Source organism: Lacerta agilis, chromosome 17 (assembly GCF_009819535.1).
Source record: "Lacerta agilis isolate rLacAgi1 chromosome 17, rLacAgi1.pri, whole genome shotgun sequence".
NCBI lineage: Eukaryota > Metazoa > Chordata > Lepidosauria > Squamata > Lacertidae > Lacerta > Lacerta agilis.
Genome location: NC_046328.1, coordinates 18,468,410 through 18,609,095, shown reverse-complemented (window position 1 = coordinate 18,609,095; position 140,686 = coordinate 18,468,410). Strand labels below are relative to the sequence as shown.

Genomic DNA, 140,686 nt, shown 5'->3' with positions numbered 1-140,686 from the left:
GAAGGTTGAATGCCACTTCCAATCTCTTCCAATCTTGCAATAGCGAGATTTCAGGAGGTTCCAGCTGCTTACCCAGGGTTGTGTTTCCATTGGGAGTCAACACATGGCCAAGACTGTGGTATCTTAAAGAAATATGGTTTACTTTACACATATTTACACCTGGGTGTAGATGGAGCGAGTGCAGGGTTTGCAGCATTCACATCTCAAGAGGAGCTTGTTCCCCACAGCTGTGCAGAATCAGATTCCAAGACATCTCCATGCCTCTGTCCCGGTCTCTCTTCAGGCAGCCCACCAAGATGGTTCTGACTCTCAGTCCCTGCATGGAGATGGAGTTCTACCGATTTCCTCCTTCTTGTTCCCAGAACACCTTGCTCCAAGCTTCTGTGTAGAAGGGCACTTTTTTTCTCTGTGAGCATAGCCTGCTCCTGCCTGTTTTCAGTCCTAACCCTTTTCCTGCCCATGCTAACAATGGCAACTCTGTTTTCCACAGACCCAAGGATCCTTCTCTGATGTGTAGATTACTGGCCATTGTCTCATAATGGCTCACATTCAACCAGCTGGAAGAGACTAGATTGCATAGGCTAAACCCAGGAATTTCCATCATTCAGGAGAACTGCACCCTGTATTTTCCCTTCAATATCCCAAATATTATCTAAATTCTGCCATTTTACTAATTTCTTGCATTCACTAATTCTAGATCTGCAATATAATAATTTGAGTCATCCTTCAACTTGCCCTGTCAGAAGTCTGGCCACAGCATCGTAGCCCAGTTGCAGTTTCTGAATTCTGTTCCAGAGCAACCCCATGGAAAGCGCCAATAATTCAGCCTACAGTAATTCAAACACTCCAGCCACTGCTCTCAAAGTGAAAGATTTCCCCACATTGATTTTCTATGTCTGTAGACTCTGAAGCAGCCACAGACAGTTTGTTCTGCTCAGAACTCAATTTGTCTTTCACAGAGCCTATGAGATTGTTCCCAGTCACTCTGCTTTCTCTTCACCAAGAGGAAATGAGCATCCACAATATTACGCCTTCTGCTGGTAGAGCCCGTTATAATCCTCCTGGCCTGATTAGCAAAAGCCACTGTGCTGTTAGCATTAATCTCTAATGCCTCTTTCCAGAGCATGGCACACAAAGGGATTATATGGAGCAGGATTTAATCCACTCCAAACAAAGCCATGCCCCAAAACTGTTGGAGCTCAGAGGACTGGGTGGGAGAAAGGGCATACCCACCTCCCCACATATGTCAGTGTTGCTTTTGCACCTTCCTTGCACATAAGTGACACACACAGAGAGACACAGACACATGGCTTCTGTCTCGTTCCACTCAAGTGCATTGGCTTGCAAACCCAGAACAATGTGCTCACCCCTGCCCCAGACATGTCAGCACATCCCCCACCCCATGTCCCACTTCACATGCTCCCTCTGTCGGATATTAATGCTTTGTTTACTTCAAGGTCACCCATTAATCTCCAGTTCAGAAACAACTCTGTCATCGTCCTCTGAATTAAATTATTGAATGCCATTTCCAGAAGCAGGCTGGGAGCTTGCTTTGAACTCCTTCATGTCATCATCCAGCCATTGACTGTGGTATGCACAGAAGCAGATCAAAGTAGTGCACTGATCCAAATCTATGAATGAAAGCCATTTAATTGAGGGCAAATATGAATGCTTTGGAAGCTTTCCATGAAACTGTCTCTTGCTACATCAGTCATCCTAAATTATTTTGAGCTGTATACCCTGCAACCCACTGGCCGGCCAGGACATTAGAAGAAGTGAGGCAGGTGGAAAAATGCTGGGAAATGGCAGCAAGATGTTGGAGCACACAATAGTGTAAGCCACACAGCCTGTCTGGCATCCCGCAAATGATGTTGCTGCCACAGAACTAACAGCTACTGCACCTTTCCAGGGGGAAGTATGTCAACAATAGTTAGTGTAATTCCCTTCTCCCTCCTGTAGAGGGTTAAGACACAAGCACTCAGGTGACACCACTCCCCTCTTCATCAACAACACCTGCTAAGCATCCAGGCAGGAATCAGCAAACTTTTTCAGCAGGGGGCCGGTTCACTATATTTTGGGCAGAACTATACTTTGGGCGACACTATATTTTGGGCAGAAAAAAATAAACGAATTCCTATGCCCCACAAATAACCCAGAGATGCATTTTAAATAAAAGCACACATTCTACTCATGTAAAAACACCAGGCAGACCCCACAAATAACCCAGAGATGCATTTTAAATAAAAGGACACATTCTACTCATGTAAAAATATGTTGATTCCTGGACCGTCCACGGGCTGGATTGAGAAGGTGATTGGGCCGGATCTGGCCCCTGGGCCTTAGTTTGCCTACCCATGATCCAAGGCAAAGGACTGCAAGCTTCAACTGCTGCCAAGTGCTCACTGCTCTCAGTAGTGACTGGTGCTCATTGAGACTGGTAGGGTGAAATGCAAGGAGCCCAAATAGTGGGCAGAACCAGAGACAACAGACACAGCCAACTAATTCTAGTTTCATCCCTATTCCATCTTCTGCCCTGCGGAGATGTAAAAGGGCAACAATGAGGTTAGGGAAGAGGAAATTGACAGCCAAGGCCACCCACCAAGCTCATTGTAAGTAGGGCGTGGGTTAGTTGTGGGTAGGTGGAGCTAGTGTGAATGGGCACTGCCCCACCAAATGGACCAGCCTCCACTGGTTGCTGTCTGTCTACACCTCCTTTTGTTTTCCCTAAGTTGCTTTCCCCCAGGGACAAGATCTACCCCATATTCATTTATATAACAACAACAACAACAACAACAACAACAACAACAACAACAACAATTTTATTATTTATACCCTGCCCATGTGGCCCAGCCATTCTGGGCGGCTTCCAACAAAATATTAAAATACAATATTTCATCAAATATTAAAAGCTTCCCGAAACAGGGCTGCCTTCAGATGTCTTCTAAAAGTCAGATAGTTGTTTATTTCTTTGACATCTGATGGGAGGGCATTCCACAGGGTGGGTGCCACTACTGAGAAGGCCCTCTGCCTGGTTCCCTGTAACTTCGCTTCTCACAGTGAGGGAAGCGCCAGAAGGCCCTCAGCACTGGACCGGGCTGAACGATGGGGGTGGAGACGCTCCTTCAGGTATACTGGGCCGAGGCCGTTTAGGGCATTCCATGCATACCACACGGCCAAGATGTTCCCAGTTGCTTCTCCATTGGGTTGTTAATCTACATGATCCAGTACTAGCCTGACAGCCACATGCAAGTGGTAGGTGGGGGGCCAGAGTCAAAAGTGGGTGCAGCAACAAATGTAAATGTCACCTTGGTACAGTAGGCTAGTTTCTACTCAAACAGCCCTCTCTAATCTCCATCAAGCAAGGAAGAGACATTATCAGAGTTCAAGGACACACCCCAGTCAGGTAAAAACACTGGGGAGGGGGCAGTTCTGAGGGCAAACTAGACAAAGATGATAAAGGGTCTGGAAAACAAACCTTTTGACAGGTCTCCAAACTAAAGCCCACGGGCCGGATACGGCCCGAGGGACTCATTTATCCGGCCCCCAGTAACCCCCGCCATCCTCTGCCACTGCCCACTGTTACCAGCACAGCTGCCCACTTCTGGGTCAAAGGAGCACTGGAAATAGCTTGTGTGCATGCACAAGCGTTATTTTCAGTGCACATCTGGGTCGGAGGAGGACGAGGAGGAGGAGGAGGAGGAGGAGGAGAAGAAGAAGAAGAAGAAGAAGAAGAAGAAGAAGAAGAGGAGTAGTAGTAGTAGTTTGGATTTGATATCCTGCTTTATCACTACCTGAAGGAGTCTCAAAGCGGCTAACATTCTCCTTTTCCTTCCTCCCCCACAACAAACACTCTGTGAGGTGAGTGGGGCTGAGAGACTTCAGAGAAGTGTGACTAGCCCAAGGTCACCCAGCAGCTGCATGTGGAGGAGCGGAGACACGAACCCGGTTCCCCAGATTACGAGTCTACTGCTCTTAACCACTGCACCACACTGGAGGCCCATGCACATGTGCACAAGCTATTTCTGATGCTCCTCTGACCTGGAAGTGCGCCGGAAATAGCGTGTGCGCACGTGTATGGGTGCGCGCTCCCCCGCCCTCCGGCCCGCCGCACTATTGGCGCTGGAGAAACCAGCCCGAGGCGCGGTAAGTTTGCTGACCCCTGCCTTATGAGGACCAGCTGAGGGAACTGGGTATGTTAGCTTGGCAAAGAAGAGACCGAGAGGAGATATGACAGCAATGTTCTAATATCTAAAAGGCTGTCGCATGGAAGATGGAGCAAGCTTGTTTTCTCCTGCTCTGGAGGCTAGGACCCGAACCAAGGGATTCAAGATACAAGAAAGGAGATTCTGACTAAACATCTGGAATACTTTTCTGAAGTAAGAGCTGTTTGACAGTGCAACAAACTCTCTAAGGAGGTGGTGGACTCTCCTTCCTTTGAGGTTTTAAAGAGAGGTTGGATGGCAATCTGTCATGTATGATCTAGTTAATATTCATGCATTATGGGGGTTAGAATAGATGCCCCTTGGGGTCCCTTCCAACTCTACAATATTATGATTCTATGATCCTGGTATACTGTAACATCAGATTGCTTTGCCCAGGATTTATAATACGAAAGGTTATTGTGAGATACTCTCATACTACTGGGCTTATTGATATGCAGCCATAGATGCTGCATATCAGTGAACTATATGAACTAATTCAAAGTAGTGTTCCCTTTATTATGTAGCAGGACGTGGGGGGAAGGGGAGTCTTGACTTTGTGAATTGCTCCTGCATGACATTGCAGAGCACTGGTTTTATAAGATGCTTCTCTATCTGTGGAAAACAGCAGATCTTCATCATATCCGTTCAAATTGGACCACATCATCACAAAAGTTACTTTTCAATGCCATCAATTGTTTCATGATAATTTCAACCTTACTGGCTATATATGCTTCATTTAAACAATGGTGTTGCTATGGTGACTAGAGTTCGAATACAAAGCTTTTAAAAAATGGGCCAAGTGCTTCTCCTCCCTCAGGAACCCAAAGCTGGTACCTGCAAAAGATCCAGGCAACATGCAATCAGGGCCTACTTACAACACACGCAGTGATAAGCATTTTATTGGCATTAGCAATATGACAGCATTAATGTACAAGGTGTTGAACAGAATATCAAAGCAAAAAATAGAAAAATACAGGACCCTTTCTAACAATCAGGGTAATTAATATGGTGTCCTTCAGATGTTAAGACTCCACCTCTCATCATCCATGACTATTGGACACTACGTTGGCTATCCCTGATCTAAATTTAAACAGGGACAGAAGTACTGTAGTGTTCTATTCCAGGTAAGGGATCCCAGAGCTTCAAGCCCAAAGACGGAGTTTCCATAGGATTTCAGGTCCATGCATGAAGTCAAATATGACCCTGGACAGCTCCAACAAAAGTGCACACTGAAGACTCACACACAAGCTTCACAGCCTTGCATGTTGCTTTAGTAAGTAAGTAAGTAAGTGGGATGCGGGTGGTGCTGTGGTCTAAACCAATGAGCCTAGGGCTTGCTGATCGGAAGGTCGGCAGTTTGATTCCCCGCGATGGGGTGAGCTCCCGTTGCTCGGTCCCTGCTCCTGCCAACCTAGCAGTTCGAAAGCACATCAAAGTGCAAGTAGATAAATAGGTACCACTCCGGCGGGAAGGTAAACGGCGTATCCGTGCACTGCTCTGGTTCGCCAGAAAGCGGCTTAGTCATGCTAGCCACATGACCCAGAAGCTGTACACCGGCTTCCTCGGCCAGTAAAGCGAGATGAGCGCCACAACCCCAGAGTTGTCCACGACTGGACCTAACGGTCAGGGGTCCCTTTACCTTTAAGTAAGTAAGTAAGTAAGTAAGTAAGTAAGTAAGTTTTATTTATACCCCACCCTCCCCAGCCAAGACCGGGCTCAGGGTGGCTAATATCAAATACTGTATATTCTGGTGTATAAGACTACTTTTTAATCCAGGAAAATCTTCTCAAAAGTCGGGGGTCGTCTTATATGCTGGGTGGAGAATCTGCAGTCGAGTATATCTCAAACTCTATATTTTAACTGGAAAAGTTGGGGGTCGTCTTATATACCCAGTCATCTTATACGCCGGAAAATACAGTACATTAAAACACAATCAAACAGTTGATTAAAATACAGCTTAAAAATTAGAATCAGGATAAAATTAAATGACTGCCCACAAATTACAACCATAGGGGTCGAGAACCTCAAGTATTCATCAGGACCAGCTATCCATGTTGGTCCCACATGAGCCAATAAAACGGCCAAAGAGGTAACTTACAGGGTCCCACAGAGGGAGGTCAAACTGGGCCCGGACCAAAGGCCAGCCAGGTGGAACAGCTCCGTCTTGCAGGCCCTGTGGAAGGATGTCAAGTCCCGCAGACATGTCAACTCTAGACTTTAGCAGAAGTCTAGAGTTTCCTGCAACTTTAACAGACTCGCAGCTCGGGCTGGGTAGTTCCATTCGGACTAGGGAAAGCCTTCTGTATTTATAGGGGCCTTGCTCCATTGAGCAAACTTTGGATCCAATAAGAGTGGGGGTACTTTGGCTGTATTGCACATTCTGCGCTAAGTCCTCAAACTAAATGCAGCCCCCCCCCCAATATCTCTGCCTCACCCTCCGGACTCTCTCCAAGCCACACTGGCCCTTTTTCACATCCTCCTTGGGTGTTTTTGTTTGGCTGGAATGTGTCCTTGAACCCTGATGATGACTCTTGCTTGCCCAAATGGAAGATAGAGGCAAGTGTGTGAATGTGCATAGAAATTTGTTAAGTGAACACAGGTAAAATGCACATTAATTGTGTGGCCCACTTTTCTATCTGACCCCACCCTACACTGGAATGTGGCTTTCACAATGTTGCCAGAAGGAAGTGGAAATCGTGGGCTGTGAAAGGTTCCCCACTCTTGCTCTTTTGGAGCCCTTTACTAAAGCAAGTGATATATGTAGAAAGGAAGAGGAAGCTAGTGTACAGAACTGAAGAGGGGTGTCAAGACTATCCAAGCTCAAGAGGTGAATTTTTGGCAATTGGAGGTTTGGACAGCAGTGAGAAAAGAAGACAGAACAAGTTTAAATCATTTGGCCTACCTCCTCTAACTGGGCACCACAGTTCAAGAAGGATACTGACAAGCTGGAACGTGTCCAGAGGAGGGCAACCAAAATGGTCAAAGGCCTGGAAACGATGCCTTATGAGGAACGGCTTAGGGAGCTGGGTATGTTTAGCCTGGAGAAGAGAAGGTTAAGGGGTGATATGATAGCCATGTTCAAATATATAAAAGGATGTCATATAGAGGAGGGAGATAGGTTGTTTTCTGCTGCTCCAGAGAAGCGGACACGGGGCAATGGATTCAATCTACAGTACAAGAAAGAAGATTCCACCTAAACATTAGGAAGAACTTCCTGACAGTAAGAGCTGTTTGACAGTGGAATTTGCTGCCAAGGAGTGTGGTGGAGTCTCCTTCTTTGGAGGTCTTTAAGCGGAGGCTTGACAGCCATCTGTCAGGAATGCTTTGATGGTGTTTCCTGCTTGGAAGGGGGTTGGACTGGAAGGCCCTTGTGGTCTCTTCCAACTCTATGATTCTATGAAGTAAAGAATCTTACTAGTTGGGTGGCAAGTGACCAGAAAGATGTTGTGTTGATCTTCTGAAGTGACCCAGTCAGCTTTCACTGTTATAAAAGGAGCTAGTACAACCACCTGTTCATTTGCCTATTAAAAAAATAGAAAGGAAGCTGGTAATTAAAGCATCCCCATCATAGCAGGAAAAGTAGCCCAGACTGGAACCTTTCTAAGAGGATTTTCAAGGGGCAATTCATCACTAATCCCCTGCCTGTGCTAATCAGAAAGCAATAAAATAGGTAAAATGTACCTAGGGGAGACTTTTTAATTAATATTCCTGAGAATCTTTGCTTGCCTGTGAGTAAACTCAGAAGGATTTTGATCAGAGCAGTGCGCATTGCTGGATAGTACAGTGTGAAGCTTGTGATAAAATTTCAGTTTAATTCCTCTCCAAGAGCAGTACTAAAGGGCTCTGGTGCAGAAGCAACTCTTATCAATAAGGACTAGGCTAGCTAGACTGTTCTCTTTCTCGTGCTGGAGCCATATATTTTTCATTGGAAAGCATTCATATATGCATATGCGGACTAAAGGGGTACTATTTAGGAAAACCTTTATCACTTGCTGTAATGTGTTTTGTTAGCCATGGTGCAGCAAAAATCCTCAAAGCACACCAAAAGAATTTGAGGTATTTTGTCAGCAGCGGGAGTCAGGAGCAGGTCAGCAATAAATCACACAGTGCCAGTGAAGTTACAGGCAACTCCCCACTTATATGCGGTCACGCACATATGTGCTGTGCCAGGAAATAATTAAATAAATTTATTTAAACTGCAAAAAGGCACGAGAAGGGCAAAAACGGCCGCCAAAGAGCAGGAAAACTGTAAAACGGTGCAACAAATAATAATAGTGGAACAATGGCTAGCGATTCCAGAAGCCTCTGCAACTGCAGTCCCACGAACCTTTGCACCAAGAGTTTGAGTTTGAGAAAGGAGCTTTGGAGGGAGTTGTGGTGGTGGAGTCTGGTGGATTTTGGGCTGAGTTTTTGGAGGATTTTTTTTTTTGAGACAACACCTAAACACAAGGCACCATCACCTTCCTTGGGTGCTGAGAAACCCAAGAAGCAGTGAGTGGTGCCCACGCTGGAGGATAAATTGGAAGTGCTAGACTGTTTATAATAGGGGTCAGCAACCTTTTTCAGCTGTGGGCCGGTCCACTGTCCCTCAGACCATGTGGTGGGCCGCACTATATTTTTTTTTGGGGGGGGGGGATGAACGAATTCCTATGCCCCACAAATAACCCAGAGTAGCATTTTAAATAAAAGCACACATTCTACTCATGTAAAAACACACTGATTCCTGGACCATCCGTGGGCCGGATTGAGAAGGTGTTTGGGCCGCATCCGGCCCACGGGCCTTAGGTTGCCTACCCCTGGTTTATAAGATGACATGACCGTGAGAGCTGTGGCATGGAAGTATGGCAGGAATGAATCGTGCATATGTGCCATTAAGATGCGGGAGAAGGAAATCTGGGCAGCAGCAGTGAGTAAGCCTGCAACTGTGAAGGTCACTAACCAGGTGTGGTACAAGACCCTGCTGAAGACAGAGAAAGCACTGAACCTGTGGCTGAAGGACATGAACCGCAGGCGTATCCCCATCAACAGTAGCACCTTGCGACAGAAAGCTCTTAGCCTGTATGCATACTTCAAGCCTGCTACTGAAGAGGGGGAGCAGTGTGCAAAGAATTTAAAAGCCAGTTCCAGTTGGCTGAATTGCTTCAAGGGTTGCTTCAGTCTGAAGAACATCCACACCAGTGGTGAAGCTGCAACCATGGATAAGGAGGCTGCCCAAGCATACCTTGACCAGCTGAAGAGGCTGGTTCTTCTGCAAGACACCATCAGCACCATTAGCAGCAAGTGATTCTAACCCACAGCCAAGCACTTTGGGGTACCGATCTAGCTCTGAATCATAGCCAGCCACTTCGGGGTACCAGTTCACCCTGCTTGCAGGGGCGTAACAAGGTAAATTGGTACTCGGGGGCAAACAATTTTTTGTCACCCCCCCCCCCCCAGCATGGGATACATCAGATACATAAGATTGGTATAAATCAAACAATAATTAAATTACCTCCTAAAAACATCTCAAAATCTAATTAAAGTCTAATTAGATGGCTTTCCACAGGGTTAGGGTTGGGAACAGTAAGTGTTCTCTGAACTGAAATTTCAGCCTTCATGACATAGGAAAACAGCCAAGTGAACAGCTATTTTGGTGGAGGAGGGTCAAGATATTAACCAATATGCATGAAATTTCATATATAGTTATATAATCCCTAGTATAGTAAGATAAGACCTTCGGAGCAGGCATTTTAAAAAAATGCAATTTTTTTTAAAATGTTTTTTTCAAAAAAAAAATGTGTTCCTTGATAATTTGTCACCCCCTCCATTTTGGAACCCGGGGCGGCCCGCCCCCCTTGCTACGCCCCTGCCCGCTTGTCATTGTTTACATTGTCCTCCAGCAATGAGGAAGACTGAGAGCCACCATTCCAACCATTCATGCCAGTCTGATAAGTGTTGCTGGGTTTTTAAAAGCATTTTTCAAGGGTTTACAGAGGTTTACAGGCTTTTTAGATGGGGTTCCCCACTATGCCCAATTTCACCCCTGCTTAAGTGGGGAGATACCTGTAACTCTTTATTCAAGGAAACAAGGTTGACTCAGGAGGCCAGGCCTAGAGATCACAGCAATTCGTCCTGGTAGACCTTTCCCCCATGAAGCAATTGTGGGGAATGAAGGTCTCTGCGTTCCCACAGTTGCCTAAGTCTCCTCCTCCCCTGGGTCCTTCCCAAGCAACCTGAGACTTCACTGTGCCTGTCTATGCTCCACCCTTTTCATACCTCTTTTGGTTCTATGATAATAGGGAAGATGGGAGCTGGTCACAGCAGGAGGAGGAAACTCCCTGGCTTCTCTAGCAGCCTGCCTCATCTCTGCCTCTTGGCCCCCCCCTCTCCAGCCTCCGCTTCTGATTCTGATTGTAGTCTGCTCTCTCTGCCATACCCTCTTTCTTCTCACTATACCCTGTGACCTCTACAGCTTCTGACATCTTCTCCACCCTCTTTTTCCTCTGACCACTCATTGCTGTCCCACCACTAATCTCCTGGCTCTGAGCTTTCTTCCCTTGGGGGTTCCCCACCTGGTGCCTCCCACCACTCCTGTGCAAGGCATCCATCCAGTCTATGACAAATGTATATTTTATAATTCCTCTTTTATAATTAAGATCAATTAATGGTGTTATTAAGCAGTCACAGGTAGAATGGTTGGCTGTTAACTGGACAGAAGCTGCATTCAGACCATACATTTACAGGTGAAACTCGAAAAATTAGAGTATTGTGGAAAAGTCCATTTATGTAAGCAATTATTTTCATTAGCTACTGGAGTTTAATATATGAGATAGACTCATGACATGTAACGCAAGATATGTCAATCCTTTGTTTGTTATAATTGTGATGATTATGGCGTACAGCTGATGAAAACCCCAAAGTTGAAATTGTTAATTTGGGGTTGACACCAGCTGTATGCCATAATCATCACAATTATAACAAATAAAGGCTTGACATATCTCACTTTGCATGTCATGAGTCTATCTCATATATTAGTTTCACCTTTTAAGTTGAATTACTGAAAGAAACGAGCCTTTCCACAATATTCTAATTTTTCGAGTTTCACCTGTAAATTATATCACTCTCACCACTGCCAAAAAAAGGTTGGGAAATGTAGTTTAGCCCTTACCTTGCAGAGCTATAATTTCCAGCATCCTCAACAAACCACAGTTACCATTATTCTTTTTTGGGGGGAGGGTGCAGAATCTTTTCCAAATGTATGAAACATATGCTACCAGAGGCCAGTCCTGCTGCCCTCCATCCCCTGGAAAATGGTAGAATTCAGTGTCACACACCTGTCGTCTCTTCATCAGCTTGATCTATTCCACCAACTGGGGGGAGAAAAATCCTGGCAGTCTACAGGGTGTTATATAGACATATATATACAGTTTGTTGCCAAGATTTCACCATCACATGTGTTTTGAGGACTGGCAACAAGCTTCTGAAACAGATTGACATTTTGGGCTCATTAATCTTGGGAACTGAACAGGTTTGGTGGAGGAGTAGTAGGTAAAGTTCAGCCCCCCCTTCTTCTAGATGAATTTTTAAAAAAAGTTTTGGAAGGTAAGAAGTTCTCTATACAAGTCGCTTTCCTCACCCACTACATTAGACTGTATATTTCCAGATATTTTAGGAAGTGCACAGGCCCTGGTTTGTCACTGATATGTTCTATATCAATTATCTATTTCAACACCCATTTTGTGTGGGTGAATTTTAGATTCAAAGACTTTGTTAGCAAGAGAGATTCTGCACTGACACCCTTGCTAAGTTCACTTCTGTAATAGCTGAATAACAAGATGACTGTTTCTCCTATTGAAAAATAAAAAAGAAACCAAATGCCCTAAAAAAAGACTTCTTGATCTTGAACTCGGTAGCTAATATCTCTAAAAAGTACATTTAAATTTTATCTAGAGCAGTGTTTTCCTGCTTTCCACTCATCTGTGGAAAAACCTTTCAAATGGCTGCAACAGAACCCATGCACACTGCAACAGATCCTGTTAACACAGATTTCCTTAACCTATGTCACCCTCTGGGTGTTCTGGACTACAACTCCCATCAGCCTACAAGAGACATGGGTATTCAAGAGTCACAATCACAGTTGCAGTATTGAGTGAAAATCACAGCCCCCAGGCCACCAACAGGGGCAGCTCCATATTTGAGGGATCCTTGGGCAACATGCTCTGTTAGGTTTAACCTGACTGGGATGGCATTACACCAATCTGCACCGAGTAGCTGAATAAAGCCACCATTTTAAATATTCTTCAGTGCCCCAGAATGTTTGGTCAGGGGCATTGTGGGAAATGAAAATGGAGGTCGGTGTCCAGAATGGAAGGCAAGGAGGCCACCAGTAAGTGAGGCTAGAGCAGGGGTCAGCAAACTTTTTCAGCAGGGGGCCGGTCCACTGTCCCAAAGGCGGACTATATTTTTTTTGGGGGGGGGGGCAACGAACAAATTCCTATGCCCCACAAATAACCCAGAGATGCATTTTAAATAAAAGGACACATTCTACTCATGTAAAAACACACTGATTCCTGGACCGTCTGTGGGCCGGATTGAGAAGGCGATTGGGCCAGATCCAGCCCCCGGGCCTTAGTTTGCCTACCCATGGGCTACTAGACGCTAGAGTCTCCTCCATACATGGAGATGGCTAGGGGTGGGTGCTGCTTATTGGAACTGATGGGTTGGAAGGCAGAGGTGTCAACAGTAGGCAGAGTCGGAACCAATGATAGGCAGGACCAGAGACAATGACAGGTGGAGCCAACTACAGTGGTACCTCAGGTTACATATGCTTCAGGTTACATACTCTGCTAACCCAGAAATAACGCTTCAGGTTAAGAACTTTGCTTCAGGATAAGAACAGAAATCATGCTCTGGCGGTGCAGCGGCAGTGGGAGGCCCCATTAGCTAAAGTGGTGCTTCAGGTTAAGAACAGTTTCAGGTTAAGAACGGACCTCCGGAACAAATTAAGTTCTTAACCCGAGGTACCACTGTATTTCTAGTTTTGTCCCATTCTCCTCCCTGTCTAGGCAATGCTGCTAGATCTAACTGCTTGGAGTACCGGGCCAGAGAAAATATAAAGAGGAGCCTGGGGCAGGAATCAGTAGGAGACCCCGCCAGAGCCCTGTCAGCTGCTTAAGGATGCTGATATCAACTGTGGCTACCATGATGGTGAGGAAGCAGACCAATGGACTGTGGAACGGCAACATTAAAGTCTGGGACTACAAAAGCACTCACATTTAAAATGGCTGCTATGCCAGAGTTGCAAGTGATTACTATAAATAGCTGACACTTCAACAAATAGAAATGACTTTAAGATTGGAATAAACAGCTAACAAAATATTGGCTAGGCTAGGCTAATGGCTGAGGAGGAATGAGTTGGCAGGGAAAGGCAATATCAGAAAAGTGGAACAATGGCCAGGATAAATTTCTCCTCTGTAAGTCCGACTTAAATGGGCAGGACGTTCTATAAAGTGCAAGAAAGAAGGTGTGTGCCTGAGGGTCATGGATCAGGGCAAGCCTTCCAAATCTACCTCTGTCCTTCAGTACCGCTGTGTTGTAGTACCAGCTGGCCTCTGCATTCTGTCAGCTGATTCCTAAAAGCTAATCCCTTCCCATTGGGCCTTATAAAAGCCTAGCTTCAAAAGCTATCTCCTCAGTCTGAGCAACGTGCCTTGGATGTGAGGATGGTGGCTTAGTTAGCGGGGAGCAGAACCCCAATTTGTATTGATTGCCCCCCTTGGCTACGCCCATGTATATTTGTGTGTGTTTATACTGTAAACTGCCCTGTGATCCTTGGATGAGAACAGCAGTATATAAATCAATGAAACAAACAAATATAATCCTATGATGACCTAGCAAAATAATAATTAAAAAAAATTCCTTCCAGTAGCACCTTAGAGACCAACTTAGTTTGTTCTTGGTATGAGCTTTCGTGTGCATGCACACTTCTTCAGATATACTGAAACAGAAGTCACCAGACCCTTATACCAGTATATAGTGAGAGAGTGGGGAGAGGTATTACTCAGAAGGGTGGTGGGAATATACCCCTCCTCACTCTCTCACTATATATAAGGGTCTGGTGACTTCAGTTTCAGTATATCTGAAGAAGTGTGCATGCACACGAAAGCTCATACCAAGAACAAACTCATTTGGTCTCTAAGGTGCTACTGGAAAGAATTTTCTATTTTGTTTAAACTTGGTTGGTTTCTAAGGTGCTACTGGAAGGAATTTTTTTTATTTTTTATTTTGTTTTGACTATGGCAGACCAACACAGCTACCTACCTGTAACTGGACCTATGATGAGCTGTCATTGATTAAAAAAAATAATGCCAGGGTTTTGACCTCTTTTTATGAGGTGTTTTTGTTTTTGCTGCCCCTTATGCTATTGCTATGTTTAGATTATGGTGTGTGTGTGTGTATTTTTTTAAGTATATTTATAAAACAGCACAAACATCAGTGGGGAGAACTGGTTACAAAAGACTTAACTAGCTATTTATTACTGAAGAAACAACAACAATAATCTAAAGGATTTCAGAGCCAAGTCTGACAAAGGCAGCAGCACATAATTATTAATTTAGAGGAGAAATAAAATAACATGTAGGAGGCTCTGCCAAGCTTTACTGGAACAGAAAATACGCTCAGCCACTTAGGAAGGGGACATCTTAACTGTGTGCAGAACCGAAATGCTATGATTCAGAATAACAGCTATGGGCAATCATATCTATAGCCTTTCTGCGATTTTGTCTGGAAAAGAATTAACTGCACCATATACCTGTCACAGTTGATCTTGCCTACTCTAAAAACAAAGCACCTCCGTAAGTCATTTGTGTTCTTTTCATGCTTCTCATCATACAGGCACTCTTGTTTTAGCACAGCTAGCTCTGAACAATACAGTGTATGGACTCAGCCCACTGCAATCATTGCCAATTTTGCTTCACGTGCTGCATTTTTGCTTAGAAGTTGTCAGCCACTCCCTATACAGGAAAATTAAAGATTTGGGTGTCTTTCTTGATTTATATACCTTAAAAACTAAGTAGACTTTATGTGTGTGTTCTTTGAAATTGGCTTTATAACATATCATTAAGGCTGCAAGCGTTACTTGGTAGGTTAATACAGAAAACCAAAAGCTATAGCTGATTAAGTGGTGGGGCAGATCTGAACAGGAGCAACTGCAAGTTTAGGGATCTAGGTTTTGTGTGTGCTTTTAACCAATTTTTTTCCCAGGTTACTTTTCAGGCTAATCCCATAAGAAAATGTAAACATGTAATACGAGGATAAATAACATTATTAAAATACAATAATATATAATATTGTTCAGAATTTTTTAATGTACAGCTTCACTAAATTACTCTGAGTTCTAGTATAATGAGAGAAAAAACCTTCAGCCTCTCAGCTTTCTCCACACCATGCATTATTTACTTTGTCTCCCCTTCCTTGCATGAGTTACTACACTAAGCTGTGAATCAGGGTTCAAATCTGCACTGTGATGGGAAAGGCAGAACCAGTAACATGGACCATAGACTCATGGTTGCAAATTAAATGGATGAATGGTTTGTTGACATAGAACACTCAAGATTAGAGGGGGGGGAAATTGTAGGTCCAAAATATCACACAAGAACATAAGGTAAGATCTTGTTCTAGAGCCAATATTCGAGATTTTGAGGAATAAAGGTTTTAATAATTTAGTTTAAAGACCAGTTAACAAGTTGAGACTATCTTAAACCTATAGGTTTGGGAGCATCTGAATCTGCATAGGATTGGGCTATAAGGTTCTCTGTCCTGTCCTTCAACAGCAAGTGTGTAAAAAAAAGAAAAGAAAAATCTAATCCATTTTTTAGTCCTTTCCTTTCAATTAGTAATCTTTTTTTGTAAAAAAATAAAAATAAAAATAATAGCAAACTTGGCTGAATTCCTGAAACTGACAGGATATAATCAAAGGAACTTCAGTTGCAATGAATACTTTGCTTTTGACATACTTTGCTTTTGCCCTGTACTCTGGCTGGGACCCAAAGGACTGTGTCTGAGGGGTTCAGACATGACCACTGGGTTTGTTTAAAAAAAAAAAAAAACAACCACTATTTCCTTTCTTTGAAGAGTATAGATCCTTATGCTATTTCAGGATGAAGGCTCCTCATCTTTGCTTTCAAAGTCTTTAATGTTCTTGCCTTCCATTGTTCTCACTCTGCTGTAATATCCTGATGCAGCAGGGGTAGGGGTCAAATGTGAAGAAGAAGAAGAAGAAGAGTTTGGATTTGATATCCCACTTTATCACTACCCAAAGGAGTCTCAAAGCAGCTAACATTCTCCTTTTCCTTCCTCCCCCACAACAAACACTCTGTGAGGTGAGTGGGGCTGAGAGACTTCAAAGAAGTGTGACTAGTCCAAGGTCACCCAGCAGCTGCAAGTGGAGGAGCGGAGACGCGAACCCGGTTCACCAGATTACAAGTCTACTGCTCTTAACCACTACACCACACTGGCCCTCCAGTTCTGTCTGACCCTTGGGGCTCTTACCAGACTACACCCCTCCCCAGCTACTCCGCTTCTCACCAGGCCACACTTCTCAGTGGCCCTCCTTCGCAGCACCCTTTAAATTTTTTGCCCAGCTGGAAAGTGTCTTCGGACCCTTGCTCATCTAGATGGAAGATAGAAAGTTGTGCAGAAACCATCCTATTGATGTTGTTTGTTGTATATTACTGAAACAATTATTTTCTTACTGGACCTAAAGTAATATGAAAATTAAATAAAAACATTTATTTTTTAAAAAAACCATCAAAATGTAGAGTTGGAAGGGATCCCAAGGGTCATCTAGTTCAGCCCCCTAACTACTGCACAAAGGTCGTGTACATTCATTGCTCTGCGGGAGCAGCAGCGCCAGCCCGGACGGACTGAGCATGCGTGGCATTTCCATGCATGCGCAGTCTGTCTTACGTGCGTTGTGACACCGACGCCCCCAGGGGGTGCCTCTGCGCGGCGTTTGCCGCCCTGGGTGGCGAAGAGGCTTCCTACGCCCCTGGTGGTGGCTGCTGCTCATTGGGACCTGGAACAGCAGAATACAGGGATCCTGACAGTAGGAGGAACTGCAAGTAGGAGGAGCTGAAACCAATGACAGGCAGAGCCAACTAATTTTACTTTTGACCCATCCTCCCTGCTGAATTGTACAAGGGCAAAACTGAGACTACGGAGAAGGAAGCTAATGGGCAATGCTGCCTGTCACCCGCTGGACTGGTTGTAAGTTAGAAGGCAGACAGATGGGAACTGGCTGAGGGCAGACTGAGATTGGTTTGGGCAGTGTCTGCATTTGCCCTAATAAACCAGCCTCCGCTGCAGGCAAATGTATAGATGATTGCAGCATTAATTTGGGTTTTCTTGACACTATCTTATAAATTCCTTTGCTAGAATCTTGCTGATTATGTTTGTCAAGCTCTGTTGAAGTGAGAAATGAAATAGCCCCTCTCCTCTTCTATTCACTTTTAATAAAATTTATTGATGATCTTCCTTGATCTCTTTGCAGGCTGTTTAGAAGACACAGCTTATTGACAGAATGGAAATGATCATCTGGGGCTCTTCTTTAGGCACCAGAACAGTTGAAAGTTGAAGTACTGCTGTCCTGAGATACTGTTTCTGCTGCTGAATCAGAAGGGTTGGATTTTTGAGGGATATTCGCAGGGGTTAGCGCATGCTGGAATCCGGCGGCATATTTCTGAAGGTCACAACTCAGCCAGTTCACCACATTGCCTTTCTCACAGCGGCCTTGCTTGAAAAAGCAGACAGCTCCTTCAGTGTTGGCTGAATTTTTGTTTTCATCTTTTATTATAACTATCTCCTTCTCCTCCAGATCAAATCCACCAATAGGTTCCATGTCACTGGACTCGCTAGTAGATGGCTTGGAATTCTGACCTCTCTCTTTTGCGTTCAGGCTGGAGACGTCCACAAAGCAGACCAGTTTCCGCTCCTTGTCACTTTTCAGTTTGTCACTGCTGAAGAGGTTAACTTTACACAGGCTTGCCCGACAGTGCAACCAGTCAATGTCTGGAGCCATCATGGTTGGAATAAGCGACTCAAACTCGGAATGTTCTTTCTGCTGAACCCTTGCCATGTTCCTGTGAGACTCAAGATGTGTGTCTCCTCTTTCACTTTTCCATACCCTTCTACTGACAGATGGCACCTTCACAGATGTGGACACACAGTTGCTCTGGCAGCAGTGACATCACAAAGCATCAGCCACAAACCAGTGATGTGTCAGCAGTGTTTTAAAAAAGAGACTGTATTATGGTTGTGTAATACTTCCAATGTCAGAGGCGGCATGCCTCTGAATACCAGTTGCTGAGAATCACAAATGGGGAGGTATCTGAAGAAGTGTGCATGCCCACGAAAGCTCATACCAAGAACAAACTTAGTTGGTCTCTAAGGTGCTACTGGAAGGAATTTTTTTATTTTTTTATTTTGTTTTGGGGAGAGTGCTGTTATGCTCAGGCCTTGATTGCAGGATTCTCAAGGGCATTTGCTTGGCTTTTGTGAGAACAAGATGTTGGACTATAATGGACCTTTGGTCTGATCCAGCAGGGCTCTTCTTATGTTCTTATAACAGAAGGTCTCTTGTTTGGCTTCTTCTTTTTTAAGTTGTAAGCAAGAATCCAATAAAGTAAACCATAATTATCAGAGCCGATAAAAAAAAAATGCTTGTAGTTTTTCATAAATAGACATAACTCAATAGTAACACTTACGGTGGTACCTTGGTTTACAAACTTAATCCATTCCGGAAGTCCGTTCTTAAACCAAGGCGTGCTTTCCCATACAAAGTAATAGAAAATGGATTAATCCGTTCCAGATGATGAAAAACAACCCCTAAAACAGCAATTTAACATGAATTTTACTAACTAAAGAGACCATTGATCCATAAAATGAAGGCAATAATCAACGTACTGTACTATAAAATAAATAAGACAGTATTGTAGATGATAAAAATAAAAATTATTTTTTTTGCTAACATGCACTGATGATAGTCATTATTTGGATGGGGGCTTTTATCCATTTCTGCAGTCACACAATCAACCAGGAGCTGAACTGGGCTCCACACAGTCACAAAAACAAGTCATAAAAACAAAGTCACAAGCCACAGCCACAGTCACAAGTCAGTCCCATAAAACGAAGAACAAGTCACAGTCAAAAAAATGAAAATGCCACACAAACAAAAATGTAAAAAATAGCAAAAAAGCTCAAAATATCCACTGGTGGAGGAAGAGGAGTGCGGGGGGGGGGGAGTGCACTGCCCCCACCCGCACTGAGCACCACGCCCCCAGGATGTGTGCCATGCCCTTGTGGGCAGCATGCCACACCCTGGGACGTGCGCCAACCCCAACCCCGCCTGCTCTCTGCCCCCCGGTGCTGGAGCATGAAGCTCCGCTACTACAAATATCACCTCTGTGTTGTGTGGGTGCTCGGGAATCAACAGCCGACGGACTCAACAAGAAGCCTCTGATTTGCAGCGGGGGACTCAGTTTAGAAATGGAACGCACCCAACAGGAATAGGAATATGTTCAGCTTCCAACGCAAAGTTCACAAACCGAGACACCTACTTCCGTGTTTGCAGTGTTCTTATTCCAAGTTGTTCATAAACTAAGCTGTTCTTAAACCAAGGTACCGCTGTACTTGCTCTCTCAAGAGGTAGGTAATTTGGGAGCTGCTCCTAAAAGATCAGCCTGCCATTTCTCATACCTGAAACAAGAAGGCAACATACATGGAAATGTTATGTCTTGTATCGAACATCATCAGGTATGGATGGTGTGAGTTCTGAAAGTTAAAAGGCACATGTTTGAGGTTGTCAGAGTAGGTCCTCTGTGCATTTGCATGCTTAGCAGAGAACAGCAGTTGTGATTGTCTTGAGGACACCAGATAAATGCTACCATAGGTTGCTATCAGGGTGCCAACTTGAATATTTTTTTGGGGGGTAAGCCCCACCCCATATAATCAATCACTGATGTGGTGCATGCACTCCATTTGAATGGCAATGCATATTAACTTGGAGGGAGGGGGGGAACGAATTCCTATGCCTCACAAATAACCCAGAGATGCATTTTAAATAAAAGGACATATTATACTCATGTAAAAACACACTGATTCCCAGACCATCTGTGGACCGGATTGAGAAGGCGATTGGGCTGCATCCGGCCCACGGGCCTTAAGTTGCCTTCCCCTGTTTTAAACCATTGCAAACTTGAATCAAATCCCCTGAAACCCTATAACACCTGCAAACCCCCCCCCCAACCGTGCCTGCAGCAGCCCTAGAACAAATAGGTTGATGACTCTATGGAGGAACAGCTGGATGTGCTTCGATAATTGGTGCTGGTCACATTGTGCGCCTCCCTTGTGGTCTGCAGTTTCCACAGGGGAGGTTGTGCTGAGTACAGAAGACGAGCCTCCTTGGCTCAGACCAATGACCCAATTATTTATTTATTGACAATAATTTTTATTAATTTTCAATTAGAATAATCCAATGGTAGCCTCGTTATAACAATGCCAAATTACAATACAATTACTAATCCCCATCATTCAGATGCCAAATTATATAATTTAGGTGGCCTGCATGCTAGAATTTACGGATACTTTACTTTGTTTCTGTGTCCTGATATCCTATTCCTCTCAGTTACATTCCATTCAAAATAACCATCCCTTATATAACAAATGAAATATTAAAGACATCCATTCCTCTTGACACATTAAATGATTTATAAATTTATAGGTGAAGCTATATCCTTATTCCTCCTGTGTGTGACAATTATTCTGCCCGTGGTGTTCCTTCCTGTCATTGTAAAATGATATGTCTATCTTTTCCCAGCCGATGCTTCCATCATGCCTTGGGCGGAGCTAATACCCCATCGTTGTTTCAAAAGTTCTCCATTGCTCTGTCGTTTTACAACTTTTACCAAAAAGCTCCCAAATATCTGTTTTCACATTGTTTTACAACTTCAGCAGCAGCTGCAAAGACCACACTGTTCCAGCACAAGTCCTGTTTCCTGTTGTTTTTTAGTCAATTTCCCAGGAATCTGGGAATTGTAGCTTACCCCTCACAGAGATACAATTCCCAGCACATATAACAAACTATAGTTCCCAGGATTCTTGGGGGGGGGGAGCCATGAGTTTTAAATGTATGATGCAGCCATGGTTTCCACATAGCAAGGCTGTGTGGTATGCATGCAGCACCAAAAGGGGAGAGAGCTGGAGCTTTCACTGTCTGTGACAAAATCCATCCCCTTCTCCTCCTTACCTGTGTAGGTAGCTCTGCCCTTGCATTGCCAGTTGTAGGTGTTGGTTGGGGGTCTCCTGCTGGGTGTTTAAGGCCTGAGACAAAGTGCCTGCAAGCCAAGGATGCCCTCAATATAATAATAATAATAATAATAATAATAATATCAATAATAATATCAATACATTCTGGGACTTCAGTTGCCAATGTTGTAAGCCAGAAAATTGCTTATCTCCCGAGTTTACGCCAATAAAACTCAGAAACGTGAGGAGTTAGGAGTCCAACGTTGTTTATTGCAAAGCAATAGGTTACAGTCGGATCGTTCTGCAAAACTGCAACCCTGCCCGGTGATCCAGGCAGTGGTATTTATAAAATTTCAAACAAAGCATTTCAATTCCCACCAATCATATACATCATTACCTCCTTTCATGTTTAATACACATGCTCAATAAGCACTGGCAATTTCTGCTGATTAAGTTCTGATTCCCACCGTGTTCTGTTACATTGTGTTAGTTGTCTGTGTTGGGAACCTGTGTTACTGTAGCCATTTGCACCATGTAGCAACTTACGTTCTAGCTTTGAGCTGTATCTTTGTGATTCACATATTAGCTGTATTGTGGTGGTGTTGGTGTGGCGCAACAACTTGCAAAACCAACAGTTTCATAAAGTAACAGGCTACCATAACTTCTGTATTAGAAGCACACTCAAGCATTTACAGGGGTACACATTATCACATTTATTGTGGCCCTTTGGGCCACTGCCACACCATCATCGCTGAACCCAGTGGAGGCTGGTCCATGAGGGCACTGCCTCACCATCCTCAGTCTGCTGTCTCTCAACCCTGCTTCCATATTTACAACTTAGTTGTGGGGACTTTGTCTGTCATTCGCTCTGGTGTCAGTGACTGTTGGGCCTCCCTGCCTTTTACTCTGCTAGTCCCAATGGACACCAGCCCCCGCGGCTGGTACATTCACGACTGAGGGCCATGTTCCTTCGAAGGCAACATTCCAGGGGCCACAAGCCAGAGGTACGTGTGACCAGAGGCAAAAGCCGGAGGGGCAACAGTTGTGACTCTTAATTTTGCTACACGATGCAAACAATATGAGGGGACTTCCTAGCTGTTATCTGTGTGGTGGAGCATTTGTCACATAAAGACAAAGCCAGGACAGGAGCGGGGAATTGTGTTTGTGACCCTCCCTGAAATAGTTGTGTCTTATTACGCAAGCACTGCAGCCTTTTGTATTACATGCAGGGTGTGGAAAGACGAGCTCTGACAGAATGAGAGGAAAAAGCCGTTAGGACCCTTTTTGAGTTGGCCACGCCCCATCTCGCTCCATGGCCACGCCTCTCCCTGCTGTTTTGAAAGGGGAGCGTTGGAGACAGAAGGGCGCGCTCCCGTCTCCTCGTGACGTCACCCGGCGAGCGGATTGGCGGCGGGTGTTGGGGTCACGTGGCTTAGGGAAGCAGGTGACGCCCCTTCTCCGCTTCGTCCATTCAAACGCGGATGGCGGGAAAGGCGGAGGAGGCGCTTATCTGAGGCGACAGCGGCTGCGGCGGGTGTGGCTCGTTGCGTTTGGGGGAAAAGGGTGCCGAAGCTTCAGGGGGCTCCCTTCCTGACATGCCGTTGGGTAATGATGATTTATTAAATGTCCTGCCCTTCTTTCCAAAGGGGGGTGGTGGATGCAAGTGCTTTATACATTATAGTATAAATATATGTGTATATATTTATATATGTGTGTGTGTGTGAGGGAGAGAGTGGGGGGGTAGGAGGATTTCAAAATGTGGCTCAAGCCTGCCTTGGAAGTCGCGTACACGTCTAGGTTGCGGGTAACCGGCGAAAGGCACACTGCACATGCTCAGGGACGCGCGTAACCTGGAGAGTCTGGAAGTTGAGCCTGGGACCTTCTGTGTGGCACGCAGATGCTCCAACTTTTGAGCTCCAGCTAAAGGCATAGGGAGCTGATCCATCCAGCTTAGTATTGTTTAACAGTGACAGTGAGCCCTACCTCAAGTTGCCAAGGATTGAACTGTAGTTCTCTTTTAAAAAAGAAAAAGGAAAAAAGCCAGGGGGCGTTTCAAGCACTAGTAGGAGAAACGGGGGATTGAACATGAGACCTCTGCATGCAAAGCAGATGAACTGCAACCAGGAACATAGGGAGCTGTTTTATACTGAGTTGGATCCACCTTAGCTCAGTGTGCTGACTGGTTGCAGTTCTCTCAGGGTTTCAGACAAGAGTTTTCTCCCAGCCTTAGCTGCAGATGCCAAGGATTGAACCTGGGGCCTTCTGCATGCAAAGCAGATGTTCTACCACCAAATGGTGACCTTTTGCCCAACAGATGTTGTTGCTCCACATCTTATTCAGGGCTCAACTCTGCGCACGAGTGGCCAAATAAATATTATTTATTATTACATTTCAATCCCACTTTTCTTCCAGTGAGCTCAGTGTGTTGTATGTGGTTCTCTCTCTCCCCATTTTGCTGTCTTAACAACCCTGTTAAACTAGGCAGTGACTAACCCAAGATTACCCAGTGAGACCCATGACTGAATGGGGATTTGAACCCCAGACTTTCAGGGTAGGGAATTCAAGGGTAGGTAAACTGTAGTCTTCTAAATCCTCCTGTCAACCCTCACACATTGGCCATGCTAGCTGGGGCCGATCAAAGTTGAGTCCATTAACATCTGAAGGGCCACAGCTTCCCCATCCTGTTCTAAAGGTATAATTGAATTTCATAGAATTGTGAGATTTGAAGGAAGCCCAAAACTTCTTATAACTTCTTAAAATTAATAATTTTAATACAGATTGAAAACAAACTACAGCATCCATCCTGGGAGGTGTCTGTTGGTGGTGAATTTTGAACATGTTGAAGTTTAAGTATGGTGTGCGTAATCCTGCGGAGATAGGCATGATGGAGCCCATTGCCAGCCGTGTCTCTAGACTTAACCTGCTTTTACAGGTAAATGTTTCTTTTCCCCCAGATTGTGTAAACTATACTGGTTTCACATCAGCACCTGCAATTCATAAATATTAAACTTTCTGTTGTGTTGAAGGAGTAACATTTATTGTGGCCAAACATTTGTGGCTGTCTTCAAAGTTCTGTACCTCTTATGCAGTAAGGAGGGGCCAACAACAGCTGCACCCTCTGGGACCCCACTGACTGGTATCATCAGCCACCAGCTGATCACAAAAGTGGGGTGTAATTGGGCAATATCTGATGCATTGGAGCTTGGTCCTTTTGGTCAGTGGGGCACAGGTAAACATCTTGAGGTTCTATTTATTGTTAAACAGTTTGCAAATGTTGTTAAATAAATAAAAATAAATGGTACCTCCTGGAATCCTGTACATTCTACAGTTTGTGTACGTTATTTGTATTAGAACTTCTCCCCTTTATCTTTATTTTTTTAGTATCTCTTAAAAGTCTACTGTTAAAGAGTACAGGAGGCAGAGACAGCAGTGGTGACACTTTTCCTTCTTCATTTCACAGGGTGGTCTTATTAATGATTGCCTTTCAATACATCTATTGCCATTTCTAACTAGTGTGGCAGTAGACTGTGGTCATTAAAGCAGTGCTGTGTAGTGGTTAGAATGTTGGAATAGGAGCCGGGAGACGAAGGTTCAAATAGTCACTGGGTGACATTGGGCCAGTCACTGCCTCTCAGCCTGACCTACCTCCACAGGTTTGTGAGGATAAACTTGAGGGTGCAGGAACCATATATGTTACCCATGGCTCTTTAGGGAAAAGGTGGGAAATATAACTAACTAGCATACACACACACACACACACACACACACACACACACAAGCTTCAACTATTCACCCTAAAAGTAGAAAAAGAAATTGAGCAGTTCTATATATACACATAGTGACCTGTTGAACATATGGTTCTAATTTTGCTAGCAACTATGAATTGTCTACCAATGTTCTTCCATTCTTGTCTCTCACTGGTATTTGTCTTCGTTACCAGGGGAAGCTGCCCTCTGTGGCACAGCAGCAGATGTCTCCATTTTCCAGGGAAGGCATTTTGGACTCCCTAATGGTGCTTTTCGAAGAATGCAGCAACCCTGTCTTAATGAAAATCAAGCATGTGGGCAATTTCATTAAAAAGTGTATGTCTTGTTGGCTTTCTTACAACTTTTTTTAAATGCAAAAGTAAATTTATTCTGTGAAGGACCTGTTCAGCGTATACATTAGGAACATAGGAAGCTGCCTTATTCTGAGCCAGACCATCAGTACATATTGCCCACACTGATTGGCAGCAGTTCTCCAGGGTTTCACATAGGAGTTTCTGCCAGTCTTACTTAGAGATGCTAGAGAATGAACCTGGGGCTTTCTGCCTGCAAAGCAGATACTTTATCACTGAGCTGCAGCCCCACTGCAACCAAGGAAATCCATGTAGTAACGGCAGGATATTGTATTGGGCTTGTATGCGCATCCTTCCTTTTTACCCAGTGTAGAAAATAATATTCCCAAATGGAAGAGTCCGGTGAATTGAAGAGTTGGGCAGGTGCTACCTGGCAGCTGGACTTGCGCATAGTTTTGGCATGATATATGTGTTGACTGTTGTGTACAAAGGGGCATCACAATCAAGTGATATATGAACAGTGTTAGAAACAGATATGAAAACTTAGAATGAAATGGCACCTTAAGCCTAGGTTATGGGTGCAACAATGGAATGTCTATGCGCAGTTTTTTATAACAAGAATGCAAAGCTGAAAATGCAGCTAAAATGCTATGTTCATTTTTCACATGATCTAGTCCTTCCCCTGCCCACCCCTCTAATATTCTTAAGAGGGTCTCTTTTCCAGTCTTCAGAGAGTGGCTGGAATTGGGGAGGCAGAAAAGGGTCCTCCTTTCCTTCCACTCTGCAGTTGTAATCTAAAATCTTAGGCGCAGTACTGTGCCCAGAGCTCAGAAAAGTGCTTGTAATAATGAAATTTCCTGTCGCAAAATGTGCCTAGAACAATGGGAGTTTTGAACACTGTATATGAATGTTATGAAATAAAATTAATAAAAAGAGACATGAACAGTTTTGGTCCCCTAGATCTGGACTGAGGAGAGGACATGGGAACGATTTTATTGATGGGATGGCCATGGCTGTTTAAGTTAAATTCTGCATTGCACTTCACTGTTTGCTTCTCCCCAACGTAAAGCGTCTGTCTAATCTTGCGCAGATTCGGACTCTGTAGCAGCATTCCGAGAACTTCAGCCTAGTGTGAAGGACTTTGAAGTCAGAAGTCTGGTGGGATGTGGTCACTTTGCAGAAGTGCAGGTAGTGAGAGAGAAGGCAACTGGCGATGTGTACGCCATGAAGGTGATGAGCAAGGAGACGCTGCTGGCACAGGATCATGTAAGTTGCTGTTTTGATTTTATAATCTTCAAATTGCTCATAACCTTTTCATAGCGAGAAAGCTTGTTAACAGGGTATGCAATCAGGTGTTCCAGTTGAGATCCAGATATAAATATACAGTTGCCCCAGAGCAAGATCAAATAACTTAAGATGTACCTGTGCCCATAGAGGTTGTAGAGTACGGGCTTCTCTGGCATCTGTGTGAAGTACAAAACTCTAAGGTACTTGGCTGCTGTGGGGCTTGCAACACCCCAACTTACATTTGCCACCACCTGTGAGTGAGAGGAACTCAGTGAGAGGAACTCAGAAGAGTAGCAGCTTAAATTTCTGCCAGGGAGGGGACAACTTCCCGCTCATAATGGAGTGAGATAGCTCCCCTTGGTCAAAGCATATAGCATGAAAATAATGGTCTGACAAGCAGCAGAAGATCTGAGTTGTCAAAAATTGTATGGTCAAATCCCAGGTTCCAAATTTAGTGGCTTCATTGAGATTAGAATGGAGGGGAAACAGGTAGCATAAGTCCCGCCCCGCTTGTTTCCTCTTTAAGTAACGTAAGCTAAGTAGTATTAAAGAGAATAAAAAATAAAAAAATCCTTCCAGTAGCACCTTAGAGACCAACTAAGTTTGTTCTTGGTATGAGCTTTCGTGTGCATGCCCACTTCTTCAGATACTGAAGTGTGCATACACACGAAAGCTCATACCAAGAACAAACTTAGTTGGTCTCTAAGGTGCTACTGGAAGGATGAATTTTTTATTTTTTATTTTGTTTTGACTATGGCAGACCAACACGGCTACCTACCTGTAACTAGTCTTAAAGAGGAAGCTCAAACTTTCAGGAACTACACATGATCCTCCTGAAAACAGGATACATGACACAGAAGCTGACAGCATTTCCATGGGGAATAATAACCCCCCTCTTTTTAACTGTAGAATTGCAGGAGGGGGTTGTCAAGGAGGGAGATGGATCCTCTGATGAGGTTTGGCTGTGTGGCCTTGGGCACACCTCTAGAGACAGAGTTTTGGCACCTGACGCATGGGACACCTGATGCCCAACATTTACAGAGAAAGATAGGCCACCCGTACCTTTCAACAGCTCAGGAATATTAAAGGTGAGAGCTGAGAGAGCTTTCTCATCTACTCCTAATATGCCGAGAGATGAGTGCGTTCTGGAATAGACCGTATGGAGGCTGCTGGAAACACAACAGGTAGGTTGTTATGTAATGGAGAAGCTTGGTCATTTGGCCAGGTACATCAGATTTTTAAAAAAGAGATAGGCAGTTGAATTCTTTAAGCTCTGTGCTAAGGAAATAATTCCCAGAAAAGTCATTCTGAATTCAAATCTTGCAGATTAGTATGATCTGTGCAAATGATGTGTTGTGAATCATATAGTATTTTATCAAAGAGCACAAGAGGTGCTCTTTGGGAGGGAGAGACATTGTGTGAAAGAGTGAGTAACAGGTTGTGTGGGGAGGGAAAATGTAACTGGAGACCATGAATGCTGGAACTTTAAACATGCAAATTTTCAAAATATATAGCTTTCTCCATGAAGGCTAGGAACTTGGTTTTTAAAATCCAAAGGCGGACAGTTTCAGAAAAGGAAAGCTAGATCCATAGTAGATGGAAGACTTTAGATGTGAGTGACTGTTGCTGCTGAATCTTCAAAATGCAAATCTGCACTCACTTTATTGTTCCTCCAAGGAGTTGATGATTTATTAATATTTACTCCTCACAGGTATTATTCTTTGAGGAAGAAAGGAATATATTATCCCAGAGTACCAGCCCTTGGATTCCACAGTTGCATTATGCATTTCAAGACAAAAAGAATCTTTATTTGGTGAGTTTTGTATTTGCAGCATCACTTCAAGTGCGCTGACAGCTTTTACTTCCACACGCCAGGCAAGTTGCTCGCTGCTGGAGACCACTGGATAGAGTTTGATTTTACCGCACTCACTTCAAAGCAATTACAGGAGGAAACTAGTCATTAAATCTTCCTGTTAGGAAAGGTGGGAGCCTTTCTGCAGAACAGTGAATACTTCAATCCGAGAATGAAGAATACTTGACAGTTAATTAACTTTTTTTCAATTATAAAAATGTATTTAAATGTTAACATTTTAAGAAAAAGGGGGAAAGCATGATTGATAAAGAATTTGATACCTTCGGGCCTGCATGGGTAATACTTCTCACCTTCCACTGTACACAGTGAGGTGGAGAGTGAATTTTATTCTCTTCTGTGCATACAGAAGCCACTATTGAATTATGCTGAAAAACTTGTGGGGTGCTCTGCTTCAAGCCACACTCTACAGTAAACCATGCTATGACTCAAGCATGTGCTTTTAGCATTGTGGCTGGACTTCTCTTCCCATTGAAACGAAGCAAGCTCAACATTGCTATGTTTTTGGACATCTGACTGCAAACTTTTCTTCTAATGCTTCTCAAATGAATCTATTTTATTTCTGCAGTTTTTAATTCTTCTTGGTTTATAAGTTTTAATACTGTTTTTATTGTCTATATCTTACAGTTTGTTTTATACTTCACTTTTTAATGCTGGTATATTGCTTAATCCAGGCATGGCCAGACTTGGCCCTCCAGCTGTTTTAGGACTACAACTCCCGCCATCCCTAGCTAACAGGACCAGTGGTCAGGGATGATGGGAATTGTAGTCCCAAAACAGCCAGAGGGCCAAGTTTGGCCATGCCTGGAATCGTACTGTGTTTTTTTGTTTCTATATTTTGATTGGCTGGTGAAGTTTGTTTTTGCGGGAGATGTAAGCCAGTGGAGGAAGTGTGTGCATGTGTGCACATTTTTAGATAAAAAAGTGTTACCTGCTATGCATGAAGGAGGCAAAGGGAGCAGGGCAGTGTATAATCTTGAGCCCTGTTCCATATCTTGTTGCATGTGTTTGTATTTGTATTTCTTGCATTGATACCCTGCCTTTGTCTTTAGGGAGCTCAATGTGATGTCCTTGGTTCTTCCCCATTTCCTTTAATCCCCACAACAACCCTGTGAGGTAGGTTAGGCTGAGATGCAGTGACTGGCCCAAGGCCACCCAGTTAGTTTCATGGCCCAGTGAGGTTTGAACCCTGGTCTCTCCTAGTTCCTAGTCCACCACTATGCCACACTGGTGAATGTTGGGAGAAGAGACTGAGCAAGCCATCAGTGTATGTGGTACTTCACAAAGGTTTGACAGGACCTTCCCTAAGAAGGTTAAAATTTAAAATAGACACAGGGAAAGAACAGAGGAGATTGTGCAGGGGAACAGAGGCATGGGGGTGTTCTACCCCAGCCTTCTCCAACCAAGTGCCCTCCAGCACCTTTGGATGACAATTCCTATCAGCCATAGCCAGCATGGCATTGCCCTCAAGCCTGTCTTTGGAACCACATCCTGAAAAACGTATGTGTACCTCAGACATAAATGAATGGGCCAAGACTGCAATCCTAAATTGGCCTGCATGGAGTTAGAACCAGCCTTCTCCAACCTGGTGCCCTCCAGCTCTTTTGGACTACAAAGCCCATCAGCTATAGTTAACACAGCCATTTCCCAAGGAACAGCCATTTGTGTAGTTGAGCCACGTTAAAAAGAAATACTTTTTGACGCATCTAGGGTCCCATACTCCAACTGGATTGTAAGAAAGATTAGAGCTCCTGAATTTCTTTTGTTGTAGCAAAGCTGAATATATTGAGAACACAGAAAATGTTCTTCAAATTCGTGTTTGTTTGCTGATGCTGTGTGTGCCTTTCATAGTAGAAGAGCTTCACAAAGCTTTGCTTTCTTTTTGTCTGTTTGCTTTGAAATTGCATGAAGGTTATGGAATATGAGCCTGGAGGAGATCTTCTGTCCTTCCTAAACAGATATGAGGATCAACTTGATGAAAGCACTATTCAGTTTTATCTAGCGGAGTTAGTTCTGGCCATCCATAGCGTCCATCAAATGGGCTATGTCCACCGGTAAGTGTTGCTGTGCCTCACACCAGTAGGGTTAATTCAGCACTGGGAATAGTGGATGGTTTTGGAAATCTGTGAAGGGAACAGTTTTCTTCTTCTAACTGTATTTGGAGACATCATCCTTAAGATACTACTAAGATCGCTGCAGTCAAACATCTGTTTTTAGGCAGTGGGTTTCTAGAATTTGAACAGCACCCCCTGTTGCAATATCGTCGTCAGCTTTTGAAAATCTCCCAAGTTCACTGAAGAATTCTCAGTAGCTTTATTGCCTAAGAAGAAGAAGAGTTTGGATTTGATATCCCGCTTTCTCACTACCCTGTTGTTGTTGTTGTTGTTGTTGTTGTTCAGTCGTTCAGTCGTGTCCGACTCTTCGTGACCCCATGGACCAGAGTACGCCAGGCACGCCTATCCTTCACTGCCTCTCGCAGTTTGGCCAAACTCATGTTAGTAGCTTCAAGAACACTGTCCAACCATCTCATCCTCTGTCGTCCCCTTCTCCTTGTGCCCTCCATCTTTCCCAACATCAGGGTCTTTTCTAGGGATTCTTCTCTTCTCATGAGGTGGCCAAAGTACTGGAGCCTCAACTTCAGGATCTTCTCACTACCCTAAGGATTCTCAAAGCGGCTAACAATCTCCTTTCCCTTCCTCCCCCACAACAAACACTCTGTGAGGTGAGTGGGGCTGAGAGACTTCCGAGAAGTGTGACTAGCCCAAGGTCACCCAGCAGCTACATGTGGAGGAGCGGAGATGTGAACCCGGTTCCCCAGATTACGAGTCTACTGCTCTTAACCACTACACCATGCTGGCTCTCTAAGATGTGGTGAGGGACAGGGCAGTACACCAAAGCTAAAGAAAGGACTGTGAGCAGTGCAGGTGCCTCCATGAGGAACCTCAGTTTGGACCTTCCAACTTCAGTTGGAATATAGTTCCAAGTGACTTGCTTGAGTATTTGCTTTCTAAATACTCTCTCTGTGAGATGCATGTGGTATTGCAAAGTGTTAGTCTGATTAGTTTGAGAACTAGTGTTTGACTACATCCCCCTTGGATTATTTTTTGCCACTCTAATGGTTTCTGTAATACAATATGTGTTAGGGAAGCATTTATGGTCTTGTGAAAAGCTTTTATTGATTGCTTTGGGGTTTCTATTTACAGAGATATTAAGCCAGAGAATATTCTTATTGACCGAACAGGACACATCAAGCTGGTGGACTTTGGGTCTGCCGCCAAACTGACGGTGGATAAAAAGGTAATAAAGATCTAGAATGGATGGGAAAAGTAAACATCTTAGCTTTTTTATTTTTGGCTGTGGGTGCCTATTGTAGTTGTCACCAATTTATTACAGATTATTAGTAATGAGGCATGAGTGTACTGTTTCTTTAAAAGAAATGTAAGCAATGCTAGCACAGGTGAAAGTATTTAATTCGCGAAATTGCTTATGTCTAGCCTTACTGTGTCGTATTATGTCTAGCCTTACTTAAGAGTTCCTGCCAACCTAGCAGTTTGAAAGCACGTCAGAGTGCAAGTAGATAAATAGGTACCCCTCCGGCGGGAAGGTAAACGGCATTTCTGTGCGCTGCTCTGGTTCGCCAGAACCGACTTAGTCATGCTGGCCACATGACCCGGAAGCTATCTGCGGACGAACGCCGGCTCCCTCGGCCTATAGAGCGAGATGAGCGCCGCAACCCCAGAGTCGTCTGCGACTGCACCTAACGGTCAGGGGTACCTTTACCTTTTAGCCTTACTATTCTTTGAGTGTGTGCATAGTTCCTCTGTATCTGGCTCTTTCGGCATCGCAGAATCACAGCAGGGAGCTGTGTGATTGGTTGGTAGGGAAAACACTAGCAACCTTTTTAAGAATAACAACTTTTGGGAGGGGCACAAAAAAACCTTGGGCAGCTCACAGGGCATGGGTCAGCCATCCCTTCTATATGGATAACTGTGTGGCAGACACCAAAAGTAATTATTAATAATGCCCCAGTGCAGATTGTATCTGAATGCATATTCAGGAAACTGCAGGCTCTTGAAATTCCTTACCTATGAGTTTTGAGAGTTTTACATATTCATTATTACTATGGATATCTGCTTAAGTTGAAGTGTTTTTCTCAAATTGCTGTACTTCTGAAGAGAGAGCTGTGCCTTTCAGTTAAAAAAACCTGAAGTAGTGGATAGCACTGAAAGACAGAGCGTACCCTGGTTCTTGAGTTTAATGATGTTCCTGCTAATTTGGGAAGAAACTGAAATGGGTAATTAAGTAGCTGAGGTCTTGTGGATGGTGAGTAATGGTCTTTTTGATTACAGTTAGAACTGTTTGTCTCTTGTGATGCTAACAAGTGCTTCTTGATTAAACTAATGCAACGGATATGATTCGATATAGAAATGAATATTGGCTAATTACTCATCTTGTTACATTTGCCAGTCCTGGCGTTGGATATATAATATTATTACATTCTTTTGTTAATTTTTCTTTTAAAAGCCAGTTGGAAATGTGTGCTGCTTAAACTAACAGCATTTATTAATGCATATTTAATCTAAAAGAACAGTGGTCTTCAGTCTGTGTTCCCAGAAATGTCAAATAAGCTTCTTTTAAAGGAAATAATCTTCCCCCTGCCATCTAGGAGAGTGTTGGGTGTGTTCGTACATGCAGTTTGTTTCGGGGGCAGCTTGTGGGCCAGTTAAACGACCCACGTGGGCTGCTTGTGGCCCATGGGCCTTAGGTTGCCAACTCCTGCTCTTGAGAGTCCCATGGACTGCAAGAAGATCAAACCTATCCATTCTTAAGGAAATCAGCACTGAGAAGGAAATCAGCACTGGAAGGACAGATCCTGAAGCTGAGGCTCTAATACTTTGGCCACCTCATGAGAAGAGAAAACTCCCTGGAAAAGACCCTGAAGTTGGGAATGATTGAGGGCACAAGGAGAAGGACGACAGAGGACGAGATGGTTCGACAGTGTTCTCGAAGCTACCAACACTAGTCTGACCAAACTGTGGGAGGCAGTGGAAGAGTGCCTGGTGTGCTCTGGTCCATAGGGTCACAAAGAGTCGGACACGACTAAACGACTAAACAACAACAACACTGGCCTTTAAAACCCTAAACAGTTTGGCCCAAAGGCATCTAAAGAACTGTTGTCCTTTAGGAAAACCATAAAGTGTGTGCTTTTGTTATAGTTTTTAATTGTTTTGTCAGTCTTGCCATTTTCTTCTTGCATATTACAGTGGTACCTCTGGTTACGAACGGGATCTGTTTCGGAGCCCCGTTCGCAACCTGAAAGGTTTGCAACTTGAAGCGCCGCGCCTGCGCATGTGCGCGACGTGCTTCTGCGCATGCGTGTGACGTCACTACGCTTCTGAGCATGCGTGAATTGCCGAACCCAGAAATAACCCGTTCTGGTACTTCCGGGTTTGGCGCGTTCGTATCCCATGATGAACGCAACCTGAAGCATTCGTAACATGAGGTACAACTGTATTTATTTGTTGTAGTCTTCCTTGGGAAAGGTAGGCTAGAGAGCCATTCAATAATAAATAAAGAATAGTGGATGTGCTCCTATTCTTAGCTTCAGGCATATTGGAGTAGGAGCCTCGTAGTGCTGTTCCGACTCTTAGGATTGGGAAAGGCATTAAAAAATAGCTCACTCTCCCCAGCCTCCATCTGCTACACTATATAGTGCTAGAGGGTTGCCACCTCCAAACCAGGGCTGCTTTTGGAGGAAGGGTGTGATATGCAATATTTTTTTTTTTTAAAAAAAGTATTTTGTAGCTATACAGCAAGTAGTAGGGGACACAGTTCAGGAGATAGGAGAAGCGTCCTCCGCCACCCCTGCTTCTAGAAGCTTGTTCATATCAATTGGCTTCAGTTTCTGTAGGCTCCCAGGCAGTTTATGTGAGTGCTAAAATGTATTTTTCACTTAATTCATAAGCCTGTGTGCCTACTTGGAGGGATGCCTTGAATCCGCTATTACGTATAAGCCACTGCTTATTTCGGGTGGGATAAGCATATAGCAACCTAAGCTTATTGAAGGGAATGGTAGCATGGCAGTTTTCACACACTGGAAAGGAGACATGCAGCTAAATTTGAATGAGTGAGATGATCTGCCATTTCTTCTGCTGTTAGCTAAAGGCATTGAGTTGGTTAAAGGCATTTAGTTGGTTAAAGGCAGTTTTGAGTGGACGAAGTTCTTGTTTCCTATTACAAACTGCTTCTGATACATTGGGCGCTGTGTGTAGTGACAAAGGAAATTATGGTTAGCATTAACCATGACTAAAGTTGGTGCTGACAAAAGCATTAACTGTGGATAATTCATGCGAGTCATTTTTGCTGTTGAGGCAAATGCCTGGGAGGAAGGAATGTGTGATATCACAATCTTTTCAAAATCTGTTATCCATGGTAAAAAGATTTGGCTTTGTTATGACTCAAAAGACTTGAAATACGGACTCCTCCCATGTAACACACATTTCCATTTTCCTCCTTGGTTCATCATGCTAATGTTGTATTAAGCATGCAATCCATTATTTTCTTGTTTAGGGATGTACACAGAAAATGTTATCTTAAATTCCTTTCATAAGTAACGTGATGAGTGCTTGGTTTCCAGAGTAAATTAACAATAGAATAAGCTGTAACTGCACCCATTGTGTTCTACTTTCCAGGTGGATGCCAAACTGCCAGTTGGCACCCCAGATTATATGGCTCCAGAGATGCTAACAGTTCTGAATGGCAATGGCAAGGGTTCATATGGATCAGAATGTGACTGGTGGTCTCTAGGGGTGGTTGCTTATGAAATGATGTATGGAAAATCACCATTTACGGAAGGAACCTCAAGCAAAACCTTCAATAACATAATGAACTTTCAGGTACGAACAACGTTCTCAGTACATGTGAAGGTGGAATTTGCCAGAGCAAAAGAGCTCCAAGCATTTGTCTATATTGTCCTGCGTCCTGCATATGTGTGTATTGCTTAGCTTTTGCTAGTTATTTCCTGCTGTACTAGTGCTTTGGGCGTTATTGACAGATGTATTATTAGCTACAGGAACTTTGTGAAATTAGTGCTGATTAGCCAATACTAAAACTTCGTTCAATCATACATTTAATTCTGCCTAGAACTGTGTGCATTTTGAATGATTAAAAGCAAGATATTCTGTGCCATTGACCCAAATTCTGTGGCAACTAAAGTGAGTTTTCTATGATGTGTATTTATGCATTTCTCATCATTTATCTTGCATTATTTAGTCTGCTTCTGTTAGTCTTGGGAAGGGGCAGTAAAGCCCCATCCAGAGTCACTGGCAAAGTCTGCATCATTGGGCATTGTCAACATGCTTTCAAACATTGCTTTGCATGGCTCAGGAACAGGGAACCTGCAGCCCTCCAGATGTTGGACTACATTTCCCATCACCCTTGACCACTGACTATTACATCTATGACTGTTGGGACTTCAGCAACATCTGGAGACCCACAGATTCCCCATCCTTGGCATAAGGGCTAGAAGCTTGCATTACTAAAAAGTGAAATCTGATTTTCTGTATGCTGCACCTAATAAGAATAGCTAATATAGCAACAACAGCATCACCATCAGCTAATAAGAATATTTTTTGGCTTTCCTGTGCTTTTGTAAAGTTGCTTCATGTGCATATCCCTTTCATTAACTACTTTTTTGGATGTTTTGAAGGATACTGAAACCCTTTGGCTGGGGTCCAAAGAACTGTGCTGCTCATCCCATGTACCTGAAAGGACTATGGGCTGTCGTCTCTCCAAACAGCTGCCTCCTTATATTGTTTTCAGGTGTGGAGGAAGTTTCAAAAGCAGTTTGCAATATAGCTTAATGAGATGTTGTGTTAAAATAAATCCAAATCCAAACGGCCCACTTCGGGGTATGCAAGCTTTTTGGCTTGGCTAAAGTAGTTCTTTGGATCCCAGCTCCCAGCTTTTGATTTCTTTACTACTAAGATTTATTTTTGCTTCAACTTCAGAGGTTCCTGAAGTTCCCTGAGGATGTGAAAGTCAGCAAAGAATTCCTTGATCTGGTGCAGAGCTTACTGTGTGGGCAGAAAGAGAGACTAGATTATGAAAGCCTCTGCTGTCATCCATTTTTTTCTACAGTTGACTGGAGTGGCATCCGTAACTGTGAGTAATATATTCCTGATGAAATTTAGGCCCTTGATTGGTGGCTAATTCCCAGGGCACGCTCCAAAGGAACATTATACAGCAACTTTCTAGGATGTTCCTTTCATTCACTTCCATGTGGTGTAGTGGTTAAGAGCGGTAGACTTGTAATCTGGGGAACCGGGTTCGCATCCCCACTCCTCCACATGCAGCTGCTGGGTGACCTTGGGCTAGTCACACTTCTCTGAAGTCTCTCAGCCCCACTCACCTCACAGAGTGTTTGTTGTGGGGGAGGAAGGGAAAGGAGAATGTTAGCCGCTTTGAGACTCCTTTGGGTAGTGATAAAGCGGGTTATCAAATCCAAACTCTTCTTCTCTTCTGTGTGCTTGAAATGTGCTATATGTATTTGAGATTCTCGGTAAGGATGCGAGTAGTGGGTGAAATTTTGTCAAGTGGTGCATTGAGAAGGCTGCTTGGACCTCCCTAAATGCTATTAAGACAAAATAAAGACACACAAGACTCAATTCTTTAAACTTGGCTAGCAAATAAAGTCAGGTTGTTGGCTTACAAATACTTCCATGAATGCATCTGCCAACACATGTACCCTATCGCTGTTAATAAATATCAAGACCTGAAGTTCTGGTCTGGATTCTGTTGCTGACCTGAGGTTCACCTGATGAGTAAAAGGTGCAGGACTTTTTTTTATCTGTGACATCATGAAATGCCTTCCCCCAAGGAAACATGCATGAATATCCCCCCCCCCCTTTTTGCTGCTTTCTCAAAATACGGCTCTTCATAGAGACTTATGAAGATGACTGCTGGAATCACCTCCTGTTTCTTTTACTAGATTTTCTTTCCCTCTTTTAAATCCTGCTGACTTTCTGTTTTTTTCCTGTTAGGTGTTTGGTTGAGGGTGTTTAATGCTGTTTTTTTCTGCTTTGTGCATGATTTTATGGTTTAAGCTGCTTTATGTCACTTCCCTAAGAAAAGTGGGAGAGTCATTTGTTGCTTAAAATGACCTCCCCCCAGCTTTCATGAATCCTATTTTCCTGTTCACCTGGAGAAGATTATTATTAATCACAGGTGACTAATGAATAGTTCTTTACAAGCCAGAATGGAGATGCTTTATTTTTGAGAGTATAGAGGCTAGGGGTGCCCAACTGGTGCCCTGCGTGCAATGAGCACCCAAGCTGATTTCTTCCCGTCAACAATAGACATTGCAATGGGACAGAGTTTGTGAGCATGTGTTTAAAGCACTGTTGGGGGACCTGTGGTTCTCTGGCTGTTGTTGGACTCCAATTCCATCAATTCCAGTCAGCATGGCCACTGATCAGGGATGATGTGAGTTGTACAGTGGCAACATTTGGAGGGCAACAGGTTCCCTAACACAGGTGCAAAGGGAAAGTGCTTTGGGACCATGAATGGAAGAGCCATATTCTCTTAATTCCCCTCTATACACTGCCAGCTTCTTTGTATAACATAGACACTCCATCCGTTACAGTTCATGAAGGGACTAGCCTCAAGTTGCTGGGTCCACAAATGCTTGTGGGCCCCTTCTGTTTGAAATGGATGGCAATTGGGCTAGGGTTGGCTGTCAAGTATCTTGAATACCAATGCCATATTTTTAGTCTTGTGGATAAAAATTCAGAAAACATTTCAGTGCTAAATAGTCACTGCATTATTTTTTGATGATGTCACAGTTTGACTTGTTCGTCACTGTCCTAAAGTTCTTTTGCCCCCCCCCCTTTGCTTTTTGTTGCACTTTTATTCTGAGACTTCCTTGGTGTTTTTTTTTAATTCTGTCAGTGCTGTTGCATTTGAAGTGTTAGCCACGTCAAATTTTTGAGGAACGTCGGGGTAAAAATCTTAAAACAGATAAATAAGCAAGAGAATCAAAGACCTTGAAAGGGATGTCTTGTATTCTCATTTTTCAAATAATTCATTTGTAAACCACTTAATGTTTTAAGACCCTTTGAAAGTGTCTCGGGTGAATCCATCTACTGAAGGGAAATGGGAAGGAGCATTCATTTCTCAAGGAGAGAATCTAATTAACCTAAGTGCAAATGACCTCTCCCTTGAGCAAACAGTTGTTTGCTGTTTTTCTGTTTTATCAGAGGAGATTCCTTCCTAGTGGTGATGCATGATAATATCTAAATTGTTGTCCCATGCCACCTCCACAGTGCCTTCAAGAGCAAGCACCAGGGGTCAGAGTTCTTATTCTGGCACCCATCCATCATTACATCTTGCCCATGCCAGTTTCTCCTAGCCTGCTCCCATCCCTGGTTAAGCAGAAGGTTTTCTTGCTTCCAAGAGTCCATGAAATTGCCATGAAGTGACTTAAGCCTTGCCAGGAAAGGAGGATCTGCATCCCAGGCCTCAGGTGGAATACTGGGTTGATGCCTTTTTGATTCGATTTATTATATTTCTATGCTGCTTTTCGTTCACATGAATTGCAAAGTGGCTAACAAATGATGAATAACAATAACACAATAGAACATCACAAGTACAACATGTCATGGAATTCTACTCAATATTGATCCAGAGCTGATTCCAACGTATAGTTAGCAGAGTAAAAATTTAAACACATTGCAGGATTCCCAAAAAATAGTCCAGAGGCAATTAATATTTCATCCAGCAGAGCTTTACTGCTACTGAAGGCAAATGAGCATAATGGTCACAAATCCAATATATTCAGGATTGGCACTGTCCATAAGAAATCCAGTTGCAGCAGACTTAACAAAAACTTACAATAACTTATAATAAGCCTAAACCCTAACACTAAGCATACTGTGTACAGAACACCACACCAGAAAGAAGAGAGACAGAAAGAGAAAGTGAAATCCAGCCTCCTTCTGGCCTCTTATTATAGTCAGCATGACCTTGACACAGAAGAGAACCAGTTTAATCCAGCTGTACTCGGCTTCTCTGAAGAAATAACCCAAACATTATGAATGTTCTGCTTGTTTCTTTCATACAGAGAAGCTTCCAGAACCCTTTTGAATTAAGTAGACTAGGAAAGATCTCTATACATCATATCAATACTTTCTGCACTAAGAAATGCAAACTGACACAACATAAAGCGTAGAATATTTAACAAATCACCAGTAAGCGACTGTGCTATTAGCTATTCTTATTAGGTGTGACTGTTCGCCAGTGACTGTGGAGGCCAAATCTGGATCCACACTTCTTTCCACAGTGGGGACATAGGTTTTCGAGTGGGAGTTGATCACCATGATCAACTCCCTCTCCTCTCCTCACCTCACACATACACATAATGCCTTTGGCAGCAACTCTGTTCTAAAGGCTCCTAGGGCTGGAGGGTGGAGCAAGGCAGGTGGGAAAAGCCATTGCCTGATGGCCAGCACAAAGTCTCTCCCACCTCACAGTTCTTCCTTTGGAAACAGCTCCCTGATTTGCTTTGCAACTTCAAGGGACTTGCGTTGGACTGGATTCAGAAACCAGGGAAGGGGGAACAGCTGTACAAGTTTAGGGCAGTAGCCAGATGTTTCAAGCAGTTATGCCTTGATAACAGGGCTCGGGAATTGTGGCCCTCCAGAAGTTGGACCTGACTCCCATCAACCCTAGCCAGCATGCTCAATGCCCAGGGTTGGTCCAGCAACATGTGGAGGGCTACAGGTTCCCCATCCCTGCTTTATAAAAGCGGTCTCTAGGTTGTCCTGGGAGGTCAGGTGCTTGTGTCTTTGGAAGATAAGTCAGCAGTGTGTCAGGTGCTTAGCCTTGTGGGTGGGCAAGTGCCTTTGAGGCAAGAGGGCTGGCTTGGAGGCTAGTCAACAGGCAACATGGTGTGAGAACTCAGTGGTTCCCATAATGACAGATTGCTCAGTGGGTCTGAGAGTCTTTTATACCAGTTAGTGACAGCAGATTGGCCCTCTAGTGTCCTTTGTCTTCCCAAACTAGGTGCACTGTGGCTGTGATGAGCACCTTCAGGTTGGAATTGCCTGCAGTTCTGTCGTTTGACCAAAACCAGAGCTGGAACAGAGAGACAGTGCTTGAGCCACAGGGGTCCATGCTCAAGTTCTCTGGCAGCTGAATAATGAAGACTAGCAAGGGAATAAGGAAGCTGGTTGCCTTCAGGCAGTGCAAGGAATTCAAGGCTAATTCTACTGGCAAGCACTTAAGGGGGCTGCTGAACTCAACATGTTTTCAAAGATACAAGTAGAATAAATTTTACAGGACAGGGAAAATCTCTGTAGAAAGGAAATTCTTCAGCCAACTTTCAGAAGTTGATTGTGTCCAGGCAACAGAAAAAAGACATTTTGATTATGTACTTTCCTAATACAGAGCTGCTAAAAACTGCATCTACTACTTCCCTAGGTCATAGACTATTTCAACTCTGAGTGCAGCTTAATATTGCTTTTTGGTTAGCAGCACCAAGATTGTTACCCAATCTTTAACCATGGTTAAGAAATTACAGAACTTGTTCCCTCCTTTCTTCCATTGTTGGCATAAGTAAGAAGGTAGTCGTGGATTGGGCATTGCCTTGTTCCAGGCATTTTTACACCATGGTTAAGGCTGAAAACCGAGGGAGCACATAAACCCATAGGTTAAGAGGTCAGGAAGTAAGCAGTCTGCAATGGGCCTTTTGCGCTTCAAAAGAATCCAAAGATACGTTCATCATTTTATCCTTCCTTCAGCAACTAATGGTGGAGGAAAATATATGCAAGATTGACTTCCCTCCCTGAAAAAAGCTCAACAACTTTGACCTGCACCCCCCAAAAACCCGCCAGTTTTTTCTTCTGCGAGTAGATCGCAGTCTCTTGGGAGTTGGACATCCCTGCCATACACCTATTGAAGAGGGAAAATAAAATCTAATTTACCCAACTTTTTAAAACAATGCTTTAAAAAAAACACACACCATTCTTTACATCCCTATATGTAAAATTGTTAGGTTGTATCTTATAATATAAACCTTCTCATTGCGTTATCCACCCTGCCGCTTACTCTTAGTTACTTTTAACCTCTGAGAAAATCAGCTTGCTCATCTATTTGTGAAAGCAGTGTCAGCATTTTTCCCATGAAAGGCTGCCAATATGTGTTCTGGGTGATTTGAATTAGGAAGACCCTTTAAAAAAAAAAAGGCTTATTAATTCTGGTCATTCACTTGTGGTGATTTAAAAGTATGTATAAAAAAGCAAAGAGTTAAAAACCTGGGCTGCAAAAGGCTCTGGCAGCCTAGAGGGAGCTAGTAAGCTCCAGTAGTGACTCATGTTTTGCCTGTGTCAGTCAGATAAGTATTAGCATCTGTCAGGAATAGAGGGAGTCAGGCAGGCTTTAAACTCTGGAGCATGCACAAAGTGAGGAGCAGGGAGTCTGCACTGCAGGGGCTGTAATGCTGGCTCCCAGCATTCATTTCCCATCAGCCCTTCAGCTGCCGGAGATCTATACGGAATCCATGGTAACGGCATTAGCACGCTATACATTCATCAGCTTGTGATGAGGAGCAAGCTGGCTGAAGGGATTCTGCTTCACAGAGCAAAAAGAGAACCTGGCTGATTTGCATTTTGCGATGATTTGCATTGATTGATTAAATGCATATTTGAAACGAATGAAGGTGCATAATCCTAATGAGCAGGGCTTCGTTCTGTATACATGCAGACCAGCAAGCAACTCTGCTGCTGAACATGGTTTTGGGGGAAGCATATCTCTTCAAGATTTTGTAGCTCTGCTGCTTTATTTAAACCTTAAAGGAAGGCTAAAATGAAGCAGTTTGAGAGCAGGAGCTTTAAGGGTGCCAGCTAAAGGGGGAGAAATTATTCTTACTGTTGCCTATTTGATAAGAGTTGATAGCACTGAAGCTAGACTGCGGTGGAGTCCCATCAGTAGTGTTTTAGCAAAGCTGGCAACATGAATTCTCAAAAGGGCTGAGGTTTATCAGCTGCAGTGATTCCACAGACAAGATTAATTTCGTAATGGGAGGCGAGGGTCTGCTGTCCAGGCTGCGGGTGCTACTGGTTCTGTTTGGCACGACCCCATCTGTAGGCAGAGCAGCTGGTTTGCTTCATTGATTCAGATTGCTTGGATGGATCTCCCTTGTCCAAAGAGATCAGGAGGGAGGCATCCTGCAGACAGACAAGATTGAAACTTGACATATTGTCATTGTTGGCTTGTTCTTGAAGGTGCAAGGCTGGTTCAAAAGCAGCAAGAGATTCTCTGCCTGCAGAATGGTAGCCATGTTGGCAGCCGAAGGGTTAATCTCTTGTTGCTGTAATAGGTTGGAGAGCAGTGGCTCAGCCTGCTGGTGTTAGCAAGATTAAAAGCAGGAGCTGCAGTGCCATTGACAATGCTGAACGAGAGGGACTTTGACAGCAAACTGCAGCTAAAATTTTTTTGTTCCTTCTTCTTTGTGTTTTTTAATGAAATAACCAGCTCCTCCCCCCTTTGTGCCTACCATCAAGTCTGATGATGACACCTCAAATTTCGATGAACCAGACAAGAATTCACGAATTGTATCCTCTCTGTGCCAGCTGAACCCTGCAGGTTTCTCAGGAGAAGATTTGCCGTTTGTAGGGTTCTCCTTCATCAAGGCATTGGGGATTCTCCGAACAGAGTAAGTAGGAATTGCTGTTTTGTAGAGAATGAATAGGAGAAAATCAGTGCTTGATGTACTGGTACTTGGCTGTGGAACGGGGAGTGGGGGGGGGGGTAGGTTGGGGAAATGTGAATACCCAGCTTTTGACTGGTCTTCCCTCTGCTATAGGAAGATGATTCAGGCTTTGCTTTAGCTGTGATTCATGTCATTGGCTCTCACCCCCCTTCCCAATATTGTTGCATGAAAGGAATGCTTCATTCTGAGTCTCCTTGTCTTAGAATCTGTCTGCTACATCCTAGAGGGAAGCGAACGGTTTTGACTGAATTCTCTCTGTGTGCCTTTGCAGGAATTTAGGAGAAATTTACAAGAGTTTCAGATGTTGAGGGATGGGGGTGTGTTTGATTGGTGTGAAATGGCTAGGACATTGCTAAGCACTCTAGACCTACAAGGTTGGTCCAGTGAGGCACAGAGGTGTGGAGTTCATTTTTCCTGGGAGCAAACTAGCAGCTCAGGTTACCCATTGAAACTGGGAGCAAGGTATCGACAAAACTCATGGTCAAAAGAGGCATTGGAGCTGCAGGATGGATGATGCAGAGGCCCATAGCGATTGGATGTCTTATGGGAAGATAGAAGGTCCTATACGACAGTGGTATAGGGAAGAGTATCAGTTGTATAATGATGCCCCTTCTGGTCTGGTGGGCCCTTAATTTTTTTTGCTGCTACTGCCCAGAAGTAAAGCATGAGTATATAGCACGTCCAATTGAAGAATGGCTGTAGGGTTGCCGGTAAGCTAAATGCAGAGACTTTACTTGGGATTCCATGTACAGTGTGCTGTTAGCCGCCCCCAATGTCACAGTATAAACCAAGTTGTATTATGGGGTAGAAAGTCTAATCAAATCAGGTCTCTGTATTTTTTAAATGTGAGCTCTTGGGGCATGTGTGGAAGATGATTTGTTTAAAAGAGAAGCCTGGAAACCAAATCTGATTTCTCTCCTGGCACCAACGATGTTCCCAGTGTTATGAGTCAGAGAGGAACCTTAAATAGGCCAGCAATTAGAAGGGAGCTTCTTGACTGCCTGTGGTGTCCTCCTACTCGCAGGTGTCTCTTTTCTGGTGGGGGAGGAAGACAAGGGAGTACCAAACAGGAATTAGAAGGTGGTGCTATTGCCTCTGCACCAGTGAGACAATCCTCTCTTGATGTATTTTGTGCTCAATTTTGGCATTGTCGCTCCTGGAAAGCTTTTTAAAATGTTCCGATAAGAACTAGAAAGATGGTTGCTAGACTGGAAATCTTCCTTTTCACAATAGGCATCTTGAGCTGCTGCTACCTGTGTGATGGAACGGTGGGTTTATATTGGCTAATTTGTGGAGGTTATCAATGGCTATTGGCGGAAACCTCCATGCTCAGAGGCAGTATACCTCTGTGAATACCTAATGCTATGGGCATAAAATAAAATAAAGGCTGTTGCCTTCACATCCGGCTTGTAAGCTGCCCAGAGACTTTTAGTCATTTAGTCTGATCCAGCAGGGCAATTCCCGGGGCTTTTACTCTTTCTTACAAATGAACCTTTATTCAAGAAGGTAATTATATTTTTTAAAAATGTAAATTTTGGAAGCTGAAGATTAGACTAGGGATAGTGATCAAATTAACAATTAAGATCTTGAAATAAAAGATCAGAGACTTTTTCTGAGACTTTAAACTGTTCTCCAGAACATTTGCTCCGATTTCAATAGAAATAAAGAGTGGCTAAGGCATTGGTTTGAATCTTGCCTCTGCCATAAAATCATGTACTGGCTTTAGGCAAACATCTCCCTCTTAGCCTGTGGCCCCCATCTGCCTTGTGCAGCTAATTGCACCAGCTTACCTTGCAGGATTGTTGTAAGGATTGCAATGAGATAATGTGTAGGGAGTGCTTTGAACATTTGAAAGCATTGTACAAATGCTGCTATTAATATTTAGCACTGAGTTGGAGACTAATAGATGAAGCTCTTTGGTATGATCTTTTCCAGAAAATCAGTCCATAATTGAGATAATATATCTCAGTACAGAGATTTATAGACCATTGTTGCCAGGATACTTGAGCCATTTTGGTTGAACTGGAAGTCCAGATTGCACACTGTGTTCATTGACTTACGGATCATGTTTCATGGCATTAGTCTATTGATGACCCATGGGATAGCTTTGCTGTCAGATGTATTTTTTCACCTCCAACGTGGGCATGCAACTTGGTGAAGACTATCTTGGATGTGTGAGAAGGCAATGCCTGTAAAGCGTTGTGGTTGATTTGCTTCTGCTTGGATGCTGGACAGTTTCTGTGGTTACCTTACAATTTTTAGGATACATTGAAAATGATTTCATTTGGATTTAGTAAAAGATTTTCTTGCAACAGCAGATATTTCTTAAAGAGAAACGTTAAACCAACATATTTGCAATAATTTCATGTACATCTGGTAGATACTGTTTATTTATTGCTGTTTATTGTCAGAACCAGAGGATTAATTGTCTGTTTCTGGCTAGGTGCAGCATCCTCAAATGACATAATTAAAAAGTAGCAAGGTCAGTTACGATAGTTTTAGGAAACCTCTCAAGATTCCAAGTCGTGATGCTGTATATGCCTAGACATTCTGATTCTCTGGATTTATTTTATACTGCAGACCAGGGCTTTTTTCCCCAGCCAGAACTCAGTTCCGGCACCTCTCAGGTAGGTGCCATTGCCATTCTAAGAGAATGAGGAAGGTGTTCTTGCTGAGTTCCGGCACCTCTTTTCCTAGAAAAATAGCACTGCTGCAGACCTTTATAGAGTTTTATATTGGTTTAAGTGAAATGGCTTCCCCCAAAGAATCATGGGAATTGTAGTGTTGTGCAGTTGCTGCAAATTCTCTGGTGGAAAGCTTTACTCCCTCCTCACAGAACTAGTTCCCAGAATTCCCTAGGGAGTGGAAATGACAATAGTGAGTGCCACACTACTTATGTGGTGTTGATATGCTCTATTTTTAAAATTCGGGGAACCATTTTTGTTAATTGTGGAGCATGGCAGGTACTTCTCAGTCAACAGGGTCTTCCAACTATTGAGATGAAACAAGAGCCTGGGGGGGGGGGAATTGTGCATAGAAATGGTTGATCAGCTTGCCCTTTAAAATAATGAGAGAGGTGCTTATGAGATGGCCATACATCTGGAAGCAATGATTTTAATTGCCCTTCTCATTTTTTGGTCTTGAATATCATTATCATTTTTGTTGTCTTATAAGAATGGCTATATATTTCATGTAGAAAAGATAAAGTGAATTTCAGAAGATTAGGGTGCTTCTGTGAGTGCTTGGGTCACCTGGAATAATAAGTTACGGTGTCTTTCTGCTTGTTAACTGACATTTCTTAACAGCAGGCTTGTCAACTAGGGCATTTTAGATATTGTATTTTTCTGTGTATAAGACTAGGCCCCCCCCAATGTCAAAAATTAGGGGGTGTCTTATACTCTGGGCCATCTCTTCCCCCCCTATTTTCTTAAATCTGAGTCCCCCAAAATAGGGGGCGTCTTATACATGGAGGTGTCTTATAGACGGGGAAATACGGTAAGTATATTGTGTGGGAGAAAAAGGATTGTATCCAATCTTAGTCTTACTCAGACTCATTGAAATTAATTCATCAAAGTTAATAATAATAATAATAATAATAATTAATAAATTTTATTATTTATACCCTGCCCAACTGGCAAGCCACTCTGGACGGCTTCCAACACATTAAAAAACATAGTAAGTTAGTCAAGTCTACCAATTTCAACAGACCTACTGTGAGCTAGATATTGAATACAAGGACTGAACTCCCCATCTGAGTTGCTTTGGGTCTCAGATGCCTGTCAGTGACCAGGAATCCTGGTTCCACGCAGATTTGAAACCAGGATTTCATAATTCATAATTCCACATTCAGAAAAGCTGTGTGGCATTCCAGTCGATAAGGAAAATTCTGGGTTGTAACATAGTCCATTGCTTATAGACTTCATCTTGCAAACCACAAGGCCATTTGCTTGCCTTGATTTATTTGATCAATAACTGCTTGTTTAGTAGACACTAGACATGGATTGAATTAGCAAGTGTGGATGTGACACAGTGCCACCCATGCTGGAGTGTGAAATCTCCTCTGTCTTAATAACACATTAGTGCACTGCTAAGGAAAGTGATGGCATTTGCAGGGTTGCTGTTGCCATAAAGTATAGGGGGAGGAGAGAGGGCAGCAAGCTCTGAAGTTGAATCCTGACCCTTAAAGCACCTTGTGCAATCTTGGGCCTTGCTTTCACTGAGGTGGTGGTAACCTGTGTCTGGGGTGTACCACTCTGGAGTGCTGGTGCAAGGAGTCTTACAATGCAAGGGCACTCCCTACAAATTAAGTAGCTAAAATTCCCTGCACATAGAAAACTAGTATATCAGGGAAAAGACTGTTATCGACATTATCATTTTCTACGTGCAGGGAATTTATTTTGGTATCACTTGATAGGGGCATTCTGTCATGTGATCCCCCACCTACAGTCTGAAGTAGTACATGGGTTACTATCTTCCTGCGAGCTGTGGGTGGAGTTCTCTGCTTCAACCAGTGAGATATCTTGGGCAAGGACTGCTGAGAACTAATTACTGAACTAAGTACTTTAATGAGCTGAGAATTGGTGGGAGAATGTCTATATGGGGTGATTTTTCTTGTCATGAAAGAACCACCCACAGTCTTGATTCAAGCCTTGAAAAATGTCATCAGCTGGTCTGCTAAGTTCCTTAAACATCTGAGGCTTCCTGTTCAGTGACCCTCTAAAAGCTGCTGTTTATGTGTTGCTGTAACTGAGGTACATTGATGAGGGATAGAAAATGGAATTTCTTTTTAAGCAGGAACTGGGGTTCTCAAGAATTTGGTAAATAAAACACTTTCTGCATTGGAAACTGGTTTCCAGCTTTGGGGAAAACCAGCATTTACTCAGCCTATTAATGTGTATGTAAAGCAGGGATGAGGAACCTGTGGTCCTCTCTGAAGGTGTTGGACAACAACTCCCAGCATCTCTGACCATTGGTCATGCCGATGAACATCTGGAGGGCCACAGGTTCCCGACATCAATGGTGGAAACTAAGGTATTATATTGGGATCATCTGTCTTCCTCCATCCCGCGCCATATTGCCTCTTTGGCTCTAATGCATGATCTCGGCATTAGGAGTTATGACAATGTCCAGGAGTCACATGCATTCTTAAGACTATGCACCTGGAATTCTGCATTGTGTACTGTAGAGATTGCATCAGATGCACACAAAGGAAGCTGAAGTTGTAGACAGGGCTGGTGGGTGCTGTTGTGCTCTCCTCCCAGAAGCTCAAGCTTATTTATTTATTTTATTTTATTTATTTCTGCCCGACTCTTCCTCCAAAAGTAGCCCAAGGTAGCAAACATCCATGATTCAAGCAATGCAATAGTTTGCATGCTTTTGCAAATATATGATAATATTTGTTAATTATTGTTTTGACAAAGACTGTAAAAGATGCTGTTGCATGAAAGCCCTCTTGAGGATTTAGAGCAAGCCTTTGCAGGAGATGGCAAATTATTATTTTTGTTTCCTAACTGCCTTTCTGTCCCAAAATAGACCAACCAGGTTGTTTACAAGCAATGTAAACACTGATGTCTACAACACCATTTAGTAACAGTTGGGACCCAATAAAAACTTTCAAGGCAGCAAAAGGATTTTTTTTTAAAGTGGATTGCCTATAGCTCATCAAACCTCTCATAAAAAACCACAGGAATGGGCCCACTTTGTGGACTTCAAGGGGAACAGTGGTGTGCTTGCTACCTGCAGGAGTGCAGTATTGGATTCCAGGGCAGCCAAAAAACCATCTCCCTGTGTCTCTTAGTTCCAGCCTGTCACAGCTCACATGGAGCTTTGCCCCTCCTCCTCACTGCTATCCTGGGAGCTCCCACAGCCTACACATTCCTAGTAGAAATCCTAAACCTGGCCTTGGCCTTTGTCCATTAGCACTCAACAAAGAAGAGTCCCCCTGTAACCTTGGAAACCACCCTCCTCTGTTGACTGGCTGGGAGTCTTCTGCCCTGGCGATGGTTTCCATGGATGGGCCATTTACTCTGCTTTATTCCTTAAAGCAGGCATGGCCAAACTTGGCCCTCCAGCTGTTTTGGGACTACAACTCCCATCACCCCTAGCTAACAGGACCAGTGGTCAGGGATGATGGGAATTGTAGTCCCAAAACAACTGGAGGGCCAAGTTTGACCATGCCTGCCTTAAAGACTTGCACTCAGCTGATCCTGCCCTGCTAGCCTGGTTTGTTTGCATACGCTAAACCTAGGAATTTTTGTGTTTGGCCCGGTGTAATCAAACCTTGTTTAATTCTGACTTTTACTAAAGCCAATAATTATGGGGAGGATCTGGCACGAACCCACAGCACATTTAGGGGGACCTAGCCTCTCCCCCCCAGTTCATAACAATATTACCGGTATGTGTTATCTTTTCCTCAATGGCCAGGTTCCGTATGTTTTCATGCCATAAAGATATTAGCAGGCCCTGTGGCGTCCTCCACACTTGGGCTATAAGCATCCTAGCTGCTGCCAGTAGCCAGCCAGTTAGTTATTTAAAATAATTTTAAAATAAATAAATAGAATAGAATAAAAAAAATGAAAGAACACCAGTTAGGAAACATACTGGATGACTGGAAGTTTCTGGATCGTCTTTGCAAGCAGCTCCACACAGAGGAAACCACAATACGTAGTCTTAAACCTACAGGATGCCAGGTGTGTAGCCTTTCTCAAATATACTGCAGTAGGAAAAAAATCTAATTAGTTCTGAAATGTAGGGGGGAACAAATGGCAATACTTTTATTAAATGAAAGACATTTTAAAAACTCTAGGCAGCCTGTGGGAAAAAAATACTTCCTCAGCAGGCTTAGCCACTTAAATTATATTGTACAGAAGAGTTATTAAATGTGAAAAGGGTTCTAGGGAAAACTGAGGTGGTCTGTTACTTAAGCTAGTGCTACCAGTATTGGTGGTCTCAGAGGGTTAAATTAGTTAATTCTCCCCTTCTAATTAGTTAACAGATAAATGACCTCCTTCCCTACTGGCCTTCTTGGGCTTTACGATCTGCAGAGGGGGCTCTTTTGGTAGTTCCACCAACAGAGTATATAGAGTTCTGTAGGAAGAGAGAGAATGAGAAACCAGGGATCAGTCCCCAATTTAAGCAGTTCATATCAATAGCCTGTAGGGTGGTTAAGTTCATGAACTTTTTCCCACTAGCAACCGGAAGTGGTATTGCATGTCCGAGAGGGACTGTAACTCGGTGGGTACAGCTGTGTATACATAAGAACATAAGGAGAGCCTGCTGAAGCAGGCCAATGGTCCATATAGTCCAGAGGTCAGCAACCTAAGGCCCATGAGCCGCCCCCGAACCGCTAAGTGAGTCCCTGCGCGCTGCGCTAAACCAGCACAGCGCAGCATGGGGACTCTCTTCCGCGGCTGCGGAAATCGCTTCTGCGCATGCCCAGACACCGGAAATTACGTCTGCGCATGTCCGTGGTGCCGGAAATCGCTTCTGTTCATGCCCAGACGCTGAAAATCGCTTCTGCGCAGGTGTGATTTTTGTTGTCTGGGCATGCACAAACTCGATTTCCAGTGTTGCGCTGCGCCAGTCCAGCCCACGGAGGATCTCCGCGGGAGTGATCTGGCCCATGCCCGGTAAGCCTTGCCAACCCCTGATCTAGTCTAACATCCTGATCTCACAGCGCCTCTGGCAACACTTGCCTCTGGGACTCAAGCACAAGAGTACTCTCCCCTCCTTTGGTTTCCAGCAATTGATATTAAGAAGCATTGCTGCCTCTCTCTATGGAGGCAGAGCATAGCCACTGTGGCTAGTAGCCACCAACAGCCCTCTCCTCCATGAATTTGTCTAATCTTCTTTTAAAGCCAAGAGGATTTAGAAGTTCAGAAGTTTCCAGACTCAATACCCGGTCTCTCCAGGTAGGGTTGGGGAAAGATTCCTGCGGTCGCCTGCTGGAAGTCTGATAGGATATAATCTAGATTAGAAACAGTCCTACCACTGCATCTGTTTGTATGAACTAGATACTTCTATAAATGAAGATGTCTGAACAGAAGCAGCAACAGTCTTGCAGTTGCCTGATCCTATGCGACTTGTATAGCTTTTATTTTTCATGCCACGCAGCAGAGGTACTACTGCCCATTAATTTGAGTTCTTGTTTTCAGTTAACAGAGCTGTCAAAACAGTTTAGTGATGAATTACATGAGAGTCAGTGGTGGGGTAGTGGTTAGAGTGGCAGACTATGACATTGGAGGCCAGTTTTCAAGTCCCCACTCAGCCATGAAGCTCACTGGGTGTGACATGGGGCCATTTACTGTCTCTCAGCATAACCTACCTCACAGGGTTGTTGTGAGAGTAAAATGGAGAGGGGAGAACCATATATAGCACCTTGAGCTCCTGGGGTGCGGGGGAAGTAGTTATATAAATGTAAGAAATAAGAAATGGGTAGGTGTTTGGGGGAAAGGCATAGCTCAGTGGTAGTGTCTGCTTTGCATACAGAAGGTCCCAGGTTCAATCCCCAGCATCTTCAGATAGGTCTGGGAATGTCCCCTACCTGAAACGCTGGAGAGTTGCTGCCAGCCAGTGTAGATTGTATTGAGCAAAATGGACCAATGGTCTGACTCGGCGTATGGCAGTTTCCCATGTGTTGCACGAAGCTGGATTCAGCATATTGAAGTAAGTGCTTGTTTGGGAACAAAGTTATGGCCCAAGTTCATTTCGTGCTTTAAGTTCATTTCATGACCTGTTGTATGCCTTTTCTTAGTTTGGGTTATGTTAGAAGAATTTTGTGTCTCGATTTTTTTCCATTTTTTTTTAAATCTGGAGCAGGCTCTCCTAAATATGTGGTGCAGGGTAATCACTGGAATACGTATTACTAAACGCTCTCGTAGTTGGGCATATTGTAGTTCCTTAGTAACTGGCTTCAGATTAGAAAGTATGTTGATGATGGGTATGTGCTTCTAAAAATGGGATGAAACGCTTTTTTATTCATTCATTAATACAGTCAGACGTACCTTCCAAAATAAAACATTTCCAAGGTGTCCTACAACACAAGCAATACAAAGAATTTAAGGGGACATCCTAAAGAGACACTAAGGCTTAATCATAGAAAGGGTTTCTGAGCAGAGTGTTGTTTTTTTGCAGCACATCTAAAGTCAGCAAGAGAAGGTGTGTGGCAGTTGTCCATAGGGACATGACCAGCTTTGAAAAGGCCCTGTCCTTAAACCAGTCTGGTTTAAGAAATGGTGGGCCAGGGAGAAGATTCAGTGACTCTAAGCTCAGTTAGTTAGAGCGTGGTACTGATAACACCAAGGTTGCAGGTTTGATTCCTGTATGGGACAGCTGCATTGCATTGCAGGGTGTTGAACTAGATTATCCTCAGGGTCCCTTCCAATTCTATGATCCTATGAAATCTATAATCTTGAAGTCACAGTTTCCTAGGGCTGCTATAGGTGCAAATGGTGTTTGTGATGGTGAAACTCTACATTGACTGCCTGAGATGAGTCAAAGTACAAGAGAGTACGATAGGGAGGAGGAATGCTGGCTGCTTAGATCCTTGACAGGAAGAACATGTTGAGTGCCTAGAGAAGGAAGGTGGAAGCATGAGCTTAGGAAAGCAGGAGCTGGAAGTCTTAGAAACCAGCAAACAGGTCAGAATGGGGCTTTGCAGAAGGAATTATCCAGAGAAATAAGAAGAAAGAAATTTGCTGATATGGGTAGAGAGAAAAGGCAAATATGACTAGGTTACAGAGGCTATGTTGGCTGTGTTCTCCCTCAACTGTTGAAGGCATCATGCCTCTGTACACATACCTGTGGGAATCACAAGAGGGAAGAGTAATGGGGTTTGTGTCCTGCTTATGTTCCCATGGGCATCTGATTGGTCACTGTAAGAACAAGATGCTGGACTAGGTGGGTCTTTGGCCCAGTCCAGTAGGGCTGCTCTTACATACTTGTGCATAAGCAGGATAACAGTAACACAATGATATCACCAAAGCAGCAACTAAGATGAAACAAACATAAAAACCTCAAGTTGCCTACCACCCAAAAGTTAAACTGGGGTATGGTTTGGCAGGCCTTCATGGAGAAAACATTCTATTTCACCAAATTACTGATAGCGATTGGTCTTGTTAACCAACCAAAGTGTGTTCACCATTGGTTCTGTCTGTTGTTCCTCCGAGAGATCAGAGCAAGGTTTTGTTTGTAATGCCATAGGTAAGCTTATAAGGCTCGTAGTGGCAGATGCCCCCCCTCAATTCTTAGTTGTGTGGAAAGGAGACTGGGACGTGTGTCCCTGTTACATTGAGCCATGGGGAGGGTCAGAAAATGTCAGTATGACTTGCTGTTGGTCAAGCCCAACTGGAGTCTGGAGAAAGGCAGGGACTTTCCCTAATGTTGCAGTAAGCCTCGTAGGAACTCCAAAGTCAGGGAAATCTTGAAGTTGGGGGAGCTGCCACACTTTTGGGGCGCTCTCATCTGACAAAAACAAGGTAGTGACCAATGGCACCTTGGCAAGTGTATGTACTCCTATGGACAGGCCACCTGCTTTTTCTTTGCATTTGTGTTTCTGCAAATTCCTCTAGTAGTAAGCATTTGCTATTCATGGCTCCAGGGATCCCTCTTCTGTCTTCGCTCCAGGGATCTACAACCAGTTTATTAATTGCCTAGTTAAATAGACTGTGCTGCTGTGAATAGCTTTTGTGTGTGCATGTTGTGGTTTTCTTTTTCTTTTATTATGGTAAGCATTTAAGGATGGGCGGGGGAGTATAAACATGTTTTATCAATCTAGTTCTTAATATACAAAGTGTCTAACAACAAACAGCTCCAGTTCCAGAAAGAATATTTCAGTGTTTGCCCTCTACAGTGCTGGCATGTAGAGTAGATTTTGATGTTTTCTCAGACAACAGGATCTGTCCAGGCAATGTTGTATAGGGGTTGGGATAGCTAGTATCTTTTTGAGCCAGAGGATCACATTCCCACATGGGCAACCTTCTGGGAGCTGCATGCTAGGTTGTAAGGGGCAAGAGGGTCTTAATCTGCCTTTTGCCTGTCGTAGTTGTGGAGAAATGAACTACAGCTCCCATCAGCCCCAACAAGCATGGCCATTGGCCAGGGATAATGGGAGTTGTAGTTCAGTAGCATCTGGAAGGCCAGAGGTTCCCCACGCCTGGTCTATCACATTGAGATGGTGATGTCTGAACCAGGCCAGTGTCTTTCTCAAGCCATCAAGCACATCTCTGGATGTTTCTTTACCCCCCATGAAGAGTTTTAACACTTTGCTCTTCTAATGCTAACAAACACTGTGCAAGCTCCTTCTAATGCTAGGTTAGACCTCAATAATGTACTCTAAATGGAGGTTGTGCTTGATGGTTGAAAACCCCATGGGGTCTTTCTATCTTAGCAACACCTTTTCCATGTCTTTCCCATTACTTCCTTTGTCTGGCTTCTAAATCGCAGCCATAAAGATTGTCATGTATTGTGATGGCCATTGTGAAAATAATAATATACCCAGCTTTCTCAGAAAAAAAAAGTCTTTATGTGATGCTTAATAGCAACATAAAGTGGCTCAGCTCTTGTAACTAGGGCATTCTCATATTCATCTTGCAGCCTATCCCGACAAGGTTCGTAGGGATGTTCTGGTGGGTCTTTGCATCCTCTGGTGTGGGGCGAGGAAGGAACTGTGGGTCCTCCAGGGGTTTTGGACTCCAGCTTCCATCAGGCCCAGCCAGCATGGCCAGTGGTCAAGGATTATGGGAGTTGGGAACTGTAGTCCAGCAATGTCTGGGAGGAAACAGCTCTCAGCTCATATCCATAAGTAATCTTCCATAAATAATGTCTCTTATAGTCCATCCACAACAAAAAGTATGTGGTGGCCAGGTTACTAAGTAATTTACCTAACTGTAAAGCTTTTATCAAAATGTGCCGCTATGTTTTTGCTTTTGTTGTATTATCTGATATTCAGAGTTGCATCCAATGATAATCGTGTACAGTATAGAGTAGGGCCACTGAAAATAATCTGACTAACTCGGATCCATTAATTTCAATGGGCCTGCTCTGAGTTGAAGTTAGATAACACCAGTTTTTTGGGGTTTCGTGCTCTGGTGTGGTGGTACATAAATATATGAAAATTATTATTTGGGGTTCTTTTTTTTTCCTTTAAAGGTCTGCTTTGGGTTTGGATTCCCCAGCCAAGATTAACTCCATGGAAAAGAAAATCCTTCTTAAGAGTAAAGAGCTGCAAGACACCCAGGATAAGTGCCACAAGGTATTTATTTACATGGCCAGCCTCCCACCTTGCTCCAGGGATCTACAACCTGTGTGTGCCAAAGGACCTACCAGATGCTGCTGATGGGTCCACAGCTTCGGTGGAGCAGTTTCCTCCTCACCAGTTAGATGAGGGAGATGAGTTTAGGTCATGTCTGTCTCTAGCTCCGTTAATTTTATAACAAAAGGAGGCTCTGGATTTTCTCTAGACCTTTGCTTGGCCTGGCGGTGACGGCAGTGGTTTCCAGCAGGTGGCATTTCTTCTTCCATCAAATGCTCAGCAGCTCCGGTTCTGTTCTGAATGCTACGAAGTCTCTCTTCTGCTTCTTCTTTTCCTCTCTTCGTCCTTCGGTTTCTGCTTATGTAACTGTTGCCGCTTCACTGATTTGACAGTGAGAACTGTTGCTGAAAGAAAACTCACTGGGATATACATTTTAAACCCCTCTCTTTGTTTTGAGATACTTTAAAGAGTGTGCAGTTACTTCTCTTTCTGTTCCGTGCTGGACTTGACTTTTGATCCCTCAGAAGGACATGGGGGGGAGCCCTCCTCTGGTCCAACATGGATTTGGGATAAAGCTAAAGTGACCCATCTCTGGAGAGGAAAAAAACAATCAGGTGAAAAAATGATTGTGGCTTCTTTGCTCACTGGGGTTCGAAGAGTGGCTGAATGTGAACAAGCGGCTTGAATGAATGGGGTGACTTAGACTTACTGCCTTTCCTTGAGAAGGAACTGTGAATTCCCAGGAGCAGAACCATGGTATTTGAATTTAAACAGAATTCTAGCCTAGTCTCTCTTCCAGAGACAGATTTCCTCCCGAGTTGTGCATCGACCCTTTGTCTGCTCGTAGACTCTTGGAAAATGCTTTTAAACCTTTTAATGTTTGTTGCAGATGGAGCAGGAAATGACGCGCTTGCACCGCAGAGTATCGGAGGTGGAGGCTGTACTTAGCCAAAAGGAGGTGGAACTGAAAGCCTCCGAGACCCAGAGATCCCTCCTTGAACAGGACCTGGCTACCTACATCACAGAATGCAGTGTGAGCCTCCACCTGTTCCCCCTGAAGTCACTGACTTCCATTGGTCTAAAACCTTTCTGTTATGGATGTATCAGTAAGGCATATGGCAGAGGCAGCTTAAGAAGGACAGCTGTCTTAATTAAATAGGGTTGGTTAATTGGCAAAGCACTGTAAGCCTGTTACATAGTTTTAATTCATTAATGACCTGATAAATTGACAGTGTGGCAGAGAAGGCAAAGGAAATTTAGCTTGAGTCTTCCATGCAGAAGATAGCAGCAGGTATTGTGCTTGTTGGAGTTCACATACTTTGGACTATTTCCTTAACCAAATCTGAAGCAAGGTAGTCATGATTCAGAAGCATTTATTTGACACTGGTAGGGAAGTCTGTGCAAAAAATCTTCTTACATTGATCCTTTTCTTTTTGTAGTATTAGCGTATCTGAAACTGCCAATACTTTGACTTTCCAAGGAATTCTTGGTCTAACTGGAGGTGTCAAGAGATTGGACCTTGTGTTCATAAATAGGTCACAGCTCAATAGCAGAACCTTTCTCCATTTTGTACTTTAGCAGGGATAGTTGCCGGTGTCCTCCTTGCTCATGTAGCTCTTTAAATTGCATTCCAAAATGTTTTTTTAAAAAAACAAAACAAAACAAAAAACATATCATATTTCATTCAAGTGGACGTGTTCTTTTGTTGCTGTCGAGGCAGGAAACTGGAGCTGAACAGAAGCTAAGATGCAAGCTTTGGGTTTTGCTGACCTGTTGGTTTGTTTTTTTAATCCATAACTGATAACATTTTCCTTGGTACAGCTGCATGCAAAGTGGCTGTGTATTAAACGTTGCACTTTTGCAGAGCTTAAAGCGAAGTCTGGAGCAGGCTCGGATGGAAGTGTCTCAGGAAGATGACAAGGCACTGCAGCTCCTTCATGATATCAGGGAACAGAGCCGGAAGCTTCAGGAAATCAAAGAACAGGTGTGTGTAGCTACTTCTCAGAGGAATGTAGTGGCTAATGAAAGCTTTGGCTTTGGTTTGTGCTAGCCAGTCCTCACACTAGGAATAGATCCAGGGTGTTGGTGGAGTATAAAAACTTTTCTCTCTCTCTCATGTGGCTTTCCATATATATACATTTTTAAATGAAAGAGGGCATAATCTTTATGTTTGGCAAAAATGTGTTTCATTCTCTGTGGTTGTGTGTGCTTCCTCCCTCTGTGTTTTTCCTTACACAACTGCCTGGTTGCCATTTTTTCCTTTGTTCTTTCTGAAGTGTGTGACGCCCCACTTCCTCCCACAGGAGTATCAGGCTCAGGTGGAAGAGATGAGGCTAATGATGAATCAGTTAGAAGAAGACCTCATTTCAGCTCGCAGGCGGAGTGATCTTTATGAATCGGAATTGAGAGAGTCCCGATTGGCTGCTGAAGAGTTCAAACGTAAAGCCACGGAATGTCACAACAGGCTCCAGAAGGTAGCTAAGGTCAGGGTACTAGAATTCTGTTTTGGGGGTTAATTTTGGCAGTCTTGCTCCTCACACCAATATATTGAGAATAGATTCGACTTCATTAGGTTTAGTTTGCATGCCATGATTGCTGCGCTCTGCTTCCAAAGGTGGAGGCAGCAATGCTTCCAAATACCAGTTGGTGGAAACTTCAGGAGGGCAGAATGGTCTTGTGCTTGAATCCTGCTTGTGGGCTTCCCACAGGCATTTGGTTGGCCACTGAGAACAGGATGCTGGACTAGATGGGCTATTGGCCTGATCCAGCAGGCTCTTCATATGGTTGCAAATAAAAAAAACATAGCTTTGGAAGAAATTCAGACTTTTTATTTTGATAGTGAGTAGAAAAATAGCATGATATAGAGCAGCAATTGTTTTTTTTTAAAAAAAAACCCTCAGAAATCTGATAGTCATTAATAATCTATATTTTTCTCTGCTACCAATCAGTTTTTCTTGCCTGCCTATCAAGGGCTCATGGGGATAAAGTTTTGTGCAAATTAATCTATTCCAGAATTCCTGTTCTCCAAAAGGAAAGAGTCCATTCTCACCACACTTTTACCCCCTTTCTCTTAGCATAACTTAGTAATGGATCTACTGACATGATTGATTGGCAGTTTGGAACCGCTGCACTTTTATTTTGACCCCATTTATTCATTTTAAATACCAGTAATATTTTTTTTACAAAAAATCATGACCTATTTAGAGCTGCACTTTCTAATGTTCGTTTGAAGATAGAACAGATTGAGACAGCTTTGAAACTGAGGAACTGCTGCTCATACTGCGGTGTCTGATCTGAATCCTGTTGCTGGGTGGTTCATCTTTCTTTCATCTTTACTTTTAAAGGTTAAAGATCAAGGGAAAACGGAAGTAGGAGAGCTGTATTCCAAACTGGAGAAGGTATGTTCCTGTGGGTGTTTTGTACTGATAGAACACCAGTATGAATTCAATGAGCTTTTCATTTAGTGATTCTGTGGTTTGATTTTTAAGTAGGCCTGATCAATAGGTGGTGTTTCCCCCTCCCCGGCACTTGTGAGGTGTATATATGTAAGAAAATGTATATTCTAATGCATGGTAAGCGGTGTAGGTGATGAAAAATCTTAACCCTCCAGACTGAGTTGATGCCCTGTAGTGCTGTTTTCATGAAAACTAGCCACTTGAGAGCACTTGCCCACCTTGTACTTTTTGTGGCATTTCAACGTTTGTGAGTTGAAATGAACTTGCAGCAGCTGGCTTAGGGACAGGCACAAGCTGTGTTGGCAAGTCAGGGGAGAAGACTGGAAAGTTCAAGAGAAAGAAATTTCCAAGTTAGGGATACTTAGTGGGTAGCAGAACCCTGAGGCAGAGTGAGTGGATGAGAGAAGCAAGCTATACTTGACAATTTACTTAGAAATGGAGAGCTATCCTTCTAAACAGCTCTTCTAATACAATGAGTTTTAGGTGACTTCCCTGCCCTTTATTCCCCTTGCCCACCCCATAAATCTGCTCTGGGGGGTTGGGAGAGCCCCTGGAACAAGTTTAGGGGCACACAGGGAGAAATGGGGGCAGGGTCGGTCCATTGCACAGCTGAAACTCATGGTGCTAGTGGAGCTGTTTAGTTGGGTACCACCCAGGAACTTTTAAGGAAGGGTAGGGATATGAAACGGAGATCTGGAGTTGAGAAATTTGAGGCGCTACAGGGAGAAAACCCTGTAGGCCAGTGTGTTAGCAGGAAGGGATGGAGGCAAGAGTGCTGCTTCTGAATTGATAGGGAAGCTGGCTAAAAGCGAAGGGTGGGGCAGTAGACTGAAACCCTGAGACCAGAGAAAACGGGCAGGGAGATGAAGAAAGGAGCACCCAAGGAGAAAGTTGAACTGTGAATTGAATGCCAGAAAGAAGGGGCTGGTAGTACTGGAGTACTGTGGTCTGCAGTGCCAAGGAGACGTAGGTTTGTGTCAAAAGCGCTCCCCAGCCAAAGGAGTGGACATGGCAGATACGTGGTTAACTCCTTATTATCAAAGCTGACACATCATCATTTCTATGGATCTGAACGCCCACGCATAGGACTAGTGTCTAGGCAGCTATTCCCAGGTAGTCACTCAATGGAGTAGTTGCAGAGACAGGGGGCCACTCCTCCTCTACCAGTTTATATACCTCCCCCTGATGGGCTGCGCGCATGTAGCCAAAGTCTGTGCCTATGTGGAAGCTTCCCCTGCTCACCCCTCTGCAATCCGCTCCTGGTTCTAGGAAACAATGGTGCAGGAGAGGGTGGGGGAGCTCCATGCCCTTCACTTGCCTGACCTGCCTCTTCCTCCTTTTCTTCTGATCCATCCATCCTGTTCTCCACCCTCCAGCTCTGAAGCCTTCCCAGCCTCCGACTCTTGCCTCCTGGCAACAACAGTTCCCCACAATTCACTGCCCCCTCTCCTGAGTCAGACTTCAGCCCCTCTTCCCCCACTTGCACACTCATCAGTGTCTTGCCAACCCCTGACATCTTGCTTAGGTGCAGAGCTGGCATCTGGGTAGGCATTGTTGAGCCTTTGGCTCTACTGCTATTCCTTTTCACATTTGCCTCCTATTCTCTTCCTCTGGCCAAGAAGGGCGAGCAGAGTAGATCAATCAATGGGAGTGAGAAAGAGTGGCAGCCATCTCTGCCAGCTCACTTGAGCTGTCATTTCCTTTCCTTGGTTGAAGTGAGGATTGGGCCCAGGGGCAGCAGGAGAACAAGTGGGCAGTGTTGTTGGTAGATAAGCAACCAGCCAAACCCTATTTTCCTTAGACCTCTGGTCCTTCTAGGTGTTGCTTTCCAAACATGGCTTATTGCCAGAAAAGTAATGAATGCTCCATATTCCCAAATGGCTTTTTACCAACCCCCAGTCCTTTCCACCTTGCAAAGAGAAACTTTGTACCATTCCCAGAAATATTTTGCTAGCCAACCAGAATCAAACTGGGTCCCTTTTTGTTCTCCATATTCCATTGGACAACTGGGGTAGCTGATACGGTACTCTGCAGATATTGCTGAACTTCGGCCCCCATCATCCCTGACCATTGGCTGTGTTGGCTGGGATTGATGGGAGTTGTAATTCAACAGCACCCAGGAGGAGGATGCCTTACTTAGTCAAGAGGACCTGCTTTAAGAAAGCGTCACATGAGAGTGTGGGGGGACGGGGGACTGCAGTCATTGGATTGAAATGATTCAATGTAGCATTACACTACCTAGTATCTCCACGCCTCTTTCTTCCTTGTAGGTGAATGCAGAACAGCAGGTCAAAATCCAGGAGCTACAGGAGAAGCTGACAAAGGTAAGGTTTGGATAGGTGCGTGTTAAGAGAATTGATTGCTTTTGCGTGCGAGTTAAAAGTTGTGAGTCGCTTCTTATGCAGTTTATACATCTCCTCCTTAGACTTACCAGCAAGCCGTAATGCAGAGGAGGGGAGGAGTGGTGTCTCGTGTTCAAAAACAGAATTAGTCATTGTGCTTTGGATAGGAAAGGGAGAAGAAGGGTGGGGGATTGGGATCCAAAATCGTGATGATCTCAGTGCTTTCTCCTCTTCACAACATGTCATCCTATGTTTATTTTTAAAACCGAAGCTGAGCCAGAATTGGAATATTTGGTAGAGATTTAACTCTGGGAGGCCAGATCAGGCGCTCTGCACCAGGTGTGAGCTTTTTCAGTACTGGGGGCCACACTATAAAAATAGAATGAAACCAGTGAAGCAGCAACAGATTGCGACTGCTTAATTTGGATCTACTTTTCATGAATGGGGTGGGTGCCAAATCATAATTTGTGGACAGTGTTGCATCTATTCTGGAACTTTGCATACAAAGTGTGAAACCTTTTAGAGCAGCCCCTGAGCAATCTGAGACACGTTCAGCACTAATGAGACACTAAAACTGAACTTAATTTCTCTTGTAAAGGGAACCTGTGTGTGTGTTTCATGTAGGGGTGTGGACCTTTTTCATGATGAGGTTTGCATTGGCCTGGTGGAAAGCTATCGTGGGCACACACACACAGAGTCATTTCCCATGGAATCAAAGGCACATAAACCACTCACAATTTACCTTCTATTTTCTCCATTTTCTTCTATTTAAAAGGTTTTTTTAAAAAAGCAAAAAAGTTTGCCATCTCCTTTTATCTGTAATTACTGTGCAAAGGCCAAAAAGAACTCCTGTAATCCCATGCAAATAACATGCCAGTCTACAGCTGAACAGCAAACCTTGCCTTACTGCTATTCAAAGCCTCAAACTGCATAACACAATTGTACACATGTGGTTGCAAAATGCATGGACACTTTTGCCACCAACATAAGCCTACCTCTCTGCTGAGTGTTTCCCCTTTGCATTAGACTTCTTGCAGAGGAAGGAACTGCCATTACGCAGTGGATATGTGTAGAGACTTAGGCTAAGGAGTCCTGGCTATTCTTGCCTGACAAGCTGCTAATTTCCTAACCTACTTCATGAGTTAGAGATGTTGCTGTTTATCACTTGTAGAGCATCCAAAACATTTCGAAGTGCTGTGTACAGGTTGAAAGATAAGGCATGGCATAGCGTGGTAGTGGGTGTGGCTGGTGCAGAGCCGCAGCTCATTCTCAAACACACTTGTGCATATGTGGGGGGGGAGGTATGGCAAGGACACACAGGGGAGGTTGGATTGGGCTTTAACTCCCCCATTTCAACTCTGCTCTCACTTCGGTCACACCTTCCTCCTCTAAATCTGAACAGAGAACACCAAAATGTGATGCTGTCTGACCATAAAGCATACCAGGAGCGCTCTTGGCCTGGAAACAGGAAATGTAGCATTCTACAAGAGGGCAGGCAGGGCAGATGCACTGAAATCAGTAGCTGTGGCGTTGGAGCTACATTGGGCACCCGCAAGAGCTAAATATGGGCCATGGATTGGCCACATGTGCTTCCAGTTGTCAAAGGACAGTAAAATTTCAGCCTAACTTTTGTTGCGCAGAGTAATTTTAGGAGTTTGGGGGATATTTTCCCAGCTATGCAAAGATGAAAAAATACAATATCAGAATCAGAGCCGTCTCATTCATAGGGGCAGGTGGCGCGGTGCACCAGGGCGCCAGGCCCCCCAGGGGCGCCCCCGCGAGCCCGCCGGCATACCGGGCGCCCCCTCACCAACCTGCCCCCGCCCCTATGGGGCGGGGGATGAGGGGCCTGGCACTGCAAGCCAGCCACCCTCCGGAGCCCCAGCTGGAGCGCTGGGAAGGGCGCGCAAAGCCCCGCGCTGCTCCAGCGCCACGTCCATCATCCCCCGAGGGGCGGCCAGCGCGGGAGGGAGGTGGGCGAGTGGGGGATGAGGGGCGTGGCGCTGCAAGCCGGCCACCCTCCGGAGCCCCAGCTGGAGTGCTGGGAAGGGCGCGCAAAGCTCCGCGCCGCTCCAGCGCCACGCCCCTCATCCCCCGCTCGCCCGCCTCCCTCCCGCGCTGGCCGCCCCTCGGGGGATGATGGACGTGGCGTTGGAGCAGCGCGGGGCTTTGCGCGCCCTTCCCAGCGCTCCAGCTGGGGCTCCGGAGGGTGGCCGGCTTGCAGCGCCACGCCCCTCATCCCCCGCTCGCCCGCCTCCCTCCCGCGCTGGCCGCCCCTCGGGGGATGATGGACGTGGCGTTGGAGCAGCGCGGGGCTTTGCGCGCCCTTCCCAGCGCTCCAGCTGGGGCTCCGGAGGGTGGCCGGCTTGCAGCGCCACGCCCCTCATTCCCCGCTCGCCCACCTCACTCCCGCGCTGGCCGCCCCTCGGGGGATGATGGACGTGGCGCTGGAGCAGCGTGGGGCTTTGCGCGCCCTTCCCAGCGCTCCAGCTGGGGCGCCGGAGGGTGGCCGGCTTGCAGCGCCACGCCCCCATCCCCCGCTCGCCCACCCCCCCCTCCCGAGGGGCGGCCAGCGCGGGAGGGAGGTGGGCGGAGAGGCGGCCCACCAGGGCGCACGATCCCTTTGAGACGGCCCTGATCAGAATGTCAAAACATACATGTGGGGATCCGTCTGCTATTTTACAGCTATGTTTTTCCAGTTCTGCAAAAGGGATGCTCTCAGTTGTAGTACTTCAGATTTAATTACTTGCTGGTTAGCCGTTCATTTACTGTGGGCAAGCCGACCAGCATATATTCACCAGCATATATTCACATGAGCTTCATTACCAGGCAGGAGGCGCAACAGCACCTGTCACACTAATGAGTAATTAAGTAGATGTGAAGTATTGCACTTTTGCAGGGGGGTGTTGCTGCCTGCTTCAGGTTGAGCAGAAACGATGCAGTCTTATTTGAAGGTGGGTATCGCCCCGTGGAAGTATTGGCTATGAGTTGTTCTGGTATTAGGCGTGGAAGCACTTTGCACTGCAGTCGTTCAACGGTGGTTTAAGAAGCCTTGTCATGCTTTGCTTAAGATGTGTTTTGTTTAGCTAGGGCCTTCCCAAAACTAGCCGCTCCACCAACCTGCGTCAGAGCCTAGCAGTCAGTTGCCATCTCTTCTCCCTGCCACTTTCCCATTGGTGCCTGACAAATTAAAGCAAAGGCAATTGCCATAAATTGCAGCAAGCATAACAGGTGAACACTGAGGAAATTGGAAAGTCTGCTCATCTGCCGTGCAATTATATTAATGCTTTCCATTAAGGTTTTAACTGTATGTACTATTATTACTTGGGTCAATAAGTCTAGTTCAGTTTCTGGAAACTTGTGTGGATTAATATATTTTTATTTTTTATTTTTGCATAAAATTTAGAGAATGCTTGACTGTAAAAACCTCAAAGTGGTTTACAAAAGATTTAACAGTAAGAGCATTAAAAAAAACATTACAACCCTACTTTAAAACATGCGAAAGTTAAAATACTAAAACAGATTAAAATTACCTCAACTTTCTAAGCGTCTGTCAGTAGTATTCTAGTACAGCGTTCAGAGTTTGAGTAATGCTTTGAATGCTTATTCCACACACACACACACACACACACACTGTAGTATCAAATTCTGTCACTGATTAACTGCTTCATTAAGTTGTTACTGAAATGCTGAATATTGGCGCTTGCGATCTTATACACGTTAAAAACTTTAGCATTATTCTGTCTGTTCTTCAAGGCAATGAAAGCCAGCTCGGAGGCCACTGAACTCCTTCAGAACATACGCCAAGCGAAAGAAAGAGCCGAGAAAGAACTGGAGAAGTTGCAAAACCGGGAAGACTCTAACGAAGGCATGAAAAAGAAATTGCTCGAAGCAGAGGTTGGCAAAAGCTTTTAACTTTTAAGATGTTGTGAGTAACCAGAAAGTCCACTTCAGGCATACCAAATCACATCCTTGGTTTGATATCCTGGCTTATTTAACTCCCTGTGGGTTGTACAGGTCAGGCTTCTTGAGTTTGGTTGAAATGGGAAGCTGCTCTTTTAGACTAAACCAGGAATGGAAGGTTTATTAAACCCCTCTTCTGTGTGAGCCTGAGACTTATATTGGCTTGTGCTTGTAACACTGACCCTCCAGAACTACTACCCACAATGGTAATGCTTTTCCTGCCCAGTTGGAGGCAGTAATGCTTCTGAATGCCAGTTGCTGGAAATGAGGGACGGGGAATTCTGTGCTGCCCAGGTCCTGCTTGTGGGAGTCCTATGGGCATCTGGTTGGTTATTGTGAGAACAGGATGCTGTACCAGATGGACGGTTGGCCTGATCCATCAGGCTCTTCTTTTGTTTTAGCAAACATGGTCAATGACCAGGGATTATGGGAGTTGTAGTTCAGCAACATGTCCCCCCACACCTGCCGTAAACCATCCTTTATTTTTATATCTGAACTGGACTATGTTGTGTCAAATGAAATAATTGGTTTTTTGTTTTTAAAGCAAACAATATTTTCCTTGTTTCTGTGTTCAAGTTCTGTTTTTTCTCTAAAGAATTTTTTGTGCTGGATTTACTTTTTAAATTAAACTTTAAAGAGGTGGGTGGGTATGTAATTTAGGGAGCTGTACTGAAATGGTTCTACTGTGACTGCTACTTGCTGTGTGAACACCCAGGGCTCCTTTAGCCTCAATTCTGCTTTCCTGAATGTCGGACAGGAAAGGCGCCATTCTCTGGAGAACCAAGTGAAGCGATTGGAAACGGTTGAACGCAGAGAGAACCGACTGAAGGAAGATATCCAGACGAAATCTCAGCAGATCCAGCAGATGGCGGATAAAATTTTGGTGGGTAGTGATTACAAAATGGTAGATTGGGAGACTGGAGTGGGATAGTGGGCACAGTTTCTAGCTCCATAAGATGCAGTGGGAAGTGTTAACATTTTAAAAAGTTTTTTCTAGATGTTAAAAGGTGTAGCCGGAGCCAGGTGAAACCAAATGAAGGGATTTCATGCAGATTCTTGGGCGCTTGGTTCAGGGCTGAACATTTAGTGTGAGAGGCCTTTTGTACAGAACCGGGTGGCGCTTTGGGTTAAACCACGGAGCCTAGGGCTTGCTGATCAGAAGGTCGGCAGTTCGAATCCCCGTGACGGGGTGAGCTCCCGTTGCTTGGTCCCAGCTCCTGCCCACCTAGCAGTTCGAAAGCATGTCAAAGTGCAAGTAGATAAATAGGTACCGCTCTGGTGGGAAGGTAAGCGGCGTTTCCGTGCGCTGCTCTGGTTCACCAGAAGCAGCTTAGTCATGCTGGCCACATGACCCGGAAGCTGTACACCGTCTCCCTCGGCCAATAAAGCAAGATGAGCGCCGTAACCCCAGAGTCAGACACGACTGGACCTAATGGTCAGGGGTCCCTTTACCTTAACATGACTGCTGCTATGGCAGAAGGAAGAGTTCAGCTGGCTTCTCAGTGGCTGACAGCAAACTGAAGACACATGTCAAAACAAAATAAAAAATAAAAAAATAAAAAATCCTTCCAATAGCACCTTAGAGACCAACTAAGTTTGTTCTTGGTATGAGCTTTCGTGTGCATGCACACTTCACAGCTACCTACCTGTAACTGAAGACACATGGAAGCTGGTAGAAGGCCTTGGATATTTTTTTCTCAATTAACCTATAGCTGCTTTTTGTAGCAAGACAGGGCCCAGAGGCTGTCCTCCTGTTCTCTGTCTCTTCTGGGCTGATACAGTCAGACTGACATTATTTATTATTAGGATTATATGGGGCCCAGATTCTCTTAGCCTTGATTCACTAGTGCCTAGTTCTCAATGAGATCTATGTATGGGATGTACCACTTCACACCATGGTTCACATGATGGAATGTTCTTCAGTACCAAAATAAAGGAATTGCTCCACATAGCAAACTAGCAAGGGATAATGTTGTGCCAGTGTCCTCCTTCCCTGCAAATCTGGTTTTAGATGCTTTTAATCCCACTTTAAACCCAAGTACATGTCTCAAGATGTGCCTCTGAATGCCAGCTGCTGAGTAGCAGCACAGAGAGGCCTGTTACGTTCATATTCTTATGAAAGGAACCTTATTGTATGGAGGAACATGCAGTCATGTGAGCCCTGACCTGGAGACTGTGCCTGGGCTTACCCACCTCAGCAAGATCAAGACATAGGCCGAAATCATCTGCATCCTGTCACAGGTAATCTGCATTACACTACAGTGCCCATGCTGCAGTGCAACCAGGCAAATTGCACCCATGCGAGATAGCTGTGGCACAGCTAAGTGAAGTGCACATAAGTTTATCTTATTCATGCTCTACTGGCCATAAATGTGGCAACATTGAGGGAACTAGGCAGAGCTGGTCAGAAGCAATATAGGTTCCAGTGAAATCCCTGTCCACTCACTTGGTAGCACTCTCAGATTCCATTATAAGTGGAATTTGATAGGAACCCTTTCTGCAACGTCATTTCAGAATGCCTGCTTGCCACGTCAGAGAGACTTACAATTTCCAGTTGCTTCGACAGAAGCTCTAGAACTCAAATAAAACATGTTTCGTAAACTCCGTACCCATCCTGTGTTTTGAGTTGTGTGACAATAAAATCTGCAGAGCCCAGCTTGGGAAGTCTTGGCAACCTCTCCTGTGTTGCAATGTCTGCTGCATCTTCCCTGTTGAAGAACCGGATGAGTCATCGTAACTCTTTCTTCTCCAAATATAAATGGTTGGATGCTTCTCAGTGCATGGCAGACGGGAGAGAAAGGATTTCTTTCTTTGCTGTATATGAATTTCACTTTTTGTTTATGATGCTCACCATTGTTACTTAATGAATTTTGTTCACCGGGGAGCCAGGCAGAGGGTCTTGCAGCTGTTGCTGCAGGATCAACCCAGGGACATTTCAGCAGTTTCAAATTCATTCGTTTTGCATCAGTCTCGTTGTCCAAAAACTGTGTGTGTGTAGGTGCGTGTATGCCACACTCTCGCCTGTTCATATCCTTAGACATGCATCTGTGTGTGCACATAATCCTCCATTTGCTTATGCGTGCAGCCGTATATACATTGTGGTTGTATGCCTGTCTGCACTCAGGAATATGCATATATGCCTGCTCATTTTTGTTTGTTTATAGAAAGAGTTATACTGTCTTTTGCCCCCTGTGAGGGTTCCCAAGGTATATGGACGCCTACACATGCTCTTAGCTTCTGTAGCAGGGCTTTACTAATCTAAATCACACAAGCACCCCTAAACAATTTACAACAAAGCAAAAAATAAAACCACATAAACAGATTTAAAAACAGATTGAATGAGACTGTGTATCATTTGTGAGGCCCAAATGCCCAGGAAAACAAAAACATATTTGCTGGGCACTGAAACGATGGCAAGATTAGTGCCAGGCGGGCCTCCCTGGGGAGAGAGGTGGGAAGGGAACAGAACATTTTTTTATTTTTTAAAAAACCTGCTTAATTGTAGAGAAGCTATTTCAGCAGATCACTGCCATCATCCTCTAAAGGCTGCTGCAAAAACAAAACCAGACGACGACGATGTTAATTTGAGAAAATTCAGGGTGAGGGAGGGCTAAGCTTGAGGAGTTTGTGTACCCTCTACTTTTCTCTTTAGACCTCAAGCTCTCAATAGTATGAAACCTGCTTAGGCTTATACATAAAGCCTTTGCAATAAGACAGTTTGAAAAGTCTAAAATAAATCCAGAACATCTTTATTTATAAAAGAGGTAGCTGCTTCCAAGTAGGCAATCAAATGAGAAAACAACAACAACAACAACGTTATCTATACCTTCTTGTAATTAAAGGTTCAACAGTAGGTGTTTGAACTGCTTAAACCTTTCCAGAGGGGGAGGGTACAGCAGTTTCATGTCCTTGTATCATTAGTGTGGGGTTGCAGGCTTCTTCTTGACCCGTGTGATTCAGAGATATTCCAAGCTCAGAACAGAATTCAGTTAAGTCCAACGCACCAGATTGAGACAAAAGCCGCACCTTTTAACCTCTCATTGCGTAGGTTAAAACTAAAAAAGGTCGGGAAGGGGGGCAAGTCTCCCTGGGGAAATCAGCCCATCAGTTTCCTGGATTTTGTTTACCCATTCTGGACTGAATTGTGAAGCCTCTTATGTATTAGGTCATAATACATGGAGCATTCAGGGATGCTGCATGCTGCAAAATAGGCACGGTAATATACACACACAGCTTCTATGCTTCTGCCTACAAAAAGGTGCTTTTCAAAGAGGTAATGGGTCACATCTGAAGTGGCCCTTGAAGGATGAGGTATTGGCGACATTAGGAAGGGCACAGCAGATGAATGATGGCATTAGAAAAGGACACATCAGAGAGATGAAAGGCCCCTCTTGCTTAACGAACCACTGGATCAGCCAGATGGATCAGCCTCAGCACTGCCTTGCAGCATAGGAAATTACCCTCACTCTCTCTAGTTGGTGCTGACAACATCCTTGCAAGCTGGTGCATATAGTAGACGGGCCACAGCGGTTGTTGTTGATGACAACAGTCGAGAAAACGGAAGTTCCATTTTAAAGCAGCCACTCTTTTAGAGCAAGGTGTGGTTTTGGGGGTCTATCCAAACTGGCAATGAAATGTGTCTCGTTTGCAAGCAGCTTTAGACACTTTTTTTTTTTTTTTTAAAGGTGGGATTCCCTTTCAATATATTCTCACATGCCTCTAGATGAGCTGTCCCAAATCAGGGTATCTTCCTATCTCCTCTTGAGCAAACACAAAACCTGGGAACTGGGGGTCCCTTTGGAGGAAACGGTGGGGAAGTAAATAAATAAACTTCCTAAATTATTGGGAAAATGGGCACCATACCGTTTCTCTTAACTAAGAAAAGATCCCGCTCAAACTGGGATCTGCTCTGAAAAAGACTAAAGCTAGACAAGTGAGAGAATTGCCAAGTACAGTATACATTTTGTCTGAGGTTTTTTGGAAGTGTAGGTGGATGCTGTCAGTGGCTATGGTAACGGGCGAAGAACAATCCTTTAAAATTATTTATCTTTGCCTCTGAGCTTATATTGACTTTTAAGTGGCTACTCCTCAACTCGGGAAGGATCCAGACACACCCACAAGCACACAGATGCACACTATAATACTGATTGTAAGTTAAATATGAAGCTGCACTCTGTGGCCTAGAAGGAGATGTTCTGGGTTTATTTACTGAAATAAGGGCATTACATTCCAGGCCTTGGATTCAAATATCTCACTTAGGTTGTTGAGTTATTTATAAAAGTATTTAAATGCCACCCTCGCATAAAATTTCAGGTTGACATACAGCAATAGAAAACCATAAAAGCCATTAGAAATACTGCAAAACAATCATTAAAGTGGCTGGCTTCTCAAGAAAATGTTTAAACAGCTGCATACTATTTATATACTTTCATGAATATGCATTTCAGGCATTTGCCTCTCATGAATGCAAGGGGATTCAGTAATGTTTCGAACCATTCAGCGTGTTCTTGATGGCATCACTTGCCAAAGGCCTTGGAAACTGGTGCAGTTGGAAGTCTGGCTCTTACCCTGCTGTTTCAACCCTTCTTTTTTTGTGTGCAGGCTGACAAAATCAAGAGAGTGAGTGACCTGTTCCCGAGCAAAATAATTGTAGCCTAAGTCTCTTAAAAAATGTGTACTTGTGTGACAGCATGGTAAGAGCCATCCAAATGGGGCGTTTATCTGCTGAGGCCTGACCTGTAATTGTCTCCCACGGAGCAAGAAATGTGTAGTTTGTGGTGTGCATTTTCATGAGTGTGTATGTGGTGCCCCTCTTCCTTAATCTTTGATGTGTTTAAACCTTTGTTTCCAGGAATTAGAGGAGAAGCATCGGGAGGCACAGCTCTCTGCACAACACCTGGAGTTGCATCTGAAACAGAAAGAGCAGATGTATGAAGAAAGGATCAAAGTAAAGATACCTTTTTATCTTCAGGCATGCTTAAAAGATGCATGGCCCTCTGCACAAAACCCCAAGTAGTTGTGCTTTTAAAATCTCCAGCTTCCTTCTCCCTTGCTCCTGCACTTCTGAGGCATTGTCTCTGTGTCTCTCTCAGTGTTTGGAGTGGGTAAACGTGTTTAGCTGACTAGTTCTGTCATGCTGGTGGTGCCGTGTGGGGTTGGAGATGGTTGCTTTGCAGGTGTCAGAAGTAGTTTTGCAATGCTGTTTAATAAAGTGTTGCTTACCATATTTTTCGCTCCATAGGACCATAGAGCACACCTCGTTTTTAGAGGAGGAAACAAGATAAAAAATATTTTTCTGGTTTTCCTCTAAAAGCCCTGTTTTTTTGAGGATCAGCTAAAGGTTTTGCAGCTTTTTTTGCAAAGGGAAAAGCCCTGTTTTTTTGAGGATCAGCTAAAAGTTTTGCAGCTTTTTTTGCAAAGGGGGAAAAGCAAAGCTCCTTTTGCAAAGGGGGAAAAGCAAAGAGGAAAAGCTCTGTTTTTATGGGGTTCAACTCACATTTCTGCAGCTTCTAAAGGAAAAGGAGCCTTTTCTACAGTTTCCAGACCACCATTTGCTCCATAAGACGCACAGATATTTCCCCTTACTTTTTAGGAGGGAAAAGGTGCGTCTTATGGAGCGAAAAATACGGTATTTGTGAAATCTAAGAGGCCGAAAATAAGAAAGGGGGAGTGAGGAAAGAGTCACTGTTTTGGGGTCACGTAACTACAATGGTGCCTTGGTTCTCAAACTTAATCCGTTCCGGAAGTCTGTTCCATAACCAAAGCGTTCCGAAACCAAGGCGCACTTTCCCATAGAAAGTAATGCAAAATGGATTAATCCGTTCCAGACTTTGAAAACAACCCGTTAAGCAGCAATTTAACATGAATTTTACTCTCGAACGAGACCATTGATCCATAAAATGAAAGCAATAAACAATGTACTGCAGTCACACAACCAATCAGTCAGTTGGTGAACTGGTTTCCACAGAGTCACAAAAACAAAACAAAAAAGAGCCGCAAAAATGCAAAATAAATAGCAGAAGCAGAGCGACCTTAGCTGAACACTCAAAATGGAAGTGTGGCACTCAAATTGGAACCATAACACTCAAAACGAAGCACATTCGGCTTCTGGAAAAAGTTCACAAACTGGAACACTTCCTTCCGGTTTGGGTTCCAAGTTGTTTGAGTACCAAGGCATTGGAGAACCAAGGTACTACTGTAGTCAAGTTTTTTCAGAGCAGTGTTGTCTGCCAGTGACTCAAGGGATGCATCTGCTCACTTTTTGGGGGGTGGGGTGGGGTGGGGGGACACAAGTGAAATTATGCTGCACCATCTCAATTAAATGATAGGCGCCATTTATTGGGGGAACCCAAATTGCACAATTTTTGTCCTTTGGTTTCCCCACCCCAGCTCACCCTTTATGGTGTGAGTAGCGCTACTGTCCCTTTACACAGTAGTTTGATATGTGAAGGGAACTCCTTAAAATTGCTGAAAACACCTTTGCTTAAAGCATGATTCATGATTTTTAAAGATGTTTCTTAAATACCATGGAAAGGGGGAAAAGTTATATGGATGTCAGGTTGTTGCTATTTATTACTAAAATCGCTTATATGCTGCCTTTAAATTGAAGCAGGTACTTGAAAAGAAGGCATAGAGTAGAATGGGCACTGAAGTATTTGACTACAGCAGTAATAGAAGCCTGAACAGTTAGACTCCAACCTGCATTATCTTAGGTTCCCCTTCAAACTTTAAAAAATACAGATATTTTTATATTGTGAAACACACAAACTATGTGACTGTGGGGGGAAAGGTAGATTAATTCCAAATTGCCAAATACTCACATTTTAGCAGTGGTTAAAAACAATTTTGCAGATACTAATGCATGCATACCACTACTAGAAGTTAGTTTGCTATGTAATTTCTGGTGATTGTCAGAAATGGAATTCAAACCCACGCTTCTAGGGTGTAATTTCTGACGATGTAACAAAAAGGCAATCCTGGTATTTTATACTGGGAACCCAGTTGATATTCCTGTTAACAGCCAATATGGCATATTGTGCCGCTTTGCTCTCCGAAATCAAAACACCTTTGGATATATTTCAGAAGGAAAAATGAATTATATCGAAACACTTTATTTAGCAGACCTGAGCACACCTGGTAACTGGAGGGAGTGTGATCTCTTTAACAGAGGTGGCCCAGCCCAAACTGCTTTGTGCAGTGGGTTTTGGGAATTCTTAATGGCAGAGTGTCCATGGAGCACAAATTGCTGGTGGGAATTTTGAGCAGCTTCAGAACCGATGCAGCTAGGGGGCAGAGAAGGAGAGGGGGAAGGATTCCCGCCGTCTCCTAGTTAAAGGGATGCCCAGCCACGCCCCTTGGTCGACCGGATTGGTCGGCCTCCGGGGGGGGGGGAACGGCGGGAATCCAGTCAATCGCGCAAGGGCACGCACGTGTTCGGGTCGTGACACCCGCAACGCCACCTCCTGCTCATGGGCGGAAGTGGCTTTCTCCCAAGTCAGCTCCAGTAGATCAAATCTGTCTCCTTCACATTTATTAGTTCCCAGTAGTGTCCCATGTTCATTAAGGGAAGAATGTTTCATTTAACTTAACATATGTGAGCAGAAGAAGCTGGTGTATGCTGCATTAGGCCACTGGCTCAAGTAACTGTCTACTTTGGCTAACAACGAGTACCCAAGGGTTGATGTAGTTGTCCTTACTGGATCCTTTAACTGACAGTGGCGAGGACTGAACTTGGGACCTTTTCATACACAAAGTTTGTGCTCTACATCTATGCTACGGCCCTTTTCTTTGAAGTGAGAAAGGAGGAAGGGCCTAGTGCTTTGCATAAGACTCCTGCCCCAATTCCTAGAGAACTACTGCCAGTCAGTGTAATATAGACAGCCCTGTGCTAGATGGACCAGTGGTTAGACTTGGTGTAGGTCGGCTCCCTTATATTCCTAAAGTTTGCCATAGGAAAAGATTCAGGCACCACAATGTCTTGCACCAGCCTTAATTCTGGAACTGTCCCCTTGATGAAGACTGGCAATAGGCACGAAGGAAGAAAGTAAGCATGTATTTCTTTTTCTTGTAGGTGCTTGACCACCAGATGAAAAAAGATCTTGCAGACAAGGATGCGCTCGAGAACCTGTTGAGAAAACATGAGGAGGAAGCCCATGAAAAATGCAAAATTCTTGCAGAACAGAAGGCAGTATGTGAAGCTCCAATTTACTTACAAACACAAACAAGCCGGGATATGAAGCTGTGGTTGAAAGTTGGCTTTCAAATCCTGGCTTGTTTGGAAGCTGTGAACCACAGTTCTTGATTTGCATGCAATGGGAAGCTGTGGTTAACTTTCAGCTTCCTGACTTGTCTCCCCATTCACTTGATGGGGCTGTGTGTGGGTGAATGGAGCTTGTGTGTGTCTTGGCTTATTAAGCCAGAATTTGAGAAAGAAATATATCCCTCTCAACTCTCTCCATGCCATTCATAATTATATAAACCTTGTCATATCACTGCCTTGCTCATTCTACCTTTACCTGCACAAGAGCTTGTGTTGAAAGACACCCTTATATTGCAGTGTGCTGTCCTAGATCAGCTTTGCTTGAGATGCAGTCAATGCACTCATCCTAAATGCTTATTACTAGAGCAGCAACTCTTAGAATTGGGCCACTGAAGAGCTTCCTAAGAGCAGTTTGAGAGAGCTGCATTGTAAACAGCTTCTGTGTGGGGTCCTTAGCCAAAGGGCTTGTTTGGGATACCTTGAAATGTTTCCGCAAATATCCAGGGGTAGTGTGCTCTTAATCTAGTTTTAGTTTCCTGTAGAAATAAATATGAGCAGATTATTGATAGTGGCTCTGTATGGGAATCCCCACTTGGCTTCGCTAAACCGGACATGCTCCATATAACAGTTAACTGTGACTGCATTCCCCAGCTTGAATAATTCGATCTGTTTCAGCAAGGGGCCATGCTATATATTCATACCTGGAGAGAATTGCTTTGTTCTGAAAGAAGCACACACAGCATTTTTCAAATCCCCCATGACATGCTTGTCCGCAGGAGCCCTGTGCACATGTGCCCTGGAATGCTTGTATGCAGCATACGTTTCTGGGGAGTGCTGTAGGGTTCACACACAACTAACATGAAGTGATGAGTAGCTTCTGAGCCCTTCTCCAAATTAAGAATGTGTCCCAGTTTTGCATTGCAAAGGAAGCTCAGTAATTAATGGTAAGTGAGCTTGTCAGCCACCACTAAACTTATTCTGTAAGGAGTCCTCTGGGCTCTTCAGAACATAGTTTGAAAGCCACCCTTAAGTCATATTAACTGTAGGTATCTTTCTTTCAGATGCTCAATGCCATGGATTCAAAGATTAGGTCTCTGGAACAGAGAATAGTGGAACTGTCTGAAGCTAATAAGCTTGCAGCAAATAGCAGCCTATTTACGCAGAGGAACATGTAAGCATGAAGCTGTCCTTTGGCTCACAGCCCCCTGGGGAAGTTTGGAGTGCCTGTAACTGTTAGTGAAACAAGCCCTTTTCTGTGCTTTTCATAAAGAACCGATGACTTGAGGGCATTTTTTCTAGCTGAAGAGAAACTCCCTGAAATCTCCACTGCCTTCTGTTCGGCTGCTGTGTCTATTAACGCTTGCCAGTCCAAAATTTCCCTTTGGTTGAGAGGTGGCTTAGCAACCTTTACCTCTTTTTATTTTTTGGTATGCCACTTTAATTTTTTCTTTAAATTTTTGTTTTCAGTTCCCGAACCAACCTCTGAGACATTTTCTGAGCGAGGAAAATTGAGATTACGCAAATTTCTTGTGCACATAATGATAGCTTTAGGTAGGAGAATAACAGCTGTGACTTGTATCCAACTTAAGTTCTCTTCAGAGGAGACCCATTGAAATTAAAGGACATAGTCAAGCTCATTAGTTTCATTGGGTCTACTCTGAGTAGGATAGGAATTGGATACAACAGGACAAACTCCTGAGGCTTATAGTTATATAGCAGGGGAAAAGCAGATACAGGTGAAACTCGAAAAATTAGAATATCGTGGAAAGGTTCATTTCTTTCAGTAATTCAACTTAAAAGGTGAAACTAATATGTGAGATAGACTCATGACATGCAAAGCGAGATATGTGAAGCCTTTATTTGTTTTAATTGTGATGATTATGGCGTACAGCTGATGAGAACCCCAAATTAACAATTTCAACTTTGGGGTTTTCATCAGCTGCATGCCATAATCATCACAATTATAACAAACAAAGGCTTGACATATCTCGCTTTGCATGTCAAGAGTCTATCTCATATATTAAACTCCAGTAGCTAATGAAAACAATTGCTTACATAAATGGACTTTTCCACGATATTCTAATTTTTCGAGTTTCACCTGTATACTACTGTTTCCAGGTGTGTTGTCAGTATTGTAGTTGTGAGCAGCATTAAGTCACTAGGGGGAACAGTTCTTAATGGTTGCTCTTAACTTTGAACATAAGAACCAATGGCCCATCTAGTCCGGCATCCTGTTCTCACAGTGGCTGACCAGATGTCTATGGGAAACCCTCAAGCCAGGACCCAGGCACAAGAGGCAGCAACTGGCATTCAGAATGGCATAACACCAGTTAGCTTGTTGTCCTAAAGCCCAGTTGCAGGATTAGCCAATTTTCATTGGGCAAATGGTCAGATATTTTTTGTGATTAGGGAGAAGGCTCAAGTTACATCCGTGTTCTATAGCAGCAGTTTGGGTGGTAAATGTGACCTTTTCAAAATAAAAGTGTTCATATGATTGGATGGGGTTGGCTCTGCTGATGCATCAGTACTCCTGGCCTAGGGAGCCATTTCTTCTGCATCCCAATGTAAGAAAAGGCTTTTTGGCCAGGACTAGAGTACAACTTCCCCCCACTTTTCAGGAAAGCCCAAGAAGAAATGATTTCTGAGCTCAGACAGCAGAAATTTTATCTGGAAACTCAAGCTGGAAAATTGGAGGCCCAGAACAGTAAGCTGGAGGAACAGTTGGAGAAGATCAGTCATCAGGACCACAATGACAAGGCTCGCTTGTTGGAGCTGGAGACTAGATTGCGAGAGGTAAAAGTTTGCTTGCCAATGTCAGTATTGCTGCTGCTTCTATAAATGAAACTGAATTGTCTAGCTGGCGCTGGCAAAATGGCAATGTGGCAGGTTTTCTCTGTCCTTGCGGTAGCGCCAAGTGAATGAAGGTGAAAGTTCTCAAGCCCCTTGAGCAGGATGATAACTGTGGAGTGTCTGTTCATAACTTCAAGATGAGACTGCCTCTTCTCATGGGAGAAAGTGGGGTGACTGCTCAACATGATTATTTTAGGTCTCCTTGGAATGGCTTTCACAGGGCTGTTTGGGCATAGTTTTCACTGGTACGCAGAATAGATCAATCTGTAATTTGGGTCTGAAGACCAGCTAGACAAGTGACTCTTCTCTCCTCATTGTATATGTTGGCCTCCTTCAGAATAGTACGTGAAGCTTTTTCTAGGGTGACATCCTTAAAACTGCAACCTGCCATTAACCTACTTGGTTGCCATAAACACCTGACATGTTTAATTATTCAGAAGTGGCAATGCTTACGGCAATTTTGGATTTTGAAAATGTGTTGCTGATGCTTTTTGAACTGCATCCGAAACAAGAAATGCCAGAGAGAGAAACTCAATAGCCTGCTTAGCTGGACATTTAGACATCTACAGGTGGCACCCCACTTATGTGTGATCAGTTCACTTCTGAGTTAGATACTCATGGTGCTGGAAAATAAATAAGTCAGTTCAAACCCAGAAATGGCGGGAGAGAGCCGGTGAGTCCTTGTGGCTTCCCCAAAGCCCAAAGAGGATGTCCGTGTGGGCAGAGGAAACCCCAGAGAGACCAGAGGCACAGCGGGACTTTGTTTACGCTGCTCAGCCTCCCCGCCTAACAGCTGACGTGCAGGGTATTGCAGCAGCAACAGCCCCTTTCCTGTGCATCCTCCAGCCTCCTGCGAGCCCCAGAGTTTCAATTCTAGTTGTGGATATTTTTGGATACAGTATTTTTGGTATGGATTGAAGAGAAAGTGGCACAGAGAGCGTTTAAAGGGTATTTAGAGGGTGCTCCCCACTTTACATGATCTATGCACACAGTGTGTATGGGGGGGGGGAGAACGTAACCTCTCTGTAAGTGGGGAGCCACCTGTATTAGATTATATCACTTATTTTTATATCCTCACTTTCAAAAATGTAAATTTATTAAGAAATTGGAATTCCATAGTGTTAGGAAGGAAGAAGTGAAAATTAATGTTGATCTGTGTATGGAGAGAGGCAAATATTCTGAGGGTGGTTTTCATTGGAGGAATGAGCTGCAAGGAATGCAGGTGTTGTTGAAAAGGCATATGAGAGTGAGTTAAGGTGTGTGTGTTGGGGGGAAGCTTTCCAAATGAAAGCCTGTCCTTATACGCAGTTGAGCAATTCATGTACATCTGGCCACATGGGTGGTGGGTTGTGATTGTCACGGCATAAGCTTTTGTAGATCAGAGGCCACTTCAGTAGAGGTGTAGTATGATCCTTGGTATACGTTTTTCAAAAAAAAATAAAATAGAGCTGTCATGGTAACATGTAAGAAATGCAATTTGTGACAATTCAGTTTGAGTTTAAATGTTTGCAAAATAAGCCCATTGAATGTGCATGGCAGTGGTAGTTATGATAATTCACTCTGCAGTGCTAGGATGATTGTGTTCAGGCCTGTAGCAGGACAAGAAACCCTGTCTCATTTCAGACCCAAATAAATTCAGCTATTTCACCCTTTGAAATTCCTCCGGAGAATGACAGCCGTCAGGTCAGAAGCAGAGTATCCAGGGAGATTAAAATGTTCTGCTTCTGCTTTGTGAATATTATCCTATCTGATATCAGATTTATGTCCAGGTGTTCCTTTGCGTGGAGATTACTTTTTTGTCCTACATAAATAGCAGAAGGACATCGCTGAAAGATCTTAAGCAAACTTCCATTTTGAAGTCCATACGTATCAATACTGTATTTAAATTCTTCAGGTTAGCCTTGAACATGAAGAACAAAAATTGGAGTTGAAGCGGCAGCTTACAGAATTGCAGCTCACCCTCCAGGAGAGGGAATCTCAGATTTCGGGGTTGCAGGCTGCCCGCGCAGCCCTGGAAAGTCAACTCCGGGAGGCTAAAACTGAGCTAGAGGAGACCACGGCTGAGGCAGAAGAGGAGATTCAAGCTCTGACGGTAAGCTCCAGCATTCTGGGCTGGTGTAAGGAGTTGTGCCCTTGAAGCATACAATTGAGTGATGCTCTTGGCTGGCTTGAAATTGTAATATTGAAATATACCCTTGGTTGAGAATGATCATCTGCAGATGGCTTAGCTTGATATGTTTTGCTTTGCTTCATCTTATGTCTCTGATGTTTGTTGAAAATGTGCTCCTAACAGATCTACACTTATTTTTTTCCATATGGATCAGCCTCCATAGATGTGATGTTTTCCTTTGTCTGGATTTGTAAAGGAAATATGCCTGATCAGGAATGGTGACTTCCTTTTAAGGACTAGATTGTTGCTATTGTTCTACTTTCTACTTGTCATCTGGCACGTTCAAGATTTAGACAGTCGTTTTGGGTTCCATGAAAGTACCCATATATGGTGTCTTCAAATTCTTCCTTTGGGGCACCAGTCTCATTCCTTCTACCTGTTTCTTTGAAACAGGAGCACAGCTAAGTGACATTGAGAAGAAGTATAACTCCATTTCTGTTGCCATTTTGAAACCCAGTCCAGACACAACGGCCTTTACACCCAGGCCTTTTTAGAGGAGGGGAAGATGATCCGTTGGTGAATGATCTTTCCGAAGAGTTTACCCAGCGTAACATGAGGATTGTAACCAGCTAAGCTTTGTACTCCGAGTAGACCCATTGAAATTAATGGACCTAAATTAGCCATGTCTATTATTTTCAGTGGGTTTACAAGCAGCGGACTAACATTGGAGTGCTCTGTTTTAAAGAGTGCACCGAGAGCACCTAAAGTCCTTACGTGAGTTGAGATGCTGTCATGAAGCTGTAGAAGGAAAAGGTAGGAGAGTGAATGATCAAGGCTTCTGAAAGGGGGAAGAAATACCTGCAGTAGAATTGTTCTCTGTGCTCTGAATCATGCCTTGATATCAGAATATAAACTAACACTGAACTCAAGCTGGGGCCTCCCCTTATCCAACATTCCTTGGATTCTGAAACACCATATACTCTACCTTTCATAACTACTTTAGGATTGTACAGCATTGGCATTGAAATATCCTGGTTTAGAGGCAAGAAATTCAACAAAAGGGTCCCTCTGTAACCCTATTCAACCACCGAAAGGACAGTAGCTCTGAGAATTGATGCCAGCTTTGTGTGGATTTCCCTTGAGATAATCCGTATGGGACATAGATTCCTCAACCTCCAAATACAGCATACAGTGGTATCTCTGGAGGTCCGTTCTTAACCTGAACCTGTTCTTAACCTGAAGCACCACTTTAGCTAATGGGACCTCCCGCTGCGCCACCAGAGCACAATTTCTGTTCTTATCCTGAAGCAAAGTTCTTAACCTGAAGCGTTATTTCTGGGTTAGCAGAGTCTGTAACCTGAAGTGTATGTAAGCTCAGGTACCACTGTATTATTGAAGCACAACGTCTTTATTTTCGTGAAAGTTTTGTGATATATTAATGGTCAGATTTAACTTTGAAAAAGGCTGGTTACAGGTAAGTAACTGATATTTTGGAACCATCATTCCTGTGGATTTGTGTCCCTTTTTTCACAGAAGTACTGTGATTTTGTTTGGGTGGGTGAGGATTCTCTTTAATATTGTAGTTTCATGCTGCTGCGCTGCCCCGTTTTTAAAGGAAGCTGGTGAAATAAATGTTGCCTTATACTTGTTCCCTAACAAAGGTGTCAGTTGTATATCTTACTATGCAGAAATAGTGAATCCTTCATTAAGGTACTCTTTCATATATTTTTTACCCCCCTCCCCCGAACTGAACCTAAATGTATACTATATGCTACTGATTTTTTTTTTAAAAAAAAGATCTTGCCCTTGCAAAAAACAAAACAAAAACCCAAATAAACAACCATGTGCTTTTATGAAGCTGGATCTTCATTTTAAGGTTTGCCAAATCGTTGGGTGGTAGTGATTATTAACTCCTGCTTTGGCTGCCAGCTGTGGCTTCGTGCACCCAGCAATGCTGGAAGTGGGCTTGTGTCTCAGTGGATGCTAATGAAAGGAACAGTGTCTTTCATTAGGGACCCCTTTAACCGCTTTTGCAGCTGTACCTTGGGGCTTGAGGGATTAAGCTGTAGACCTGTGCATGTATTGCTTGTGGTATTGGTATCCTGGGGAAGGAAAGCCCGACCTCTTCTGCGTTCTAAGATGCACATAAGCTGAGTGCTAACTATTAGGAAATGCAACTATACTAGCACAGGAAACTTGTGAGTAATGAATGCCGTGCTCTATCCCATGAGTGGTCAACCTGAGGCATGGGTGCCATAAGTGGCACAGGCAGTAGGAGTTTGTGACACTCCTGGACTGAAGCCCAAGGGTCCGTGGGTCACGTTAGAGAGCATAGGGTGACTTTTTCACATGGGTGGTTGTACTGTAATGCTTTCTGTAATGCGATTGTCCAAAGTTACCTAGAATCTATAATTGCATTGCCTGCTCCCAAACTAATGGAACTTGGGGCTCCAGAGAGACACTGATGCTCAGAGTAGACTGCTGGGCCAGTTGGACAAATATATAAGGAAGCTTTCCATGGGAAAGGGTCACAGTGCGGCTTGGAAACGCCCATAGTGCCAACCTCTGCCATGCTGTGCTGTTGCCTACTCTCTGGCTCAGTGGATGCGAGGCAAAACCTAGCCCAATGGTTTCTTCGCTTTTTGGAGGGTGGTGGGAGAGATCTACACATGCGCTGTAGTGCCTGTTAGAATGGCAATGTCTTGTACGTTGGACTTGTGACACACTTGCAAAAGGTTGGCCACTGCTCTGCTTCTCTATCTGATCTTTTCCAGTGCAGAAATGGAAATGTGGAATACTTGGCTTCTAGGCCAATAGAAACAGGGGCATGCTGTACGAGATGATTTTACTAAGCACTAAAATGACAGTCTGCATTTCCTCAAAAGAGCTCCTGTTTCAGTCTAATGATTCAAACACCCCATTAAGAATTGGGTAATTAAATCTAGTGGAATGCTGGGAAGGGGGGAGGGGGTCTTGTTTGAGCCTCTTTCAGCTGATTGGTGGAAGAAAAAGTTCATTTTCTAGTCATTCACTTCAGACTTGGGTTGAGCAGCTTTTCCGCCTTGGGTGTCTTGGGAATGAATGGGTTGGCTTGAATAAAGAAGAAATGTCCAATGAGCAACCAGTGACCTGAGAGTCCCATTGCTGCGGCTTGAGACTGCCTCAATCGGACTGATGGGAGAGGGTCTAGTGGCTGGAAGATGAGCTTTGTCTTTGTGTCACACTTTGCTTGCAAAAACACTTAAAACGGTGCATGCCTTTTCGCAGTTGTCTTGAAACGAAATGCTTCATGTCTTTGAATGTTAGACTTCCATGATCCAAGCAATAATAAGCATAAAATTATTAGCTGGTTTGGTCACTCCTTGGGGAAGGCATCAGGCTGCTTGTTAGGCTTGTGGTTGTGTGGCTGAAGTGCTTGGTAAGTTTGCCTAATCTCCATGATAGGCTTTTCTAACACTTTGTGTTTGTGTGTGGACTCTTAAATACATGTGTAGGATTTATTTATTTATTTTTAAATCCCATGAAGTAGTAGCTCAGATGTGGAAATAAAATACGCAAGGCAAACAATTTCAAAACTCGTATTAAATGGCAACTACCTTCTGAAGGCCGCTGAAAAGGAATATTTTGGCATTTGCCATGAAGCAGTGCATTCAGTTGTACATTTAGCTCCAGTAGCTGAGAACACGGAAGCATGAGGATGCCTTAAGTCGACACAACGTTTGGTTCTTTTGTCCTGGTAGCATTCATAGCCTGCAGCATCTGCCTTTTTAACTTTGCTTGCTGGTAGATTGTTCTGCAGTTCATTTAGAAAGAAAGAAAACAGCTGTTGGATTCTAAAAGTAATGTATGAAAAAATTGATGATCAACTTCTTACCTCCTTTAGGCTCATAGAGATGAAATCCAGCGTAAATTTGAAGCCCTTCGTAATAGCTGCACAGTGAGTATTAAATACGGATCATTGAATTATTTTGAAATTAAGGACAAGGAAGGAAAACAATCTAATTTTGCTCCTTGAAGACAAGGGTTCATGACACGGCCTTTTGCTTTCAAGGAGTTAGCAGGACCAAGACTGATTGGATTGCTTCTTTAGATCTCAGGTGAATCTCAGCTTAGAGATTTTATCCTGATTTAAAATTGATAGTGTTTCTCAAGTTTTTGAAGAAGCCAGTATGAAATCTCATTGTAGTGCAGCTAATAAGAATGGTGTAGCGGCTGCAACAAGTGATGTGTATATCGAGATAACATTTCCCCCCTTACAGGTGAAGGGAACTATCATAGTACAGTAGGATGGAAAGGCAAAGGAGGGCATTTAGCTAGGCTCAAATGTTCCTAATATGTAGCCTGACTACCAAATGACTTGTAGGCTGCAGCAGTGGCAGTATTTCATCTGTATGTAAGAAAAAGTATGTACACTTGTCACATTTGAAGTGTGACATGGGTGTGCCAATAAACAGATTGAGCAATTGTTGCATATAGTCTTATTTTCCATTACTGAGGTATGTGACGTGAAGTAGCCCTAAAGTTTCCTGCAGAACCATGCATGTAGATTATTGTTTTCAGTTTCCTTTTCCTGCCCTCAGCATTTTTGTGAGCCTCTTAAGGCTCCTTGACTGTGTAACAGGAAAAATCTGCCCTTATTCCCTTATGGGGTACACAAGAGCCCTTGCAAAGCCCTTTGCAGGTTCTCCATTGGTAGGAGTAAAAAACAGAGGCCAACCAGAGAAGATTAAGAAGAAAAGCAGCTAGTAAGCTTGATCTTTATTGAAGCTGTTGCAACAGCAGTGATTTTCGGGGGGAAAGACCCAGAACAATGCAGGCATGCTCTTATAAAGACATTTCAAAATCCCTCCCGGAGGCTAGCCCACCCCCAGAAACAGCATCCAATCACAGAAGAGGTGTAACCCAAGACCCCCCCCAATACATCAGAGCTACATCACAAATTGGGAAGGTTTCGTGTGCATGGACACTTCTTCAGATACACTGAAGTCAGCAGACCCTTAAATATAGTGAGGGAGTGGGGAGGGGTATTACTCAGAAGGGTCTGAGTCGTCTACATGTTTTCCACACCTATCAGCTGATCACCCATTCCCGCCACCCTTCTGAGTAATACCCCTCCCCACTCCCTCACTATATTTAAGAGTCTGGTGACTTCCGTTTCAGTGTATCTGAAGAAGTGTGCATGCACACGAAAGCTCATACCAAGAACAAACTTAGTTGGTCTCTAAGGTGCTACTGGGAGGAATTTTTTTATTTTATTTTGTTTTGACTATGGCAGACCAACACGGCTACCTACCTGAAATTGGGGAGGGTCAGAGGAGGTAACTTGGGAATTTTCCATACCTGTGCCATCTCTCCTTGACCCTCCCAGACACACATTTCTGCAAAACAAAAGGTTTCCTCCCTGGCCTGTAGGGCTAATGGCTGTCCATTGTGAGGGAAATGGCGCATCCTCAGGCAGAGACTTCTCACCTCCTCCCTGCAGATGAAAACACTTGGCCTGCTAGGAGTCAAAATGGAGTGAGACCTGTCTTTCTGTGCTGTTTTCAGACATGTGGCCTTATTTGTTTGGTGTGTGTGTGTGTGTGTGTGTGTGTGTGTGTGTGTATATATATATATATATATATATATGAGAAAGACCTTGAAATTCTTACAACAACTGCTTTTCAAGACCTTTACATTTTGTGCAGTTGAATGATTGATACACACACACACACACACACTTTTCCCGGTAGTTTGCCCTCAAGGTAAAGATCACAAGTGGTCTGCCTTGAAATAAATAATTTTTAGGAGTTGAAATGTCTCTAGTGTTTTAGATTTTTAAATCAGAAAGCAAGTAAGTAAAAGGGGGAAAGGCTTATGGCTAAGCACTCTCTGTAAAAGATGTAAGTGTACCTCAAAATTAGTAACTAAGCAGCTTTTAGAAATGGAGGATTCCCTCCTTTATCATCTTGGCTGCTTCATGTACTGGATTTCTTCATAAAATACATGCACTAAAGGTTCTCCTTTCACACATCATTCAGTATGATAGAAAGAGCTATACTACAGCCATGTGGCTCCAAATATCTATTACCAGTTTGTGTGTAACCTTTAGCTGTTCTTTAAGTTAGCAAAAAAAGGTGCTGGTTTATGCATGCATATTCATCATTTGATGACCGCAACATCAGGTGGTGATTTCAACCTGTGGAAGGGTCTGTTGCAGGTACTACACCACAAACTGAACTATCACATCACTGCATCACCTCAAAAACAATGCTTTCCAGTTCACACATTCAGCTGCTTTGTTGTCTAGTGTACATTTCAGGTATTGGAGGTTATCCTCACTAAAGATGCTGAAGAATTTGGAAGGAGTGCTGTTGTGAGCAAAAGCAGGAGTGGAAACTTCTTTTTTTTTGTTCTTGTAAGGAACTAGATAGTTGCATAGGTTTTGCATGTCCTTATGCAGAAGTTATAACGTCGTAACAATAATGAGAGAAGCTATTGGAGTTAGGCAAATACAGTAATAAGGAAAGTGAAATAAATGACTCAAAGTGTCATTGGTACCAAGGCTGCCTTGGTTTGTGAGGAACGAGACATATTCTTACACCGCAGAGGAGGCCAAGGCTAGAGGTTGAAGGCTTTGTTTTTGTGACAAAGCCATATTGCTTTTTCTTAAAAAAGAAAAGAAAAGAAAAGAAATCAAGGAAAAGGGGGTGGGGTTAAAAATCTGTTCCCTACTGCTAATAATCACCAAAGAACCTTGGACCTTGACCCCGGAGGAGCAAATAGGAAATGGAAATGGAAGCCTGTTGGAAGAAATTGGGCATTTTCTTCAATGCAATTTGATTTTCTCTTGTATTGTGGAATAGTCACCAAATAAGTTGTCGTTTCTGCAGTTCCTCTGGGAGCCTCCTTCATGTTCCCCTGAGCTTTCCAAGAAGGATGAGAAGACTTCTGGAGGTTTTAAGGGTTATGTTGTTCACGTGATAGGAAGAAGGAGGTTTCAAATAACAGATCTCATCAAGAGTGCCTGGACCACTATAGTAATTCATTTGTCATTTCACACACTTGATGAGAATTGCTTCTTTAAACTTGCCCCTGAAGGAGGACTATACTGTATCCCAAAACCTACTGGGACTGTATTAAACATTTTCCCAAGCAACCAGCATTTTCTCCTCTCCCTGTAAGCTCCAGCTTGGGTGTGCATGCTTGTTTTGAGTAAATGGAAACCAAAGCTGCAACTGAAATTGGTGTGGTTTCCTGTGGGCTGCAGGGACAACTCCCCCCCCCCTCAATCCACTGCCTGCAATTTTTTATTCAAATTCAGAACAGTCTGCAACCCCACTAAGTGTCTCTTCGTTTTATTCATGCTCAGTCTGCCAAGTTCAGAAATAGGATAGAGGTGCACGTGTAAAAATTGAGAGTGCAAATATGGAAAGGAGTTTGCCATGACTTCTCATAAACCCAAGCATCTCTTTCATAGCTTTTGGTCTATGCTCATTTCAGCTATATAAGCAATTGCTTGTTTGCATAAGCTCGGCTAATAGACAACTGTGTTTGGGTTGCTTCCTTAGGAAGTTGGAGCGTAGTCTTCCAGTTAGGCCCTCACTGTTTTATCTCTTATGCCTAAGCTTTTGGGGACTTGATATGGAGGTTTTGCTTCCAGATCCCATCTGTGATGATTCTTGATGGAGTGCTGGAAGCTGCATATTGCAGTTGCTTTCCCAGATGAAGGAATTAGATGAACAAGCCAAGGGTTGTTTGGAGTTTGGAAAAGATGAATGGTTTGTGCTACCATATTTTGCTGTCTATGTATATAGAGACCATGCTGCATCAAGAGTCCTAGACTGTTTTTATACTCCATCCTCAAGCAAAAGGGTGCAATATGTCTGTTGTCATGCTCATTCCCAGGAGGAGGAAACGGGGGTATACCTGAAATAATTGCTTCACACCTTTTATATAGTCGACCACCTCGTGCGATACCTGCCCTTTGGAATCCCCCTCCCCTTGGCAGGCGCCGTCTCTGTTGTCTTTTCCAGCCTGCATCTGTATTGGAATGTATGTAAGTACAGTGGTGCCTCACTAGACGAAAATAATTCGTTCTGCGAGTATCTTCATCTAGCAATTTTTTTGTCTAGCGAAGCACCAATGCAATAGCGGTTTTCGCGGGGCAGCCTTCCGCTAGCGAATGCCTTTCGTCTAGCGAGGCATTCGTCTAGCGGGGCACCACTGTATTGTATCTGTGCCTCCTCACTCCTGTCTTTACTTGGGCCTCTCCAGGCTGCAGAGTAAGTGTGGGAGGAGCTGCCCCAATAGTTCTATCAGACCATTGGTGGTTCTGTGAGGATCTGATGGTATGTGTGCTCCTTGGCCAGGGTTCACTTGGTTTAGTGTTGCTTCTGAGCAGAGTCATTTGTTTTTTTGTTTTGCCTTGCACTGTAAAGTATGAATAGCTATGCACTCGTAGTTATGATGCACATGGGAAATGCATTTACTGTATTAACTATCTGTCAAGGAAAGGGTTTGGGGGTGAGTCAACGGGCAAGAATTTTTACCCAAAGTCTTGCCTTGGTGGACCAGACCAATGGCCCACTTAAACTAGCAATTGTCTACAATAGAGATCAGCCAAATAGAACTGAGATACTCAAAAAGAAGATATCAGGATGGAAGTGATACATTGCTGCTTTTGTCCTCTGCACACCTGCTAATTGGGGTCATGTCACCTCTAAATATAATCCGTTCCATTTTATTTATCATGCCTGATTGAGCCTCTGATAGATATATGCTAGTTGCCATGACTACGTCCTATGGCAATGAGTTTCATAATTGATTATACATTGAAATAGGAAGTGATTCCTTTTGTATGGCTTCTCTCTGATGTCTATGTTGCTAGTTAAATGAGTTCCAGTGTATTCAGAGTGATTTTCAACATACTGTTTTAGGTTCTTTAAATTCCTTCTTAGCTAGTACCAACATGATGAGAGATCTGCCAACACATATTCATGTTTTCTTTTAGTCCACACTATTTAGAAACTGAATAAAATCTGGGTCCATGTATAAAGGAACATTCGTAAAAGGAAGCAAGTGCTCTGTACCACTGTTGGTCATGATAAAAGAATATTCTTGGCCTGCTGTTTCAGAGTTACGTGTATAATATGTTAACAGAAATCCCCAACACCCTTTTTAATCAGCTGTTCACCTAACCTTTGATAAGTCACAAGCAGTTGGACTAGGACAGGATTAGGTAACATAGTGCCTGCCAGATTTAATGGGCTAAAACTGCTACCAGCCCCAGCCAGCATTGGCTAATGTTCAGGGATGATGGGAGTTGTAGTTCAGCAGCATCTATATGGCACCATGTTGATTATTCCTGGATCAAAATATCTGGAAGAAAAAGCCTTGTACTCTGCAGTGATTTCGTTTTAACACAGACACCTTCCTCTTAAGAAGAGAAGAGGGGGAAGAAGTCCTCCTGTATGGTGCTAGAAATCAGTAATTTATTCTGTGCGATTAAATTAAATGTCATCTTTGGGAGCAAAGGGTATTCTTGTGGGATCCTAACTCAAACAGCTCAAGCCAGTGCACCAGGATAAAACGTACAGACCCTTTTATCCCATGATGAAGACATTCAGTCCAAACCAGTATTTGTTTGCAACATTGAAGAAGCACTTTCCCCTAATTTATCACCCCACCCCACCCGCTGCTGCCCCTCATCCTCTCCCAGCAACTTTTCCAAACCACCAGTTGAAAGATATTATCAGCGTTGTATGTTTTCTAAAGAACAAAATTCCCACCCATACCTATTCTACTATACCAGGGGTGGCCAACTCCAAAGAGACTGTGATCTACTCACAGTTAAAAACTGGCAGTGATCTACCCCCTTTTTGGGGTTCAGGTCAAAGTTGTTGAACTTTTTTCAGGGAGAAGGTAAAATGTTGAGCTTTTTTAGGGGGCCCCAGGGATCTACCGCAGACGTCCAGTGATCTACCGGTAGATCACGATCTACCTGTTGGACACACCTGTACTATACCTTTCTTGTTGTGCAACATTACAGTAGTGTGCTTTAAGTTACACATAAGAAAGGGGATTGTCTCCTTTTTAAAATGGAGGGGGTCCACATTTAAGTGGTAATATGGGGCGTACTTTCCTGTTATATATTCCCACCCTCACTTCTTTCTTTCCTCTTCCTTTTCTTCCCTCTCCCTTCTTCTCCTTAAACTCTTTCCCTTAAACTTCACTACTGCTGCTGCTGCTACTACTACTACTACTACTACTAAATAATAATAATAATAATAATAATAATAATAATAATAATGCTACTGGGGCTGTGGCTGCGATTTAGAAGACCAGTAGGTGACCAGTGTCTTAGAACAGCTTTTTAAAATCTGTTCCCGTGGTTATAGCGAGTGTTGCCTCTGTCTGTAGTGGAATAGTGTGAGCAGGTACTAAAAGAAAGCCATGCTTTACTTATTCGAGAGTTACTGTGACTTTCTGTGTTAAGCAAAATGGTATACTTTTGTTTGGTTTCTATCTCTCTCTTCCCAACCCCAACCCCTGTCCCAATATAGTTGTGTACTAACATGAGATAGTTGAATTCAGCATTTTGCTGGGGGCGGGGAGATGTTTCCAGATTGCTACAGTACTGCTTAAAATATTGGACATCACTTGTTTGCACAAAAGCATTGTTGCCTGGTTCTTACATCTTATTTTAACGCTGATACTGACTTTCCTCTTATAATCTGTTGTGCTGCCAAACATTTCCCCTCACGTTTCATCCTGCTGTCCTTAACTCTGCTGACATTAGAAATCCAGTCTTTGTTAAATCAGTGTTTGTGGCTTTTTCTAGTGGTTTGCGATTTCTGCTTGATTTTCTTTTTTTAAAAAAACACGCTTTAAGAGAGTGGCATTCCGGATAATGCACCTCTCTTCAAAGAGCTCTCTGTTGTTTATTATGAAAATCTCTCTTTTGAAAGCTAGCATCACCTTTCCTCAGATAGCGTAGTGTAACGTTTGGAGAGAGAAACCAATCTGCTTATGCCCTTTTATCACCATGCAGCAAGTTTGGGGAGAAGACCATTAACTGTGGACTCCCAGTTCCTGGATTTTGCTCTCAAAGTCATGCCATAGGACACAAAAACTTACAATGCAATGCATTTTATACCTTAAGGCTGAATTAAACTTAGCTCTTCCGAAGACAAAGGTCCGTATCCAACGTTCTCTGTCCGCTAGGGTGAGATCCCTTGTGCTAGCGGATGACAAAGTTTAAAAGTTGACCAAGGGAAGAATGGATATTCCTAAAGCCAAGAAGTGCGAACCTGAGCAGTGTGGTGATGCTCAATAGTGAAGCGAGTTGAGTTACATCCGCTTAAAACTGGGTAGGTGCAGACAGTACGAGCAATTTTTACTTGCTGAAAAATCCTTTCCTCGGTGTTTTTAGATGCAGCAATTTAGGGCTGTATCTGACATTCCCTGTTTGCTAGTGCAAGAGCAGACAGCAGAGTTTAAAGGTTGCGCAACTAAGGAATCGAACACAACGGTTGTGCTAGCAGAGGCTTGTGCTACAGCTGGCTCTTGTACAGTCAGTTGCACAACAATCTTTTGGCAATGTACTCATGGCTTTATCAGAGCATCAGAGGTTAATCCCCGTTCACTCATCTCCAGAGTGAATTCAATAGCCAAGATTTGTCTTAATTATCTCACATCGGCAACTTGCCGACAGAAGACGTTCGGTTCGGTCCGCTGCGTTCCTCTCCCTGAAGTCCCCAGATTTTCAAAGTACCTTTCATTGTGTGTATCTGTTAGGTATGTATCAGCCTACAATACTGTATACTGAGCTTTACAGAGACCCATTCTTTAGAGTTTGAAGTTTGACTTTCAAAAAGACTTGGCTAGTCCCCATTTATCTTAAGAATCTTGGGCTTGTTAACCTTTTTTCCTTAGTTCCCATTTATCTTAGGCTCTCTGGCTTATTATTTTTTATTTAGGTGATTACAGACTTGGAAGAGCAGCTGAATCAGTTGAGTGAGGACAACGCTGAGCTGAACAACCAGAATTTCTTCCTGTCCAAACAGCTAGATGAGGCTTCGGGGGCAAATGATGAGGTAGTGCAGCTGCGAAGCGAGGTAGACCACCTCCGTCGCGAGATCACGGAGCGAGAGATGCAGCTGACCAGCCAGAAGCAAGTAGGTGTTCAGAATTTGCATTGTAAAGACCAATTTTTTCAAGGCCTTTGTCTAAATGTGAGATGGGACCATAGGGCTTTGATGGTTTACCTCCTCCTCAGGGTCAGGACTCGCCTATTGCTAGTTCTCGTCTCACAATTAAAAGCACACAATCCTGAATAGCATGCACACGAAAGCTCATAACAATAATAAACTTAGTTAGTCTCTAAGGTGCTACTGGAAGGAATTTTTTTTTTATTTTGTTTCGAATCCTGAATCAGATTGTGCCAGAATTGGACAACAGAAGCAGAATAACCTAAAGTATTGCCTGTTGGACAAAATATGTGGCCAAAATATAGGGTCGAGGGAGAGGAAAACAGAGGAGGGGGATCCCCAAAGTAACCAAAGGACGAAGTCACAGGAATCGAAGTGAAAATGAAATGATATAAAAAGCATTGTTGTTAAAGCAAATGTACATGCAAACATGAATGAGTGTATGCATGCAAAACACGAAAACACAAATTATCTAAGCCGTAACTACTATATAAGAATACAAATTATCTGTATAATTTGGAGAACTTTATTCCCCCCCCCCCTTCTAAAGTCAGACAGTGGAACAGATGGAATCTGCTAAGACAAAACTCAGTTTTATGATACAGTCTTTCATAGTGTGGGGTACAGCAGTACTACACAGAACTTGCCAGGTTTGGGTCTGGTTAACATGAAGGCAGAGACTAGAAACTTTCCAGAGGGGTTTCTTGATGGCAGGCACCGTCGTTGCCATCTAATCTTGCCCGACTTCCTCTTTTTCAAGTTGATTTTTTTACCTTTTAAAGTTGTAATGGGTTTGCATGCAAAGTAGCAGTTCCCTTCACTATACCATTATTTTGAGCACGTGCAAAGTTTCTAATTAACAAGAAGTAAATATTTCGCTTAAACCACACCTGACTTTGGCTTGCTTTAATATTTCACCTAATTAACCAAGACAGTTTTATATACGGTATAGTGCTTTTCTTAGTGGAAAAATGAGGTGCTGGTATGCATACGTTGATAAAAGTGCCATTGGTGCCAGCACAAAACGACTGCCATAGGCAGCAAAAAGAGAGATGCCAGTACTCTGTACCAGTAAGTACTGTCGTGATGGTGGCAAGATTTTACTGAGCCTCTTTGCTTGGTGAATTTCACACAACTGTTCTATGGAGGGGTATTTGAAAATCTGATTTTTTAAAAAATATATTAACTTCTAAAGTGGTTGTTGTGAAGCTTTTATTTATCCATAGTCTGAACCTTACCCAGAAAGATACAGGAGGAGCATCCAAAATGTTGGCGGCTGCTATTAAGGCAAACTGACAGCAGAACATCACTTAGAGTCAACAGCAAGTTGTCTAGTCCAGTGTTTTTCAACCTTTTTTGGGCAAAGGCACACTTGTTTCATGAAAAAAATCACGAGGCACACCACCATTAGAAAATGTTAAAAAAAATTAACTCTGTGCCTATATTGACTATACATAAAGTAATTTACCCACGGCACACCAGGCAACATCTCGTGGCACACTAGTGTGCCGTGGAACAGTGGCTGAAAAACACTGGTCTAGTCAACTGTCTGATTGGCAGTAGACTTTGTACGCAGTAAAATTGAATGGAAAAGAAATATGTATGAGACATTGCTAATGAACACAAGAGATTCTATCCATAAGCACAAGAGCGTGCCACAAGGAGACATGTCCCCATTGACATAGCTCACCATCTCATGTTCCTGTTTCCTCAGCCCTTAGGATCAGAGGAAGGCACTGAAGGGAGCCATTTAATCTATTCAAGCATCTGTCTTCACACCACCACACACACTTAAAAAATTATCTCCCAAAGGGGGCTTCCCATGTGCTTTTCATTTTTTTCAGACCAGGCTTTCAAATTGCTGGTGGGATTTTGGTGTTGGGTTGTTGGCTTTTTTTACACTGCCTCTTTAATGTGTTTCTTGTTTTATCACTTGCTATATTTTTGCCAATTTGTTTATAAACCAACCTAATCCTGGTTTTAACTGAAGGGCAGAAAACAGATGCAATTTCATGGAGTATTTTGACTTGAAATAACGACCACATTTGATGTCAGAGCAGTAAAGATTATACGGCACAACACAAATGTTTTTTTGTACTTCTGGGGGATTCTGCAGTTTCTCTGAAGCTTATCAGAGATACCTGAAAAGTCATCTCACTCCTTAAATACCCAACTGATCACTGTGATATGCAGGTGAGGGCCTTATCAAGAGGACCGGCCTTTGGTGTGGTGGCCCCTCCCCTTTGGAATTCCCTCCCATTAAATATCAGGCACTGTCTTTTGAAGACCTTCCTCTTCTAACAAGCGTTTCAAGCACAGGTGTTTGTCTGCATCTATGTTGGAATTCCTTCAAATGTGTTTAAAATGTTTTAACACTACTGTGTTTGCTGCCTAGGACTCCTTTGGGAGGAAGGGCAGAAAATAAATTAAATAAAGGAGATTTCCAACAAGAAGCCAGTTGGGGCAGCCATTTCCTTGAAAGGCACATTGGCCACACCACTACCATAGTTCTTTGCCACATAGAGCTGCAGGAAGAGCATGCTGGGTGTGTTTTAGCTTATGCTTTTTCAGGCAAAAAAAGGAACAGACATTTGCTGGGGAGCCCTCCCTTTTCTTCTGCAGAAGTCTCAAAATTAAAGTTACTCTTCTAAGTTAATCAATGGGACGTCACAGTGAACACCATTACAGTAAAAGTACAGTGATTCTGCTTTTTGTTGTTTTTCTGTTCAGAAAACTATTCAATAGAAATATTTACCAACAAATAGTCTCAGCTTAGGGACCCGGGTGGCGCCGTGGGTTAAACCACAGAGCCTAGGGCTTGCTGATCAGAAGGTCGGCAGTTCGAATCCCTGCCACGGGGTGAGCTCCCGTTGCTTGGTCCCAGCTCCTGCCCACCTAGCAGTTCGAAAGCACGTCAAAGTGCAAGTAGATAAATAGGGACCGCTCCAGCGGGAAGGTAAATGGCGTTTCCGTGCGCTGCCCTGGTTCGCCAGAAGCGGGTTTGTCATGCTGGCCACATGACCCGGAAGCTGTCTACGGACAAACGCCGGCTCCCTCGGCCTATAGAGCGAGGTGTGCGCCGCAACCCCAGAGTTGGACACGACTGGACCTGATGGTCAGGGGTCCCTTTACCTTTACTAGTCTCAGCTCAGTTAGGTCAGATTCCCGCCCCACCCCTGGAAGTCAGGGGTACAGCTGCATCAGTTGCTCCATTGCAGACCACTTCCTATTACAGTCATACCTTGGATCTCAAACGCCTTGGCTCCTGAACAAATCGGCTCCCAAACGTTTGAAACCCGGAAGTGGGTGTTCTGGTTATCGAATGATTTGTGGAAGCCGAACATCCAGCACAGCTTCCGATTGGCTGCAGGACGCTCCTGCAGCCAATCGGAAGACACGTCTTGTTGTCAAACAGACTCCAGGAACGCATTCTGTTTGACAACCAAGGTATGACTGTAGTCTGTTTTACTTGTTCTTATGGCACCCATTCTTTGACCTTGAAGAACACCACCGGCCCCCATAGCCCTGATCCTTCCTTTTCCTTTGTTTTAGCTGCCTCTGGGCCAAGGACAAGAGTGAGTGCGACTAGCCAAACTGTCTGTCTGTGTTCTTATATTATACTTGGAGAGGCTCAGACTCTGTGTGTGTGTGTGTGTGTGTGTGTGTGTGTGTGTGTGTATCTTGATCTAGGAAGGTTTCGCTCTAGAACGCCATCATGAAGAGGGCTTATTTTTGCAGTGGTTCGGAGGTAGAAAAATGATGAAAGGCTTTGTTTTTAGACGATGGAGGCCTTAAAGACAACCTGCACGATGCTTGAAGAGCAGGTGATGGATCTGGAGGCTCTGAATGACGAACTGCTTGAGAAGGAGCGCCAATGGGAGGCTTGGCGGAGTGTTCTGGGGGACGAGAAGACCCAGTTCGAATGTCGGGTTCGAGAGCTGCAGAGAATGTTGGATACAGAGAAACAAAGCAGGTATGGACTTTTGTTTCTGCATGCTTTGTTGGAGAGCTCTGCATAATATAAAGCAATAAGTAAATACAGTGGTACCTCGGAAGTCGAACGGGATCCATTCTGGAAGTCTATTTAACTTCCAAAACATTCGGAAACCAAGGCGCGGCTTCTGATAGGCTGCAGGAAGCTCCTGGAGCCAATCGGAAGCCATGGAAGTTGCGTCGGACATTCGGGTTCCAAAGAACGTTCACAAACCGGAACACTCACTTCCGGGTTTGCAGCGTTTGGGAGCCAAAATGTCTGACTCACAAGGCATTTGGGATCCAAGGTACGACTGTACAGGGTTGAGGAGGAACATAAGAACCTGCTGGATCAGGTCACTGACCCATCTAAAGCAGCATCCTGTCCTGACAGTGGTCAGCCAGATGCCTGTGGGAAACTGGCAAACAGGACCACTTTCCCCTGTTGTGGCTTCGAGCAACTGGTACTTAGAAGTATTGCCAGCTCTGAAGTTCTGTCCCAGAACAAGCAGCCACATGCAGATTGCTCTAATTTTATGAACTGGAAGTGGTGTCCAAGGGCTTGCCTTCCTCTTCATTTGACATCCTTAACTATTTGGTTCTGACTTTGCCATTGGGGACAGAATCTTCACAAGGCCTCAACCAGGAATTTGCTGCTGGAACGGACTCAGTGGGAGCTAGTGTGGTGTAGTGGTTAAGAGCGGTAGTCTCGTAATCTGGTGAACTGGGTTCGCATCTCCGCTCCTCCACATGCAGCTGCTGGGTGACCTTGGGCTAGTCACACTTCTTTGAAATCTCTCAGCCCCACTCACCTCACAGAGTGTTTGTTGTGGGGAAGGAAGGGAAAGGAGATTGTTAGCTACTTTGAGACTCCTTTGGGTAGTGATCAAGTGGGATATCAAATCCAAACTCCTCCTCCTCTTCTTCTTCTTCTTCTTCTTCTTCTTCTTCTTCAGTTAAATGTTCAGGTGGCACCTACAGCTGATGGTGCAGAAACTTAGTTGGTGCACTACATCCCCTTTGGGACAAATTTATTTGCCCACCATCGTCCATCCCAGCGGTCAGCAAACTTTTTCAGCAGGGGGCCGGTCCACTGTCCCTCAGACCTTGTGGGGGGCTGGACTATATTTTGAAAAAAAAAATATGAACAAATTCCTATGCCCCACAAATAACCCAGAGATGCATTTTAAATAAAAGGACACATTCTATTCATGTAAAACCACGCTGATTCTTGGACTGTCCGCGGGCCGGATTTAGAAGGCGATTGGGCTACATCTGGCCCCCGGGCCTTAGTTTGGGGACCCCTGGTCCATGCCTTATCAACATCCAGGTTTATTGTTGTTCAGTCATTCAGTCGTGTCCGACTCTTCGTGACCCCATGGACCAGAGCACGCCAGGCACGCCTATCCTCCACTGCCTCCCGCAGTTTGGCCAAACTCATGCCAGTCGCTTCGAGAACACTGTCCAACCATCTCATCCTCTGTCGTCCTCTTCTCCTTGTGCCCTCCATCTTTCCCAACATCAGGGTCTTTTCTAGGGAGTCTTCTCTTCTCATGAGGTGGCCAAAGTACTGGAGCCTCAACATCCAGGTTACAGTTCCTCAATGTGCTGGGGGTGGGGGGGGCGCTGCCTTTGGAACCCTCTTAAAACTACAACTGGTCCATAATGGTGGCCTGACTACTGGTTGAAGACTTGTTATGCTTAAGCATATTATGCTTAAATATTCACGTTAGCTTCCAATTTCCTTTGGGTGAAATCCAAATTGATCCACAGAGCTGCAAACTAGGAATCTTTTAACTAGGGCTTTGAAATGCCAAAAGGACCTGCCTGAGTTCAGAAGGAGGGTTCTGATGAAAGTGTGGGGAAACTTGCCTTTTGGGGGAGGAAGGCAGGGCTACAGCCTTCTTCCTTTTGCTGGCCAACATGTTTATTTTCCCCAAATGTCTCTCAGAGAGATATGGCAACACAACTCATTGTTCTGAGGCAATAAAAATGGCAACTGACATCAGCAGGCATCCAGGAAGCCATCTCCACTCATGTCTCTACTTTCACAGCTCATGAGTGGCGGCCGTGAAAGCTGGGGACAAAGATTAAAGTCCTGGCCTGCCCTAGTTTTAATATGGATTATACTGAGTTACAGATCCCTTTTTATGCTTATACAAGGGATGTGGAATTGGAAAGTGGCCACTCTGGTGATTTGCCAACTGTCTTCTTCTGTAGTGCCATATGGCGCTAGGCTTTGATTCCAGATTCTCACTGTGGCAACTTGGATCGCTCTCAGCACAGCAGGTGTGGATAAGTTATGTGGTACGGGGAGAGCCATATAATGATGGCTTTCTTTAAAGCAGAAGTTTGGAACAGTTCCTACCCATTGATCCCATCTGATACCATGGGATCTTTGGAAGAAATCAGTTCCCAGGAAAGGAGCCTTTTAAGAAAACGTATTTCTCATTTTTAATGCAGAGTGCGAGCAGATCAGCGCATCACTGAATCCCGTCAGGTGGTGGAGCTTGCTGTTAAAGAACATAAAGCAGAAATCCTGGCTCTCCAGCAAGCGTTAAAGGAGCAAAAACTCAAGGCTGAGAGCCTTTCCGACAAGGTTAGTTGTTTTTTTAAGCACCTTTCCATCATACAGAATTGACAAAAATCAGTTGGTCCAGAGGCTACATCACAGCCAAAAAAATAATAATTTTTTTTAGCATGTTATAATTACAGCTCTGAAATGCCAAAAGTCTGGCCAGAGTTCACCTTAATTTGGCTTAGATGTAATGAATGCAAATCACTCTTTTCATGTGTGACAGTTACTGTTTCTTTGATGCGTTGCATTGAATATATAATATGTTTTGTAGAGACATGCCTCTGCTCTCATGGAGCTTATAGCCTAAATATTAAAGAGGTGTGGAGTGAGGCAACTGAAGGAAGGGGACATAGGAGCTGCTTGAGAGTGGAACTGAATGTCTAGGGAGGTGATCTTGGCTGGAGGTATTTAACAAGAAGGCCATCTGCCAGGCAGTGAAGTTGTATTAAGCTGGAGGCCTCCTAGAAAAGAAGAAACATAAGATCATAAGAAGAGCCTGCTGGATCAGCCAGTGGCCCATCTAGTCCAGCATCTTCACAGTGGCTGACCAGATGCCTGTCAAAGACATGCAAGCACAAGAGCCCTCTCCCCTCCTGCGAATCTCAGGAAATGATAGTCAGAAGCGTTGCTGCCTCCAGCCGTGGAGGCAGAGCATAGCCATCATGGCTAGTAGCCATTATCCTCCATGAATTTGATCCTTTATTAAAGCTATCCAGTGGAAGTGAGAAATGAAGCTACTTAGGTGTTCCCAGAGGGAGTTAAACAGGTCAGCATGGGAGAAAGGGTGGAGTCCTCTAAGAAATTAGGAGACTTTAGGGCAGCTGAGTGTGGAGCAAAGGGGAGGACCCATAGCTCAGTGGTTGGAGCATTCACCTTGCACGCCAAAGGTCCCAGGTACAGTTCCCGCCATCTTCAGGTATGGCTGTGAAAAAGACTCCCTACCTGAAACCCTGGAGAACTGTTGCCAGCTAGGATAGATAATGCCCCGCTAGATGGACTTGATGGTCTGACTCGGTACAGTGGTACCTTGGTTGTCAAACTAAATCCGTTCGGGAGTCCATTCGACTCCCGGAACCATTCAAAAACCAAGGCGCGGCTTCCGATTGGCTGCAGGAGCTTCCTGCACTCAAGCGGAAGTCGCGTCGGACGTTCAGCTTCCAAAAAACGTTCGCAAACCGGAACACTCACTTCTGGGTTTGGGGCGTTCGGGAGCCGATTCGTTCGACAACCAATGTACCACTGTATAAGGCAGCTTTGTATGCCTGTTGGAAGTTAAGAAAAATGATGGAGATCCTTTAAAAATAAGGATCAGTTTGTTCCCAGTGCGGAAGGAAGTGTTAATGTCAATATATCTGTTCTATCTAGCTTAATGATTTGGAGAAGAAGCATGCTATGCTGGAGATGAACGCGCGTAGCCTGCAACAGAAGCTTGAGACGGAGCGTGAACTCAAGCAGAGGCTTCTGGAAGAGGTAATACTCAACTCATAATGAGATGCCATTCATCCGTACTGTATTGGGAGAGATTATGAAATCGCCCAGCTTCACACAGCGGGTATTTTACACCACAGACTTTACTGGTTTAATAATAACTCCATCTTCCCTGGGAATTACAATTTTTATGCATGCACATATTTGCTTGCTGTTATATCCTGCTTTGCTTTCATCATGGGGCATGCATCTGGTGGTCCCCAGGCAGTCAGCTATCCAGGCACTGATCAGTCCCAGGCTCACTTAGCTTCATTTAAGGCGGTATGTGTCATTTGCCTTCAGCCTGTACTCTGATGGCGGGTGGGAGATGCAGGAATGCGGTTACTTAGCAGGGAATTCTCAGCATCTCACCAAACTTCAGCTCCTAATATTTTTTGAGAGAAGCCATCCCAGATAGTGATGCATAACTGTTTTACGCTGTATACACCTCCCTGGAAGTAGATCCCATTGAACTCAATGGGGTTTACTTATGAGTAGACATGTAGAGGATTGCACTGTTAGGTTTTGAGGTAGAGATCTGCTCATTTGGCCTGGAAGCTGATTTTAACCCCCAAGTGTTGCCTCCCCTCTCTTCCTTAATAAATAAGTCTGCAGCTGGAAAGGCAAGTAAAATGACACTGCTGTGTATTTATGCCGGTTAATAATACTCTATTGCCAAGTCACAACCACTTTGACCTTTTCTGTATATCGGTCTTTAGATTATTATTTTTTTGTGCATTTGGGAAAGCAGAGGATTCTATTTAAAATGCAGACTGCATGGGCATAGTTTTAAGGCCAAAAGGGATTTAGAACACTGGAATATTACCAGATCCTCTAATAGGAATATATTCTCTTTTACTCTCTTCCATCATTGTGGACAAGGAAAGGGTAGATGAATGTGTTTGAATACTCCTGCACCACAAAAGCCCATGTTCCACATTCAATAATTCTGTATACTTCATGCATATTTTTTTCTTAATCCTTACTTCTTTTATTTTGAAAGTTTTTTTTTTTAGTATTTTGTAAACCTTTTGGGTCTCAGGGAAGGGAGACCCCGCCACTACAAAAGCCACTGAACTCATCTCCCCCCATTGATATACCCACTCGACCGCTTTAATCTGCAGAAGTGACACTAATACTAGTTCTGCATTTGTAAGAAATTGATCTGTTAGTGTGGCAGCACCCACACACTTTGGAACTCCCTGCCTGTTGACATCAGGCAGCTACCTTCACTGTAATTTAGGCACCTGCTCAAGGCATTTTTGCTTAGACAAGCTTACCCAGATACGTAGGATGTTGGAAAGTGTTTTGATCTGTTTTCAGCTTATTGTTGATTTCAATTATTATGCTTTGAATATTTTAATGCAGCTGCTGTAACTGTTCTTATTGGTAATTTTACTGCTTTATTCCTTTTGTAAGCCTCCTTGGGGGCCACATTCCCTTCTGAGCAACCTCTTCCAAAGGCCCAATATCAGTGGTGGGCAAAAGTGGGTGGGCCAATGAATGTAAATTTAACCTTCATGCAGCAGGCTAGTTTCTACACACACACTCACACAGCCGTCTCTCATCTCCATTCAGGCATCCAAGAAGCATTAGTGGAGTTGAAGGACACATGCCAGTCAGGCAAAAACACTTGGGGGTGTGAAGCAGAGCCAGTGAGGGTGTGTGACCTGGCTAGGTGGCCTGGGGAGAGTTCTGAGGGCCATATAGAGAGGCCTGGAGGGCCACATTCCGACACCTGCCCTCCTCAGTCTGAAGTTCACTATCCCTGACTTAAAGAATCTGGATTTCTCCTTCTTACCAACAGCAAGCAAAGCTGCAGCAACAAATGGATCTACAGAAAAATCACATATTTCGCCTGACTCAAGGCCTGCAAGAGGCTTTGGATAGGGCAGATCTTCTGAAGACTGAGAGAAGTGACCTGGAGTACCAGCTAGAAAATATCCAGGTGAGAAGAGGCAGTGCCTTTTGCTCTGGATTTCACACATCCTCCACTGGGATTGTTTTGCTGTCTACATGGACATGTGTCACAATATATGGTTGTTGTTGTTTTCTATCTTTCCTTTTCATCCTTTTTTTGTACTTCAAAGGTTCTCTATTCCCATGAAAAGGTGAAAATGGAGGGCACCATTTCACAACAAACCAAGCTCATTGACTTTCTGCAAGCAAAGATGGACCAGCCAGCCAAAAAGAAAAAGGTGAGGAATCAGGCGGTTGTTACACACGGTGTTCAAAAAATAAATAAACCTAAGGCTGGAGTCCAAAGAACACTTGCAGCTAGTTCTGTGTGCCCCAGAATCCTGCTGGGTGTGCGCAAGCCCCCTGCGTGTGCCTGAAGTCTGTCTTTGGAACCTGTCCTAAATGATTATCTGCGGTGTCTTGATATTAAGCCATAACCTGAAGGAAAAACATGCCCAAGCTAAAAGAGGATGGTGTAAAGACAGTTTCGGCACATGACAGTGGAGTATTTTGCTCTTTCTTCTCTGAGCGAACCCACTTAGAACCATTTGGGGAAAGTGCATGCTTTCCCTGCTTTTATGCTGAAATGCGGGAACAAACCGTGGAAATAAGTGTTTGCAAATAAGGGCAGGAGTGGCTGTTCAGGTTCATCACAGCCAGGTGTCACCTTTGTTACTGACAAGCTCTTAGACAGAGATGAGGCGGCAGTGGAGATGGGAGGGCTGTACGCAGCATTCTCCGTCCGCTGACGCAATTCCGCACAACAGATTGCTCAATCTATTGTGAAATAAAGTTACCAGCAGCCTGCTTATGCATTCCCTTGCACAGTGATGTTCCCCTGGTGCAAAAGATTTCACCAGCAGAACAAGCATGCCACTTCAGTTTTTAGCGCCAGTTGGGTGCCACCCACAGAATTCTCCGTCGAGGTGGACGGAAAATGATAGCAATTGCCCGGATAAGCTTCTCGAAAACAATTTGAGTTGGGGAGAGCTTCACGTTCTCCCCACTGCCACACCTTAACCTCTTTCTTTATCGAGATGAGGAATACCACCAGACCCTCTGGTCTGCAGTTAGTTAGGTTTCCCTTCCCCTAGTTTAAACCGTCACTTACTAGGAGTTAGGAGCTGTCTGTGTGTTTCTGTTGCTAGGGCCTGTTTAGTCGACGGAAAGAGGACCCTTGTTTACCCACACAGGTTCCTCTGCAATACAATGAGCTGAAGGTGGCGCTGGAGAAGGAGAAGGCCCGTTCGGCTGAGCTGGAGGAGGCCCTTCAGAAAACGCGCATCGAGCTCAGATCTGCTCGAGAGGAAGGTAGGGGGCTACTGAAAAGTTGCATCTGGAGAGAAGGGCCGTTTTTAGTCCAAACGCGTGTCTCATATTTGTGTGTTTTCTGTAGCAGTGAAATGTTTTTTTCTCTTCCCCCCCCCCATCCTCTCCCTCCCTTCCCCCCTGTTTGCTGTTGAGGATCCAATAGAGCAACACCTTTGCTGCAGGCTGTAACTCTTAAGGCTGCGTTAGAACCACGGCTGCTCCTCGTGCCGGGGAGGAGTTGACTAACTATTTATGTGTATCTGTAGCTGCCCATAGGAAAATTACAGACCACCCTCACCCATCCACTCCTGCCACGGCCAGGCAGCAGATCATCATGTCTGCCATAGTCCGATCACCAGAACACCAGCCCACGCCCATCAGTCTGCTTGCTCCTCCCTCAAGCCGCAGAAAGGAGTCTTCCACACCAGAGGGTAAGGCTTTGAGGGGGCGGGTTGGGTATGGGAAGAATCCCCATCCCTTGATTCAACTCAACACCCTCCTTTCATCTATGCACATTCTAACCTAGCATATCCATGAGTTTGGCAACCTTAAGGGAATCAGGAGGCTTGGAAACTTGTTAGATATAGATATATATATTCCCGTGAAAATGAAAATGTCCCCCCGCCCCAGTCACTTCCTCTTCTATCATGACCCAAGCCTTCATAATTATTCTTTTTATATTATTCTTCAACCTAAAAGTCCGACTTGACCAAGCAACAAATAACTTAAATGGAAATCGGTTGAAAGGGAGAGAACAAGTAGGGTCTTCTTAAAATAAATGAATACATTGGCCGTGCTATAAGATTCATTCTGCAAACTACAAGTTCCAGAGAAAATGAAAAGTTGTTGCTGCTGTTTTTCCATTTCAAGGACCATCGTCGCTTTGTCACACAGCAAAATTATTTGCCCGTAGGAGGTGCCAGGCTCGGTCTTATGCATTTCCCTATTAAGAGAGACTTGTTAGCAGGGCCTGGGGTGGGCTTTAGAGCTGCTCAGTATGAAGTTCATAATAAAGAAATAGTGAACATGTCAGTTTGGAAACACAAATCAGCTGGGATGATGGCAGGCATAGGCTGGAGTGGCGGAAAATCCTAAGCGTTGTATGTAAGGGTGATCTCTTTATTTTAATCATAAGGCACACTTACTAGGGAGCAAACCCCACTAAGCACAAAGGGACTTGATGCTTGGCAAATACGTATGTATAGAACTGCAGTTTGTCCATGGAAGGAGACTTAACCCTTCTGTTCCCTTTCCCTTTCAAGTGTATATAGAAATGCTGAGCTCTTTGGGACTAGCCCTGCCTCTTTGCAGGATGCTTATTTTATTCCAAAGTGCCACATACGGTGATGGAGCTGTACAGTGGTACCTCGGGTTACAGACGCTTCAGGTTACAGACTCCCCTAACCTAGAAATAGTACCTCGGGTTAAGAACTTTGCTTCAGGGTGAGAACAGAAATGGCGCAGCGGCAGTGGGAGGCCCCATTAGCTAAAGTGGTGCCTCAGGTTAAGAACGGACCTCCAGAACGAATTAAGTTCTTAACCCGAGGTACCACTGTATACATAATAAGCAGATGATTTTGGTTCAAACAGAAACGACAACATAAAGGGTTTCTTCCTAGTAGAAATATGCTGAAGGAGCACCTCTTTACCCTGGCCTTTGACACTTGACATGCACCCACCCTGTTCTTGATAGTGATCTGTTTTAATAGTTTTCAATGCTGCCTTTTTCTTCCGAAAAATTGAACTTTCCACTTCCAACAATTTGTGGTCCCCCCCCCCCCAATTATTGGTGATAAGTTTAAATAAGAGGCTTTCCCCGTCTTACCCAGCTGTGGTTATCCTAATACCCTGTTCTGGTCCGAACTCGTTCAACAGCTTCCAAATCTCTTTCATGAGCAGTTCCTCCTACTTGCACCCTCGGGCATTATCTTGGGTTATTCAAATTTAACCATTGAAAATCTGGGATCCTCCTTCTTTTGCCTAGGGTAGGCAATTTCCTGTTGAGCCATCTTTTCTCAAATCCGGAGCCATCTCTCTCCCCCAAACCCCCCCCCCCCCAATAATAATAATAATGTGTGGCGTGGCTTTCGGGAACCCTTTTCAGACAACCTGCTTCTGCAGCTACTTGGCTGTCTTCCATGCCCATCCGTGACTATTCCAATATCTCATGCTATTAAGATTTGTTTTAGCTTTCCAGATCTGTTTAGCCATTAGCACTTGGACCCTTTACCCCCTAAAAAAACAACATTCAGCGTATACACAAGTTATCAGCTCTCCAGCGTGTGTTACTTCTCCGTGTTTCTTCTGCGGTGCTTGTCTCCCTTTTATTGATGTCTGAAGTACGTACGGCTTGTCTGCCATCCCTGCAGGTCTGTTGGTGTACTTGTCCGTGTGATCCAGTCATGTGGTCTAGAGCTGGTGTACTGTTGTGCCCGGTCTAGAGGCCTTGCAGGTCTAGGGCTATTGTGTACTGTTGAGCTGAGGAAAAGGTCCCCAGCTTAAACGTCTTATCGGTTGTGAATATGATGTATGCCTTTTACAAAAGACCTGTCTCTTAGCATCAACCCCCCATTTAAAATATAGGAATAATTATGGCATACCTTATAACATGGTTGATGAACCACAGGACTTCTCTCGCCCATCAAACCTTCTCCAACGGCTTGCCAGCCCCAGTGCAATTTATCTGCCCCACTCCCCCAGTGGCATTGGGAATTATCCCTCTCCCAAGTGCTCAGGTAATAGAAAGGAGTTCCTGGCAATGAAGAAAGATTTCCGTGGCTCTCCTGTCTGGAAAACCAAGGGGTCAGAGAGCCCAGTGATATACCCACTGAGCAAGAGTGAGGAGAGTTCTATCCATTCTCAGCAACCTCTCCCCCCAGAGAGGGGGCTACGGTGTGTGCGTAAGTGTGGGGTGGCCACACCCACCACTAGCATTCAGCCCCCCAAGGGCCTTTCAGAAAAGCAGCATGGCCCTTTGGCCGGAAGATGTTAGCCTCCTGTGCTTTACACAATAATCAGGATCGCTGAGATAATTACGGGACGTGCTTTGAACCCTCCAAGCACTATAAATGCTAGTTGTTCTTTCATCTGCAAAAGTTAAAATTAACCGGCTGGCCTGTGATTTTAAACTCCGGTGTGCCCTAACTCTAAACACTTGGTATGTATTAACTTTCCTGCCAGAACCCGAGTATATATCTTGAGTGGTAACAGCAGCGCTGCTTGAGTCCCGCTGCTGTTAAATCACCATCCTTTCTTACTCCATGTTGCCGCATGAAACACATTCATTTAGCACTTATTTCCACAGTGCGTTATTTTTTGTGTGTGGAATTGGCGCGATCTCTCTGCCAGACCTCTGAAAAACAACAAATGGATTAGGTATCGCTGTTTAAATAAGTAAGCAATGCAGTGGTGAAATGGGGGTGGGGGCAGCTAACTCGGTGATAGGGTTACAGGTAGGTAGCCGTGTTGGTCTGCCGTAGTCAAAACAAAACAAACAAACAAACAAACAAACAAACAAATAAATTCCAGTAGCACCTTAGAGACCAACTAAGTTTTCCTTGGTATGAGCTTTCGTGTGCATGCACACTTCTTCAGATACACTGAAACAGAAGTCCAGTGATAGGGTGTGTGCCTTGACTGCAGGTCCCCAGCTCAATTCCTGAAGCCTCCGGCTCAAGCCATCAGATAGCTGGTGACAGGAAGGACCTTTACCTGTGACAATAGAAAGCCACTCCCAAACAGGATTGGGCAAATAGTCTGAACCAGCAAAAAGTATCTTATGATGTTCCTAAAGTCTCCTTTTCACATGCGTTGGCCAGTTGAGTTCCAAATATGTGTGCTGCTTCTGCCACCACCAGCCATATGCTTGCTGGTGGCATATGCATATTAAGTGCCTTAGGGACAATTGTAAGATTTACCTCTCTGCGCAACCCTACCTAAAATACCTTTTAGTTAGGTACCAACCAAATCAGCCAAGGGAGAAGGAAGTGCTGATAGCTGCCAAGCTGCTTTTAACTGCTTTGCCACTTGCTCCTTCCCCCCCAGAGTTTAATCGGCGTCTGAAAGAACGGATGCATCACAATATCCCTCACCGGTTCAATGTGGGGCTGAACATGAGAGCAACTAAATGTGCAGTTTGCTTGGATACGGTTCACTTTGGACGACAGGCGTCTAAATGTCTTGGTAAGAATGGCAAGGAAACAAAGGTGGTAACGAGGCCGAACTGGAAGAGTAATAATACCTAATGTTATTATGTCCATATTATCTAATTTTTTGTTCTCTTGGTCAATTTAGCTTGTTGTCTGTGTTCGCTTTCTTGTCCCTCTCTGCCTCAAGAAAAGTTTTCACCGATATAGCCCTGTTTGTCCTTGGGCCTTGTAGGCTGACAAACTTTGTTTTTATTTTTAAAGAATTCCTTAGCAAAATGTTAGTAAACGTTCCATAACACCGCAACAGCTACACCAATGCCTGGTGATGGCTCATTTCCATCAGCTGGAGCCAGAGTCTCTTAATCACTAGCTAGAGCGGCTTCAAAGACTGCAGCCCAAATTTACCTCAGAGTTTGGGGTGTTTGGAGTTGGCTTTTCTGCAAATTCACACTTTCTCAATTTAATTCATTACTGTTTCCCAAATTTACCTCAGAGTTTGGGGAGTTTGGAGTTTTCTGCAAATTCATTTTCTCAATTTAATTCATTACTGTTTCCCAAATTTACCTCAGAGTTTGGGGAGTTTGGAGTTTCCTGCAAATCCACTTTCTCAATTTAATTCATTACTGTTCTAAGATCACAATAAGTCCCCCCCCCCACCAAATTATGGTAAACTGCTTTAGAGACTTCATGAATTATAGCAGTATTCATCCTGTATTCCTTAGGTCAATCCTTTTCTACTTATCGTGCCAAAATAAAACAGCAATGGAAAATGATGCTGAAAGCACAGCTTCTCCTCTCTCTCTCTCTCTCTCTCTCTCTCTCTCTCTACAAAATGGGGTCCTAGGCCTCAGCAGTAACACCATAAGGTTCTCAGCTTTGTGGAGAAGGGACATGGATGGTTTTCAAGCATTTTAGGAAAACCTTGGTCACCTTTATTAAGCAGGCTTGGTCTTGGAGAACAAAGCTGATCATGTCTCCTGCAGAGGTACTCATTTCACAACTGGCACAGAACAGGTTCTTAGCTGTTACTTGCTGCCTTGTTGTTGGCATCCATCTGTCTTGAGAGACAATGGAGTGCACCTCCATGGGTGAAGCCAAACCGCTGGAGAATCCCAGCGCCTGCCGTGGCTGCAGAGACCAGTAGCTTGTAGCAACCGCCTCCGTGTACCAAAGCGACCTCTCCGGGTGCAATCAAGTATGTTTTGCTGTCATTAAATCTTTTACTAATATTCTTTAACATTATTTTTAGTTCCAGTAAGTAGTCTTTTTGTTTCACTGGAGCCTAAAAGGTGTGATTTATAAATTAAACGTACAAACCTTTTGTTTCATAGAATAATAAAATGAAACGTGACTAGAGGTTGGAAGGCCTGGGGGGGGGGGGAACTTGAAAAATTGTGGGGGGGGAGCACCAGTTTTTTTCCTGGGTTTTTTCCCCCCAAAGCTGTGGTTTTTTTTGGGGGGGGAACGGGAAAATCCTGGTTGTGTTTTCCAATTTTTCCAGGTTTTTTCCAGGCCTTCCCATCTCTAAGCATGACCCAAGCAAGCTTTCTATAGCCTGTGTAGGCACAGTAACTCCAGATTCATGGATTCTGCTTTCCTGTCAAGCAGCTGATCTGATGTCAGCTGTATGTTATGTCAGTTTAAGGCTCGAGTAGCCAGTTTGGTACCTTCCAGAGGCTTTGGACTACAGTGGTACCTCGGAACTCGAACACCTCCATTCTCAAACGTTTTGGCTCCCGAGCGCCGAAAACCCAGAAGTGCTCCGGTTTCTGAACACTCCTTGGAACACAAACATCCGACATGGCTTCCGCTGTGCAAAAACCTAGCTGTTTTGGCCAATCAGAAGCTGCACCTCAGAACTCGAACATTTCGGAAGCTGGACGGTCTTCCGGAACGGATTACGTTCGAGTTCCAAGGTACCACTGTACATCTCTGTTCAGCCCCTGACAGCAAGGACAGTGATCAGAGATGATGAGAGTTGTAGTCCTCAACTTCTGAAGGACTACAAGTTGGCTACTCCTGATCTAAAGCCATGTCAGTAACAAGTCAGCTTTCATAAACTGACATTTTTATATTAAGCATAGATTAGTATATGACGTGACTCCCTTCAAAAATCGCTGCAGGAAAAGAATATATCAGAATTGGTTATCAATAGGCCTTGGAAAGCAGCTTGGATAGGGCACCAGAAAGGGAAGAATGGATTTAGCTAAAGCCAAGAAGTTGTGAACCAGAACATGTGATGATACTCAATAGGGAAGTTAGTTGAGATTCTTCAGCTTAATACTGGGTTGGTGCAGACTTGAGTCCGAGCAATTCTGATTTACATTAGCAGTTACATTAGCAGAAGCTTGTTGTGCAACAGCTGATTGTCATGCAGCAACCTTTAGTAGCAGACCTTGTGTTTTCCCTTGCACAGCAAGTATACCGCTAAGCAACTAATTTAGTGCTACATTTGATAGCCCTTAAATCCTAATGTTATCTATAAGGTTTCCCCCTCTTCCCTTTCTACCCCCCGCCTGCCAGAATGCCAGATGATGTGCCATCCAAAGTGCTCAACCTGCTTGCCGGCTACTTGCGGCTTGCCTGCCGAATATGCCACGCATTTCTCCGAAGCCTTCTGCCGGGACAAAATGAACTCTCCAGGTCTGCAGCTGAAAGAGCCAAGCAGCAGTTTACGGCTAGAAGGATGGATGAAGGTGCCAAGGTACAAACGTGAGTCTCTGCGCTAAAATTGCTTGCCCAGAGCTGCTGGTGCTGCCGCCGCAGGAGGACCCGCTCCGTAGACTGTAGCTGTGAAGCCGATTCTCTTGTTTGCTGGTGAAAACTCCCTACGGGAGGTTGGCTGACCACGCTAATTGGGAACCTTTGACGCAACCCTCTAACGCAGTTTTGTCCTTTTTCTGTGTTTTCAGAAATAATAAGCGTGGGCAGCAGGGCTGGGACAGGAAGTATATAGTTCTGGAAGGAACTAAAGTGCTTGTTTATGACACAGAAGCAAGAGAAGGTAACCTCTTAACACCTGACTCGCTTTCCCCGTCTCCTCTGACATGGCCTCTCAATGCATAACTTTGTCTGAACAAAAACGTTTGAACTTTGTGGAAGTGGGGAGATTGGCATAATACTCTAGGACATCACTCTTTGTAACGCCTCGCACTTGGAGAACCCTTTCTGCATCTGACCGCCAAGGAGCTGCCACTGTGCGCCTCCAGTATAATCCCTACGATTGGCAAAGGAACCTGAGTGCGTTCTAGGCTGCGTTTCCCGCACATATGGGGCGCTGATTGCTGTTGCGCCACACAAACTGACCATGCCCCCAACATTCTCTGTGGCTGAGCCATTGATCAGAAGATCAGTAGTGACAGGTACGTTGGGGCGCTTCTCTGCCATTACTGATCTTCTCTCCCCCCCCCCTGAGGTACCCTAGAGCCTCCCTGCCCCTTAGGAACAAAGTGCAATTTGAAAACTTCTGCTCTAGTTGTCTTAGTGCCCCTCCAGGCTGGTGCTTTATTGTGGGTTTAGTTGGAAACATGCTGTTGAGACGGTAAAGAGTTCCTTAGCGGCAGATTGGTTCCGCTTTAGCCCATTCCGCAATTCTTCCCACGTTATTGTTGTCTAGAGGGCCTATAGTGCAATGAAAGTGGGACAGAAATGATGCTGATTTTAGCAGGAAGTCACGGGGTGTGCATTAGCTGGAAATGAAGCAGTGTGATGATGACCCCCCCATCCACCCAAAAAACCATTCTGCAAGTGCAAACGGTATTGAAAGTGGAATTGTGTATGACTGCCCCAATAGCATTTTGTGCACGAATCATTGTGAATGTGCAATCAAAAGTACGGCTGGAGGGGCCTTTTGTCTTACATTTGTTCCAGCCCTCAAGAATGACATGAAATTTAATGTGTGAAGTGCCTTCTCTCCCGACACCTGTTTTTCTCTCTTGATTTCTTTGTCATCCAAGTTTCCATTCCCCCTTCATACTCTTGTCCTCCCACTTATATCTTTGCCAAAGCAGGACAGAGGCCTTCGGAGGAGTTTGAGCTGTGTCCTCCAGACGGAGATGTGACTGTCCATGGAGCTGTGGGCGCAACTGAGCTCTTAAACACTGCTAAGACAGGTGAGGTCAATTGTGTTTCATCTGATGTGTTATTTAAATTTACAAATTTTACAAACCTGAGCCATACCAACGCAGAAAGCTGCCATATACCGAGTTGGACCTTTGGTCCATCTAGCTCCATGTTGTCAGGGACTGTCTGAACAAAGAGGAGGAAGGCTCAGGGCCAGGGGATTGGTGGTGGGATGCTGGGGAGAGGTCAGAGGGAGAAGATTGGGAGAAGGGGCTGGATGCTGAAGGGGCAACAGTATTTAGTGAACAGGAAGAGCAAGGAAGGTACACTCTGTGGAACGTCCCATCAGATGTCAAGGAAATAAACAACTATCTGACTTTTAGAAGACATCTGAAGGCAGCCCTGTTTAGGGAAGTTTTTTTTTTGTTTGCTTTTTTATCGTGTTTTTAATATTCTGTTGGGAGCCACCCAGGGTGGCTGGGGAAACCCAGCCAGATGGGCGGGGTATAAATAAATAAATAATAATTATTATTATGTCTGTGACCTTAATTTCTGAGGCTCATAGTTCCTGATCACATTTTTCTCAAGATACCTTGAAAACTTCTTTACCACCCTAAGCCGTTTTCATCCTCTAGGTCTTTATTCACCCCCACCCACCACCCACCCCATTTCCTAAACCTCTGTCTGTGTTTTTTGATAACAGATGTGCCATATATATTGAAGCTGGAATCTCATCCTCATACCACTTGTTGGCCTGGCCGGACTCTCTACTTACTCACGCCCACTTTTCCTGATAAGCAACGCTGGGTCAGTGCGCTAGAATGCATAGTTGCTGGAGGAAGAGTTTCCAGGGAAAAGGCTGAGGCTGATGCTGTAAGTAAAAACATTGAGGGTTGGGGGGAGGGCGGTCCTCTTTCATTTTAAAAAGAGGGATATTTCTAGCCTTTTTAACATAGTCCTCTTAAGAAAAAAAATAGGCAAGGAGAATTCTATCACATTTGCTCAGTAAGTAAATGTCCACCCTTCCTGCATCCTAACTAATTATGTTGGATGATTAATAAGCTATTGGACAGGCACTATCGGATTTTGTTAACTCAAGCTGTTTTAATTAACCGAAACAGAATATTATTTGCATTTAGGCAATTCCTGTTTCCCATTCATTCCTTCTCGGAATGCAAAATTTAAGTTTGCTAGGGGTGTTGGGGAAGGAAAGAACCGGTGAGCCTGTGTGATCCATGGGAGGAGGGACAAAGAGGTACTAGATGTACGATTGGAGGCTGTGTACGTGTCCCTTGAGGAGCATGGAATACCGTCCACTGTTGAAGAAAGTCTGCTTCTGAATACCAGTTTCTGGAAACTGCAGGAGGAGAGAGTGCTGTTATTGTAGGCTTCGCATAGGTATCTGACTGGTCACTTTTGGGGTTCTGGACCAGATGAGCCACTGGTCTGATCCAGCAGGCTCTTCTTACATTCTTAGCAAAAGGAACCCTGGCATCTGCTCTTGCATGCAACTAGTTTTGTGGGGCTGGCAAGAAGGGTGTGTGCTTGCGTTCCTTTTTCCTTTGTGGAGTGAAGATCTGCTGTCACAGGGTGAGATCTGTACCCAAGGGCTCTTCTCTCATGTGCTTCTGTGAAGAAGGTGGGAAAGTATTGTTTATTACTGTATTATGGTTGTTGTTGTTGTTGTTGTTGTTGTTACTAGCCATGCAGAATTACTGACACGTGTCCCCCCCCCCCCATGGCAAAATGGACTAGGTTAGATAGAAAGGATTGTGCCACTGTGGTCTTTCGAACTCGGCCATCCTTAGTCTTAGCCTGCTTTTCATTGGTGGGTTTAAGAAGTTTCCATTGTATCATTGCTGTGCACCATGCTAGTTCTCCTTTTTCTCTCCCCCATCCACAGAAGCTCCTTGGAAATTCTCTCCTGAAGCTGGAGGGGGAGGACCGTTTAGATATCAACTGCACTCTGCCCTTCAGTGACCAGGTAATGGGTTTTTTTTGCCAACTCTTGCTTTGCCATGCTAGGGAATAAGCAAACTGAACAAGGAACCTGTTTAGTTTTGGACCTTCTGGGATTTCTTCCTTCGGTGGTGGTGGTGGTGGTTTTTAATAGCATCCCTGTAGCCTTTCTCTCTTTGTGTGTTGACTCTTCATAAACCCCTTTTGTAGGTGGTCTTGGTGGGTGCTGAGGAAGGCCTTTATGCCCTGAATGTGCTGAAGAACTCTTTAACACATGTCCCAGGAATTGGTGCCGTCTTCCAAGTGCACCTCATCAAGGATCTGGAGAAGCTGCTCATGATAGCAGGTAGAGTTCGGGAAGCCATGTATTCCGCTATAATGGAACTCTTATACGTCAGTTTGAATGTTTCCTCGTCAGCCTTTCTTATCAGGCTCCTGAAACTTCAGTGGGCATTGCCTGCAATCTTACAGGCACACCTTACCCAAACCATAATAGCTAGAAACTTGCTTTTAGAAAAAGAGAAAAAACCCTTAGTTTATATGATGGCAGATTTTGTGGCCGATGCTACATTCTGTGTGGCATTTCTGCACTCAGGACTGCAGTGTGTGTGTGTGTGTGTGTGTGTGTGTCCCTTGGTAACTGTCTCTCCTTGCCCCCTCCCAGGGGGCGGTTTTGTTTTGTTTGCATTTAGTCATATAGAATTGCGTCGGCAATTTTGTCCTTGTTTTGAAACACCTTTCAATGATTTTGGATGGTTTATTTTGTATGCAACCATCTTCAACTATCCTTTGCATCATCAAATTTAGGAAAATGGGGAGTTGCCTTACACAGAGCTTAGTATTCTCAGTATTGTCTACACTGGCTGGCAGCAGCACTCCAGGTTTTCAGGCAGGGATTGTACCTGATAACTTTCTACATGCAGAGCAAGTGCTCTGCTGTTGAGCTATGGCCCCTCCTCCATTAAGTTAATAAACAGAAGTAGATAAATGTTTATTAAGCTTTCTTTGAGGATGCTTCTGACTTGGGAAGTAGGACTTAACCCATTTTCAGTGGACGGAACAAGTTCCAGTGCTGTTTAGACATAAAATATTTCTAGAAACCAGCTCTTAGTGATATGGTGCCATTTAGGTCCTGGGGCAGCATGAAGCTTTTACTTCTGTTATTTTGCTCCTTGGCTTTGCTAGAAATGTTTCTCTGCTCCTTTGTGTCTTTCCTCAGGGGATGAGAGGGCACTGTGTCTCGTTGACGTGAAGAAAGTTAAGCAATCTCTAGCCCAGTCCCACCTGCCAGCCCAGCCTGATGTCTCTCCAAATGTTTTTGAGGCTGTGAAAGGATGTCATCTTTTTGCTGCTGGCAAGGTAGGATCCCCAAGCTCTGCATTTGCCTCTTAATGCAATGATCCCTGGAACACAGGGTATGATGATTAAAAGGGTTGTTAGGCCCCATCTCAGGATCATGCATCCACTATTTGCTTAAGACATTTTTTTATGTCTAGGTCATATTAGATTTCAAGGCTGTATACAACAAAATAGCACTGTTTGTTATCTTTCACATGCAGATTGAGAATGGGCTGTGCATCTGTGCAGCGATGCCCAACAAAGTGGTGGTTCTGCGCTATAATGAGAGCCTCAGCAAGTTCTGCATCAGGAAGGTAAAGTTTGCAATTGCAATGCAGTCCCCATTTGCCTGTGAGAGGCTGGCAACAGTTGGTCACAACCTGCTTTCCACCCATTTTTGCCTTTGCACTGACCAAGCTGCAACCGTATACAGTAGTGTCTTCATCATAAATATTCAGTGTAAGTTACTCCCCTGGACATTACACGTTGTCACACAGAATCAGACTGATGCAAAAATACGTAGCGGTGATCCTATACTGGCCTGTCAGTGTAGTTTAGGATATACAGCCCCGTTTGATATTTAAGCTGCGCTCCAAGAATCCCAACGATGCTTACTAGCAATTCATCAGTTTGGAGAACAGTAACAGTGGACATGCATCCCTGAAAGCCAGCCGGTCTCCTGAAACCTACAGCTACAGAGGAGAGTGTGGTCCACAATGTGGCCTGATTTTATACAGGGCATTGGTGAGACTTAACACAGTGTAAACAAGAACGTGGTAGTATGGTTGCAAGGGGCTAAATGCAGCAACTCGGTTTATAATTCTGTACCTTGAATGATGAGGTCTGTTCTGGACCCCATAATTCAAGAAAGAGACTAAAGTCCACAAGTTGGAAGGGTGCCAATGGGCAGCTGCATTATTATTTGTTCCTGCATGGCAAGGATTTAAATCCCTATCCCAGCAGTGTTACCCAGAATCCTCTACCACTCTCCACTTATCTGAAGAAGTGTGCATGCACACGAAAGCTCATACCAAGAACAAACTTAGTTGGTCTCTAAGGTGCTACTGGAAAGAATTTTTTATTTTGTTTTGACTATGGCAGACCAACACGGCTACCCACCTGTAACTCTCCTCAAAGTGAGACTGAACAAGCCTTAAGCCAATGCAGTTGTCACATTCCCAATCCCAGAAACTCCAGACCTATCTTGGACTTTGTGACTGCAGCCAGGCAGATTCCTAGGATCTTCTTAATCCTAACCACCCTTCTCAGCTCCACTCAGGGTGCTGTATAATCCAAGTAGGCTAACTGAGGCTTGTATCTCCGCGCTTTTGTTTCCGTCCTTGCAGGAGATTGAAACCTCGGAGCCCTGCAGCTGCATTCATTTCACCAGTTACAGCATCATCATTGGAACAAATAAGTTCTATGAAATCGAGATGAAGCAGTATACCCTTGAGGGTAGGTATCACTTCCTAACCATGCTTTGAAGCACTAGTGCTTTAAGTCCTCAGCAGGATGTGTGGCAGGGGTGGGCTGTCGCCTTCAGGCCTGCCCTGCCTTAGTCATAGGAGTGTAGGAAATCTTCCTTAAACAAAATCAGACCATTGGTCTATCTAGCTCAGCACTGTCTACACCAGGGGTCAGCAAACATTTTCAGCAAGGGGCCAGTCCACTGTCCCTCAGATCTTGTGGGGGGCCGGACTATATTTTTTGGGGGGGGGGAATGAATGAATTTCTATGCCCCACAAATAACCCACAGGTACATTTTAAATAAAAGGACACATTCTACTCATGTAAAAACACGCTGATTCCCAGACTGTCTGCGGGCTGGATTTAGAAGGTGATTGGGCCAGATCCGGCACCCGGGCCTTAGTTTGCCTACCCATGGTCTACACTGACTTGCAATGGCTCTTCCTGGGTTTTAGGCAGGAGTCTAACCCAGCCTTACTTGACAAAGCTGGGGATTGATTCTGGGACCTTCTGCATGTATAGTAGATGCTCTAGCGCTGAGATATGACCTTTTTTAAAAAATGAAATAGGCGCTGATCTAATTTTCTTGTGCCTTCTAGAATTCCTGGACAAGAATGACCATACTTTAGCTTCTGCTGTGTTTGCATCATCCACCAACAGTTTTCCAATCAATATCATCCAGGTGAACCCTACAGGGCAGAGGGAGGAGTATCTGCTTTGCTTTCATGGTAAGTCTAGTTGAGTGTGTTGCTCAGCTTCTGCCCATTTCTCCCAAGGAGCTCAGAGCAGCACACCTGGAGCTTTCCAGGGTGATTCAGGTACTGGCAACTCTCAGGACAGCTTAGTTTCAAAGATCAAACTGCATGTTCAGCACAGGCTCTAGGTTTTTCAAAGGGAAATTGTTCCCACATCCGACAACTGCAATTACTGCTTCGTGGAGCTCTGGAAACCTGGCAAACTCACATTTCATTTCTCTTAAGAATAATAGCTGGAAATGGAATGGTGGTGATTGTTGGGTGTGCGTTTCCTCCCCTGCAGAGTTTGGCGTCTTTGTAGACTCCTATGGAAGGCGCAGTCGCTCAGATGACCTGAAATGGAGTCGTTTGCCTTTAGCATTCGGTAAGCATTTGAGTGATTTTCATTGTCATGTGATTACTTGTGCACCCATCTTTTTCTAGTGTTCAGAGATGCCGAGGGTTGTAGAAATAGCGAGGGGGCATTTGTCTTTCCTTTTGTAGACGGACCTTCAGCAGAGAAGGAGGGAGAACCTGTGGCCTTCCTGGTGGTGATGGCCTTGAGCCAACATGGCCAGTGGTCCAGGATGTTGGGAGCTGGGAATCTAGCTAGATCTGGAAGGTCACAGGTTCCTACATCCCTGGCTCAAATAGATGTGTTCTTTTACAAAACAAAAACTCAAAAATCTGAGGCATGGTTTTATTTATTCCATAAAATTTATATACCTCTTGATTGTAAAAGAAATTGTTAAAAATAGTTAAGAACAACTATCTAAAACATTTTCAGAAGTAGGCCTGTAGGTGGACAAGACATGCGCCTCTTAAGAGATAATTGGACAAGTTCACAGAGGACAAGCTTGTCAGTGGCTACCAGTCACAATGGCTATATTCTACCTCCACTGGACACAGTATACCTCTGAATACCAGTAGGTGGGGAAAGCGCTGTTATGCTCAGGTCCTGCTTGCTGGCATCCCATTGGGGCATCTGGTTGAAAACAGGATATTGAACAAGATGGGCCATTGCCCTGAATCAGCAGCCAGGCTCTTAGGATGTTTTCTTGTGAGTTCCGAATTAATAAATATTGTGTTAATAGGCAAAGTTAATATATTTCAGTCTCAGCTTTGCGCTCCTCCGTATATATACAATTAGCCACAGTCGGGGCTGACCTCCTTTTTAAACCCCGCTGTCTTCTGAATTTCAATTAGTTAATTTGTTCACCCACCTTCAGTCCAAATTCGGGTTTTTCTTTTATTGAGAGTCGGTTGTAGAGCCGTGGAGACCTGAGGCTGCGTTCCTCGCGAGTAGAAAATGGCGCCTCGATCTCGCCAACCTTCTTCCTCCCGAAACGGGAGATTTCCCAGTGGTGGAGAGACCTCTTTGGCACTGCTGGGTACCCTGTCCCCAAAACAATCCTTTTGGGGCTTTTAGGGGGTTGCGGCGCCCTGCAAACACCCCTATTTCTCGCTGGGAACCGGACTTTCCCCAGAGGGCTAAGTCCCGTCTCCTTTCGGCTCCTCATCCCGGCCGGAAGTCGGACACAGTATACCTCTGAATACCAGTAGGTGGGGAAAGCGCTGTCATGCTCAGGTCCTGCTTGCTGGCATCCCATTGGGGCATCTGGTTGAAAACAGGATATTGAACAAGATGGGCCACTGCCCTGAATCAGCAGCCAGGCTCTTAGGATGTTTTCTTGTGAGTTCCCTGACTACTTTATTCATCTTTGTTCCTGGCACTATTCTTGCTGTAGCCTACAGGGAGCCTTACCTGTTTGTGACGCACTTCAACTCTCTCGAAGTGATTGAGATCCAAGCACGTGCCTCCCTTGGGTAAGTAATTATGCCGCCTCACTGCTTGCCTTCTACAACTGTGGAGGCCAAACTGGCCAAAGCAAGATTTAAGAGCGAATTTTAAAGGCACTCTTCCCTCTCCACCCCACCCCAGCACTCCAGCGCGAGCCCACTTGGATATTCCGAGCCCTCGCTACCTGGGTCCAGCGATTTCATCAGGAGCAATTTACCTGGCCTCTTCCTACCAGGACAAACTAAGAGTTATTTGCTGCAAGGGGAATTTAGTGAAGGAATCAAACAACGAACTCCACCGAGTGCCCTCTACTACGCGCAGGTAAGAAGTAATATTACAGCTTTACATTTATAGGAGTGGGGGGAAGAGAGACCCCATGCCCTCTACTTTGGAAGGATGAGGAAAGCATGGTGGCAGTAGGTGGACATGATTAACCAGGTGCAGTTTCACCTACTTAGATGTCCGTTTGACTGGAGAAGAAAAGTGGAGAAGATTAAAGATTGCATGGAAAGCAGGATGCATCACCAGTGCTGAAAAAAGCCTTAGAGAAAGATACTGTACGTGGTTCATGCCAATGCAAGTTCTGCTCGGCGTAGACCCAATAAGAACATAAGAAGAGACTGCTGGATCAGGTCAATGGCCAATCTAGTCCAGCATCCCATTTTCACAGTCTCCACTGCCCAGCTATGCCCCTTCCCCAAAGGGAGAGGTGAACTGAGTAGTTTGAGACAAGTTGAGGAGGAGGAGGAGGAGGTGTAATAACAAGGGGGATGCCACTGAAAGTGGTGGTCCAGGCCAAGTGATGGTGAGAATGTGGACCTGTGTCTTAACTGAGAAGATGCAGGGGTAGGAACAGAAGTTTACAATGTTGCTTAGGTCTTGGTTGAATATAAAGAGCAAAAAAGGAGGAAAAAATAGAAGATGAAGCTGAGCATGGCTTACCTCACTCAGCTGGGTAGGTAGTGGTGATATCAGCTACTCTACACCCAATGACAAGGGGGGTGAAGGGGAAAGAGGAGCTGTTCAGACTTGGGCATGTTGTGGGCAGTGATGAGCCACTGAAGGACTAGCAGAAGGAAAGAGGGAGAGGTTGGTGGTAGGGAAGAGAGATCTGGATATCTTCAGCATAAACGTAAGCCTGGAAGTTCATGAGACCTGATGAAGATCACCCTATGTTTAGATAGCTGTGAGATCATGACAGAGTCCTCTGGAACCGAGGAAGACCTCCAGGGAAAACACTGAAGCAGGCTGCATTCAGCTGGGCTCAAATGAAACCATCAGGGTTACAGTGATCCAAAGATGGGGAAGGTGTTGACCTGAAGAGCATGTTCACAAGCATCTGCGTCAAAGGTGGCCGAGAGGATAAGGATGGTGATGGAAGAGCGAAGATTTTTTTAGATCTGAGAACAAGGCTGTTTATATATTTAAGTGATGTCTGTTTCAGTGGAATGCAGAGGATGGAAGCCAGACTGCGTTGTCTCAAGAGAGAGGTGTAGGAAAAAGAGAAAGTTGAGACAATGAGAGCAAAGTACAAATCCAGATATTAAAAGGTGAAAAGGAGATCAGGCTATGTAAAGGAGATGTTTTTTGCTGGTTTTTAAGGGGGGAGCAGTAGTGTGTGTGGCCATCACTGCTCCCACAGGAGGCATTGGTCACCACCAACTTATGTGACCTTAAAAGCAGGTTAGATAAATTCATGGAGGAGCCGGCTATCAGTGGCTAGTAGCTGTGCTGGCTATGTTCTGCCTGCACAGTTGAGGCAGGAATGCTTTTGAATACCAGCTGCTGGAAACCACCAGAGGGGAGAGTGCTGTTGTGCTCAGGTCCTGCTTGCATGTTTCCCACAGGCATCTGCTTGGCCACTGTGCAAACAAGATGCTGGACTAGATGGGCCATTTTCCCTTATCCAGCAGGCTCCTCTTATGTTCTTATGTGCACATTCAATGTGAAAAGAGCTGGAAGATTGGTGGCTGATGGAGGGATGGTAACCCAGAGGCAGAACTAGATTGGATCCAAATGTTACATGTTAGGGGCTGGTTACACAGCAGTGCAGGCTTTCTGCCACATGTTAAAGAGTCCACAAAAGAGAAATCTTTCCCCCTTTCAGTCTGCCAGCCCTGCTTTGTTACAGACGCAGCAGCACACTTGTGTTGGTCCAAAAAAAACGGCCTCGCAGAGCAAGGGGAAAGGCAGAGTGGGGAGTTTTGCTGTTGTAAATAAAAATGTAACGTTAAGGTTTTTATTGTCACTCAGCTGTCCACGTCCATTGTTTTTGAATGACAGCAGTCCGAACAAGAGAGGCCCCCCGACCTATAACGAGCACATAACCAAGCGGGTCGCGTCAAGCCCTGGGCCTCCGGAAGGTCCAAGCCACCCTCGGGAGCCAAGCACACCCCATCGCTATCGAGAGGGAAGGACGGAGATGCGTAGGGACAAGTCTCCTGGGCGTCCGCTAGAGAGGGAGAAATCTCCTGGCAGGGTCCTGAGCACCCGCAGGGAAAGGTCTCCTGGGAGGCTGTTTGAGGAGAGCAGCAGGGGACGGATGCAGGTGGGGGGAGCAAGGACTCCCCTCTCCCAAGTCAACAAGGTAAGCTGGACTGTCCTGCACCATTTATTGTACCTTACAGTTTATTTATATGCTGCCTTTTAGCCAAAAAGCTCCCCCCCCTTAAACATGCAAATGCAAACAATAGAAATGACAGAAATCCAAAACCTTAATGTTTTAAAAGTATTTTTAAAAAACACAAATACATTCCTGTTCCTGAAAACAGGGCAGTGAACATTCCCCACAAAAATGCTAAGAGAGAGCCCAGAGTAAATACTCCCTCTAAAAGTTAGTAATGAGGGAGGCCAATGCACCTCACTAGAGAGGGCATTCCACAAATTGGGAGCCACCACCAAGAAGGCCTCTCTGTTGATTGTGGGGCCCAAAATGGTGGATATTGGGGAAAGGCACTATGGGAAAACGTTGTTGTTAATTAAATTTCTATACCACCCTTCACCTGAAGATCACAAGGCAGTATCCTCTGTTTACTACTAAGCAGTATGTGCTTGAGAATCTCAGTCCAGCACTGCTGTAAACAGTTCTAGGAACTCTGACGCCAAGCGCATCTGCTGACCTTCATATCATTTTCTTCCTTTCTGTAACAGGTCTGGGACCAGTCATCAGTATAAGCTACACAAGCCTCCCCTTGACCTTGAACTGCAGGAAGAGCCAAGGAAATGTACTGAATAGATGCACTTCTTAACTTAGCTGCCCAGGTACCCACCCAGCCAACAGCACTGGGCCCAAAATAATTGCTCTGGCAACAGGATCCGATCCACCAGGACTCAAGTTGCTCGCAAGGATCGTTTGCATCTCAGTTTATTTTCCTGCAGCTTCCTGCAGTTCGGTTTTTCTCTCTCCCCCCCCCCTCTTCTTTCCCCTTCCCTCTTTTTGAGCACTTTGTTACTACCGTTGCTCTTTCAAGCAGTTCATGAACTTTTTATACTTCGCTTTTAGCCTTTTACCAGCCCGCCCTCTCCCCGTCCCCATCAACGGAAGTCAGATGGGATGGGGGATCTCACCTAAGTCTTGAAAGGTGGGCTATATCAGCATTTGGGAAGGATGCTGGAATTCCGGGAAGGCCCTTTAACCGGCAAAAGGCCACAGCGATTCGTGTCTCCACGCCCAGCATCATTAGCTTCTGCTGTAGAGCTCTTAGAGAAAGCCTGATCAATTTAGTCCATCCGCTCCTTCCAAAACCTTTTGGAATTTAGGATTCCCAAAGAAAGAAAAAATACCCGTTAAGTGCAGCTCTGCCGTCAGCCGGGTTACAGGGAAGGGAACATCCTGTTTTAGCTCTCCCCAAATATCCCATGATAACACAGAATAAGTGGTCGTGATCCACTTCTCTCACTCTCTCCTTCTGCACTAAAGCAGTATGGAGGTGTAAAACCTCCCTCTCTTACCCAGGTTTTCTGCATGGCAGCTTCCTGCATGCTTCCTATACACCACCATCCTCCTGGCTGCAGTCTCCTTTTCAGTTGCTTTTGCTAGATATTGTATCTTGTACCTCCCGTGTTAACTAAACTGAAGCCTTTATAGATTATGCTGCAACAATAACCATCATTGTTTACTGGGGAAACTGGCACTGAAGGAGCTTTAACAGTTCTCGATTCCACGACAACAGAACTTAGCGAGGCATGACAACGACATTCCCATCCCCAGCCAGCACTAGGCACGATCCTGTTCACAAGCGTATCACTATATACTGGATAAAGGCTAAGCTAAAGGAAAGGCCCTCCTTGCCGCAGCGGTGCAACCAGCGCTCAGACGCTACCAAAGAAGGGGGGAGGAACCGAAACTAAACAAGCCATAGTGTGGTTTGTACTTTTGGGGGGTAGGTCAGGGACAGGGAACCTTTGACCCTCCTGTTGGCATTGGGCCCATAATAACTGCTGGCCGGGGCTGATGGGAGACATAGCCCAACATTGGGAGGCCCACAGTCAGTGGGAATGGGTTGATGGCTTCACCTGGCAGTCAAAAGGCAGGCAGCAACTTTTGGGGAGTAGGTGCTCTCACCGTGCCGTCTGCTCCTGCCATTTGGCTCCCATTCTGGAGGCCCGCAGGCTCCCCATCCCTGGTACAGCAACGGACCACCCCTTCCCGGCAGTGAGGATAAAGGCAAATTTAAACAGCTTTGGCGAACTCTTCCAAACATTTCTCCGTCACTTTTTGCCTCCTAGCTGCAATCCCCTCTATAGCTTCTCACGTTCGGGTGTTGCTGAGCCGCCGAGGCAAACAAGTTTCCAAGTTTAGGCTTTCGGCCATTCGATTTGCTTTAGCTGCTGCGTTTCACTCCAAGCTGGCAAGAGCAAAAATCCCACTCTGCCTCTCCTGCTTAACTCCTTTTGCCAGCTGGTGCTGCCCTACTGGAGAGGCACCTAAAATCTCTTCTGCTTCAATCAGTGCCCTTCTGGAGGGTCTTGTGGATTACAGGGTCTGGTCTGTTGTATATCCGGGCTATTTTATATCAGATGGTTTGTCAGGAAACATGTTGAGACTTCTGCCTCTGGGTCTGGGTGTTCAGAAAGGTTTTTAAGGTCTTTGCATCTCATGGAAAAAAAAGTCCCTCGTGACCTGAAAGCTCGGCTTGTCGAGTCCTGAGAGTGTATATCTTGTGTCTTGTTTGTGAAATGCTTCCTGCTATAGAATAGCTCAAAGGACTGTACATATTTACAAGAAACTTTATATTCGTAAAAAACAAAAAAAGGAAATCAAATCAGTTTCTACTTTTTTATTGTAAAGTGTGCATCTTTCTTTTCAACCACCAGCCCTTTGTTTTAACGGTGGCTGGGGAAAGGCGTCTTCAGCTACTTGAAGGGGCCTCGCCCTCACCCTCCAGGAATCCCACGAAGAAATAATTGTAACCTTAAATTTGCAAGCGGAAGCTTGTTAGCATCAATATGAGGTTCTCAAGCATAACTACAATATAGAATTTGTCGTCACTCCCTTTTAATGGTTGCAGAAAAGGTAAAGAAACAACAGGAGCAACTCACACTCCACCTGGAAAAGTATTGAACTTGTTAACGATAATCAAATAAAAGCAAAATTCACTCTGACTGGCATGGTGCAGTGACCTTTTCCTTCTTACAGGAGCAGCAGCTTCTAAGGCGGGTGGGAGAGCGTATCTTCCATCGTTGTCTCCCAGAGCCTTTATAACTCACCACTGCCTTTTAAAAGGGGGGGGATTTTTATTAAAAATATATATATATATATATATACTAGCTTTCACTTGTTGTCTGCCATCCTGGAGGCCTGTCGTCAGGCAGAAAGGTGGCATTATAAGTATTTCAAGTAGCAAGACTATAAATAAATACTGTATATTCTGGTGTATAAGACTACTTTTTAATCCAGGAAAATCTTCTCAAAAGTCGGGGGGTCGTCTTATACGCCGGGTGGAGAATCAGCAGTCGAGTATATCTCAAACTCTATATTTTAACTGGAAAAGTTGGGAGTCGTCTTATATGCCGGAAAATACGGTAGCCAGAAGTTACTCTGTGAGTGCTTGGCTTCCGTGGTTGTAACTTGAAGTCACAGGGATGAGCTGAGTGTCCCAACCCTCTCCATTACTGCAGGATAAAAGCTGCCAGGCCCTTCTAGAACGCAGCAGCAGTAATTGCTAAACTTCCAGCTCTCCATCTTCAGTCCTGGAGTAAGCAATCCCGTCCCCATTAGGAAGCCAATCTGTCCATTTTTAAACATTGAGCAGGTCAGCGGTCCCGGCAGACACACACAAGCCAATGACTTCCCATAAGCACCGTCCTAAAACAACGAAGTGGGAATAGTTCCTTGCCCTCTTCCTAGCAACAACACCCCTGAACCTTCAAGTTTTGTTTTTTTAAAACAACAACAACAACAACTTATTGCCCATGTTAATTCAGACTGTACATCTCAAAACAAGTAACGCTTGGCAAGAGAATGCAAGTTCAGACTATAATGTAAATACTTCTATTTTTAAACGAAGCCAGTTTATACAGGGTCTGATGTATTCTTCTACAGGGATCGTGTGTGTCTATTACTAACTATCGGCTTTACAGGAACTGAAGTGTGTTTCCTGATGAGTTGTACACCTAACCTTTTCCCAGCCTGCTGTGGGTAGGTTACCAGTAAGCGATGCCCCCCCCCCAGCCCCAACCACCACCTTAACCACCATCTTTTGGTCTCCATATAGCTCATAGCGATGCTCTGCATTAACAAACAAACAAACACCAAACTGCTTTGACTTCTGTTGTGCCTAATCTTGAATGTATAAATGAACTGCAAGCTTGTTTACAAATGTTCCTTTATTTTTCTTTCAATGTGCACATAAATATACTTATTTAAGACTCACTGTTTCAGTCCTGTCGATAAGATTCATAATCAAACTGTGTTTTTTGGGGGGGAGGGGAGGACTGCTGGTGAACTAAACAAAGCAAGCATTCCCTTTCCTCTGCTCTCCTGCACTTAAAGCAAGTAAGTGGGCTGTCCATCATCTCTAGCTGTGCATAATTCTGCATTTTGCTCATGGTGTGGAGGGAGTATGCAGGGTTTGAAGGTCCGCCCCCAAGCATTGCACATCTTCAGTTACTCATCTGACTTCTGAGATCTCATCTGCAAAGCCCCCGCCCCACACACTTCCATATTTGAAGCTGTCAGGGCCAGAACTGGGGAAACTGAATTTTACATGACCGTACTGCATCATAGCAGTCATTCTCCCATTCCAAATTACCTACCACGGCCTTCCACAAATGGTTAGATTACATCTCCCACCACTGCTGACCACCGGCTAAACTGACTAGGGCACAGATGAGAGGGACACAGTTTGGGGAAGGCTGTTCTAACAGGAGGGGGGCTCTTATCTACCTCCACATGCCCCTGAAGCTGACAGGGAACTTTCTGGGAATACACTTGGTGCTGTTGCTCAACTCCTGGTGAACACAGCTGTACTTCCTACTAGTGGATGTGGTCTGCAACAATGAAATGTCAAGGGCAGCGAGTTGTGCTGTGTGTAGAGCTGGCTGGGGTTGGGAGTTGCCGTCCAGCAGACTTCTCCCCTTAACCTAAAACTGGCCACTCACTTCCCTTATCTCCTCCCCCCCCCCCTGGTTTTATATTTATAGTCATCAAAAATTGCAGGTGGGGAAGATTTCAGTCGTACTCTTGGGGAGGATTTCAAATGCAGCAAATCTAATGCCGTTTATTAGGGCCAAAATATCACTCAGATGTGCAATACAGTGGTACCTCGGGTTACAGGCGCTTCAGGTTAGACTCCGCTAACCCAGAAATAGTACCTCGGGTTAAGAACTTTGCTTCAGGATGAGAACAGAAATCATGTGGCGGCAGCAGGAGGCCCCATTAAGGTACCTCAGGTTAAGAACAGACTTCCAGAACGAATTAAGTTCTTAACCCGAGGTACCACTGTATTTGGTTTATTTTATTTATTAATTTAAAAATGAAAAAAAAATTGGGCAGAAAAGCAGTAAATCTATTGAGTTCAGAAGAGCTTGGGATTATGTAAGAAAAAGGGTGTGTGTGTGTGTCTATATGAGATAAATGTTACTAGGTATGGTATTCAGCCTCTGCAAGAGCTGTTTATGCATGGTTGCTTAACACCAAGCCAACAGAGAAGTTTTAATGTGAAAAGCTTGCTCATTATGACTTATTAATTTGTCCTAATTAAATGTCGCTTTATACCTTTGACGCAACGGTGGGGAACATGCGGCCTTGCAGATATTGGACTTCAGCTCTTATCAGCCCTTAATGGTTAACCTGATCCAGCGTGGTGGAATTTATGTTCTTAATTGACTTCAAAAGAGGATTAGACAAATTCGAGGAGGATTTACCATAGTTACATGAGCCATAACAGATATAGCCACCACTGTCAAGAGTTGGCATGCTTCTGAGTGCTAGTTACAGGGACTCACAAGTGGAGAGGGGTTGCTGTGTTGTCCTCAGGTCCCGCTTGTGGACTTTGCAGCCAGAGAACAGGATGTTGGACTTGATAGACCTCTGGCCTCATCCAGTAAGGCTTTTTTTGATGTTCTACATGTCCCAGTGGTTGCTCATAAGCCTAGCAGTTTTAGAGATGCCAGAGCATAAGAGCCACTCTGCTTGGACTGCATCTAGTCTCAGATCCAGTTTCCCGCTGTGACCAACTGAATGTCCTGTGAGAAACATAAAAGCCAGGACATAAAGGCAAAAGCATTCTGCCTCATCCTGGAGGCAGCTCTTGTGGCTAGTTGCTATCTATACCCTTCTCCATGAATTCTTCTAAACCCCTTTTAAAGTTTCTGCTGGGAGAAACAGTTAAATGTGCTGCGGAAAGAAGTCGTTTTGTGTCCTGAATCCCCACTCCTGCCCTCTTTTAGCTTCCTTGAATGACCCTTCAGCTTCCAGTGTTACGAATATAGGAAAAAAGCTCTCCATTTTATGTACCATACATAGTTTAAAACTATAATATCCATCTGCCTTCCTTTTCCCCCTTTTTTTCTAAACTGAAACTCTTCAAATGCCATAACCTTTCCCGCCACTTGATCATTTTGTGTGTCTTTCTGCTAGGGTATCCCAACTGGTCACCATTGTTTTTGTGCAACGGCATAATGATAGTGGTGGTCTTATTTTTTCCACTCTTTCTCTAGCAATACCTAGATGGAGTTTACATTCCACCCCCCCCCCAAAAAAAACCCTGCCCCACGCAGAGTCGACATTTTCACCAAGCTATCTGTTATAGCCTCCAGAACTCTCTTCTTGGTCAGGCACTACAAGCAGAGATGTGAGGTTAGGAATTTGTTTTGCCCCAATCTGCATGACTCTGGACATTGACTTCTTTGCCTGCCTGCTCCGAGAGTCTGGTCTTCTCGATTAGCTCATCTTCATCATAGTGAAGATAATTAGAGCAGAGGGTGGGGGACCTCAGACGGGAGCCGAATGCAGCCCTCCAGACCTGTCCAGTTTGCCCTTGAACGCTGATAATGTCTCTCCCTTGCTTGATGGAGATTAGAGATGGCTGTTTGAGTAGAAACTAGCCTACTGTACAAAGGTAGCTTTTACATTTGTTGCTCTACCCAATTTTTGCCTCTGGCCCCACCTACCACTGGCATGTGGCCCTCAGGCTGAAAAAACTTACCCGCCCTGGAACAAGAGGGATCACAGGTTGACCTCCAGCACTCTGTAAACCTGACCATATAACACCGCCACCGCTGCCCCCCGGACCTTTGTCTTGCCCTACCCAACAGGCTTGTTCCTCTCACATTGCAACAGGTCACAAGTGACAGTATGGGTTACAACCTTTGCCGTAATGTTGGGAAATTAACCTGTGTTCCTTTTAAGAAAGGTGCAGAGGAAATGCTCACTCTTCATTATGTAAATTGATTTTATTTTCTTAAAAAAAACTGATTTCTGAAGAGAACCAATAAAACAGCAAACAGAAGATTAATTTAAAAAAAAAGCAGACGTGAAATACTGTTCTCAACAGCGGTCTAGAGCAGGGATGGGAGCTTGGAGCCGCCCAGCTCCCATCTGTCCCAAACAGCTGGTCAGACGAGGTTAGAGATGAAGGCGGCTGCAGCCCAATGACACCTGAAGGAGCCACAGGTTAGCCAGCTCCTGTTCTAGAGTGCCTGTTCTAGCTATACATCAGTTTCAGCTACTCAAAGCAATAAAACTGCCTGGTGGCCTCAAAAGATTGGTAAGGAATCAGAAGGGGGGAAAAACCCACAGGGCTCGCTTGGCTAAGAAGGCACAAGCTGGTGCCACAACAGGCTAGGGAGTGTGTGCACCTTGGTGTGACAGACAACACATTAATTGGCCTTTTTTGTGGGGAGGGATAAGCAGACAGCTTATCTGTTACGGGAGGCATATCCCCTCGATGAGCCTCCTTCCACAAACAAGGGGAGGCTACAGCTGTTTGAGAGGAGAAGCATCCTGATTCCTTAGCGTAGAGACATGTGAAGGCCTGGGGTGCAAAGCCCACCTCCCCTGGCAACCCTGGAGCAGGGTAGCAATATTGCTTGGGAGTTCTAATCTTTGGAAAGAGAGGAGCCACATTTCTGAGCAAGCTGTCCCAAGAAGTTAGGGGGAGGGGAGGCTTGTAGGAACCAGAAGGGGTTGGTCCCGAAGTATCACAGCAGTGTCCGACCCTTCTAGCCTCTTCGTAACATCCTGCTGCCAATGGACAGTGAAACCACCAACCTAAAGCCATCAGTCCAGCTGCGGTAAACTGAAAGATGTGCCAAGCATTTTCTGCTGGAAAGTAACCAAAGTTGGCTGCCTTTGCCAGTGATCTGAAGCCTGGCAATTAGCGCCCAGGTTACAAAAGGTGACTAGCGGGGAGGGCAGGGACGGACGAGAACAAAAAATAAAGAGTTATTTATAAGGGTATGCCCAGATTGCTATAGAAGGAAAACACCTTCTCTTACACATATTGCTGTACGAAAAAAGCAAAGCCACTTTGGGGACTTTGGACGATTGAAGGTGTCCATTCATTCCAGGTGCCTAGTTCAAAAATTCATTTGTATTCACTCTGCATAACTAAATGCCCTTGGCAGCTTGTGCGTCTTCATAGATTCCCATTCCCCCCCTGCAATATTACAGGGCAACGAACCCCCTCAAAAACCCACGGCCTTGATTGGCAGCACAAGTGGGTACCTGCTTGTGGGGCTAAGGAACATTCAACAGCAGGAGGGAGAGAAAGAGAGCAAGGCGAATTTGAGCTCTTTTTAAACATATATAGGTGTATATATAAATATGTGTTAGGATTCGACAGCAAGTCCGCTACTGTTTCAAAGAGCATACGCTTCTCGTTTGTTCCCTCCGCTGCTCCTTCGGCCCGGGGACCCAGCTCTGCTTTCATATGGGCTTATACAGCAGCGTAGTGACATATTTCTTCTTGTAACGATGGGTAGCGCTGAGCACCATGACCCCGTCCTAGGAGAGATTTGTGAAGAGAGGGAGATCAGAAGACGGAGCCGTCTACACACAGGCAGACAGTAACGACTTAAGCTGCCACCTTACCTTGATGGATAGGGCATAGAGGTGATTCAGCATGACGTGATTCGGCTCCGGAAGCAGGGCAGGATCGCACTAAAGAGGGCGACAAAGGAGAATAGACAAAGGAGGACAGGGCTGGGGAACCCGTTTTCAGCTCAAGGGCCATGCTCCCTCTCGAGGAGCCTGCCAGGGGCCACAGGGCCGTTGCAGGTGGCGCCAAAATCAAGTGAGTGGAGCATCGCTACATTCCAGCAATACGCAAGGGGCAGGTTTCTGCACCACTGTTGTCTCCACCCAACCAAGTAAGAGGCACTGTCGCAGTTGACAGACACATTCCAGCCAGCCATAGGCTTCTGAGGAAAGGGCAGAGAGGGGACAGTGAAGGTGTGGTTTGGGGAGAGAGGTGCAGCTTAAGGAGAGGGTGCAGCCAAGGGAGACTCCCAAGGGCCGGGTAACACAGCCCCAGAGGGTTGCATTTGGCCCCCAAGCACTCTACCTGATTTAGGACTAGGGCTGGGCAATATCTGGTTTTCAGCATGTTGACATGTCAATATATCACAATATCTGAAATAAGGTTGGCGCCATGTAGAGGCAATGGCTGGCTTCACGGTCTTCCCCGCATCGTGATTTTTGCATCACACACACACACAATTTGCAATATATTGCCTGGTCAAAAATTATGAAACCGATATCCCAATATGGACTTCAAACCGCTTTTGGACAATATGTCGCCTAGCCCTATTTAGAACTTTGAAGGCAAAATCGGGAAAGCCACTAGGGGCCACCAGAGGACTCTTGTACACCTACCAAATAGTGTACATTTTTTTTGTAGCATGAAAGAGAAACTTTCCATTCCTGTGGAAGCTTCTGAAATGCAAACCCAAGCATGACCGGTTTATTAAGAAAACAGGATGCAAGGTGGGGTGGGGCATTATTATTATTATTATTATTACAGTGGTGCCCCGCTAGACGAAAATAATTCGTCCCGCGAAAATTTTCGTCTAGCGGGGTTTTCGTCTTGCGGAGCGGCAATGGGAGCCGCGCTCCGCAAAACGAAAAAAAAAAAAAAGACGAAATTTTTTCGTCTTGCGAGGCAGCCCCATAGACTTTTTCGTCTAGCGGGGCAGCCTCCCGCTAGACGAATGCTTTCGTCTAGCGAGTTTTTCGTCTAGCGAAGCATTCGTCTAGCGGGGTACCACTGTATTAACCATCACCCTTCATGTGTAAATCTGAGGGCAGTTCACAGCATAAAAATACAAGATAAAAACACATAATAAGAACAAAAGAGACCAATAACCCTCCTCCCAAGGTCAATTCAAACAATTCGGAGTTTCAGTGGTGCAGTCTCACTGCGCCACCCGTTTTCAAATGGAGAATCCCCACATAAAAACTGCCCAAAGGTGGTAAGGACACACCAGCTTACGCAGTGAGTTTGATTTGGGGGAAAGCGGGGGCTTGCTTCTACCTTCGCGTTTCTCTACTCACCGAAATCCCAGTGTCTTTGTTTAGGATAACCTGCAGGAGATGCGGAGGAAGAATAGGGGGGGACTTGAAGCGCTCTTCCGGCTTACAAATGTAGGGTTCCTGGTGGTAGGGTCCGGGGGGTGAACTCGACAGCTCTGCTCAGGGAGGGTGGAGGGGGGGGAGAGGGGAAGGTACATGTGGTGAACCTTGGTCTATTTGGGGAAAAGCACTTCTAAACAATTTCCCATTTCAGCCGTGGTCTTGAATCCCCAAAGGTTTACTTCATTGATTTCTACACTTTACCACTGAATGCCATTTAGCAAACTTTACTGCCTGTTTGCCCATTTGAAAGAGATCGGCACTCTCTGCAACGCCTTTTTCAACAAAAATTCTCTTTGCTGAATTTATTGCCCCATCCTTCACCACCAGGTCCCAGGGAGGGCTACGACAATTTAAAATGGTATTAAAAACAGTTTAAACATTTAGAATGTAACTGATCGACATCTGCATAGCTGGATCATTTCTTCAAGCTCATCCACGGGATGTTCTAAGACAGCAGGACAACATTCGGGCGAATAATATATTATGCCTTTAACTCTGGATGCTGCTGCTGTTCTTACCACCCTGGACAATTTGGTACCATCAGCAAACTTCGCTACCTCACTGCTCACACCTAACGCCAGGCCAAGTTTAAAAAGCACAGGCCCCAATACCAATTCTAGTGAGGAGGACACTATTTACATCTCTCCACTGTGAGAAATGTCCATTTATTCCTACCTGGTGCTTTCTGTTCTTTGATCCATAAGGGATCTTATCTCACGACTGCTAAGCTTACTATGGAGTCCTTGGTGAAGAACTGTTTGAGACTCTTAAGTGCACAATGTCTGCTCGATCATCACCTTCCGTGTGGTTACTGACACTCTCAATAATGTGCCGGGAGGAACAAAGTCCTCCAGGGTTAACTGCATTCAGACCATCCCCACTGCCAGGAAACAAATAGTGTTCAATGATGTCACTTCTGCAAAATGCACAGCTAGCCACTAAACCAGGGGTCAGCAAATTTTTTCAGCAGGAGCCCAGTCCACTGTCCCTCAGACCATGTGGTGGGCCAGACTATATTTTGGGGGGAAATATATGAATGAAATCCTATGCCCCGCAAATAACCCAGAGATGCATTTTAAATAAAAGCACACATTCTACTCATGTACAAACACGCTGATTCCCGGACCGTCCGCGGGCCGGATTTAGAAGTTGATTGGGCCGGATCCGGCCCCTGGGCCTTAGTTTGCCTACCCATGCACTAAACCCTGGAGCAAGGCAACACAGCATCCCCAGCCATGGAGAAGCATGACACCAAGATACCTACCAGATACATCCGAGCACTTTTGGGAGTCCACCATTAAAGCGTCAAATACTTCAAAGTCTGTTTTCTTCACCTGAATGACGTTGTTGACAGTCCCCATCTGGCTGGTTACTACGGGCTAGGAAGAAAACCAAGGAGTAGCTTGTAAATCGCTTTGCGGTGCCTCATGGGAAGAGATTGGAGGAGGTGGAGAAGGAAGAGAATATAGACCAGCAAAGCTCTACTTTGCATCCCCAGAATAGGCTCCACCCCATAGCTTTTGGGAACCTCTGGATTGTTGGACTCCAGCTCCCATCAGCCCCACTCAGAGTGGCCAGTGGTCAGGGATGATGTCAGCAACATCTGGAGGGCCACAGGCTCCCCATCCATGACCTAGGCCCTGCAGAACGAATCTCATGGGAAGTATGTAGGAGGATTTTTTTTTTAAAGGAGATTTTTTTCGGCTGAGTGTCTGACCAACGGCAGGTGCCCCACTGGTCCATTACAGAAAGAAGTCAGTTGTCAAAATTGGTTTGCGCAAGCATATGCATGACTATGCTGCAACGTCAAGTGATGGCCTGCGTGTGTAAATGGGCCACCACCTTTGATGTGAGCTATTGTGCCTAAAGCAACACACTTTCCAATGCACCCGGCATTTCGCATGTTCAGCTGCCAGCCACCAATCACAGAGAAATTTTAAAGAAGGCGAAGGCATGGGTGCATGAACCAGCCCTTCATGATGGCCAAGTAAGACGACTGAAAAAGGCAACATTACCTCTGCAGGATCATGTGTCCATTGACCATCCACATAAAACTTGTATTGGTGTTCTCCTTCCGGGAGATCGAGAATTGCTACAAAGTTATTGTGGCTATGAGTGAGAGAGGGAGAGGATACAATTAATCCTTTACCCTAGAAAGTGAGTCAGCTAAATAATAACGAAAAGGGTCTGAATCTGAAGAGTGGTCCAGTCAGAAGGACAATTTTTGCCTCTTCCCATTCTGCAGACAACCCACCCCAATATACTGGAATGAAGCACACAGTACCGTCCTGCCCACCAAAAGCAAAACCCCAACAGCTCTCTGTGAGTGCGACTGCAGGCCGCTCTTGCTTAGACACTGGGGATTTGCAGTGACGTTTTGTTGCAAGACTGGCTCCCCATGCCCATAAGGGTGAGCCGCCCTTGAAAATGAGCACTGGCTTCACCACCAGTATTTGATAACAGTATGGCACCAAACTCAGCCCCTTGGGAATGCCTGAAGTCGCTCTGGAGCTTCTCCAAAGATGGCAGATTGCAGAAATGCCAAGGAGGGATGTTTCAAAGGTATTCCTGAGAATGCCTTTCACTGGGTCCAGAAACAACATTTCAACCCGGCTAAGCAAACTGAAACAGTCTTCGTCAACCTGGCGCCCTCCAGAAGTTTTGGACTACGGCTCCCATCAGCCGCACCCAGCTCAGGTAAAGAGGGAGGGACTGTAAGCATTCCGCTGAGCTCCACGAAGAACAGAATAAAAATATACCAACAATGTCTTCTTCCCAATCATAACAACTAGAGTGGGGGCGGGGTACAGAGACAAAATGTTTTGTGAGCAAAAGTTCAACCCCACATTCTTCACTTTTCCTGCTCTTGTAGGAAAATTGCAGTAAGGACAGACGCTGTAGATATTGGGCCTCCTCACTACGACAGCAAACCAAGGTAGCCCAGACCAAGCCACAAAGATGCTCACCTCCGTGTCAGTGGAAGTTTGCTCCAGTTGTTAAAAGAGCCAGACAGAAAGACCTCTTTGCCTCCTCCGGTCCAGCGAAAAACGGTTGGCCGAGCTTGTGTAGGAGCCTTATCATTCACCTCGACGTCATGCTGCCAAGCCAGGAATTCTTCTTTCTCCTTGCCAAGCTGCGTGGGATAGGGAGGAAAGAGTGTGTGGTGTAATGGCCAAGTCTCGGTAAAAATTCATTTCCGCAATCTGTTTTAGGTTAAGTGGCTAAGGGGTGGGTCATTTAGGGTCCACTTGCAAAGCTGGATTTCTCCTTCCTTTCCTTTCTCCAGGCACTCCCAAAATCTTATCCATAGGATCCCACAACCTTCTGAAGCAGACTTTTGAGGGATGGGGGCAGGTTGAAGTGGGGAGGAGAGGATGGGCCTGCTGGATCAGGCTAACGGCCCATCTAGCATCCTGTTCTCACAGTGGCTAAACCAGAGCAAGCTCTACATCTGCAGTTTCCAGCAACAAAGTTCCCTTGCATGAACAGAAGTCTGTTGCACGAGTGGAACGGTGAAAAAAACCCAGCACATTTCCAGGAAATTTCAGCCAGGGACCAGCTTATAATTCATGAGGACTAAGTACTTGCTCCTTGCCACTTTTGTCATGGTCAGGATCCTACATACCATTATCTTTTTTTAAAATAATTTATTCAGTTTTTCAAATTAAAGTTTTACAATCACATATCCAACATACATCATAAAAACAAGATTCCAATGAATTTCCTGGACTTCCCTCCTCCCGTTTGTGGGTCCTATTAGTCATTTCCTTCTGCATCTTTTATAATAATCCAAATCTTTTACATCTCCTTTATATCCAAAATTCACCATTAAACTACAAGTGTTATTCCAATCCTACTAATGGTTTTAACTGTTTATAATGAAGTTTTAAGATAACTTATAAATTTTCCTTATTAAAATTTTGGTCTTCCTGATTTCTGATTCTTCCGGTCATTTTTGCTATTTCGATATAATCCATCAACTTAATCTGCCATTCTTCTCTGGTCGGGACTTTATCTTCTTTCCATCTCTGGGCCAATAACATCCATGCAGCCATGGTTGAATACATAAATAATCTTTTTTTGCTGCATTGGGCCTACATACCATTATGTGACCACCTCCTAGCAGAGGGTGAAGGAAGTGGAAACAGACATTCAAATGACTCAGCGTTTGCCTAGATCTGATTTGGAGGGGACCCACTGAAATTAACAGATTCAAGTTAGCTATGTCTATTATTTTCAGTGGGTCTGTTCTGAGTGGTACTAATGCTTGATGTAACCCAATGGCCACTTCCGCCTCTCTAAAAAGAGAAATAACAAACTGGCTGCTGGAGCTTCTGCAAGAGTAAACTGGCACCCATCTCACATCCTTCAAAATGGCAACATGACCCCTTTGCTTGGCTTTCCCAGCGAATGAGGGCGAACGCCTGAGGTCACATACCTTTATTTCCTCGGCGTGGAACATGTCAGCATCTTCAGGGCTGTCCATCAAGATCTTCGGACGGTCTCCATCCTTTGTTCCTCCGCTGTCTCTCCGAGGTGTCTTGTGGCTCCCCTGACGCTCCACACCAGCCCGCTCACTGCTCGTGTTCCCCATTGCTCTTCAGATCCCAAAGAGAAAGGCAGCCACAAATCTCTGCAACAAATCAGGTGTATGATTGGACCAAGATCACACAACAACATTAATGGGGGATATTAACCCAGGTCTCCCTCTTCCTGGCCCAATACCCCTACATGTATCTATATCTTTCAAATGAGGACTACACTTCACCTGGGTTCCAACAAAGTGCGCTCTATTAAATAAAGCTATTAAGTTTTAAACATGCACAAGACTAAAAAAAAACTAGAACCTGGGAAGCTGAACAGCTGGAAGATTCAGGACAGACAAAAAGGAAGTCCTTCACACAGCATCTAATTCATCTGTGAAATTATGGTAGCTGCCACAGGATGTAGCGACGGTCACGAACTTGGACAGCTTTAAAAGAGGATTCAACAAATTCATGGGGGATAAGGCTGCTAGAGCTACTGTCAGAGGCGGTAAACGCCTCTGCATGCTAGCTGCTGTGTATTGCAGGTGGGCAGAGTGCTATTGCACTCATGCCCTACTTGCAAGCTTCCCTTTGGGCCAGTGTGAAAATAGGATGCTGGAACCAGATGAGTCCCTTTCACCTGATCCAGCAAGGCTCTCTCACCTGCTGTGAGTTGTGTTCAAGCTGTGACTTGTCCTTCAGGACCCTCCCTCTCCAGTAACATTTGCAACCCCTAAGTACCACCAGTCAAGAGGACATCCAGCAGAAGGTGCATAGAGTCATAGAGCTGGAAGGGACCACGAGGGTCATCTAACCCAACCCCCTGCAACGCAGGAATCTTTTGCCCAATGTGGGGCTTGAACCCATGCCTTGGCATCTGGTTGGCTTCTCTGAGAACAGGATGCTGTCAGTTTGACCCAGTATGGCTCTTACGTTTTTATACCGCAAAAGGACTGGCATAGCTACACTGCTGCAAGTTGTGAGTGACTCAGCCTTTGACACACCCCCACCCACCAACCTCCCGCCCCTAATATTTGCAACTATTTAAATAGCCCCACTTATAAAAAGGATATCCAGCAGGAAAGGAAAGGAAAGACCCCTCTATGCCAAAGACTCCTGAGAGCCACTGTCGGTGGAACTATAAAACACTGGGCTAAAGGGCCGAATAACCAGATCAGGTTCGAGGCAGTTCCTAATATACCTAACATATAAATTCAAAGTCTAACAGGCAAGTGGCACCGGATGTGCGCGAAGAACCTTCCTTTCACCTCGAGCGCTGCGCAGGGAAATGGGCTTTTAAAAAGGCTCGCTTGGTGACCTTGGGCCAGTCGTCACCTCTTAGCCTGGACCTACCTCGCATTAAACAGCAACACTCGCGTGCTAAACAGCCCGTGGTGCTGCAGTGAAAGAATTGTCCTCTGCACATGCTCAGGAGCCCTGTGCTCTCCTGCCTGGGGGAGGAAGAAGGTTCCGGAGCAAAACGAGCCTATTTGTACCGTGGACCGAGGAGGGAATCGCCGCAGCGCCCGCCCGCTTCCCTTTCACTCACCTGCAAGCAGCTCCGCGACACTCTTCTCGGGGTCCCCGGGCAACAGCCGTTTCCGCCACTTCCGGTTTCTCTCCTGCAGCCTGAGAAACAACTTCCGGTCTCGGGGAGATCCTGGCGGCGCAGCTGAACTCTAATTCTTACTGCGCATGCGGGTGTGAGAAGCAGGCAGGAGGCGGGGCGGGAGCTTGCCGGAATTTAAAGGGGCCGCGTCGCCTTTTTGCCTTCTGCTTTTGCGGCGAGAGTTCTAAGAAGCGTCACGCGCCTGCAAGTCTCATCGTCTAGTTTGTTTCTACCCCCGCGCCGCCCAACAGACTCCTGGATGAGGAATCTAAATGGTTAGAGGGAAGGAAATTGCACTCCGTACATGCTCAGAGGCCCCCTCTGTATGCGCTCAGAGGCTGCGAGCCCATACATGTGCTTATTCAGAAGTAAAATAGCAAAAATAAAAATAAAACCTTGTGTGGCACCCTTAAGTAGAGGTGGGGAACCTGTGGCCCTTTGGGTATAATTAAATTACTTCCATCATCACCACCCATTGCTGATCCTTGGTCAGACGTTGATTGGTGAGGACAAGTGCTACAGCCTGACAAAACCTGGAAGCCCACAGGCACCCAACTCCTGCCTGCTCTGGTAGCAAAATTAGTTATTTGCTTCATAAAAAAGATTCCATGCTACTTGATTGTAACAAACCTCAAAGCAGTTTGCATGGAGAATAGAAAAATAAAATCAGTAAAAACAATCAAAACATTCAGAAAAGTATAACCAGCAATAAGCTTTTAAAAAAAACCCACACATCAGCATTTTACATATCAGAATACAGTACAGTGAAGGCACCTGCCTGATATCAACAGGCAGGGAGTTCCAAAGGGCAGGTGCTGCCACACTGAAAGGTTGAATTCTTCCAGATACCGAACCTATATTACGTGGCACCCGTGACAGTGACAGTTCCACCCATTGAAGCGGTCGAGAGAGCATACAGGTATATGGAGTAAGATGATCTTGGGAGTAAACTGGCCCCAAGCTGTGAATGGATTTGGATACTAATAGTAACACCTTGAACCTTAAACCATGACTTGCCTTAAATAAAATACAGTGGTACCTCTGGTTACTAATGTATTTGGAATGATGCTTCAAGACTCTTGTGGGGATGAGGAACATCTGTGGCCCCTCCAGGGGTTGCTGGACTTCACCCCTGCCCATTCGCCAGGCTTGCCAGGGCTTATGGGAACTGGAGTCCAACAACACCTGGAGATTGGGGGGGGGGGTACAGGCTCCCCATCCTTGTCTTTGGATTTTTGGTGCAACAGGCTGTTTAGCAATAGGCACCACCACGCCCAGTGGATCTGATTTAGTGGACTGCAATCCACAGAAGCATGTTCCATACTACAGCCTTCCACAACCTGGTGCCCTCCAGTTTGGACCTCAGTTCTCATTAGTCCAGTTTGGAGATAGGCATGTACTCAGCCCCTCATAATATCCGTTCTTCTGACCTGGTCTGCCCTCTTCCCCATTCCCTTAGCCTTAGCCCTCCTTCCCTCCAACTGACTGTCATGACCCATGACATCGCAGGGGGTTGGACTAGATCAGGGGTAGTCAACTTTTTTATACCTACCGCCCACTAATGCATCTTTCTTGATGGTAAAAATTCCTTACTGCCCACCAGTGTTCGATGGAAGAAGGATTCAGCTTGTGCCATAGAACCCCCTACCACCCACCTAGAATCCTGAAACTCCCACTAGTGGGCAGTAGGGACCAGGTTGACAACCCCTGGACTAGATTATCCTTGGGGTCCCATCCGGCTCCACAATTCTAGAACCCAGATACCATGCAACAAGATCAGAAGACGGCAAGTATCTGGTGCCGTTGTCCCTGGGGGAAGAGCTGCCAGGACTGCCTTCTGAATGACCCCAACAGGAAGATACGGGCTTACCATCCTCTGATTCCCAGCCCTGCAGGAAACAAAGATTGCTGGCGAGGGCCCATTTAACAGCCAGCTGGGAGGAGGCGGAGCTCCCTGAACTACTGGTCTTGGTCAAGGTATATAAGGCTTCAGTTGGCACTAGGCCAGGCATGGCCAAACTTGGCCCTCCATGTGTTTTGGGACTACAACTCCCATCATCCCTAGCTAACAGCACCAGTGGTCAGGGATGATGGGAACTGTAGTCCCAAAACATCTGGAAGGCCAAGTTTGGCCATGTCTGCACTAGACGCTTGCAGAGGCAGCAGTTATTAAGGCTCTGGGAGTTCCTGACAGGACAACTGCTGGACTTCCCTTGTGGACTTATAGAAGAGGCACTGGCCTGCTCTGCTCTTTTTAGTTATCAGGTTGTAGGCCAGCCTGTTTTGTTGGGGAAAGCAACTGTCTACTGTGTTATGTATTGAAGTTCTCACCCTAGGCCACTAGGGGTGTGTGTATATAGTTCATTCTGCTGCAGTTTTCACTCAGGTCCGCACATGCAAATGAGGGATTGAAAAGTGACGTTCAGGGATTGGGTAACTACAGAAAGTTGTTGCTGTTGCTTTGTAGCTGAGTTCTATATAAGCAGGCTGCTGAGCCCTTCTGCTCACTTCTGTTCCAGCCTGAGAATAAACAAGAGCTGCTTGGAAATCACTGTGTCATCTGCTGTGTCCACCCACTACTTAACATACTGGATCAATCCAAATAGATAACTAACCTAGTCGCTGAGACTGGTAGGATGTAAGATGGGGAGGCCAGCAGTAGGTGGCGCCACAGCCAATGACAGGCAGGGCCAACTAATTCCAATTTTTGCCTCCATCTTCCTCCTCTTACGACAACTAAGAAGGCAGGTGTGGGGCGGCTGAGGGCAGACTGAGGTTGGTGGGGCAGTGCCCC

At 44.7% G+C, this 140,686-nt stretch overlaps 2 protein-coding genes across 10 annotated transcripts; one reads left to right on the top strand and one right to left on the bottom strand.

The window, feature by feature from the left end:
* The first annotated feature begins 22,987 nt into the window (after nt 1-22,987).
* On the top strand, nt 22,988-122,819 carry CIT (citron rho-interacting serine/threonine kinase). Of its 9 annotated transcripts, none has more exons than XM_033136047.1 (48): nt 22,988-23,087; nt 24,260-24,414; nt 25,423-25,564; nt 26,630-26,805; nt 28,538-28,639; nt 30,608-30,750; nt 31,900-31,993; nt 35,389-35,592; nt 36,706-36,859; nt 43,226-43,406; nt 55,611-55,713; nt 56,603-56,746; nt 57,578-57,697; nt 58,017-58,187; nt 59,058-59,111; nt 61,439-61,492; nt 65,267-65,407; nt 66,231-66,356; nt 71,325-71,420; nt 74,544-74,660; nt 75,794-75,903; nt 77,351-77,525; nt 79,477-79,674; nt 83,576-83,629; nt 91,653-91,850; nt 95,663-95,856; nt 98,319-98,454; nt 99,799-99,903; nt 101,708-101,848; nt 101,991-102,098; nt 103,053-103,170; nt 103,437-103,601; nt 107,215-107,352; nt 109,842-110,022; nt 110,231-110,322; nt 111,326-111,430; nt 112,084-112,253; nt 113,284-113,364; nt 113,550-113,685; nt 114,559-114,698; nt 114,899-114,991; nt 116,024-116,132; nt 116,744-116,872; nt 117,183-117,263; nt 118,627-118,705; nt 118,821-119,000; nt 120,963-121,266; nt 121,830-122,819. In XM_033136047.1, exons 2-48 carry the CDS (start codon nt 24,319-24,321, stop codon nt 121,851-121,853), a joined length of 6,162 nt encoding a protein of 2,053 aa, XP_032991938.1. In that variant the 5' UTR covers nt 22,988-23,087; nt 24,260-24,318; the 3' UTR covers nt 121,854-122,819. The 9 variants fall into 9 exon arrangements, with proteins under 9 accessions (XP_032991938.1, XP_032991935.1, XP_032991932.1 ...); XM_033136044.1 differs by having other exon boundaries at nt 103,008-103,170; XM_033136041.1 differs by having other exon boundaries at nt 103,008-103,170; nt 120,933-121,266.
* A 5,824-nt stretch (nt 122,820-128,643) lies between these two features.
* On the bottom strand, nt 128,644-137,911 carry PRKAB1 (protein kinase AMP-activated non-catalytic subunit beta 1). Its single transcript, XM_033174727.1, has 8 exons — nt 137,833-137,911; nt 136,196-136,390; nt 134,724-134,890; nt 133,773-133,866; nt 133,022-133,136; nt 131,677-131,810; nt 130,216-130,284; nt 128,644-130,128 (listed from the first exon to the last, which is right to left on the bottom strand). The coding sequence occupies exons 2-8, from the start codon at nt 136,349-136,351 to the stop codon at nt 130,051-130,053; spliced, it is 813 nt and encodes a 270-aa protein (XP_033030618.1). The 5' UTR covers nt 136,352-136,390; nt 137,833-137,911; the 3' UTR covers nt 128,644-130,050.
* Nucleotides 137,912-140,686: the final 2,775 nt, after the last annotated feature.

What these genes read in the sequence shown, in the direction of transcription:
- CIT (XM_033136039.1), top strand. Translation starts at nt 24,319, where the DNA reads ATGTTGAAGTTTAAGTATGGTGTGCGTAATCCTGCGGAGATAGGCATG. An exon ending in GGATGGATGAAGGTGCCAAG is followed by an intron (nt 110,023 to 110,230) that starts GTACAAACGTGA and finishes CTGTGTTTTCAG; the next exon opens with AAATAATAAGCGTGGGCAGC. An exon ending in GTATCTGCTTTGCTTTCATG is followed by an intron (nt 116,873 to 117,182) that starts GTAAGTCTAGTT and finishes CCTCCCCTGCAG; the next exon opens with AGTTTGGCGTCTTTGTAGAC.
- PRKAB1 (XM_033174727.1), bottom strand. Translation starts at nt 136,351, where the DNA reads ATGGGGAACACGAGCAGTGAGCGGGCTGGTGTGGAGCGTCAGGGGAGC. An exon ending in ACAAAGACACTGGGATTTCG is followed by an intron (nt 130,285 to 131,676) that starts GTGAGTAGAGAA and finishes CGCCCTCTTTAG; the next exon opens with TGCGATCCTGCCCTGCTTCC. An exon ending in TCTATGCCCTATCCATCAAG is followed by an intron (nt 130,129 to 130,215) that starts GTAAGGTGGCAG and finishes AATCTCTCCTAG; the next exon opens with GACGGGGTCATGGTGCTCAG.